The 144,179-nt window shown below is 39.6% G+C and overlaps 1 protein-coding gene, 1 pseudogene and 8 gene segments (V, D, J or C); all 10 read left to right on the top strand.

Annotated features, from left to right (window-relative positions):
- Positions 1–8,548: 8,548 nt before the first annotated feature.
- On the top strand, positions 8,549–9,219 carry LOC129621990 (T cell receptor alpha variable 22-like). The segment is given in 2 exon segments: positions 8,549–8,600; positions 8,801–9,219. Coding segments are annotated over 2 exon segments (471 nt in total).
- A 29,991-nt stretch (positions 9,220–39,210) lies between these two features.
- Positions 39,211–40,494, top strand: LOC129620459 (T cell receptor alpha variable 26-1-like). The segment is given in 2 exon segments: positions 39,211–39,250; positions 40,029–40,494. Coding segments are annotated over 2 exon segments (453 nt in total).
- A 19,638-nt stretch (positions 40,495–60,132) lies between these two features.
- LOC129621989 (T cell receptor delta variable 1-like) lies at positions 60,133–60,715 on the top strand. The segment is given in 2 exon segments: positions 60,133–60,181; positions 60,402–60,715. Coding segments are annotated over 2 exon segments (363 nt in total).
- Positions 60,716–75,906: 15,191 nt separating this feature from the next.
- On the top strand, positions 75,907–76,775 carry LOC129621988 (T cell receptor alpha variable 26-1-like). The segment is given in 2 exon segments: positions 75,907–75,946; positions 76,396–76,775. Coding segments are annotated over 2 exon segments (420 nt in total).
- A 5,821-nt stretch (positions 76,776–82,596) lies between these two features.
- On the top strand, positions 82,597–84,396 carry LOC129621987 (T cell receptor alpha variable 22-like; annotated as a pseudogene).
- A 9,437-nt stretch (positions 84,397–93,833) lies between these two features.
- Positions 93,834–99,294, top strand: LOC129621986 (uncharacterized). Its single transcript, XM_055538963.1, has 3 exons — positions 93,834–93,951; positions 94,094–94,827; positions 99,091–99,294. Exons 1-3 carry the CDS (start codon positions 93,900–93,902, stop codon positions 99,292–99,294), a joined length of 990 nt encoding a protein of 329 aa, XP_055394938.1. The 5' UTR covers positions 93,834–93,899.
- A 38-nt stretch (positions 99,295–99,332) lies between these two features.
- Positions 99,333–103,684, top strand: LOC129621985 (T cell receptor delta variable 1-like). The segment is given in 3 exon segments: positions 99,333–99,381; positions 99,592–99,900; positions 103,545–103,684. Coding segments are annotated over 3 exon segments (498 nt in total).
- Positions 103,685–112,113: 8,429 nt separating this feature from the next.
- On the top strand, positions 112,114–113,600 carry LOC129621984 (T cell receptor alpha variable 26-1-like). The segment is given in 2 exon segments: positions 112,114–112,153; positions 113,107–113,600. Coding segments are annotated over 2 exon segments (534 nt in total).
- Positions 113,601–123,732: 10,132 nt separating this feature from the next.
- On the top strand, positions 123,733–124,207 carry LOC129621983 (T cell receptor delta variable 1-like). The segment is given in 2 exon segments: positions 123,733–123,781; positions 123,897–124,207. Coding segments are annotated over 2 exon segments (360 nt in total).
- A 12,028-nt stretch (positions 124,208–136,235) lies between these two features.
- LOC129621982 (T cell receptor delta variable 1-like) lies at positions 136,236–136,950 on the top strand. The segment is given in 2 exon segments: positions 136,236–136,284; positions 136,502–136,950. Coding segments are annotated over 2 exon segments (498 nt in total).
- The last annotated feature ends 7,229 nt before the right edge of the window (positions 136,951–144,179 follow it).

Below are 144,179 nucleotides of genomic sequence, written 5' to 3'. Positions count from 1 at the left end.
AGCTGCCAGGCTCCTCTGTCCTTGGAATTCTCCAGGCAAGAATACTGGAGTGGGTTGCCATTTCCTTCTCCAGGGGATCTTCCTGACCAGGAATCAAACCTGGGACTCTTGAATTGCAGGTGGATGCTTTACTGTCTCAGCTACTATGGAAGCACCAGACCTCAGACTGGTTGGAAACAAAAGGTTGATTGTGTTGACTCCTGATTAACTCACCAACAATGAATCAGAAGAATGTCTACAAGCTGATTATGAAACCCACAACTCCCTTCCCTCACCTTATCTTTAAAACAGTTTCCTCACAGCCACCTGGGAATTCTAGGATTTTGAGTCCTGGCTGCATGTACGACTTTCTTGGTGTCCTGTGATAAACACTGCATTTTGCTTCACTGCAACCCACATGAGCAAGTGGGCCCAGGAATGGTTCAGCAATATATATTGTTGTTCAGTCGTTAAATCATGTCTGACTTTTTTGTGACCTGGTGGACCGTAGCTTGCCAGGCTCTGCTATCCACAGGATTTCCTAGGCAAGAATACTGGAGTGGGTTGCCATTTCCTTCTCCACGGTATCTCCCTGACCCAGTGATCAAACTCGTGTCTCCTGCTTTGCAGGTGGATTCTTTACCAGTAAGCCACCTGGGAAGCTAATATATATGTATGTTTAGTGCAAAAGATAAAAGTATTTCTAGAGCTCACACTACTCAAACTCTAAAATAAAAGATGAAGTTGGACTCATTTTGATTTGTTTATCTAAAAATGTTAACAGTTTTACCTTACAAGCCACTTCAGGCAGATTTATTTAATTTATCTAGTGGTCAATTGGCTTGGCCTCTATTTCAGATAATTACAATAGCTTTAGATTTCAGGATTCGGCCATATTAGTTGAAGGAATGCTTCCTGCTATTGGAGCCCTATACTTCCTGGTTTGGACACAGACCCTCCAACATGTGGGTTAATTTATCAAGGAATTAGTAGTCTCCTCAGAAATAAGCTCCATAGCAAATGAGTTTTCTGAATGGTGTGGTCATGTCCTCACAATCCTTCCTCAAGTGGGCTGATTGCTGTGATCTGGAGAAAAGAAAAAGGAAATTGATTTGTAGTGACTTCTGTGTGTCAGGGCTTCACAGGTGGCGCTAGCTGGTAAAGAACTCGCCTGCCAATGCATGAGACATAAGAGATGTGGGTTCAATCCTTGGTTCAGGGTTTAGACACGGCTTCGATTCATGGAGGAGGGCATGGTAACCCACTCTGGTATTCTTGCCCAGAAAATCCCATTTACGATAGAGCCTTCAGTCAATGGGTTGCAAAGAGTCAGACACAACTGAGCAACTAACACTACATTACACTACTGTTAGTCTTGCAGCCCCTCCCCAGACATGCATTTATACTTCTAAATAGGAGACATTAATGAGACTTTTCAGATATTCCTTTATTAACAGTAACTGCATCTCTTTTCTTAGAAAGGTAAGTCAGGAGTTAGTTGTTGAGACCTTCCAATCCTGTTTCTCTTTTCAGAACACGACTTAAGTTTCAGTATTCATGAGCTTCCCTGGTGGCTCAAACAATGAAGAATCTACCTGCAATGTGGGAGACCTGGGTTCGACCTCTGAGTTGGGAAGATCCCCTGGAGGAGGGCATGGCAAGCTTCTCCAGTATTCTTGCCTGCAGAATCCCCATGGACAGAGAAGCCTGGCGGGCTACAGTCCATGGGGTCAAGAGTCAGACACGACTGAGCAACTGAGCACACAGGTGGAAGGCACTGCTCTGATTTTTAGCACCTACCCCATACTGTTTAGGTGAGAAGAGATGAGGTGGTTAGATAGCATCACTGAGTCAATGGACATGAATTTGAGCAAACTCCAGGGCATAGTGGAGGACAGAGGACACTAGCATGCCTGGGGTCACAAACAGTCGACTTAGCGACTGAACAACAACCACGCTGTTTCCTTTGCTTATTTCAGTTGTTCACTGGAAAGAAGGTTTTGCAGTCAATCTGCAGTACCAGATTCCAAGAAGTAGATTTAGATTCTGAACAGTCTTAATTAATTCTATCTTGTACTAATAAATTTTCCTGGATGCATTTTATTTTTCCAGCTACATATTGAGCTCACAGATAACATTGCTTTTGTAATTTTCAAAGGTCCTAGGGAAATTGTGGGCCCCAAATCACTATTTAAATAAATATGTACATGTTGAGTTAAACTAACATTCTTCCTGGACTGTAACAGATAAGACAGAACAAAATTCTTATTTATTTTTAAGCAACTCTATTGAGGTATAAGTGACATTCCCTAATATTCATCCATTTTGAATTTCCAGTTTAATAATTTTTAGTAAATTATCCTTCATCCCCAATTATAGTTGTTCTTTATTTCTACGCTTGGCCCCACAGCAACCACTGACCACATTTGTAACTTTATAAGTTCCTTCCATGAATATTTCACATACATGAAATCGTTCAATATGTAATCTTGTGTCTGGCTATTATTCCTTAACATAATTAAAACATTATTTATCTTGTAGCATACATTAGTATTTCAGTCATATTTATTGAGGAATAGCAATTCACTGGCAAACGAATTGCATTTCGTTTATCCATTCACCAGATGTTGCACGTTTTGGTGTTATTAGGAAGAATAACCACAAAGCAGGTTCCCAGTGTTTTTAGAATAAACCTTCACTAACCCTTCACATTTACTGAGTATCGCAAATGTAGGTGGTGTGGCAGATTCCAAACACTATAGACTACTTAGCCAGATAGATATGCGCTGTGATTCTTACTATGCCACCTACCATACGTGTGATCTCAGGTTAGCTACTTGATCTCTTTCAGCTTTAGTTTTCTTGTTTGTAAGTTGGAAATAATATCTCTGTTGCATAACTTTTCTATTAGAATGGTGTGCATAAACATAATTTAATGCATAGCATTTGTGCACATTTATAAATTGGGATTTGAAAGTTTATAAATTTTATCAAAATTTTATGTAAAAAATTTCTAACCAAAGTGTGTTTTCTTCCACATTTGCAATTCCAATCTCTCTCAAGTTGAATAATAGCAGCCCATCATAAGGCAACCCAGCTCTGAAAGGTTTCGGCTCTCTTTGCATTACGAGTTCGTGAGAAATATCCTTAATGTTTGTGAAGTTGGTCTCTAGAAAGCAGTGTTTACTCCCTCTTTCAACCACAGGAAACTGATTCTAGGGCAGAAATGGTGTATTTCTAGCACATGTATGTGTTATCCTCTCTGATTGGCTGGGCAACCAGATGCAGAATCCTATTACCTGAAGCAGAATGTTCCACAGATCTAGGTCGTACAACTTTCCATGTTGGGGATACTTGATCAGGATAAATGGAGAGGAGAACTTTTCTAGCCTCATTGCTGATCCTGTGGCTTCATCTCGGTCATAAGTCCAGGGACTGCTGAAGACATTCTGAGCAGTGGTGATGGGGAAGGTGGGGGACACAGTCAGGCACCTCCAGGTTCTAATATCTGGGGGTGTGAAGATGATGAATACTCTGTAGATAAATTATTTTCTATGTCTGACCTGTCTTTCTGAACAGGAGTGAGCAGCCTCTTGACTGTGGAACAGCATCCTCCTTCGCTATGTTCAGGAAGGAGAAAGTCCCAATTTCACCTGCAGTTCCCCTTCCAGCTCTTTCTATGCTTTACACTAGTACAGATGTTCAGTTCAGTCACTCAGTTGTGTCCGATTCTTTGCAACCCCATGAACCAAGCATGCCAGGCCTCCCTGTCTATCACCAACCCCCAGAGTCCACCCAAACCCATGTCCATCGAGCCGGTGATGCCATCCAACCATCTCATCCTCTGTTATCCCCTTCTCCTCCTGCCCTCAATCTTTCCCAGCATCAGGATCTTTTCAAATGAGTCAGCTCTTCGAATCAGGTGGCCAAAGTATTGGAGTTTCAGCTTCAACATCAGTCCTTCCAAAGAACACCCAGGACTGATCTCCTTTAGGATAGACTGGTTGCATCTCCTTGTGGTCCAAGGGACTCTCAAGAGTCTTCTCCAACACGACAGTTCAAGAGCATCAGTTCTTCAGCACTCAGCTTTCTTCATGGTCCAACTCTCACATCCATACATGACCACTGGAAAAAACATAGCCTTGACTAGATGGACCTTTGTTGGCAAAGTAATGTCTCTGCTTTTGAATATGCTGTCTAGGTTTGTCATAAATTTCCTTCCAAGGAGTAAGCATCTTTTAATTTCATTGCTGCAGATGGGAACCTGCAAAAAGCCCCCAAGAACCTGTTTGTAGTGAGTGTAAATGGGGATGAAAAAGAGCAAGGACAAGTGAGAGTCACTCTGAATACTAAGGAGGGCTACAGCTCCCTGTATATCAGAGGACTGAAGACTCAGCCACATACCTCTGTGCCTCCACACAGTGCTGCTAAGCCCCCTGCAGCCCATACCCAAAGCCTTGCCTGCTGCTACTCTGGGACCAGGGTTGAGGAAGAACCATGTATGGGTTGGAAAAGGGAAATTCAATGAACTACAGTGTTTTCAGTAATCAGGAGGAAATGGAAACATAGATTAACAGACATTCCAGTCACTGTAGTTCCCTCAACTAACTAGACTGTACTGCATCACCAACCTTGACTCCCACCAGTATATTGGCCATATCATTGAGTCATTTCTCTAGCCTCTTTTCCCATGATTTAAAGTGCGCTAAATGATTACTCAAAGATATCAAACAAAATAATATGCTTCAACTAGGTCAACATTTAAACTCCACTGTTGCTACATCCTAAGAGCTAGACCTTCTGTGGTGTTTCTTCACGTTCATGAATAAGACATGGGCATACATCTTCTTCTCACACACCTGGCAAGGAAAACTGCATGTTTTGTACCAGAACAGTCAATTATGCCTCATTAACTCATTGGAGAGATTTTGATTTTGGTTTAGTTCAACCTTCTCACTGAATGGGTATTTGTATTTCATTTCTTCTAATATGAGGCTATTTGCATTTTTAAAACCCACTTTTGATATCTGAAAGGAGCACTGATAGGGGAAGTTCACCACTGTCTCCTGAGAAACCTGTATGTGGGTCAAGAAGTAACAGTTGGAATGAGACATGGAAGCACAGACTGGCTCAAAATTGGGAAAGGAGTATGTCAGGGCTGTATATTGTCACCCTGCTTATTTAACTCTATGCACAGTACCTCATGTAAAACCCTGGGCTGGATGAATCACAAGCTGTAATCAAGACTGCTGGGAGAAATATCAATAAGCTCATATATGCAGATGACACCACACTTATGGTAGAAAGCCAAGAGGAACTAAAGAACCTCCTGATGAGGGTGAAAGAGGACAGTGAAAAAGCTGGATTAAAACTGAAACTTCAAAGAACTAACATCATGACATCCGGTCCCATAACTTCATGGCAAATGTGGGGGAAAAGTGGAAACAGCAGAAGACTTTATATTCTAGGTCCACAAAATCACTGCATGATGACTGCAGCCATGAAATTAAAGGATGCTTGCTCCTTGGAAAAAAAGCTATTACAAACTTAAACAGCCTCTTAAAAAGCAGGGACATCACTTTGCTGACAAATATCTGTATAGTCAAAGCTTTGGTTTTCCCAGTAGTCATGTATAGATGTGAGAGTTTAACCATAAATTCTGAGCACTGAAAAATTGATGCTTTTGAGTTGTGATGCTGGAGAAGACTCTTGAGAGTCCTTGGACAGCATGGAGATCAAAACCATCAATTCTAAAGGAAATCAACTCAATATTCTTTGGAAGACTACTGCTGAAGCTCCAATAAATTTTGGCCATGTGAAGAGAACAGCCAACTCATAGGAAAAGATCCTAATGCTGGGATAGATCGAGGGCAGGAGAAGATGGTGACAGAGGATGAGATAGTTGGATGGTTTCACTGACTCAGTGAACATGAATTTGCACAAACTCTGGGAGATAGTGAAGGACAGGGAAGCCTGGCATGCTGCAGTCCATGGGGCCTCAAAGAGTCTGACACAACTTAGTGACTGAACAACAACAACTTAATATGCAAACCCCTGAAAACACTCATCAAATTAGAATGGGAAGAGATTCAACCCTTGTATGAATGGGGAGGAAATACGGCATAAAAGCCTCAAGATGGGATTTGTTCCAACTGTCCTCCAGGGGGTGAGGTTGCATAAACTGGAAATGTCACTTCCAACAAAAGTTCCATTTCACTCCTATGAGCTTCTGTATCTCTCAGCTAGGTGAGTTGCACATTTGAACAGGCTCAACACCAGGAGCAGTCATTGTCAAGGAAGCATTTCATCCTGATAGTCACTATAATTTGCTTAAATAGGGATCTTTGAATCTCAGATTTCTCTGTAATAGGACTTAGCACACTCTGGCACATTCCTTCCTGCTCCTCAGGGGAGATTTTCCACAATAGGCTCTCAGCTTCCTTTCTGCATAGTCTCATGTTCTTCACCACCTTCTCCTGTTGGGAATGCTCTTCACAGGGAATCACTAACATTATATTCCATGCACCTGCCTCTATAGAACCAACACAATTCTGGTTGAAATCTGAATAGAGACACTGTCTCATTATAGATAGGTCTGTCCTGGTCTCATTGATTTAGCATTAATGTTGCAGGAAGAACTGCAGGCCAATCAGTGACCCGGCTGACAGCCACATCACTGGCTCTAAAGGGACTTCCTGAAGTGGATGTGCAACTATTCCTACCTCTAGTGGACTTCCTTATCTCTTCTTGTATGTCCATACAATAGAATATGAAAGAAAAAAAGGCTTTGTTTATCCAGTGGTCCCCTATAACAGGCATTCTAGGTTAAACACATTTTTGTGGCAAAGTTCCAAGTGACCCACTCTGATTGCCCCTCTCCTCTTTTCCTTCTTCTAATTCTACTTCTCTAATATCTGCTGCTGCTGCTGCTAAGTCGCTTCAGTTGTGTCTGACTCTGTGCGACCCATAGACGGCAGCCCACCAGGCTACCCCGTCCCTGGGATTCTCCAGGCAAGAACACTGGAGTGTGTTGCCATTTCCTTCGCCAATTCATGAAAGTGAAAATTGAAAGTCAAGTTGCTCAGTTGTGTCCAACTCTTCGCAACCCCACAGACTGCAGCCTACCAGGCTCCTCCATCCATGAGATTTTCCAGGCAAGAGTACTGGAGTGGGGTGCCATTGCCTTCTCCATCTCTAATATCTACTGTGTGCCTGATAATAATAATTATTTTTCTACACTATTTCTCACAGTTCCTTTAGTTAACATTTGCAACAGCCTCAAACTGTTCATCTGATCCCAGTGTGTGCAGATCACTTCAGTTTTACCTCAGTGAAAATATACAAGTACTCATTTTCTATCCCTTTTATCTCTAAATCCATATTAGGGAACCATTATTATTCGTAGACTCTGAGAAAAACACAGACTTGATTTTCATATGTTTTAAAAAATACTTAGTTCTTTTAAAATAACCTACTAGAGGTAAAAAGCAGAATACAAAAAACAATAATCAACAATTAAGATGTATTTAGTGTAAAACAAATAACTAGTGGGAAGGTGCGGTATAACAGATGGAGCCCATACTGGTGCTCTGTGAGGAACTAGAGGGTTGGAATGGGAAAGGGGAGGAAGTCTCAAGAGGGATGATATATATATATATATATATATATATATATATATAAAACCATGACTAATTTGCATTGTTGTATGGCAGAAGTTAACACAACAATGTAAAGCAATATCTTCTAATTAAAAAAATAACAAAATAAATAAAATGATGTATTTAAACCTGAAATTTTATTTGAAACTTATTTTTAAATTATATGTTTTAATAAAAATAAAACGATTTGCAATTCTAATTTCAATGCCCATCTAGAGACTAAAAACAATATAACTCTTTAAGAAGGTTCAGTCTAGAATAAATAAATATAATTTTAAAATAAAACTGCTTAATATTGCAAAGTGTTCCAGCCAAGACTGCTATGAATACTGTGCTGATTCGTGAGCACCCTTCAGAATCACAGGGGAGTACACAGGAGATGCTAAAAAAAAAAAAAAGGATCCTGAGAACTCCTGAGAAATAATAATTCATTATGCAAGAATCTTCTGCATCCATGCCATCTGAGACTAAAATTATGGCAACCTACTCCAGTGTTCTTGCCTGGAGAATCCCAGGGATGGTGGATCCTGGTGGGCTGCTGTCTATGGGGTCACACAGAGTTGGACATGACTGAAGTGACTTAGCAGCAGCGGCAGCTTCCCTAAAATCCTCCACAAATTCCAAATCAGAGTCTGCCTTCTTTGCAATGTTCATAGAAAATGCCCCTCAAGTCCTAAAATAATTACCTTTCTATTTCCCACTCTCCTCCACTCCTCGCCAGCTCATTCTGAATTGGTTGAGGTGGGAGGGTGGGGCGTCCTGTCACAAAGTGAGGGCTTGAGCAGGATTTGTTGGGTGAGCTGACTGGCTGCAGGAGGAGGAACATTTCCACAACAGCTTATGACACTCCCGCCTTCGGGTTTAGTGAAGTTTCTCACACTGAAAATGTGTCAGTAAGAGAAGGAAGCATCATGAAGAGGCTAGCAGGCACTGTGCTGGGGCTTTTGTTTGCCCAGGTTTGCTGTGAGTTGGGGCTGCCCCAGAGGGGCATCTGAAGGATTGAGCAGCTGCTGTATTGTTAAGGGAGGGAGAGGAGCTGACAAGTCCTGCAGACTTTCTATCTTTCTCATCATCTATGGGAGTTGTGTGTGTGGGGGGTCACTTTCAAGGTTTTGTCAGAGTTACAATGACCTTCTACTGTGACTGTTTCTGTTTCTCATTAGGTGTGCAAGGGCTGGATGTGGAGCAGAGTCCCCCAGCCCTGAGTCTCCAGGAGGGAGCCAGCCACGTGCTGATTTGTAATTTTTCTGCTTCTGTGAGCAATGTACAGTGGTATCTTCAGAACCCCAAGGGCCGCCTTATCCACCTATTTTACATTCCTTCAGGAACAAAGCAGAATGGAAGATTAAAAGCCACAACAATCCCTACAGAACGCCGCAGCTCACTGCACATTTCCTCTTCGCAGACCACAGACTCAGGCACTTACTTCTGTGCTGTGCAACACAGTGCTCCCCAGGCACCTGCAGCCTCTACACAAACCCTCCGCGGGCTCAGCCCCTCCTCCAGCCACAGTCACACCGTGAGGCCACCACAGGGCATTTACAGTGCAGATTATTTCTTACCTACACTGGTACAGTTTTAATCACAGACACGTTTTGACCCTACAGATTATGAACTTTGGTCTTTATCTTCTTTTCTCAATCTATATTTCCTTCTGTACTAGAGACTTCTAACTTGGAACTAGCAGAATAGCTCATAAGAGGACAAAAATAAAATAAATATTTAACCATCATATACTGAACTGAAAAATGTTAAAAAGTGAAAAGAATTCAAAGAAAAAAAATAACTCCAATAAAGCTGTTATCCTGATTAGTTAGATGACTCAAGACTGCTCAGATTTGCCTCACCAGAATGTGTTCCAACAGACACTTGCATCATCCCATCCTACAAGTGCAGCAAACTGGACATCAACAATAAACCTTACTCAAATTTCAATATGAGCTTGGTAACTTAGAAGAAAATTATTCTGGATGCAAGAAATCTTAAATCCATTTCACTGTCCATAGTCAAGGTCTTGACAGAGTTCATTCCTTCTTGAGATCTAAGGGATAATCCATTTCCTTGCCTTTTTTACCTTTGGGAGGCCAAATAATTCTTTGATTTGTGACTCCTTCTTCAATCACTAGAACTTCTCGCTTCCATCCCCATAGCTCCTTCCTCTTTTGGAGTCAAATATCTTTACGTCTCTGTCCTATAAAGTATAAAAAATTATTAAACAGAAAGTGAAAGTGAAATTGCTCAGTCATGTTTGACTCTTTGTGATGCCATGGACTGTAGCCTACCAGGCTCCTCCATCCATGGGATTTTCCAAGCAAGAATACTGGAGTGGGTTGCCATTTCCTTCACCAGGGGATCCTTCTGACCCAGGGATAGAACCTGGGTCTCCCTCATTGTAGGCAGATGCTTTACCATCTGAGCCACCAGGGAAGTGTTGGTGGCAGGGGAAGCTCTCATGACCTGTGGACATAGTGGAGGGCAAAGAGAAGATGAAAGATGCCTCTTATTTCCTGGCAAGGACTCAGCCAATGAAAAGCCGTGGACTCTTGTTTACTATAGCCCTCCCAGATTCCTTTTTCAATTTATATTATCTTAAATTCTTTTCATCAATGTTTTACAGTTTTCAGAGTGCAGGTCTTTCACCTCATTGGTTAAATTTACTCAAAAGCCTCTTGATGAAAGTGAAAGTGGAGAGTGAAAAAGTTGGCTTAAAGCTCAACATTCAGAAAACGAAGATCATAGCACCTGATCCCACCACTTCATGGGAAATAGATGGGGAAACAATGGAAACAGTGTCAGACTTTATTTTTCTGGGCTCCAAAATCACTACAGATGGTAACTGCAGCCATGAAATTAAAAGACGCTTGCTCCTTGGAAGGAAAGTTATGACCAACCTAGATAGCATATTCAAAAGCAGAGACATTACTTTGCCAACAAAGGTCCATCTAGTCAAGGCTATGGTTTTTCCTGTGGTCATATATGGATGTGAGAGTTGGACTGTGAAGAAGGCTGAGCACCGAAGAATTGATGCTTTTGAACTGTGGTGTTGGAGAAGACTCTTGAGAGTCCCTTGGACTGCAAGGAGATCCACCCAGTCCATTCTGAGGGAGATCAGCCCTGGGATTTCTTTGGAAGGAATGATGCTAAAGCTGAAACTCCAATACTTTGGCCACCTCATGCGAAGAGTTGACTCATTGGAAAAGACTGATGCTTGGAGGGATTGGGGACAGGAGGAGAAGGGGATGACAGAGGATGAGACGGCTGGACGGCATCGCTGACTCAATGGACGTGAGTCTGAGTGAACTCCGGGAGTTGGTGATGGACAGGGATGCCTGGGGTGCTGTGATTCATTGGGTTGCAAAGAGTCGGACACAACTGAGTGAGTGATCTGATCTCATTCCTAGATACTTTTGATTCTTTTTGATTCAACTAGAAATTGGATTGTATTCTTAAATTCTCTTTCTGATAGCTACTATTAGTGTATAGAAATGCAACAGATTTCTGTATATTAACCTTGTATCCTGTAACTTGTGATTAACTTTGTTGATTATTTCTATTAGTTTTTTAGCATCTTTACAATTTTCTGCATGGAGTAGCATGCTGTCTGTAATTAGAGACAGTTTACCTTTCTTTACAACTTGGATGCCAATTATTTCTTTTTCCTGTCTGGTTACTGAGGCTAGGACTTCCAGTACTATGTTAAATAGAAATGGTGAGAGTTGCATCCTTGTCTTGTTACTGATCTTAGAGAATAAGATTCAGTCAGCTGTAGATTTGTAACAAATTATCTTTATTATTTTGAGTCATGCTCTCTTTATACCAAATATTCTGACAGTTTTTATCATGAATGTCAAATCTTGTCAACATCTTTGTTTGCATCTATTGACCTAGTCATGTAATTTTAATCCTTTATTCTGTTAACATGGTATATCATCTTGCTTGATTTGTGGATTGCGAACCATCCTTGAACACCTGAAATAAATCTCTCTTGATCATGATGCATGATTCTTTTCATGTTTTGTTGAATTTTGTTTGCTACTCTTTTGTTAAGAATTTTTGTGTCTATATTCATCAGCAATATTGGCCTGAATTTTCTTTTTTGTAGAATCTTTGTCTGGTTTTGGTATCAGGATATTGTAGGCCTCAGTGAATGAGATTGAGAGCATTTCCTCATCTTTGATTTTTATGAATAATTTGTAAAGTGTGGGTACTGATTTTTATTTAAATATTGAGTTGAATTTCTTTTTGAAGCATATGGCCCTGGATTTCTGTTTCTCAGGAGTTTTTTGATTACTGGTTCAACTTCAATACTAGTAATTCGTCTGTTCAAATTTTTTATCTTTCACATTCAGTCTTGGAAGACTGTATGTGCCGAGAAATTGATCTGTTTCTTTTACAGTCATATTTTTAGATTCCAGGAATTTGGACTTGAATAACTTTGGGAGTCCTTATTCAGGCCACCACATTTATTTTTTTTTTCTTTTTTTTTTCTTTTATTTTTAAACTTTACATAATTGTATTAGTTTTGCCAAATATCAAAATGAATCCGCCACAGGTATACATGTGTTCCCCATCCTGAACCCTCCTCCCTCCTCCCTCCCCATTCCATCCCTCTGGGTCATCCCAGTGCATCAGCCCCAAGCATCCAGTATCGTGCATCGAACCTGGACTGACAACTCGTTTCATACATGATATTTTACATGTTTCAATGCCATTCTCCCATATCTTCCCACCCTCTCCCTCTCCCACAGAGTCCATAAGACTGTTCTATACATCAGTGTCTCTTTTGCTGTCTCGTACACAAGGTTATTGTTACCATCTTTCTAAATTCCATATATATGCGTTAGTATACTGTATTGGTGTTTTTCTTTCTGGCTTACTTCACTCTGTATAATAGGCTCCAGTTTCATCCACCTCATTAGAAATGATTCAAATGTATTCTTTTTAATAGCTGAGTAATACTCCATTGTGTATATGTACCACAGCTTTCTTATCCATTCATCTGCTGATGGACATCTAGGTTGCTTCCATGTCCTGGCTATTATGAACAGTGCTGCGATGAACATTGGGGTACATGTGTCTCTTTCCCTTCTGGTTTCCTCAGTGTGTATGCCCAGCAGTGGGATTGCTGGATCATAAGGCAGTTCTAGTTCCAGTTTTTTAAGGAATCTCCACACTGTTCTCCATAGTGGCTGTACTAGTTTGCATTCCCACCAACAGTGTAAGAGGGTTCCCTTTTCTCCACACCCTCTCCAGCATTTATTACTTGTAGACTTTTGGATCGCAGACATTCTGACTGGTGTGAAACGGTACCTCATAGTGGTTTTGATTTGCATTTCTCTGATAATGAGTGATGTTGAGCATCTTTTCATGTGTTTGTTAGCCATCTGTATGTCTTCTTTGGAAAAATGTCTATTTAGTTCTTTGGCCCATTTTTTGATTGGGTCATTTATTTTTCTGGAGTTGAGCTGTAGGAGTTGCTTGTATATTCTCGAGATTAGTTGTTTGTCAGTTGCTTCCTTTGCTATTATCTTCTCCCATTCTGAAGGCTGTCTTTTCACCTTGCTAATAGTTTCCTTTGATGTGCAGAAGCTTTTAAGGTTAATTAGGTCCCATTTGTTTATTTTTGCTTTTATTTCCAATATTCTGGGAGGTGGGTCATAGAGGATCCTGCTGTGATGTATGTCGGAGAGTGTTTTGCCTATGTTCTCCTCTAGGAGTTTTATAGTTTCTGGTCTTACGTTGAGATCTTTAATCCATTTTGAGTTTATTTTTGTGTATGGTGTTAGAAAGTGTTCTAGTTTCATTCTTCTAAAAGTGGTTGACCAGATTTCCCAGCACCACTTGTTAAAGAGATTGTCTTTAATCCATTGTATATTCTTGCCTCCTTTGTCAAAGATAAGGTGTCCATATGTGCGTGGATTTATCTCTGGGCTTTCTATTTTGTTCCATTGATCTATATTTCTGTCTTTGTGCCAGTACCATACTGTCTTGATAACTGTGGCTTTGTAGTAGAGCCTGAAGTCAGGTAGGTTGATTCCTCCAGTTCCATTCTTCTTTCTCAAGATCGCTTTGGCTATTCGAGGTTTTTTGTTTTTCCATACAAATTGTGAAATTATTTGTTCTAGCTCTGTGAAGAATGCTGTTGGTAGCTTGATGGGGATTGCACTGAATCTATAGATTGCTTTGGGTAGTATACTCCTTTTCACTATATTGATTCTTCCAATCCATGAACATGGTATATTTCTCCATCTGTTAGTGTCCTCTTTGATTTCTTTCACCAGTGTTTTATAGTTTTCTATATATAGGTCTTTAGTTTCTTTAGGTAGATATATTCCTAAGTATTTTATTCTTTCTGTTGCAATGGTGAATGGAATTGTTTCCTTAATTTCTCTTTCTGTTTTCTCATTATTAGTGTATAGGAATGCAAGGGATTTCTGGGTGTTGATTTTATATCCTGCAACTTTACTATAATCATTGATTAGTTCTAGTAATTTTCTGGTGGAGTCTTTAGGGTTTTCTATGTAGAGGATCATGTCATATGCAAACAGTGAGAGCTTTACTTCTTCTTTTCCAATTTGGATTCCTTTTATTTCTTTTTCTGCTCTGATTGCTGTGGCCAAAACTTCCAAAACTATGTTGAATAGTAATGGTGAAAGTGGGCACCCTTGTCTTGTTCCTGACTTTAGAGGAAATGCTTTCAATTTTTCACCATTGAGGATAATGTTTGCTGTGGGTTTGTCATATATAGCTTTGATTATGTTGAGGTATGTTCCTTCTATTCCTGCTTTCTGGAGAGTTTTTATCATAAATGGATGTTGAATTTTGTCAAAGGCTTTCTCTGCATCTATTGAGATAATCATATGGTTTTTATTTTTCAATTTGTTAATGTGGTGTATTACATTGATTGATTTGTGGATATTGAAGAATCCTTGCATCCCTGGGATAAAGCCCACTTGGTCATGGTGTATGATCTTTTTAATGTGTTGTTGGATTCTGATTGCTAGAATTTTGTTAAGGATTTTTGCATCTATGTTCATCAGTGATATTGGCCTGTAGTTTTCTTTTTTTTGTGGGATCTTTGTCAGAGGCCACCACATTTATTACAGCAACTCTGTATATCCATTTTCCACCACTCTGGCACTTGCTGTTGTCTGCTTGTTTATTTGCCGAGTGACTTGACTATTTCTGTTAAGTTCATTTTTCCCCACACTGTGCAGCCTATGATGTTGTTCCTCAAAGGATATAGTCTTGGCTACATTCTTAGACATCCTGATGTGGTAGTGGTTTAGCAAGGCTCTTTGACAGTCTTTCTCTAATTGCTATGTTAAACTATTTGCTTCTGTTTGTCTTACACCTAGGCAATAGACTCCATTAATTGCTGGCTGATTTTTTTCAACAATGTTATAAATGCATAAATTGTTCCCAGGTCTCATCTAATTAAATCAAGCCTGTTTGCACAGACAGTCTTTGAAACTTTTCTTTGGAGTCTTCTGATCAGAGAGGACTTTTCCTTGCTAGCCCCTTTCCTGTACTTTCTCTTAAGATTTTAAGTAGTTGTCTATGAATTAACTTGCTGCTCTCATTGAGTTGCCAGCCTCCTCTTAATTGTCTACCATAAAAATCTCCATTGTTTTCAACACACCCTTAAACTTGGGCTTCCCAATGATGGTTTCAATTAAAGTCTTCTCAAAGAGATTAAAACTGAAGTTGCTCAGTCGTGTTCAACTTTGCAATCCCATGGACTGTAGCCTGCCAGGCTCCTCCATCCATGGGATTTTCCAGGCAAGAATACTGGAGTGGGTTGACATTTCCTTCTCCAGGAGATCTTCCCCACCCAGGGATTGAACCCGGGTCTCCAACATTGTAGGCAGATGTTTTACCATCTGAGCCACCAGGGAAGTCTCAAAGGGAGACCTGTGTTTTTACAACTGCTTCTCTCCCTGGACACAAATCCTGAGCCACTGCTCTGGACCTGTAATAAGGGACAGTTGGCTGCTTGTCTCCGAGTGACATCCCTGTGTTATGAGAAGCGTGATGCAAGGGAGCAGTAGCCTCTTGTCTGCTTGGCTTGCCTTTGCCAGCATGAAATCACCACTCTATGAGCTGGGATGAGAGCAAGAGGACCCAGTATTCTCAGCCTACCATGCCTGACGTAGAACCCCTGTGCTATAAGTGAGGTGAAAAGTGGCCGTAGACCTATCAGCTTTTCTTGTTTGTAATACAGTTTCTGTAACACAGACCTGGGGGAGGTAAGAAAGGACAGCAGCCAGCCCCTCTGTAAGAGATATGATAACCCTATACTGCCAGCTGGAGAGAGAAGGAGCCTTGTGTTCTTGGTTGTATCCACCTTGAGTAGAATTTCCATCATGTTGAGCTGAGGATGGGGAGTGGGTCATGGTACAATTGCCACAGATTCTTTCTGCTATCATGGAGATTTAGTAGATTTTATGAATAAATGTGTCTCTATTACCCTTTTATATTCTGTATAACCTAAAGACTATGTCCAAAGGCTTTAGATTCTTAAAAATAATTTTTATCTGTTTTAACTGTTTTGTTGGGGGATAGTATCTATAAATCAACTCACAAAGTCATTCTGGAAGGTACAGCCTTTTATTTATATTATTAGCACAAATAGAATAGGATTAGACAGAATATAATAAAAAAGTTGAGCTTTTCTTTGAGATTCATTGGCTTTCTCCATCGACAAAAAAAGCTGTTTTCTTGTCTTTAGCCTAAACCTGCCACAAATATAATTCTACCATGGATCTCCATATTAACACAATCATGTTTTCTGAGAGTTTCAATATAGAAAAACAGGAATATCATATCTTTTCTGAAACTCTATTTGTACTTAGAGCTATTATCTATAGTATAAAGATTAACAGTCATATCTTCTAAGTTTTGACTCTTCAACAGAAAGCATCATTAGTGTTGGTTTTATAATATCTAATATTAGTGTATCAAAGATAGCATAATTTTGAGAAGTAGTGTAATTTTTCATGAATGAAAATGATGAACAAACTATTTAAATACTCTCTGCCTTAGGTCCTCTGCCTCCGACTCAGACCTCGAGAGAAATATCCACCAGGCTCCTCTGCCTGTGGGATTTTCCAGGCAAGAATACTGGACTGGGTTGCTATTTCCTCCTCCAGGGGGTCTTCCAGACCCAGGGATTGAACTGGAGTCTCTCAGGTCTCCTGCCTTGGCAGGTGGCTTCTTTACCATTAGCACCACCTGGGAAGCCCACTGACTAGGGAAAGGGAAAAGGCCAAACAAGAAGAAGATTTCAGAGGTTCCTGATGTTCTGTCTGCCTGATTTTGTGGGGAGTGCTACAGCACATGTCAGACTACACTGTACCACTTAGACAAGAGAATTGGATAGTCACAGAAATCAGTTGTTATCTAAGCTGCTGGCAGCAAAACACAAAGAACTTGGGGACTGAGCACAGATGACGTTTCTGAGAAAATTTGAGCAAGGTGCCAACAATGTCTAATATAGCCACCGTGACATTTATTCCTGGGAACAGTCCTGCAGGTTTCACTGCTTTTGCTATTATTCAAGTCTAATTCTCCAATGTTCACATTTGTCTTTGAACTTTCTTTGCCTATCCAACCAACCCCCATCTCTTTCTAGCCAAGTCTAGACATGTCTTCCCCAGCACTATCCACTTTAATCTTCACACTGCTCTGCTCCCTAAGTGATGAAGGACATGTTTTACTCACAAACCCATGTTTCTCTCCTGACCCTGGGTATTTCCTCTCCAACCTTTCCTTCAGACCTCTTACACTTTGACACTTGATATTGCTTCTCTTATTCACTATATTTTCCAGAATCATCTTCACCATCCAGAGGTGGTGGGTTGTTTTATTCTATCTCTGATAAAATATCAGCAGCAATGGTCATGTGATCTTAATGACATCAGAAGCTGAGGGACATCTGTGATACCGATGTGTGTGAAGGAAGAGACAGAGTATTTGGATGTCTTAAATCTGTACAGATTCATAATTTAACTCACTTTTTATACTTCAACCCTTATCAAAAGTATTCTGAGCAACCCGAATGTCAGCTTAGGATCCATGATCATCTTGGAAATATTCCATTTGCCAAATTTATATTTTAGGAAAAGTATATATATATATATATATATATAAATTGAACTTGATTGGCTCTCTATCATTTTTTAGGGTCATGTAAAATGTGGACACGTCTGAAAAATTGTGTCAAAATTGAAGTCATCATGGCAAAAGGGCTATACATTCTCTCTGTTTGGATCCATGACTTTATCTTGTAATGATATATAATATGCTTCTGTGTATCTTCAATAGACTTTAATTAGTATTTATAATAAAAAAAGAAATATCCCTCTGCACACTAATTTGTAACTTCATGGGAGTCTCTCTCTTTCCCATTGTAAAATAATGTAATCTCCATTAACATATCATGCTGTCCTAATATATGAGTTTTTCTAGGAGGTGTTAAGAAAAGGAAGAGGTGGACAGTGGGAGAGAAATTCTAACCTGCTCTTAACCCATGTGTAAGCAGAGTGTTTCTGATTCCCAATGAAATTAATTTACAGCAATTCTAGCTTCAATATGGGGAATACTTTCTTTGAGAGAGATAGGTTTAAGTGAAAGCATTTGTAAGAGGATGGGGTCTGTTGAAAGCATTAAAGCAGATGTGAACTTAAAGTCAGAGTTCTAGCTGGTTGAGAAGACCAGAAGAGGAACGTGAGTTGTCACTGACCTTTGGTGCCAAGAACGATGGACAAGATTCTGGGAGCATCATTTTTACTTCTGTGGCTTCACTTAGACTGTGGTTTGTGGTGGATGAAAACTAAGATATCTCATTAATTAAGGGGAATGAGAAAATTGGGGAATGGACAAATTCATGCAGATAGGAACTTTAAGAAGGAAATATTAATCTGTAGACCTGAAGACTTTTTATCTCTTTAAACGGGTGGGTGGACAAGAGAAGGAAAAAAGTGACCAAAAGCAGGTGAAACAGAGCCCTCAATCTTTGATAGTCCAGGAAGGAGAGATTTCCATTCTGAACTGTAGGAGAAGAGAGCATTTGACTACTTCTCCTGGTACAGTCAACACCTTGGTAAAGGCCTTGTATTCTTGATAGTCATAGATTCAGTTACGAATAAAAAGGAAGGTGGGAGACTCACAGTTTTCCTCAGTACGGGATGCCAAACAGCTCTCACTGCACATCACAGCGTCCCAGCCTGGAGACTCAGCCACCTACTTCTGTGCAGCAAGTGCACAGTGCTCCCCAGGCACCTGCAGCCTGTACCCAGATCTGCAGCCGAGGCTCCAGGCACACCCTGCCATGTAGATAAATACACACATGCACATTGGTTAGTGCATAAAAAGTCTTAGTACATTTAAGAAAACAAATTATATAGAATTTATTCTTTGATCAAATTAGAATTGACTTAGAAAATCAATAGCAAAAGTATATCTCTAGAAACTCCCAAATATTTGGAACTTAGACATTAAACTTAAAAAAAAAACACTAAATAAATAATTAGTGTGGTATAAGAAAATATTTTGAAAGAAAATATAGTGAGAACACATACATACAAATATTTATGAGATATAGTTAATATTTTACATAGGAGAGATTTATCCTTTTAGATGTTTATACTGCTAAAGAAAAAGGCTGAGAAAACAGTTATGTAAGCTTTCAACAAAAAAAAAAAAGAAGAAAAATTACAACTAATGTAAACTGAAACAAGAACATAATAAAAAATGTCAAATTTGTAAAATAGAAAGAAAATGATAGAAATAACTATGAGATACCAAGTTAATTTTGCTAAAATGATTAATAAAATATACATTCCTAGGTAAAATTATCATGGTGAAAAAAGAGAAAGCACAAATTATAACTATAAGGAATGAAAAGTAAGCAATAGTACAGATGCTACAGTGTTAGTCAGATAGACTCCCTCTGGTGTCCACCTGAAGCTATTACAGCATTAATTGGCTGCTGCTGCTGCTGCTGCTGCTAAATTGCTTCAGTGCTTCAGTCATGTCCGATTCTGTGCGACCCCATAGACAGCAGCCCACCAGGTTCCCCTTCCCTGGGACTCTCCAGGCAAGAACACTGGAGTGGGTTGTCATTTCCTTCTCCAGTGCATGAAAGTGAAATTAATTGGCTATACTCCAATATAAAATAAAAAGTATAATACAAAATACAAAAAGGATAATAAAATTCACTAACAAGTATATGCTACTGAGTTATCACAAGTGGGGATGTGGAGAAAGTTGGGAAATCTGACTTTTTGGCAAAGGTGCAATGACAATTCAATGGAGGAATGATACAAGCAAATGATTTAGGCAGGTAACTGAAACTTGGCCTAAATCTCACACCTGATACAAAAATTTAAGGAAAATCTCAAAATGGACCATACTTCCATGTGTGAAATATAAAACTATGACTCTTTTTGAAAAAAAGAAAATCTTCAGGACCAGTTGTTAGACAAAATGATTTTTGTCATGACACTGAAATCACAATCCATAAAAAAGTAAACTATTTCATCAAAATTAAAAATGCTTGCTCTGTGAAAGATACTATTAAGATAATGAAAAAGACAAACCACAGAATAGGCAGGAATATTTTCACAATGTATTTTCATCAAAGGATGGTATTCAGAATACAAGGTACTCTCCAAACTCAGCAGGAAGAAAACAAGCAATCTAACTGAAAAATGAACAAAAGGTTCACCCTTCAGACACTTCATGCAAGAACTTTGTATTAGGGAAATAAGCATGGAAATAAGCATGTAAACAGATGTTCAACATCATTAACCATCAGGGAAATGCAAATTAAAGCCACAATGAGATACCAGTCCACATCTTGCTTAATGGCTAAAATGAAAAATACTGATGATACCAAGTTCTGGCAATGATGTAGAGAAACTGGATCACTCATACACTGCTAGTGGGGAAATGGTAGTCATTCTGGAGGACAGTTTAGCAGTTCCACATAAACTTAAATATTCACTCACCTTACAGCTCAGAATCATACTCCTTTACGAGCATTTATACTTGAGAAATGAAAACCATGTTCACACAAAAATCTGTACATGAATATTCATGGCAGCTGTGTTTGTGATGGCCAAAAGCTGGAAACCAGCCAAGTGTTCTTCATTGTGTGAATAGATAAATATGCTGTGGTACACCCATACAATAAAGTATTACTTATAGATCTATCTCAACTTGAAATAGGGTTAAGTCTCAATAAGCTAGTTTAAGTTGAAAATATCATAAGTATAAAATGAGTATAATTAACACTGTGAATCAGAGTCTAGCCTAGCCTAACCTTAAGATGTTGTGCTGAAAGTGAAGAACAGAAGGACTGTATGAGTGCAGAATGGTTGTAGTGGATCAGTGGTTTACCCTCACGATCCCAGGGCTGACTGAGAGCTCAGCTTGCTGTTGCTGTTCAGCATCATTAGAGAATGTATACAGCATGTTACCAGCATGGGGAAAGATAAAAATTGAAAATACAAAGTATGGTTTCTAGTGAATGTATATATACCTTTCTCATAACCATAAAGTCAAAAATCCTAAGTTGGTACATCATAAGCTGGGGAAAGTCTGTAGTGATTAAAAGAAGTATACTATTGATACATGCAATAGCTTAGATGGATCTCAATGGTGAGTGAAAAAATTATCTCAGAAGACTACATGGTACATGCTTACACACTATAATATTACAATCGCATACATAATGTATGAGTTTACTTTTACAGCATTCTCAAAAGGACAAAAATATAGACATCAAAATATATCTACCTAAAGAAACTAAAGACCTATATATAGAAAACTATAAAACACTGGTGAAAGAAATCAAAGAGGATACTAACAGATGGAGAAATATACCATGTTCATGGATTGGAAGAATCAATATAGTGAAAATGAGTATACTACCCAAAGCAATCTATAGATTCAATGCAATCCCCATCAAGCTACCAACAGCATTCTTCACAGAGCTAGAACAAATAATTTCACAATTTGTATGGAAAAACAAAAAACCTCGAATAGCCAAAGCGATCTTGAGAAAGAAGAATGGAACTGGAGGAATCAACCTACCTGACTTCAGGCTCTACTACAAAGCCACAGTTATCAAGACAGTATGGTACTGGCACAAAGACAGAAATATAGATCAATGGAACAAAATAGAAAGCCCAGAGATAAATCCACGCACATATGGACACCTTATCTTTGACAAAGGAGGCAAGAATATACAATGGATTAAAGACAATCTCTTTAACAAGTGGTGCTGGGAAATCTGGTCAACCACTTTTAGAAGAATGAAACTAGAACACTTTCTAACACCATACACAAAAATAAACTCAAAATGGATTAAAGATCTCAACGTAAGACCAGAAACTATAAAACTCCTAGAGGAGAACATAGGCAAAACACTCTCCGACATACATCACAGCAGGATCCTCTATGACCCACCTCCCAGAATATTGGAAATAAAAGCAAAAATAAACAAATGGGACCTAATTAACCTTAAAAGCTTCTGCACATCAAAGGAAACTATTAGCAAGGTGAAAAGACAGCCTTCAGAATGGGAGAAGATAATAGCAAATGAAGCAACTGACAAACAACTAATCTCGAGAATATACAAGCAACTCCTACAGCTCAACTCCAGAAAAATAAATGACCCAATCAAAAAATGGGCCAAAGAACTAAATAGACATTTCTCCAAAGAAGACATACAGATGGCTAACAAACACATGAAAAGATGCTCAGCATCATTCATTATCAGAGAAATGCAAATCAAAACCACTATGAGGTACCATTTCACGCCAGTCAGAATGTCTGTGATCCAAAAGTCTACAAGCAACAAATGCTGGAGAGGGTGTGGAGAAAAGGGAACCCTCTTACACTGTTGGTGGGAATGCAAACTAGTACAGCCACTATGGAGAACAGTGTGGAGATTCCTTAAAAAACTGGAAATAGACCTGCCTTATGATCCAGCAATCCCACTGCTGGGCATACACACTGAGGAAACCAGAAGGGAAAGAGACACGTGTACCCCAATGTTCATCGCAGCACTGTTTATAATAGCCAGGACATGGAAGCAACCTAAATGTCCATCAGCAGATGAATGGATAAGAAAGCTGTGGTACATATACACAATGGAGTATTACTCAGCCATTAAAAAGAATACATTTGAATCAGTTCTAATGAGGTGGATGAAACTGGAGCCTATTATACAGAGTGAAGTAAGCCAGAAGGAAAAACACCAATACAGTATACTAACACATATATATGGAATTTAGAAAGATGGTAACAATAACCCTGTGTACGAGACAGCAAAAGAGACACTGATGTATAGAACAGTCTTATGGACTCTGTGAGAGAGGGAGAGGGTGGGAAGATTTGGGAGAATGGCATTGAAACATGTAAAATATCATGTATGAAACGAATTGCCAGTCCAGGTTCGATGCACGATACTGGATGCTTGGGGCTGGTGCACTGGGACGACCCAGAGGGATGGAATGGGGAGGGAGGGAGGGAGGGAGGAGGGTTCAGGATGGGGAACACATGTATACCTGTGGCGGATTCATTTTGATATTTGGCAAAACTAATACAATTATGTAAAGTTTAAAAATAAAATAAAATTAAAAAAAAAAAAGATCAGTAGTTTCTAGGCATTATCATGAGTTGCAGGGGTGGAGATAGTATGAAAATCGTTTTCTCTAGAGATGGAACAATTCTGTATCATGATTCTTGTAATGGTACAAAAACCTACACCTGTGAGAAAATTTCATAGAGCTATGCATAAAAAAGTGCATATAAAACTGATGTATCAGATTATCATTTATATTTTAAAAATATTTTATTAATATCAATTTTCTGGTATATATATTTATATAATTGTTATATATAAATATATATGCTACACATACAATATCATGCTGCTGCCTAGGCTGCTGTGAGCATTCATGATCTCTTCTTTTAAGATACAAGCAAACCAAGGCATCAGCTGCCTGACAGCACTCAGAGGTGAAATAGGACAGGGGAGAAGATGTCTCAACTAAATATGCATTCTCCTCCACGTATCAGTCATTAACGACACCACTCAAGAAACTTAAAACCAAGGAATTGACACTGTTTTAAAGACCTTGTCTGTACTTTCTTTTCTATTATCTTTATGCCTTTGCTTCTTTTTATTAATTCATCCATTAAAATGATGAAACCAAATGGAAGATTGACAGCTATATTCTAAATGAACATGTCAGTTCAGTTCACTTCAGTTGCTCAGTTGTTTCTGACTCTTTGTGACCCAGTGGACTGCAGCATGCCAGGTTTCCCTGTCCATCACCAACTCCCCGAGCTTATGCAAACTCATGTTGATTGAGTTGGTAATGCCATCCAACAATCTCATCCTCTGTCATCCCCATCTCCTCCTGCCTTCAGTGAACATGTAACAGTTTACAAACTTCATGCATCACCATCTATGGTGTAGATACAGCTTGTAGGTACTAAGTTTTGTTGGAGTGTATTATAATACTATGGCACAGAAAGATCTAGCATGCTTATCTAAAGTGCATTTTGCAAGAAGAAAAAATAATAAGCAACTAACTAGTGAGACTGAACAATTTGGACCAGTGGGATAGAAAATGTGACATGAGGACAATTCCAAGACAAATAATCTAATAAGTACAATTCTACTTGTGGAGGAAATGAGACTGAATATTCTGATCCTTCTCAAAATCTAATAAATAAGACTCAATATCATGTTTGAAAAGTATAATTATTTTATTCCTGTCATAAATTCATATAAACACAATCAATAATTCTATTGATTCTGTATCTATATCTATAGATTCTATATCTATAGACTCTTAAAGTCAGAAGGACTGATTTCTTTTTTATCATTTGATGTCAAAGTAATTTTTACATATTGAAAAAACTAAGTAGAGCCCTAAAACCCCAGAAAAAAATACATTAAAAATTTTGGATAAGACTACATTTCACCAAGAAGACCAAAGATCTGTGAGTTTTTAAATAAAGTACTTAGATTCTGGATGGAACAATATAATTGTAAGCTAAATACATGACTAGTAAGTAGATTACAAGAAGGGTTGATAGCTTATACTAAATTTTATTTTAGATCGTTCATGTTGCACCAAATGGCATTATTTTATTCTTTTTTTGTTATAGCTGAATGGCTTCATCATGGGTTTCCCTGGTGGCCTGGTGGTAAAGAATGTATTTGCCAAGCAGGAGACATGGGTTTGACCCCTGGGTCAGGAAGAACCCCTGAAGAAGGAAATGGTACCCCACTCCAGTATTCTTGCCTGGGAAATTCCATGGACAGAGCAGTCTGGAGGGCTACAGTCCATGGGGTTGAAAACCAGTGGGACACGACTTAGCAACTAAACAACAACGGCAACAATTTCATCGTACATATGTTCCACATCTTTATCCACTCCTCTGTTGATGGATATTTCATTTTGCTGTACAGCAGAAGCTAACACAACACTGTAAATCAACTATACTCTAATAAAAAGTTCAAAAACAAAAAACAAATGCTGTTTTAAATGGGATGGCAAAATTATTGTGTTGAATAATTATCAGTGAATGTCACCTAGTTTGTTCCTCAATTCCCCTCAGCTCAAACCTTTATTACTAATTGCTTTTGTGAAGCCTCCTTTCAGGATCAGCCTAACTTAATTACCAGTGAAAGAAAAATTGACAAAGTAAAAGTTTGTGGTGAGCCAGACTTTTTTTCCCATCTGTGCACAGACCACATGACGTATGTAAACGACAAACCCCACTTTCTGTTTGAAGGAGTCACACAGGACCTGAGGTTATATGTATATGTGCTGCCAGGAGCTCAAAGACACTCTCAGCTTGAGGCAAAACTGAGCACATTTGTGCAGGGGAATCCATGCCTCATGCCGCTCTTCAGGATGCTCTGGGTGCTCCTGGCCTTCACCTTCTCTGGTAGGGATGCTCCCAAATGTGGGTGCGCATGTTCAGGGTGAAAAGCCTGCACACAGGCATGTGGTGCTTCACAGGGACTTGGGGAGGAAAGGAGGGTTGGAGAAAAGCAGGCATCTTATGATTTCAGTTTGTTTTGGGGGGTGGTGGTCCTAAATGAGTCTAATTCCTACACTATTTTATTCACTGTTTCATCTCTGTTTTCTGATTTTCCCCACAGGATCCAGTGTAGCCCAGAAAGTTATTCAAGACCCGCCAGACATATCCAGTAGAGTTGGGCAATCAGTTACCCTAAACTGTCGGTGTGAAACAAGTTGGAACAGTTACAACATTTTTTGGTACAAGCAACATCCCACTGGAGGGATGATTTTCCTTACAAGGGATGGCCATTACTCTATAAATTTTGAGAGATCACGTAAATCCTCCAGCCTCACCATTTCAACCTTACAATTGGAAGATTCTGCAAAGTACTTCTGTGCTCTCTGGGAACTCACAGTGCTTGAAGTAATAGGAAAAGCTGAGCAAAAACCCCCAAGCTTAATAAGAGAAAGCCTCTCTGCTGTAGGACCCCAGCTGAAATACACACCTGCAGATCCCAGACAATAAATGGTAGTCCTGCGGTTGCTTCATCTGTGGTCTGGATCAGAAGATTTAATTCTAAATAAAAGCTCCTTTCATGCCATATGGAAGCAGGTGTTCATAGTAATTTTCTACTGGTACATTCTCCTCTTGAATTTTTGACTTTAAATCAACCATACAGAACATGTGTAAAGTTGTCTAAATTTAAAAACTTGCCCCATAATAATATAAAATGACACTTTCACCTAGAGATCCTCACATCACAAATCTTGATATAGTATCTGAAATTGTCATGAAAATCATTTCCTTAGTTCTTTCCTTTCAAGGCTTCCCAGGCACTAGGGGTAAAGAACTCGCCTGCCAATGCAGGAGACATAAGAGGCACAGATTTGATCCCTGTTTTGGGAAGTTCCACTGGAGGAGGGGCATGGCAACCCACTCCAGTATTCTTTCCTGGAGAATCCCTTGGACAGAGGAGCTTAGTGGGCTACAGTCCATAGGGTTGCAAAGAGTACGACATAACTGAAACAACTTATTATACAGCCCTTTCCTCTGAGACATCGTGTCAGGGCATATTCAGAGAAGGAGAACTACCAGTGATGTAGCTAGAGTAAGATATTAGTTATGAGGATTATTCTGCTTCTCTTGTGGCTCAGCTGGTACAGTATCCACCTGCAATGCAGGAGACCTGGGGAGAGTCCCTTGAATGGAAAGGAGATCAAACCAGTCAATCCTAAAGGAAATCAGTCCTGAATACTCATTGAAAGGACTGATGCTGATGCTGAAACTCCAATACTTTGGCCACCTGATGTGAAGAACTGACTCATTGGAAAACACCCTGGTACTGAGAAAGATTGAAAACAGGAGGAGAAGGGGATGACAGAGGATGAGATGGTTGGATGGTATCACTGACTCGATGGACATGAGTGTGAGAAAGCTCTGGGAGTCGGTGATGGACAGTGATGCCCAATGTGCTGCAGTCCATGGAGTCACAAAGAGTCAGACACCGCTGAACGATTGAACAGTAAAGGATTATTCACAGGCAGGGGCTAAAGCTGGTGGAAGAGTCTGTTCCATTTGTATTCCAACACTAAATACAGTTAAAAACTGTTATATTTGTATTTGGTATTGTGTCTGGATTTACTGAAAGGCAATCAGAGTAACATTTGTGAAGGAAAGTTGGATGTGGACAAAAGCATGGACAGACTGTGACATGTATGGAAATAACATGAGGACAATGGAACCCACAAGATACACTGAAACTTGTCTTTTTCTCTTACCTCCTTTAGGCTCAAAGTACTGGGTGACCTTCAGGAGAAGTGGATGTCATTTCCCATCATGCTACAAGCATACTTGGTCAAAGACAAAGATAACATGAGTAAGAGATCTGGTGGAAGGTCGAGGAGTTGTGAGTCAACAATAAATTGAGCTACCTGATCAGCAGCAACATTATGAGTTGCCATAGTCCCTGGAACCCTGCACCAACCTGTGGAACATAGAAACATGGCTACTACATGAAAAGTACCTTCAAAATCCTACACAGACCTCTTTCATGGCCGGCCATAAACAAAAACAATATAGGGAAGGAAATTCTGGGAAACAGATTTCCAGATAGTTAAGTTGAGACAGTACAAAGCCACCATAATAGCTTAACTAGTTAACTTCATTCCTTGTTAACTAAGAATTCATCATTACCTCTTTGAAGAACAAAACTTTCTGATCAGGACAACAGGAAAATTATGATTCCTGTTCAGTTCAGTTCAGTTGCTCAGTGATGTCCGACTCTTTGTGACCCCATGAATGGCAGCATGCCAGGCCTCCCTGTCCATCGACAACTCCCAGAGTTTACCCAAATTCATGTCTATTGAGCCGGTGATGCCATCCAACCATCTCATCCTCTGTCATCCCCTTCTCCTCCTGCCCTCAATCTTTCCCAGCATCAAGGTCCTATCAAATGAGTCAGATCTTTGCATCAGGTGGCCAAATTATTGGAGTTTCAGCTTCAACATCAGTCCTTCCAATGAACACCCAAGACTGATCACCTTTAGGATGGAGTGGTTGAATCTCCTCTCAGTCCAAGGGACTCTCAAGAGTCTTCTCCAACACTACAGTTCAAAAGCATCAATACTTTGGCTTTCAGCTTTCTTTATAGTCCAACTCTCACATCCATACATGACTACTGGAAAAACCATAGCCTTGACTAGATGGACCTTTATTGGAAAAGTAATGTCTCTGCTTTTTAATATGCTGTCTAGGTTGGTCATAACTTTCCTTCCAAGGAGGAAACGTCTTTTTATTTCATGTCTGCAATCACCATCTGCAGTGATTTTGGAGCCCAAAAAAATAAAGTCAGCTACTGTTTCCACTGTTTCCCGATCTATTTGCCATGAAGTGACGGGACCAGATGCCATGATCTTAGTTTTCTGAATGTGGAGATTTAAGCCAACTTTTTCACTCTCTTTCACTTTCATCAGAGGCTCTTTAGTTCTTCTTCACTCTCTGCCATAAGGGGGGTGTCATCTGCATATCTGAGGTATTTCTCCCGGCAATCTTGATTCCAGCTTGTGCTTCCTCCAGCCCAGCATTTCTCATGATGTACTCTGCATAGAAGTTAAATAAGCAGGGTGACAATATACAGCCTTGACGTACTCCATTTCCTATTTGGAACTAGTCTGTTGTTTGTTCCATGTCCAGTTCCAACTGTTGCTTCTGACCTGAATACAGGATTCTCAAGAGGCATGTCAGGTGGTCTGGTATTCCCATCTCTTTCAGAATTTTCTACAGTTTATTGTGATCCACACAGTCAAAGGCTTTTTCATAGTCAATAAAACAGAAATAGATGTTTTTCTGGAACTCTCTTGCTTTTTCAATGATCCAGAGGATGTTGGCAATTTGATCTCTGGTTCCTCTGCCTTTTCTAAATCCAGCTTGAACATCTGGAATTCATGGTTCACGTATTGGTGAAGCCTGGCTTGGAGAATTTTAAGCATTAATTTACTAGCTTGCGAGATGAGTGCAATTGTGCAGTAGTTTGAGCATTCTTTGGCATTGCCTTTCTTTGGGATTGGAATGAAAACTGCCCTTTTCCAGTCCTGTGGCCACTGCTGAGTTTTCCAAATTTGCTGGCATATTGAGTGCAGCACATTCACAGGATCATCTTTTAGGATTTGAAATGGCTCAACTGGAATTCCATCACCTCCACTAGCTTTGTTTGTAGTGATGCTTTCTAAGGCCCACTTGACTTCATATTCCAGGATGTCTGGCTCTAGGTCAGTGATCACACCATCATGATTATCTGGGTCGTGAAGATATTTTTTTTGTACAGTTATTCTGTGTATTCTTACCACCCCTTCTTAATATCTTCTGCTTCTGTTAGGTCCATACCATTTCTATCCTTTATAGAGCCCATCTTTGCATGAAATGTTCCCTTATAATCTCTAATTTTCTTGAAGAGATCTCTAGTCTTTCCCATTTTATTGTTTTCCTCTATTTCTTTGCATTGATCACTGAAGAAGGCTTTCTTATCTCTCCTTGCTATTCTTTGGAACTCTGCATTCAAATGGGTATATCTTTCCTTTTCTCCTTTGCTTTTTGCTTCTCTTCTTTTTACAGCTATTTGTAAGGCGTCCTTAGACAGCCATTTTGATTTTTTGCATTTCTTTTTCTTGGGGATGGTCTTGATCCCTGTCTCCAGTACAATGACACGATCCTCTGTCTATAGTTCATCAGGCACTTTGTCTATCAGATCTAGTCCCTTAAATCTATTTCTCACTTCCACTTATAATCATAATGGATTTAATTTAGGTTATACCTGAATGGTCTAGTGGTCTTCTCCACTTTCTCAATTTAAGTCTGAACATGCTCCCTGTTAATATGATGCAATTATTCTTCATTCAAGCAAAACAAGTTCTCTCCTTCAAAGAAAATACCGAGTTCATTTATCCATTTACAGGTGATGTTCTTTCCTCATCTAGCTGAATCACATTCTCCCATTGAATTCTGTATCTTAACCACTGAGATACCCTGAGAAGTAAGAGTAAAATGTAGTGGCATGTTTCCTTTTACTGCAGGCAGGCAAAGACGAGAGAGAAGCTAAAAATGGTTAATGTATACATAAATATATGCTACTGCAGATCAGTGGAGAAATAACTCCAGGAAGAATGAAGGGATGGAGCCAAAGCAAAAACAATACCCAGCTGTGAATGTGACTGGTGATAGAAGCAAGGTCCAATGCTGTAAAGAGCAATATTGCATAGGAACCTGGAATGTCAGGTCCATGAATCAAGGCAAATTGGAAGTGGTCAAACAAGAGATGGCAAGAGTGAATGTCAACATTCTAGGAATTAGCAAACTGAAATGGACTGGAATGGGTGAATTTAACTCAGATGACCATTATATCTACTACTGCAGGCAGGAATCCCTCAGAAGAAATGGAGCGGCCATCATGGTCAACAAAAGAGTCCGAAATGCAGTACTTGGATGCAATCTCAAAAACGACAGAATGATCTCTGTTCATTTCCAAGGCAAACCATTCAGTATCACAGTAATCCAAGTCTATGCCCCAACCAGTAATGCTGAAGAAGCTGAAGTTGAACGGTTCTATGAAGACCTACAAGACCTTTTAGAACTAACACCCAAAAAAGATGTCCTTTTCATTATAGGGGACTGGAATGCAAAAGTAGGATGTCAAGAAACACCTGGAGTAACAGGCAAATTTGGCCTTGGAATATGGAATGAATCAGGGCAAAGACTAATAGAGTTTTGCCAAGAAAATACACTGGTCATAACAAACACCCTCTTCCAACAACACAAGAGAAGAGTTTATACATGGACATCACCAGATGGTCAACACTGAAATCAGACTGATTATATTCTTTGCAGCCAAAGATGGAGAAGCTCTATACAGTCAGAAAAAAAAAAAAAAAAAAAACCAGGAGCTGACTGTGGCTCAGACCATGAACTCCTTATTGCCAAATTCAGACTTAAAATGAAGAAAGTAGGGAAAACCACTAGACAATTCAGGTATGACCTGAATTAAATCCCTTATGATTATACAGTGGAAGTGAGAAATAGATTTAAGGGCCTAGATCTGATAGATAGAGTGCCTGATGAACTATGGAATGAGGTTCATGACATTGTACAGGAGACAGGGATCAAGACCATTCCCATAGAAAAGAAATACAAAAAAGCAAAATAGCTGACTGGGGAGGCCTTACAAATAGCTGTGAAAAGAAGAGAAGCAAAAAGCAAAAGAGAAAAGGAAAGATATAAGCATCTGAATGCAGAGTTCCAAAGAATAGCAAGAAGAGATAAGAAAGCCTTCTTCAGTGCTCAATGAAAAGAAATAGAGGAGAACAACAGAATGGGAAAGACTAAAGATCTCTTCAAGAAAATTAGAGATACCAAGGGAACATTTCATGCAAAGATAGGCTCAATAAAGGACAGAAATGGTACGGACCTAACAGAAACAGAAGCTATTAAGAAGAGATGTACACAGAAGAACTGTACAAAAAAAGATCTTCATGACCCAGATAATCACGATGATGTGATCACTGACCTAGAGCCAGACATCCTGGAATATGAAGTCCAGTGGGCCTTAGAAAGCATCACTACAAACAAAGCTAGTGGAGGTGATGGAATTCCAGTTAACCTATTCCAAATCCTGAAAGATGATGCTGTGAAAGTGCTGCACTCAATATGCCAGCAAATTTGGAAAACTCAGCAGTGGCCACAGGACTGGAAAAGGTCAGTTTTCATTCCAATCCCAAAGAAAGGCAATGCCAAAGAATGCTCAAACTACCGCATAATTGCGTTCATCTCACACACTAGTAAAGTAATGCTCAAAATTCTCCAAGCCAGGCTTCAGCAATATGTGAACCGTGAACTTCCAGATGTTCAAGCTGATTTTAGAAAAGGCAGAGGAACAGAGATCAAATTGCCAACATCTGCTGGATCATGGAAAAAGCAAGAGAGTTCCAGATAAACATCTATTTCTGCTTTATTGACTATGCCAAAGCCTTTGACTGCGTGGATCACAAGAAACTGTGGAAAATTCTGAAAGAGATGGGAATACCAGACCACCTGGTCTTCCTCTTGAGAAATTTGTATGCAGGTCAGGAAACAACAGTGAGAACTGGACATGGAACAACAGACTGTTTCCAAATAGGAAAAGAAGTTCGTCAAGGCTGTATATTGTCACCCTGTTTATTTAACTTCTATGCAGAGTACATCATGAGAAACGCTGGCCTGGAAGAAACACAAGCTGGAATCAAGATTGCCGGGAGAAATATCAATAACCTCAGATATGCAGATGACACCACCCTTATAGCAGAAAGTGAAGAGGACCTAAAAAGCCTCTTGATGAAAGTGAAAGTGGAGAGTGAAAAAGTTGGTTTAAAGCTCAACATTCAGAAAACTAAGATCATGGAATCCGGTCCCACCACTTCATGAGAAATAGATGGGGAAACAGGGGAAACAGTGTCCGACTTTATTTTTCTGGGCTCCAAAATCACTGCAGATGGTGACTGAAGCCATGATATTAAAATACACTTACTCCTTGGAAGGAAAGTTATGACCAACCTAGATAGAATATTCAAAAGCAGAGACATTACTTTGCCAACAAAGGTTCGTCTAGTCAAGGCTATGGTTTTTCCTGTGGTCATGTATGAATGTGAGAGTTCGACTGTGAAGAAGGCTGAGCACCGAAGAATTGATGCTTTTGAACTGTGGTGCTGGAGAAGACTCTTGAGAGTCCCTTGCACTGCAAGGAGATCCAACCAGTCCATTCTGAAGGAGATCAGCCCTGGGATTTCTTTGGAAGGAATGATGCTAAAGCTGAAACTCCAGTACTTTGGCCACCTCATGCGAAGAGTTGACTCATTGGAAAAGACTCTGATGCTGGTAGGGATTGGGGGCTGGAGGAGAAGGGATGACAGAGGATGAGATGGCTGGATGGCATCACTGACTCGATGGACGTGAGTCTGAGTGAACTCCAGGAGTTGGTGATGGACAGGGAGGCCTGGTGTGCTGCAATTCATGGGGTCGCAAAGAGTCGGACACTACTGAATGACTGATCTGATCTGATCTGATCTGAAAATGAAGATAATTTTATAACTATTATAGCTTTTGTTACTGCAAATGACCACATGATTGTAACTGGTATCTATAACTACCTCATCCATTACCCATTCCATAACCTCTTTATCATAGCAAGAATCCCCACTCACTGTTGTACTTGACTTCCTATAAAGCAAGCTCATTATTCAGGAGCAATGCTATGTGAAAAGTCATAAAGGTGAATAAAGTATTCTGCAAGTTCACCACTGTGGTTTTGGCAGACGTTTGCAAGGAATTTAAGACAAATCCAAGGGTCTAATTTAGTGGAAGAAAATCTTGCTAATAGGAGAAATCAATATGCTATGTTCTGGGAAACACCATTAGGAATGATGCTTGAGTTTTCATCACAAGCAATGGCAGTCACAAAAGGAAAGCATTCTCAAAGTTTTTAAAGAAAACAAAACTGACAAGGAAGCTTCTTATGAACATGAAAGTATATTTTTAGATTGTCTTTTTTGTTAAAAATCACTGCTAAAAGAGTGGAAAGTCAATGTGACTGGAAGGCTATATATGCAATCTACATTAATGAAATGGGAAGAAAATGCAGAATATATTAAAAGCTCATAAACAAATATGAAGTGAAAATAGTTAATAATAATGGAAAAATCTTGGAGATCCAATTCAGAAATATTATATCCAATAGTAGCTAGTAAACATGCAATATGTCCTTGATTTTACTACTTTTAGGGAAATGAAAATCAAGCCTCACTTGATCCATCTGTGTCCTTTCAGCACCCTGAGAGTATCAGTGTAACTAGCTGCTATCACACCAAAAGGATAAGGGAAAATAATGACTATCTCTAGGAAAGCAAGTGATTAAGTAAATGTCCTAGAAGCTTCCATTACTGAACTGATGTGGGGGAAAAAAGCAGGTCACAAGCCTGGCCATTGAAGGAAAGGAAGGTTTTAGTAGAATAAAGAGAGTTGATATTTATTGAGCTTACTATATGTCAGGCACTGTAGGATGCATTTCCAATTCATTATCTAATTTAAATATCAAAACCCTATGAGACAGGTTTTATTGTTCTAATTATTTTTATCTTTGAGAAATGAGACACAACTTTCCTAGCTGTGAAAAGTGTCTCAAACCTTTATTGTCATCCAGATTGTACCATTTACAGGGCTCCTTGGAGAAGATTTGGATATGAGGAAGACCTGACCCAGAACAGGATGAATGTATGTTTCAGTGCCAGTGAAAATATGAATTTAAACTGGAACCTAAAGAGATCTATGAAGAATGGTTCTATCAAGATCTACAAGAATTTCTAGAACTACACCCAAGAAAAGATGTCTTTTTCATCATAGGGGATTGGAATGCAAACATAGGAAGTCAAGACATAGCTGGAGTAACAGGCAAGTTTGGCCTTGGAGCACAAAATGAAGCAGGACAAAGGGTAACAGAGTTTTGCCAAGAAAACACACTGGTCATAGCAAACACCCTCTTCCAACAACACGAGAGCCCACCCTACACATGGATATCATCAGAAGGTTAATACAGAAATCAGATTGATTATATCCTTTGCAGCTGAAGATGGAGGAAATCTATATAGTCACAAAAAGAAAATCTGGAGCCGACTGTGGCTAAGATCATGAGCTGCTGCTGCTGCTAAGTTGCTTCAGTCGTGTCCGACTCTGTGCGACCCCATAGATGGCAGCCCACCAGGCTCTCCCATCCCTGGGATTCTCCAGGCAAGAATACTGGAGTGGGTTGCCATTTCCTTCTCTAATGCATGGAAGTGAAAAGTGAAAGTGAAGTTGCTCAGTCGTGTCCGACTCTTAGCGACCCCATGGACTGCAGCCCACCAGGCTCCTCCATCCCTGGGATTTTCCAGGCAAGAGTACTGGAGTGGGGTGCCATTACTTATTGCAAAATCCAGGCTTTAGCTGAAGAAAGTAGGGAAAACCACTAGACCATTTTGGTATGACCTAAATCAAGAACCTTATGATTATAGAGTGGAGGTGACAAATAGATTCAGGGATTAGATCTCATAGACGGAGTTCCTGAAGAACTGTGGTTGGAGGTTCATAACATTGTACAGAAGGCAGTGACCAAAACCATCCCAAAGAAAAAGAAATGCAAGAAGGCAAAATGTTTCTCTAAGAAGGGATTACAAATAGCTGAGAAAAGAAGTAAGAGACAAAGAATAAGGGGAACGATATATCCAAATGAATACAGAATTCCAGAGAATAGAAAGGAGAGATAAGAAATCTTTCTTAAGTGAACAATGCAAAGAAATAGCAGGGAACAATAGAATGGGAAAGACTAGAGACCTCTTCAAGAAAATTAGAGATACCAAGGGAACATTTCATGCAATGATGGGCACAAAAAAGGACAGAATTGACAAGAATCTAACAGAAGCAGAAGAGATTAAGAAGAGGTGGCAAGAATACACAGAAAAACTGTATGAAAAAAGGTCTCAAAGACCCAGATAACCACAATGGTCACTCACCTAGAGCCAGGCATCCTGGAGCGTGAACTCTAGTGGGCCTTAGAAAGCATTATTACAAACAAAGCTAGTGCAGATGATGAAATTCCGGCTGACCTTTTAAAATCCTAAATGAAGATACTGTTAAAGTGCTATACTCATTCTGCCAGCAAATTTTGAAAACTCAGCAATGGTCACAGCGGTAGAAAAGGTCAGTTTTCATTCCAATACTAAAGAAAGGCAATACCAAAGAATGTTCAAACTATCGTACAATTGCGCTCTTTTCATAGATTAGCAAGGTAATGTGCAAAATCCTTCGAGTAGGCTTAAGCAGTATGTGAACCGAGAAATTCCAAACGTATAAGTTGGATTTAGAAAAGGCAGAGGAACCATAAATCAAATTGCCAACATTCACTGGATCACAGAAAAAGCAAGGGAATTCCAGAAAAGCATCTACCTCTGCTTCACTGACTACACTAAAGCCTTTGAATGTGTGGATCACAACAAACTGGAAAATTGTTAAATAGATAGGATAATAGTACATCTTATCTGCCTTGTGTGAAACCTGCACGCAGGTCAGGAAGCAACAGTTAGAACTGGACATGGAACAACAAACCGGTTCAAAATTGGGAAAGGAGTATGTCAAGGCTGTATACTGTCATTCTGCTCATTTACATTGTATGTAGAGTACATCACACATCATGTGACATGCTGGGTTGGATGAATCACAAGCTGGAATCAAGATTGCCAGGAGAAATACCAGCAACCTCAAATATGCAGATGATACCACTCTAATGGCAGAAAGAGAAGAGGAACTAAAGAGCCTCTCGATGAGGGTGAAGGAGGACAGTGACAAATTGACTTAAAACTCAACATTCAAAAAACTAAGATCATGGCATCTGATCCCATCAATTCATGGCAAATAGATGGGGAAAAAGTGTAAGCAGTCACAGATTTTATTTTCTTGGGCTCCAATATCACTGTGGAAGATGATTGCAGCCATGATATTAAAAGGCATTTGCTTCTTGGAAGGAAAGCTATGACAAACCTAGACAGCATATTAAAAAGCAGAGACATCACTTTGCTAACAAAGGTCCATAGAGTCAAAGCTATGGTTTTCCAGTAGTCATGTATGGATGTGAGAGTTGGACTCTAAAGAAGGCTGAGAGCCAGAGAATTGAGGCTTTCTAACTGTGTTGCTGCAGATCTTTGAGAGTTTCTTGGACAACAAGGATATCAAACCAGTCAATTCTAAACCCTGAATATTCATCAAAAAGACTGATGCTGAAGCTGAAGCTCCAATACTTTGACCCACCGATGTGAAGAGCCGACTCATTGAAACGACCCTGATGCTGGGAAGAATTGAGGGCAGGAGGAGAAAGGGGGTGACAGAGGACGAGATGACTGGATGGCATCATCCACACATGGACATGAGTTTGAGCAATTCTTGGGGATAGTGAAGGACCGGGAAGTCTGGTGTGCTGCAGTCCATGGGGTCACACAGAGTCAGACACGACTGAGTGACTGAACAACAATAAGACTTCCATTGAGTATTTATGAATGTTTGTTAAATGAACAAAGCATGATTGCCATAACATTTACTCTCATATCTTCAATAGAATTTTCCTCAATTCTAGACTTGGATTTATTGTTTATTGTTCATTTTGTTCACAATTTATTGTTCATTTTGTTCACAATAATAACCCTCTGTTTATACTATTGGAACCTTTTGTTTGGCAGGCATTCCATAAAATTGGAAGATTGTTTTCAGAATAATTTGAACAATTGTTCAACAATTTTCTCATTGAATTCATGAATAATGATTTATCAGCTCATTCAGGATACAAGTAAGTCTTGAGTGTCTACTGTGTACCAAGCTTTCTTATAAACATTGAATTACATGGCCATTGAAGTAAATTTTAAATATAGGAAGGTTAGAGACAAATGAAAACTTAAAGAGGTCAACAAATGAGAATCATATGACTGCAGTAAGGCAGTCAAAGATAATTAAAACACTGCTATGGAGTGTTTAGGACCAAGAAAATACAGATGAGTACAGAGGTATTACAAGTAAGATGTGTATGCTGTGTGCTAAGATGCTTCAGTTGCGTCTGACTCTGCGAGTCATGGACTGTAGCCCACCAGGCTCCTTTTTCCAATGAATTTTCCAGGCAGAATATTGGAGTGGGTTGCCATGAGCCCTTCTCCAGGGGATCTTCCTGATCCAAGGATTGAAACTGGGTCTCTTAAGTCTCCTGCATTGGCAGGTGAGTTCTTTACCACTCGTGCCCCCTGAGAAACCCATTTACCTGCAAACTTGAGGGGTTTTTCAAAAAGTTGCTTGCTGACTTTTGGTCCAGATTTAGATCTGCAGTTCTTCTCTTCAGTCACAAGAGGGGGCTGATTCATCTGAATACTTTCTTTCTGGGAGAAGGGAACGGAAATTTATTTTCCATTGATGTGCCCCCCAAAAGGAAAAATGACATACTTTCACTTTCTTTAGACAATTTGTGCTTTACTATCTATCCCTTGTTGAATGTGTGTGGTCAAGGATTCAGGTTAGCCCAATAGCCTAAGCCCTTTCCAAGTACCTTCCTAACATGCTTTCCCATTTCCCTGCTCTGATTATCCCTTCCCTTCTCTATTCCTGATACCTTTTTTTCCCTCCTCCTACTTTTTCTACCACTCACATCAACCTCCACCCCACCTCCACTTTGTTTTCCTTCATTTCTGTCTATTCCTCTGCCGTAGCATCCTTGCTGCATGACATCCACAAGCATCGGCATAGGGAACATGAGGATTAAAGACCAATGTTCAAGGAGGAGGTGAACACCATCTATGTCAATCAGTTCGTTTATTAAGAACAAATGCATGGGAAATGTCTACCTAGTTGGCAATAGATGCATGATTCCAGGAACCCTTACAAGAGCTGCTGCAAGTTCTAGGATGTGTAGCTATTAGTTTCAATGTTACTAACTTTTCCTGTCTCCCAGAGCACATCACTGCCTACTTTTGAATCTCCAATTAATTTTCTGGAATGTGGAAGCAAGTTTTCATCATTTTACAACACAGAACTCAGTACATTTTTCTGGGATTAAACATTGTGTTCCTCAAGCTTCATGGACCATCATCCAGTTTATTAAGAAACAAAGGAAAGAACAATGGTTGTGCATAGACACATCATTGTGATCGGTATTCCTTTTCTTGAGCCAGACATTAAACTTCAGACATGATTTCACTGTGAGCTGGGGATGTTTCACCATCTATTGGGGACATGACTAAAACCTGGGAGGAAGACATAGATAAGCAACTGCTTGATCATTGGCTGAGAAGGTCCTAGCAACAACACAGCAGCATCTGCACTGGTTGTAAGTTTTTACTGACAGCTGTTGCCTCTGTTCTCTGGAACCTCCTCAAGTCAAGGATCAGACACAAGCCTGAGCTCTGGGCCCATGGTCCTAGCTTGTCCTTGAAGTATGAGGCTGGTGACTGGAGTAACTGTGTTTCTGACCTTGGGTAAGTGTTCTGTGTCTACAAGGGGTGACTTTGAGGCCAAATGGCCACAAAGAGTCACTTACTCTCTACTCCTCTCTCTGTGCTTTATTCTGCATTATAGTGATGGAACTGAGAAATGATCTGTGCGTTTGCTAAAGAGGCCCGTCTTCTACATTACAGTTTAAATCATAGCCACGATACCAGAAGAGTCCTTAGCAGTAAGCAGGTTGTAAGAATTCTCTGGGATTATTAAGCCAAGGACCCATGGAACAAAGCCTGTGGAATCTCTGATTCTTGCCACATATCTTTGGTCTCTATAATTTTGTTGTTGTCCATTTGCTAAGTTATATCCAAATTTTTATGACCAAATGGATGTCAGTATGCCAGGCTCTTCTTTCCTCTACTACCTCCTGGAGTATGCTCAAATTCATGTCCATTGAGATGGTAATGCTGTTTAACCATCTCATCCTCTGATGACCCCTTCTCCTTTTCCCTTCAGTCTTTCCCAGAATCAGGGTATATTCCAATGAATCAGCTCTTCTCAGCCAGTGGACAAAGTATTGGAGCTTCAGTTTCAGCATCAGTCTCTCCAATGAATATTTAGGGCTCATTTCCTTTGGGATAACTGGTTTTATTTCCTTGCAATCCAATAATGAACATCCACAATATTTTTACAGGACATAAGTAGAAACACTGGAGTAGGGGTTAGGGCCACACAGTCATAGGAGGGTTATGCCTTTGATCCATAGAATTACACTGATTTGTGCTCTGGAGTTAATTTGATTTCTTAACCCCCCAGGGAATGTGTTTGATGCTAAGACCACCCAGCCCAGCTCCATGGATTATCCTGAAGGAGAGGATGTAACCCTGCCTTGTAGCCACTCTACCATTAGTGGAAATGAGTATATACATTGGTATTGGCAAAGTCCCAATCAGAGTCCACAGTATGTCATTCATGGCTTACGAGGCACAGTGAAGAGCAGCACGGCCTCTCTCACCATCTCTTCAGACAGAAAGTCCAGCACCTTGGTCCTGCCCCAGGTCACCCTGAGAGACACCGCTGTGTACTACTGCGTCCTGAGAGAGGCACACTGGGACAGATGGGGCTGCACCTGTGCAATATCTCTGGTGGCAGGAAGAGGGGACACAGCAGGGGGAGCAGTCACAAGACCAAATCTAGAGTCATCTAGAAGGAGAGTCAGAGAGCAGTAAGAGATGAGGAAAATGAAAGGAAGGAGAAGGGGAGAAGAAAAACAAAGAAGAAAAGGACAAGGAAGAAGTGCTTCAATGGTTGATGTGTCTGAGAAAATTATGGGTATACTAAGGAGTATGTCAAGGCTGTATATTGTCACCCTGCTTATTTAACTCCTATGCAGAGTACATCATGAGAAATGCTGGACTGGAAGAAACACAAACTGGAATCAAGATTGCTGGGAGAAATATCAATAACCTCAGATATGCAGATGACACCACCCTTATGGCAGAAAGTGAAGAAGAACTCAAAAGCCTCTTGATGAAAGTGAAAGAGGAGAGGGAAAAATTGGCTTAAAGCTCAACATTCAGAAAACGAAGATCATGGCATCTGGTCCCAGCACTTCATGGGAAATAGATCGGGAAACAGTGGAAACAGTGTCAGACTTTATTTTTTTGGGCTCCAAAATCACTGCAGATGGTGACTGCAGCCATAAAATTAAAAGACACTTACTCCTTGGAAGGAAAGTTATGACCAACCTAGATAGCATATTCAAAAGCAGAGACATTACTTTGCCAACAAAGGTTCGTCTAGTCAAGGCTATGGTTTTTCCAGTGGTCATGTATGGATGTGAGAGTTAGACTGTGAAGAAAGCTGAGCACTGAAGAATTGATGCTTTTGAACTGTGGTGTTGGAGAAGACTGTTGAGAGTCCCTTGGCCTGCAAGGAGATCCAGCCAGTCCATTCTGAATGAGATCAGCCCTGGGATTTCTTTGGAAGTAATGATGCTAAAGCTGAAACTCCAGTAGTTTGGCCACCTCATGTGAAGAGTTGACTCATTGGAAAAGACTCTGATGCTGGAAGGGATTGCGGGCAGGAGGAGAAGGGGACTACAGAGGATGAGATGGCTGGATGGCATCACTAACTCAATGGATGTGAGTCTGAGTGAACTCTGGGAGTTGGTGATGGACAGGGAGGCCTGGCGTGCTGTGATTCATGGGGTCACAAAGAGTCAGACACGACTGAGCGACTGAACTGAACTGAACTGAATAATCCTAATTGCAAGATAGAAATAAAATGAGAAGCATTAGCATTTTTCATGGTTCTTTCTTGTGTCAATAAAATGTTAGTTCCAGTGTGTTAGTCTTAACCTAGAAGTGAAAAAAATACAAATAATTCTTGTTGTTCCAAAGACTTTTTTCATGTCTGACTCTTTGCCAATTCAAGAACTGTAGCCCTTCAGGCTCCTCTGTCCATGGGATTTTCTAGGCAAGAATACTGGAGTGGGTTGCCATTTCCTTCTCCAGAAGATCTTCGCAATCCAGGGATCAAACATGGTCCTTTGTCTCCTGCATTGGAGGTGGATTCTTTACCACTGTGTCACCTGGGAAGTGGTCCAGTATTCTTTATAATGTCTATGTAGTACTCTGAAATATTCTATTATAAACTACTTTTCCATTAATAAATATTTGTTTCTGTTATTGTGCTATCATAAAGAATGTTATCTTTATACATCTTTGTAGATTGACTTTTGTATATATGGAGACATGTCTATTGTAATGCAATTTCTGAAACTGGAATGGGTGTTTGCAAAAAAAGGTGCATTTAAAATTTTTTTGATAAAGTGACAATTTCCATTCAAGTGGTATAAACAGTTATACTTCAACCAACAGGGAGTGAGAAGGTGCAATTTGCATCTTCCAAAAATTGAGAATTATCAGCCTTTTTCATTTTAGCAATCCTAATGTACTTTATGTATGGCATTTTACTGATCCCTAGTGCTTTTGAGCAATTTTTTTCTCTGTATATTGGCACTCTTTCATTCAACCTTGGTCATATGCTTATTCCTATCTTTTGACCATTTTTTCCATTCAGTTCAGTCGCTCAGTCATGTCCAACTCTTTGCGACTCCATGAATTGCAGCACCCCAGGCCTCCTTGTCTATCACCAACTCCCAGAGTTCACTCAGACTCACGTCCATCGAGTCAGTGATGCCATCCAGCCATCTCATCCTCTGTCGTCCCCTTCTCCTCCTGTCCTCAATCCCTCCCAGCATCAGGGTCTTTTCCAATGAGTCAACTCTTCACATGAGCTGGCCAAAGTACTGGAGTTTCAACTTTAGCATCAGACCTTCCAAAGAACACCCAGAACTGATCTCCTTCAGAATGGACTGGTTGGATCTCCTTGCAGTCCAAGGGACTCTCAAGTCTTCTCCAACACCACAGTTCAAAAGCATCAATTCTTCGGTGCTCAGCTTTCTTCACAGTCTAACTCTCACATCCATATACGACCACTGGAAAAATCATAGCCTTGACTAGACGGACCTTTGTTGGCAAAGTAATGTCTCTGCTTTTGAATATGCTGTTTAGGTTGGTCATAACTTTCCTTCCAAGGAGTAAGAGGTTAGTTTTATTTGCTAGAATTATTTTGATATCTTACTTGATATTTCGATGTTTGTGTTTGTTTGTATGTTTTATTCTAATATAGTACCATTTATTTTTTAAATGATGTTGTCTTTAGTTTTATACTATCAAATCTATCAAACATTTGTTTCTTTTTGGCTTTAAAATCACTGTCTTTTTAGAAAATCCTCAATGTATCTTTTAATCTTCATTACCATTTAGTGAGTTATTCTGAGACCTATGCTACCTATTAGAAAGCTAAGCCTCAAAGAGATTTTAAAAGTTGCCTATATTCAGTTAATATGCCTTAGCCCAACTGTTACATTTATTTTTAAATCTGCTAATGTCAAGCTCCAAAATCTCGGCATCTGTTGCTCAATGCGGCCTCAATGGAAGCAATAAGCTCCAAAATAATGAGTCAATTGGAAAGTCAGTGGAATGAATCACAATGCCCATCACAGAAGGTGAAACTTTTCATGGAAAAATGTCAAGTGTTAGAATAAAAAGCATATATTGTGACTCGAGAAAAGCAATAATCCTTAATTCTGTAAAGAAACATGCTAGTCCTCTAAATATCCAAATGGCAATAGAACGATGTGTTACTGATTGTAGCAAGATTCTGAAACATCCTGAGCTCCTTATTAGCCACACAATTTCCCCAGGAGAAAAGATTTAGAGGAAATTAGAGCACAGGACAGGAAAATAATAGAGAAGTATTCCAGTCCTTGATGTGAGCGGCATCACTGACGTAATATTCTTGGATCATCAAAAAGACAGAAATATATCCTCCTGTGTAGAATGTGTTCAGTTCAGTTCAGTCCCTCAGTCGTGTCCAAATCTTTGCGACCCCATGAATCGCAGCACGCCAGGCCTCCCTGTCCATCACCAACTCCTGGAGTTCACTCAAATTCACGTCCATCGAATCGGTGATACCATCCAGCCTTCTCATCCTCTGTCGTCCCTTTCTCCTCCTGCCCCCAATCCCTCCCAGCATCAGAGTCTTTTCAAATGAGTGGAGGAGGATAGATTTCTGTCTTTTTTTTTTTTTTTGAAAAGAATCAATTTTATTAATTAAGTAAAACTCAGGAAGGCAGTAGAAGTACACTTAACTGAAGTGCAGTTATAAACAAAATTACCAGAATAATTTTTGATCCTTAGACCCACAATTTGGTCTAAGTAGGGCACGCAAAGAAAAAAACTAAATAACTTGCTAGAGACAGGGATTGGGGTTGACTATGTCTTTTTGATGATCCAAGAATATTATGTCAGTGATGCCGCTCACATCAAGGACTGGAATACTTCTCTATTATTTTCCTGTCCTGTGCTCTAATTTCCTCTAAATCTTTTCTCCTGGGGAAAATGTGTGGCTAATAAGGAGATCAGGATGTTTCAGAATCTTGCTACAATCAGTAACACATCGTTCTATTGCCACCTTCACATGAGGTGGCCAAAGTACTGGAGTTTCAGCTTTAGCATACCTAAATGTAAATTGCTGTGTTTATCATGCTTTGGAAATTGCTTTGATTCGTGAGTCAGAGATGAAGGAACAGATACTGTACTGAGGTCTTGGAAAGTGCAATGAGAGGTGCTGTAGCACTTTCCAAACACCAGAATATCCCTCCAGTCACTTTTTCATTCATTTCTTCCTCTTCACAGACTTGGAGCTCACTTTCCTTCTCCTCACTTCACTATTCCTGAAACATATCTTTTTGTTCCTTTTGCTTATTGAAGTGTTCTCAGTCATCAGCCCAGTACCCAACATATAGTAGGTGTTCAATAAATATTTATTGAGCAAAGAAATATTCATGCCTGATGTTACTAATAATTGCTAGGGATGCAATAAAATATTGAAACGGTGAGTTAGATTTTCTATAAAAATAGAAGAGATAGTCAACCTCATATGGATTTCATAATGAAGACAGGGTTATATTTGAAAATATTTATTCATTCATAAACTCATTAATCCTTTCCTTCTATTTCTGTTTCTTTTCCTTCCTCCCTCCCTCTTTCTTTTCCTTCTTTCCTCTCTTTACTCCTTTTTCCTATCATTATTAGTGAAATAGGTCATGTGAAACTTTAGTTTATTCCAATGCAAAATTATTTCCTCCATTAAAATTCCCAGTACGTTGTGTTTCTCATAAAGTGGTCGACACCATATATTTTGAAAGATTAAAATTATGTTTAACTAAAGTCTCCTGCAAAGAAGCAGGGAATTCTTCTGATTTTAGAAAAATAGATACAAAAAATAGTTATTTAGATATCAACTGGTATTCTCATTCAGTTCATCTTCCATAATTATAAGCCAACAGAGGTGTTAAAAGTCCGTATGGTATTTCAGTAAACCCATGCCCATAGTAAATCCATGTCCAGTTACAACTGGACATATTAGAATTGGACATGGAACAACAGACTGGTTCCAAATATGAAAAGGAGTATGTCAAGGCTGTATATTGTCACCCTGCTTATTTAACTTCTATGCAGAGTACTTCATGAGAAACCCTGGGCTAGAAGAAGCACAAGCTGGAATCAAGATTGCTGGGAGAAATATCAATAACCTCAGATATGTAGATGACACCACCCTTATGGCAGAAAGTGAAGAGCAACTAAAAAGCCTCTTGATGAAAGTGAAAGAGGAGAGTGAAAAAAATGGCTTAAAGCTCAACATTCAGAAAATGAAGATCGTGGCATCTGGTCCCATCACTTCATGGGAAATAGATCGGGAAACAGTGGAAACAGTGTCAGACTTTATTTTTTTGGGCTCCAAAATCACTGCAGATGGTGACTGCAGCCATGAAATTAAAAGACGCTTATTCCTTGGAAGGAAAGTTATGACCAACCTAGATAGTATATTAAAAAGCAGAGACATTACTTTGCCAACAAAGGTCTGTCTAGTCTAGGCTATGGTTTTTCCTGTGGTCATGTATGGATGTGAGAGTTGGACTGTGAAGAAAGCTGAGCACTGAAGAATTGATGCTTTTGAACTGTGGTGTTGGAGAAGACTCTTGAGAGTCCCTTGAACTGCAAGGAGATCCAACCAGTCCATTCTGAAGGAGATCAGTCCTGGGTGTTCTTTGGAAGGAATGATGCTAAAGCTGAAACTCCAGTGCTTTGGCCAGCTCATGTGAAGAGTTGACTCATTGGAAAACACTCTGATGCTGGGAGGGATTGGGGGCAGGAGGAGAAGGGGACGACAGAGGATGAGATGGCTGGATGGCATCACCGACTCAATGGAGGTGAGTTTGAGTGAATTCCAGGAGATGGTGATGGACAGGGAGGCCTGGAGTGCTGCAGTTCATGGGGTCCCAAAGGGTTGGACATGACTGAGGGAATGAACTGAACTGAACTGATGCCCATAGGAAGCACAGTGCTTGTCAAACCAAAAGTGGTGAACAGATTTTAAAAAGCATTTTTTGATTTCTTTTTTTTTTCATCTCTGTTCAGAAATAATCCTTACCAAAAAAAAAAAAAAGTCAAGTGCCATTCTTACACCAAACGTGTCCTGCTTTAAAACATTCTACTGAACTTATCTTTAGAAATTACAGAATTAACGAGTGCTGTTTAATAGAACTGTTATTAGTTCTATCACTAATTCTACCAATAGAGATTCAGCAATAGAGATTCATGAATATATGATCTCACAAGAAAAATAATAGGAGTTAGTAACTTGGAGCTCCATTGGCACACTGTGTCTTTTGACTGTTTTTTCCCTATAGCTGATACATTAAATAATTGAATCAGGAAGAGATTGTTGGCAGTGCACACTGAGGATTCAAATATTTCTACCTGTTTGCACATCTGAGGGACTGAAGCTAAAGTTAGAAGAATATTTAATTTGTTCATTACACCAGAATTGCATAAAACTGGCAATACACTAAGTGATTTTTAAATAAACTAGTAACAAGTATATACACAATGCAGAACATAGAGAAGAAAGCATCCTGGGCACAAAGAGGATGAGAAAACTTCACAAAATAATTCATTTTAGTAGTTAGAACGAAAATTCAGAAAACTACATCACCCATGGAATAAATACATGATAACTATAAAAGGTAAAGAAAAATTCTAAAAATAGAAGAAATCCTGAAATAAAGGAGAATGATATGACCAGATGGGGAGGGTGACAAAGTAAAATTTTGTGATAAAATTGATACTGGAAAGGTGGAAAGGTATTACACTAAAAATTGGAAAACATTTGCACCCATATGCCAAGGATAAAGGATTTATAAATAGCAGTCAGAATGCAGATCTGAATGTAAGAATAATGCATGAAGTTAATAGAAAAAATTCAGAACTTGTTCATTACTTTGTGTTAGATACACATTTCTTAAGTAGGACACAAGTATCGCTAAGCATCAAAATGAATCTATATTCATATATACATTCATTTTTTGTCACTTTTCTGTACAGCAGAGATGGGCACAACATTGTAAACCAACTACGTTTCATTAAAAAACTGATCTATATTAAAATTATTTCAAAAGTTAAAAAGATAACTAGAAAATCTATTAAAGGATAACTAGTGAATATATTTACAGTATTATTATCTTATGAAATTTAATATTGATTATCAAAAATAATATATTATCAAATATCATCTATCACATATATCATCAAAGGGATCATTTTGATTTAAAAATATCTCTTTCAAATTAACAAGAAAACAAACAAATTGATAGAAAAGACAAAGGTCTGAAGTAGGTTTTTGACAAGAGAAGATATTCAAATAGTCAATAAACATGTCATTCCTATAGGATACATAAGCTGACATAGCTAATTTACACTGGCAGAAATCAGAATATTGTTGTATGTGGGGCAATATCATAAAGAGAGCACTGAAGGGCTGGTAATGCTCTGTTTCTTGATCTGAGCGCTGGTTATAAGAGTGTTGGTTTCATTAAAATTTACCAGGCTGTACCCTTATATTACATTTTCTTACATGAATATAATACTCCAATAAAAACTAAAGCAATACATGAGGACCTCCTACAGATTATAAGGTAACAAGAACTAAAACTGAAATTTCAGGTGCTTTCATTCTAGTCTTCCTTTTCTGCTCCTGAAATATTTAAGTAAGAACACATTTGTGAAACAAGCATGACTTTCGACCATGGGTAAGCCTTCTCTTAATAGACCATAGATGAGAAATGTGTTATTGGTCTTTTTCATCTCTCTGGGATACAAATGTGACTTTTGCCCTTTGGTATATAGTATTAGGACTCCCCTGGTGGCTCAGCAGTAAAGAATCTGCCTGCAATGCTGGAGCCGCAGGAGTCTCAGGTTTGATCCCTGAGTCAGGAACATCCCCTGGAGAGGGCATGGCAACCCACTCCAGTGTTCTTGCCTGGGGAATCCCGGGGACGGGGGAGCCTGGTGGGCTGCCGTCTATGGGGTCACACAGAATTGGACACGACTGAAGTGACTTAGCAGTAGCAGTAGCAGTAGCTCTTTATTAGCCACACATTTTCCCCAAGATAAAAGATATAGAGGAAATTAGAGCACAAGACAGAGAAAGTAAGAGAGAGCCATTCCGGTCCTTGATCTGAGTGGCATCACTAACATAATATTCTTTGATCATCAAAAAGACTGAGAAATCTATCCTGCTGCATAGGATGTGTACCTAAATGTTAATTGCTTTGTTTATCATGCTTTGGAAATTGCTTTGATTCGTGAGTTAGAGATGAGGAATAGATGCTTGTACTCAGTCTTGGGAAGTGCAATGAGAGGTGCTGCGCCACATTCCAAAGGCCAGCATATCCCTCCAGTCACTTTTTCACTCACTTCCTCCTCTTCACGGCCTTTGAGCTTACTTTCTTTATCCACACTTCACTTTTCCTGAAACATATCTTTTCGTTCCTTTTGTTTATTGAAATATTCTCAGTAATCAGCCCAGTACCCAACAAATAGTAGGTGTTTAATAAACATTTATTGAGTAAAGAAATATTCATGACTAATGTTACTAGTAATTGCTAGTAACTAGTAATTGCTAGGGATGCAATAAAATATTGAAAGGGTGAGTTGGATCTTCTATGAAAATAGTAGAGAGAGTCAAAGAACATCACATAAATATTATAATGAAGACAGGGATATATTTGAAAATATTTATTCATAAACTCACTAATCCTTTCCTTCTATTTCCCTTTCTTTTCCTTCTTCCCACACTGTTTTTCCTTCCCTCCTCTCCTTACTCTTTTTTCCCTATCATTATTAGTGAAATATGTCCCCAAGTATTTTGCTAAGCTCTTCCTGTGAATCTTCAGTTTATTCCTATACAAAATCCTTTTTCCATTAAAATTCTTAAACTTTGTGTTTGTCATAAGGTAGTTGACACCAGATATTTTGAAAAATTAGAATTGCATTTAACTATATTCCCCTACAAAGAGGTGGACATTCTCCTAATTTTAGAAAAATGCATAAGAAAAAGTCATTTAAATATCAATCCATTTTCCTTAACTATAAGCCAACAAAGGTGTTAAAGGTCCATATGATATTTCAGCAATGCTGTGTCCATAGGAGAGACAGTGCTTGCCAGAAAGCCTTTTCTTTTTTTTTTTTAATTTTATTTTATTTTTAAACTTTACATAATTGTATTAGTTTTGCCAAATATCAAAATGAATCCACCACAGGTTCCTGTTTTTTATCCCCATTCAGAAATAATCCCTACCAATTAAAAAAATTCATGTGCTGTCTTTGTACCAAATATGTCTTGCTTTAAAACATTCTACTGAAATCATCTTTATAAATTACAGAATTAATGAGTACTTTTTAACAGAACTGTAGTTAGTTCTACCATTAGTCTCACCAGGCTCCTCTGTCCATGGGATTCTCCAGTCAAGAATACTGGAGTGGTTTGTTGTGCCCTCCTCCAGGAGATCTTCTGGACCCAGTGACTGAAGCAGCATCTCTTATGTCTCCTGCATTGGCAGGCAGGTTCTTTACCATAGCGCCACCTGGGAACACTCTATTAGTAGAGATTTATCATTAGATGATCTTACAAGAAAAATGCTGCTGCTGCTAAGTCGCTTCAATCATGTCCGACTCTGTGCGACCCCATAGACGGCAGCCCACCAGGCCCCACAGTCCCTGGGATTCTCTAGGCAAGAACATTGGAGTGGGTTGCCATTTCCTCCTCCAATGCATGAAAGTGAAAAATGAAAGTGAAGTCGCTCAGTCGTGTCCGACTCTTAGTGACCCCATGGACTGCAGTCTACCAGGCTCCCCTGTCCATGGGATTTTCCAGGCAAGAGTACTGGAGTGGGGCGCCATTATAGTAGGAGTTAATAACTTGGAGATCCATTGGCACATTGTGTATTTTAACTTTATTTCCCCAATAGCTGTGAAAAGAAGAGAAGTGAAAAGCAAAGGAGAAAAGGAAAGATATAAGCATCTGAATGCAGAGTTCCAAAGAATAGCAAGAGATAAGAAAGCCTTCCTCAGAGATAAATGCAAAGAAATAGAGGAAAACAACAGAATGGGAAAGACTAGGGATCTCTTCAAGAAAATTAGAGACACCAAGGGAACATTTCATGCAAAGATGGGCTCGATAAAGGACAGAAATGGTATGGACCTAACAGAAGCAGAAGATACTAAGAAGAGGTGGCAAGAATACACAGAAGAACTGTACAAAAAAGATCTTCATGACCCAGATAATCACGATGGTGTAATCACTGACCTAGAGCCAGACATCCTGGAATGTGAAGTCAAGTGGGCCTTAGAAAGCATCACTACGAACAAAGCTAGTGGAGGTGATGGAATTCCAGTTGAGTATTCCAAATCCTGAAAGATGATGCTGTGAAAGTGCTGCACTCAATATGCCAGCAAATTTGGAATACTCAGCAGTGGCCACAGGACTGGAAAAGATCAGTTTTCATTCCAATCCTAAAGAAAGGCAATGCCAAAGAATGCTCAAACTACTGCACAATTGCACTCATTTCACACGCTAGTAAAGTAATGCTCAAAATTCTCCAAGCCAGGCTTCAGCAATATGTGAAAGGTGAACTTCCTTATGTTCAAGCTGGTTTTAGAAAAGGCAGAGGAACCAGAGACCAAATTGCCAACATCTGCTTGATCATGGAAAAAGCAAGAGAGTTCCAGAAAAACATCTATTACTGCTTTATTGAATATGCCAAAGCTTTTGACTGTGTGGATAACAATAAACTGTGGAAAATTCTGAAAGAGATGGGAATACCAGACCATCTGACCTGCCTCTTGAGAAATCTGTATGCAGGTCAGGAAGAAACAGTTGGAACTGGACATGGAACAACAGACTGGTTCCAAATAAGAAAAGGAGTACGTCAAGGCTGTATATTGTCACCCTGTTTATTTAACTTCTATGCAGAGTACATCATGAGAAACGCTGGACTGGAAGAAGCACAAGCTGGAATCAAGATTGCTGGGAGAAATATCAGTAACCTCAGATATGCAGATGACACCACCCTTATGGCAGAAAGAGAAGAGCAACTAAAAAGCCTCTTGATGAAAGTGAAAGTGGAGAGTGAAAAAGTTGGCTTAAAGCTCAACATTCAGAAAACGAAGATCATGGCATCCGGTCCCATCACTTCATGGGAAATAGATCAGGAAACAGTGGAAACAGTGTCAGACTTTATTTTTTTGGGCTCCAAAATCACTGCAGATGGTGATTGCAGTGATGAAATTAAAAGACGTTTACTCATTGGAAGGAAAGTTATGACAAACCTAGATAGCATATTCAAAAGCAGAGACATTACTTTGCCAACAAAGGTCCATCTAGTCAAGGCTATGGTTTTTCCTGTGGTCATGTATGGATGTGAGAGTTGGACTGTGAAGAAGGCTGAGCACTGAAGAATTGATGCTTTTGAACTGTGGTGTTGGAGAAAACTCTTGAGAGTCCCTTGGACTGCAAGGAGATCCAATGAGTCCATTCTGAAGGAGAACAGCCCTGGGATTTCTTTGGAAGGAATGATGCTAAAGCTGAAACTCCAGTACTCTGGCCACCTCATGCTAAGTGTTGACTCATTGGAAAAGACTCTGATGCTGGGAGGGATTGGGGGCAGGAGGAGAAGGGGATGACAGAGGATGAGATGGCTGGATGGCATCACTGACTCGATGGACATGAGTCTGGGTGAACTCCGGGAGTTGGTGATGGACAGGAAGGCTTGGAGTGCTGCGATTCATGGGGTTGCAAAGAGTCAGACACGACTGAGCGACTGAACTGAACTGAACTGAACTGAAGCTCTTTCCTTAATCTGAACCTTTGCAGATACTGTCCTCTTTGGTCAGAATGATTTTTCCCAATTACTTGTTTAAAACACTTATATGTACTCAACCTTTACATACCAGGTCAAGCAACATTACTTCTTATGTGAAATCTCAGAGGATAATATTGCTAACATTTAATTATAAATATTCTTGGATCTGGTCCCCTCTTAAGATGGTTTGACAGGAATATTTGCCACTGACGGCCATTTTATATTTATATTCATTCAAACTGTTTCCTACGAGGCATGAAGAGATTCCTTTTAGTCCACAAACCAAAGCATGGTCAAGTTCTCTTTTCGTCATTTAGCAAATATCTCCTTCACAGCACAAGACCCAGAGATAGGCTTTAGCAAATACGATGGTGTGAGTTGGGAAAGGGCAACCTTCTTCAGTGGGTGACTATTGTGTCTTGGTTTACATCCTTCTGCGTAAACTGTGGCAGGGGTCCTGATCTGCATGAAGACCAGGGAACTTTTAAAACATCCCCAAGTGCTGCTCCAGACCCCTTGCTCTTTTAGGGTGGGAGTGGAGGCTTCACCAACATGGCATTCCTAGATTTGTCTTCATTTGGAGTTCAAATCCAACATGCCTGAAAAGGAAAAGTTATCCCAATCATGTGCATTTCAAAGAGCTTTGTTAACTCATGGGATTTTCCTTTTCCATTACATCCTAAACCTGCTTCTCTTTCTGTTTCTATATATAAAGTCATTCAGATTCAGATTTACTTTTGACTTTAAAGAAGTTTTGAGATTTCTGCTGTTTGTATAAATACATGGCAACACTTCAAAGACATTAAGGACCCTATAGTGGGCTGGAGGGTGGGCCCCGAAAGATACATTCACATCCTAACCCACGGAAACTGTGAATGTGAACTTACTTAACAAAGAACCTTTACAAATGTAATTAAGCAAAGGATGTCAAAATCCAATCATACTGGATTGTCTTGGTGGGGCCTCAATCCAGTGCCAAGTATCCTTTTAAGAGACACACAGGTGAGAAGTGTGTCCTTCCTCATCAGGAAGTCCTTGTGAGGTCTTCTCGATGGAGGAGGAGGTTGGAGGTATACAATCACAGGCAAAGGACCACATGGAGCCACCAGAAGCCATAAGAGGCACGGGAGGAGTCTCTTCTAGAACATTTGGAAGGAGTATGTTCCTGCTGACACCTTGTTGTCAGACCTCTGCCCTCCAGGTTGAAGGGAACCGATTCTTGTTTTTTGGAGCCATCGAATTCATGATGATTTGTTATGGGAGAACTAGGGCTACTGGGGCTCACACAGTTTTCCAAAAGTAAAATTTCTAAATAGCTACAAGCAACTCCTGACTGTTTACATTTATGGAAGAGCACTTTTAAATTGCTCTTTGGGACATTTGCATTCAAATTCTCACATATGCAAACATACATATTTATTTATCATTCAACAAATGTTTGAGTAACCACTATTTACCAGGTATTACTGGATCAGCAATTTTTGATCCCGTCACAGAGGGGCAGCATCTGCAAACATAGACACTCCCTGGGGAAGATGGGCGGGTAATAAGGTAGTAAATCTGATTGGCTGTCTCACATTGTAGTCACTCCTTTCTATTTTCTTTCCAAAAGGCAGTATAGACTACATTTCTATAGATCTGGAAGAAGCTGATACAAGAGAAACCCTTTTAGGAGCAGGCAGATTCAGCAACTCTTTCTGAAGAGGAAGAAAAGGGAGATGCTACTGTTAGCACCAGTGTTGATCTTATGGATACAAATATCACGTGAGTTTGATTGCTCCCAGAAAATTCAGCACAGAGGAATCTTATCTGCAGGCAACTGTAGGAGTGGGATTTTCTGACTGAGAGCAGGATGTTGAGAAAAACATAAAAACTGAAATGTGGGAGATAGAGGGAGTTGGGGAAGGAGACATGGAAAGAAGGAGAAAATACACAAGAAGAATGAAAGAGACCATTATAGCTGAGACAATAAACATCTAATCAGACTTTCTCTGTTACTTCTCATTGCTTTTCTGAACAGAAATGAATGGACAACAGATAAAGCATTTTCCTGAATTCTTGCTTCTGCAAGAAGGAGAGAACTTCACCACGTACTGCAATTCCTCAAGCACCTTTTACAGTTTACAGTGGTATAAGCAGAGGCCTGGGGGCAGTCCTGTCCTCTTGATGATATTAGCTAAAGGTGGAGAAGTGAAGACGCAGTGGAGATGGACAGGTCGGCTTGGAAAGTCCAAACAGCACAGCTCCCTGCACCTCGCTGCTACCCAGCTCTCAGATGCAGGAACTTACTTCTGTGCAGAGGCACAGTGCTCTGGAAGCACCTGCTGTCTGTCCTCAAACCTCACTGTGGGCTCCAGAGGTCACTCCTCCTCATCTCTTCTCAGAGCAGGGGCCAGAGATAGCTGAATTTATGATGTCTATGAAAATTGAATTTTTAATAAAAAAAAATTCTCCAGACTCAGTGTTACTGAAGAATTCTGTCAAAAATTGAATTATACACAATTGTTTTCAGAAAATATAAAGAAAATAATTCTTCATTCATTTTATGAGGCTAATATTACCCTGATACCCAAATCAGACAAAGAACATAAAGAACCAAAAACTACAGGGAAATGTCTTTTATCTTGGAGATAGACACAAATTTCTGAAAATATTTTAGCAAGTAAAATTCGTTGATATATAAAATGAATAATATACCGAGCACAAATGTAGTTTCTTTCAAGAGTGCAAGACACTTTAATATTGAAAATCAATGGATGGAATTTACCATATTAACAGGGTAGAAAAGAAAAATCATATCATCATAGTAATCTAGTCAAGAAAAAAGGATTTGCAAAAATTCAGTAGTCAGTTATGGTGAAAACTCTGAGCAACACAAGAAGATGGGGAATCTCCTCAATAGCTAATGGTATTCTTACTAGTAAAAAACTATGACTTTCTCTAATAAAGAGAACAAAACCAGAGTGTCCGTTCTTGTCACTCCTTCCGTACAGGGCTAGATGTTGGAGCCAGTGCAATAAAGAAAGTAGATGTAACAATCTAATAGACTTGAAAGAAAAAGTAAAACTGCCACCATTTGCTGGTAACATGATTATCTATGTAGAAAATCCAAAGAATATACCCCTAAAATTATATTAGGGAAATCCAAATTAAAATTAGAAAGAGAAAACACTTCACATCTATCATAAGGGCTAAAATGAAAATTACTGACAATACCAAATTCTGGCAAAGAAGCAGAGAAATCAGATCACTCATGCATTGCTGGTGGGTGAATGGCCCAGTCATTCTAGAAAACAATCCAAAAGTTTCACATAAACTTAAATATTCACTTACTGAACAACCCAGCAATCACACTCCTGGGTATTTATGTTTGAGAAAGGAAAACTTTATGTTCACACAAAAATATGTACATTAGTACTTGAAATTAACCAGTGATCGTCACTGAATGAACAGATAAATATCCTGCAGTACATTTACACAATGAGATACTATTTATACATCTTTCTCAACTTCAATAGGGTTATTTTGCAATAAATCATTTTAAGTTGAAACAATAGAAAGCCAAAAGTTCATTTAATATGGGAAGGAAATCTAAAAAAGAGTGGAGATAAATGTATACATGTATAACAGATTTTCTTTGCTGCATTGCAGAAACTAACATTGTAAAGAAACTATACTTCAATAAAAATAAAAATTTTAAAAATGATAACACATCTAATATATTTAACCTAGCTTCCCTTGAAAGTAAAAGTCGCTCAGTCGTATCCAACTCATTGCGACCCTATGGGCTGTCTATGGAATTCTCCAGGCCAGACTAATGGAGTGGGTAGCTTTCCCTTCTCCAGGGCATCTTCCCAATCCAGGGATCGAACACAGGTCTCCTGCATTTCAGGTGGATTCTTAACCAGCTGAGCCACAAGGGAAACCGAAGTATACTGGAGTGGGTAGCCTATCCCTTCTCCAGAGGAACTTCCTAACCCAGGAATCAAACCAGGGTCTTCTGCTTTGCAGCAAATTCTTTACCAACTCAGCTATCAGGGAAGTGGTAGCTTACCTTAAATGTGGCCAATACTTACATTAGCCTACAGCTGGGAAAAAAATTGTCTCACACAGTCTATTTTAAAATGATGAAAATCTTATGAATGTGTTGAGTACTGTACTGAAAGTGAAAATCAGAATGGTTATATGGGTATGAAATGGCTGTAAATGTGTTGGTTGTTTACACTCATGATTTTGAGGCTGGCCAGGAGCTCAGCTCACTGCTGCTGCCCAGAATCACCAGGAAATATCATACTGCATATTGCTAGCCCAGGAAAAGATAAAACTTCAATATTCCAAGTATGGTTTCTACTGAAAGCATACCACTTTCTCACTACTGTAAAGTCAAAAATCCTAAACTGAATTATCCTAAATTAAGTTGGGGACAGTCTGTAGTGATTAAAAGGTAAAAATTATTGATATATGCAATAGTCTAGATGGATTTCCAAATGTTATGCTGAGTAAAAAACAATCTCAGAGGCTACATGGTGTATGATTACACTTACTCGATTATTATGATTGTATACATAGTGTGATTCTACTTATTCAACAGTCTCAACAGGACAAAATACAGAGATGAAAGGAGATCAGTAGTGACCTGGATTGTAAAGAATTGCAGGCCTCAGGAAGGTGTGCAAAGAGGGTTTCTTTAGAGAGATGGAACAAATCTAAGTCATGATTTTAATGGTGGTAACAAGAGCCCATACATGTGATAAAGTTTCACAGAGCTATGCATCAAAACCAGAGTGCATATAAACCTGAGATATCAGATTACAATCTGTATTTTAATAAAATTTTGGCAATATAAATTTCCTGGTATGTATACGTAATTATTATATTAGCATATATATTTTAGAATATCAAGCTGCTCCCCAGGCTGTTGTGGGCCTTTGTGGTCTCTTCTGCCTAGTTACAAATAATTGAAAACCAAGGCATCAGCAGTTTTCAAGGGTTGCAGAGGTGGGGATGGTTGGCAAAGCAAGTTCTTTAGGGTGGTGGAATGGTTCTGTATCTTAATTTTAGTGGTGGAAATAAGAATTTACAAATGTGATCAATTTCACAACTATACATAAAAAGGTGGATATAAAACATGTGATAAATATAATATACTGACAGGTATAATATATGTATTATCTTGGTGTTCCCCAGACTGCTCTGGGTATTTGTGGTCTCCCCTGCTTCCTTGTAAATAATTAGAAACCAGGACATCAGCTGCCTGTCACTCAGAGTTCATATGGGACAGAAGAATATATGGTTCAACCTCATATAAACTCTCCTCCCTGTATCACTCATTAATGAGTTCTTTTGAACTTAAATTCTAAGAACTGGCACTGTTTTGAAGACTGTGTCTAATACTTCCTTTTCTACTTGTTTGTTTGCTTTTGGTTCTTTTAAATGAATTTATCTATTAAAATGATGAAACCAAGTGGAAGATTGAGAGACACATACTTCATGATCATGTACAGTATACAAAACTTCAATCATTAAGTTCTGTGGTATTGACATATACTAAGTGTTTGAACAGGATTGGAAAAGGTCAGTATTCATTCCAGTCCTAAGAAGGGTACTAACAAAGACTGTTCAAATTATTATGCAATTGTGCTCATTTCACATACCAGTAAGATTATGCTTAAAATCCTTCAGCCAGCCTTCAGCAGTACGTGAACCAAGATATTCCAGATATACAAACTGGGTTTCAAAGAGGCAGAGGAACCAGAGATCAAATTACCAACATTCATGGGATCATGGAGAAAGCAAAGGAATTCCAGAAAAACATCTGTTTCATCTACTACACTAAAAACTTTGTGTGTATAACAACAAACTGGAAAATTCTTAAGGAGATGAAAATACCAGCTCACCTTACTTGTTTCCTAAGAAACCTGTATGCAGGTCAAGAAGCAACAGTTAGAACCGGACATGGAACAACCGACTGGTTCCAAATTGGGAAAGGAGTACGTCAAGGTTATATTGTCAGTCCTCTTATTTAACTTATATGCAGAATATAACATGCGAAATGCCAGGCTGGATGAATCACAAGCTGGAATCAAGATTGCTGGGAGAAATATAAAAAACCTTGGATATGCAGATGGTACCACTCTAATGGGAGAAAGTGAAGAGGAACTAATGGGCCTCTTGATGAGTGTGAAAGAGGAGAGTGAAAAAACTGGCTTGAAACTCAACATTCAGAAATCTAAGATCAGGGCATCTGATCCCATCACTTCATGGCAAATAGAAGGGGAAAAAATAGAAGTAATGACAGATTTTACTTTCTTGGGCTCCAAAATCCCTATGGATGGTGACTGAAGCCATGAAATTAAAAGATGCTTGCTCCTTGGAAGAAAAGATATGACAAACCAGCAGGTAGGCTAAGTTGCTTCAGTCGTGTCCAGCTCTGCATCCCTATGAACCGTAGCCCTCCAGTCTCCTCTGTTCATGAGATTTTCCAGGCAAGAATATTGGAGTGGGTTGCCATGCCCTCCTCCAGGGGATCTTCCTGACACAGGGATCAAACCCACATCTCTTATGTCTCCTGAGTTTGCAGGCATTTTCTTAAACACTTGTGCCCCCAAGAAGCTTAAGATGGCATATTAAAAAGCAGACACATCACTTTGCTGACAAAGGTCTGTATAATCAAAGCTATGGTTTTTCCAATTGTCATGTGTGGTGTGAAAATTGGACCATAAATAAGGCTGAATGCTGAAGAATTAATGCCTTTGAATTGTGGTGCTGGATAAAGCTCTTGAGAGTCCCTTGGACTGCAAGGAGGACAAACCAGTCAGTCCTAATAGAATCAACCGTGAATATTCACTGGAAGGACTGATGCTGAAGCTGAGCTCCAATACTTCGGCCACCTGATGTGAAGATCCGACTCATTGGAAAAACTCTGATGCTGGGAAAGATTGAGGGCAGGAGGGAGAAAGGTACAGCAGAGGATGAGGTAGTTAGATAGCATCACCGACACAATGCACATGAATTAGAGCAACTTTGGGAGATATTGAAGTACAGTGTAGCCTCAGGTGCTGCAGGCCATGGGGTCACAAAGTTTGGATATGACTTAGTGACTGAACAACAACAAAAAAAGTGTTTAAAACCTGTAGATACCAAGTTTTGTAGGAGAACATTACAGCATTATGTCACAGAAAGATCTGGCATACTTCTCTTTCAATTTATTTTACAAAGAGAAAAATAATGAGCAACTAACAAGTGAGACTGAACACTTTGGACCAATGACATAGAAAATGTGACATCAGGACAATGCCAGGACACATGGTCTAATAAATGCAATTCTATATGTGGAAGGGACAGGACTGAATATCCTGATCTTCCTCAAAGTCTAATAAATAAGACTCAATTTCAAATTTCAAAAGAATATTTTATTCCTGTATAATTTCATTCAAAATTTAAAACTGAATAGATGCTGAAAGTCAGATGAACTGATTTTTTTTGGTCATTTTATGCTGAAGTAATTCTATTTATTGAAAAACCTAAATAGAGTCACAAAACTCAATACAAAGACAGAGATATATTAATGATTTTGAATAAAATTTCCATTCACCAAGAAGCCTAAGATCTGCAAGTTTTTTAAAAGAGTCATTACATTCTGGATGGCGAAAAGTAAGAATAGGCTAAATGAACGACCTGTTAGTAGATTACAGAAAGTTTCATAGGCTATAGTAAATTATATCTTAAACAGGATGGCAAAACTATTTTGCTGAATAATTATCAATGTACGTCAACTTGTTTAATATTCAGTTCTCCTCTGCTCAAATTTTAATACTGATTGCTTTTTTCATGCCTTCTTTCAGGATCTGCCTAATTTAGTGACCAGGGAAAGACAAGCAGACAAAGTAAAGGTTTGTGGTGAGCCAGACTTTTTCCCATGTGTGCACAGACCACGTGGTCTATGAACATGACAACCCCCACTTCCTGTTGGGGGAGTCACACAGGTACCGAGTAGTACATATATGAGCTGCCAGGCACTCAAAGACACTGAACTCTCAAGTTGAGGCAGAACTAAGCACATTTGTGCAGGGAAATCCATGCCTCATGCCGCTCTCCAGTCTGCTCTGGGTGTTCATGGCCATCGCCTTCTCTGGTAGGGATGCTTCCAAACACGAGTGCAAGTGTTCAGGGTGAAAGGTTTGCACACAGGCAGTGGAGCTTCACAGGGACTTGGGGAAGAGAGGAGGACTGGAGAAAAGCAAGAGTCTTAGGATTTCAATTTGGTTTTTGGGTGTGTGATCTGAAATGAGTCTAATTCGTACACTATTTTATTCACTGCTTCCTCTCTGTTTTCTGGGTTTTTTTTCCCACAGGATCTGGTGTGGCCCAGAAAGTTACTCAAGACCAGTCAGATGTATCCAGCCAAGTGGGGCAGTCAGTCACCCTGAACTGTCGGTATGAAACAAGTTGGAGTGCTTACCACCTTTACTGGTACAAGCAACTTCCCAGTGGACAGATGACTTATGTTATTCGTCAGGGTTCAGAAGTGACAAATGCAAGGAAAGACCGCTACTCTGTAAACTTTAAGAAAGCAGATAAATTCATCAACCTCACTATTTCAGCCTTACAACTGGAAGACTCTGCAAAGTACTTCTGTGCTCTCAGTGACTCACAGTGCTTGAAGTAATAGGAAAAGCTGTACAAAAACCCCAGAGCTTAGTAAGAGAGAGCCCCCCTACTGCAGGACCCCAGCTGAAATGCACACCCGCAGACCCCAGACAAGAAATGATAGTCCTGTGGTTATTTAAGTTGTGGTCTGGATCAGAAGATTTAGTTCCAGTTAAAGGCACCTTCTACGTTATTTGGAAACAGGTGTCCAGAGTAACTTTCTACTAATATATTCTCCTCTTGAATTTTTGACTTTAAATCAACTGTACAGAACATGTGTAAAGTTGTCTAAATTTGAAAACGTGCCCCATAATATTTTAAACTGGCAGTTTTACTTCATCACAAAACTGGGTCTAGTTGTGTGGAATCACCATCAAAACTATTTCCTTAATCGTTTCCTCTTAGACTTTGTGTCAGGGCACAATCAGAAAAGCAGAACCATGGGTGATGTAGAATAAGAGATTAGTTCTAGGGATTAGAACTCAGGCAATGGCTAGAGCTGGTGGACGAGTCTGTACAAAGTTGTTATCTTTATATCTGGTGTTGAGCCTGAATTCACTTTAAGTCAGCTTAGAGTAACACTGATCCTTTTAAACTGTGGTGTTGGATAAGACTCTTGAGAGTCCCTTGGACTGCAAGGAGATTCAACCAGTCCATCCTAAAGGAAATCAGTCCTGAATATTCACTGGAAGGACTGATGCTGAAGCTGAAATTCCAATACTTTGGCCACATGGTGCGAAGAACTGACTCATTGGAATAGACCCTGAAACTGGGAAAGATTGAAGGTGGAAGGAGAAGGGGACGAAAGAGGATGAGATGGTTGGATGGCATCACTGACTCAATGGACATGAGTTTGAGTAAGCTCCGTGAGTTGGTGATGGACAGGGAAGCCTGGTGTGCTGCAGTCCATGGGGTAGCAAAGAGTCACACACAACTGAGCAACTGAACTGAACAAAACTGTACTGAGGGTAACATTTGTAAAGGAAAGTCTGATGGGGACAAAAGTATGGGCAAACCGTGACAGACAAAGTCATACTTGCACTATGAGGACAACTGGAACCCACAGACTTGTCTGTCCCTCACCTCCTTCAGTCTCACAATACTGGGTGACCTTGAAGAGAAGTGGGTGTCATTTGCCATCATGCTACACGCATACTTGGCCCAAGAAAAAGATAAGGAGGACATCTAACGGGAAGTGGAGGAATTACGAGTCAACAGTAAGATGAGCTAGTTCAGCAGCAGCGATTTGTAGAAAAAGCATTTGCCAAAAGCCAATAGTCAACCAAAGTGGAAACGCTAAGAAACACAGGAATAATGCAGAAGTCCTCAACAGCTCTTAGTATGTTTATTGGTAAAAGACTATACTTTTCCCTAAGGAAGGGAACAAAGGGAGAATATCCACTTTACTCACTCTCCTTCAGCAAGTGCTGGACGTTGTAGCCAGTGCAGTAAAGCAAATAAATATATAAACAATCTTTTAAGCCAGAAAGGCAGTCAAATCACCACTATTTTCTATCTATGTAGAAAATCCCAAAGAATATACCCTCCAAAGCTCCTACAACTATTAAGTGGGTTCAGAAGGTCTCAGGATATATAAGGTAAACACACAAAATAAAATACATTTTTATATACTATCAGTAAACATATGGATACCTAAATTAAAAATATAATACTATTTACAATGGCTCAAGAAAGATCCTATTTCCTTAGGCACAAATCTAAGAAAACATGTACAGAACCTATACACAGAAAGCTACAAAACACTGCTACTTACAAAAAATAAAAATAGCCAAGTATTCTAGCTATTATCGTAGAAAGACCAACTTTCCCCCAGTGGAGCTGCATAGGCACTTTTAGAGAAAAAAAAAATTGATGACTCATGTATTATGACCTCTTTTTGGACTCAATTCTGTTTATTGACTTCTTTATTTTATCCTCACACCAACAAATCATTCTATCTTAATTACTGGGGCTTAATACACATTTTGAAATCTGGAAATGCAAGTCATGTTTTCTTTGTCTTATTCAAGGCTTATTCTAGGTCTTTACACTTCCACGTAAGGTATAGTATAGCTTCTACAACAAGAGATTGAGGTAATTTGATTGGGATTGTGTTGAATTTATGAATTCATTTAGGACAATTGATATCTTAACATATGGAGTGTTTAGATCCATAACCTCTTTATTTACATCCTCTCTAATTTCTTTCATTAATTTAGGTCCTCTCTAATTTCTTTTGTTAATGTTAAGATTCTTGTACAGGAGCTCATCAAACGCCTCCATACCAACACTGAAACCAAGCACCACACAAGGGCCAACAAGTTCCAGGGCAAGACATACCAAGCAAATTCTGCAGCAACAAAGGAACACAGCCCTGAGCTTCAAGATACAGGCTGCCCAAAGTCACCCCAAAACCATAGACATCTCATAACTCATTACTGGACATTTCATTGCACTCCAGAGAGAAGAAATACAGCTCCACCCACCAGAACACCGACACAAGCTTCCCTAACCAGGAAACCTTGACAAGCCACCTGTACAAACCCACACACAGCGAGGAAACGCCACAATAAAGAGAACTCCACAAACTGCCAGAATACAGAAAGGACACCCCAAACTCAGCAATTTAAACAAGATGAAGAGACAAAGGAATACCCAGCAGATAAAGGAACAGGATAAATGCCCACCAAACCAAACCAAAGAGAAAGAGATAGGGAATCTACCTGATAAAGAATTCCAAATAATGATAGTGAAATTGATCCAAAATCTTGAAATCAAAATGGAATCACAGATAAATAGCCTAGAACAAGGATTGAGAAGATGCAAGAAAGGTTTAACAAGGACCTAGAAGAATTAAAAGAGAGTCAGTATATAATGAATAATGCAATAAATGAAATTAAAAACACTCTGGAGGCAACAAATTCTATAATAAGGGAGGCAGAAATAGGATTAGTGAATTAGAAGATAGAATGGTAGAAATAAATGAATCAGAGAGGATAAAAGAAAAACGCATTAAAAGAAATGAGGACAATCTCAGAGACCTCCAGGACAATATTAAACGCTACAACATTCGAATCATAGGGGTTCCAGAAGAAGCAGACAAAAAGAAAGACCATGAGAAAATACTTGAGGAGATAATAGTTGAAAATTTCCCTAAAATGGGGAAGGAAATAATCACCCAAGTCCAAGAAACCCAGAGAGTCCCAAACAGGATAAACCCAAGGCGAAACACCCCAAGACACATATTAATCAAATTAACAAAGATCAAACACAGAGAACAAATATTAAAAGCAGCAAGGGAAAAACAACAAATAACACACAAGGGAATTCCCATAAGAATAACAGCTGATCTTTCAATAGAAACTCTTCAAGCCAGGAGGGAATGACAAGACATACTTAAAATGATGAAATAAAATAACCTACAGCCCAGATTATTCTACCCAGCAAGGATCTCATTCAAGTATGAAGGAGAAATCAAAAGCTTTTCAGACAAGCAAAAGCTGAGAGAATTCTGCACCACCAAACCACCTCTCCAACAAATACTAAAGGATATTCTCTAGACAGGAAACACAAAAACGGTGTATAAATTAGAACCCAAAACAATAAAGTAAATGGCAATGGGATCATACTTATCAGTAATTACCTTAAACGTAAAGGGGTTGAATGCCCCAACCAAAAGACAAAGACTGGCTGAATGGATACAAAAACAAGACCCCTACATATGTTGTCTACAAGAGACCCACCTCAAAACAGGGGACACATACTGACTGAAAGTGAAGGGCTGGAAAAAGATTTTCCATGCAAATAGGGACCAAAAGAAAGCAGGAGTAGCAATACTCATATCAGATAAAATAGACTTTAAAACAAAGGCTGTGAAAAGAGACAAAGAAGGTCACTACATAATGATCAAAGGATCAATCCAGAAGAAGATATAACAATTATAAATATATATGCACCCACCATAGGAGCACCACAATATGTAAGACAAATGCTAACAAGTATGAAAGGAGAAATTAACAATAACACAATAATAGTGGGAGACTTTAATACCCCACTCACACCTATGGATAGATCAACTAAACAGAAAATTAACAAGGAAACACAAGCTTTAAATGATACAATAGACCAGTTAGACCTAATTGATATCTATAGGACATTTCATCCCATAACATTGAATTTCACCTTTTTCTCAAGTGCACATGGAACCTTCTCCAGGATAGATCACATCCTGGGCCATAAGCTAGCCTTGGTAAATTCAAAAAAATAGAAATCATTCCAAGCATCTTTTTTGACCACAATGCAGTAAGATTAGATCTCAATTACAGGAGAAAAACTATTAAAAATTCCAACATATGGAGGCTGAACACACTGCTGAATAACCAACAAATCACAGAAGAAATCAAAAAAGAAATCAAAATTTGCGTAGAAATGAATGAAAATGAAAACACAACAACCCAAAACCTGTGGGACACTGTAAAAGCAGTCCTAAGGAGAAAGTTCATAGCAATGCAGGCACACCTCAAGAAACAAGAAAAAAGTCAAATAAATAACCTAACTCTACACCTAAAGCAACTAGAAAAGGAAAAAATGAAGAACCCCAGGGTTAGTAGAAGGAAAGAAATCTTAATAACTAGAGCAGAAATAAATGCAAAAGAAACAAAAGAGACCATAGCAAAAATCAACAAAACCAAAAGCTGGTTCTTTGAAAGGATAAATAAAATTGACAAACCATTAGCCAGACTCATCAAGAAACAAAGGGAGAAAAATCAAATCCATAAAATTAGAAATGAAAATGGAGAGATCACAACAGACAACACAGAAATACAAAGGATCATAAGAGACTACTATCAACAATTATATGCCAATAAAGTGGACAATGTGGAAGAAATGGACAAATTCTTAGAAAAGTACAGCTTTCCAAAACTGGACCAGGAAGAAATAGAAAATCTTAACAGACCCATCACAAGCACGGAAATTGAAACTGTAATCAAAAGTCTTCCAGCAAACAAAAGCCCAGGTCCAGACGGCTTCACAACTGAATTCTACCAAAAATTTAGAGAAGAGCTAACACCTATCCTACTCAAACTCTTCCAGAAAATTGCAGAGGAAGGTAAACTTCCAAACTCATTCTATGAGGCCACCATCACCCTAATACCAAAACCTGACAAAGATCCCACAAAAAAAAAAAAAAAACTACAGGCCAATATCACTGATGAACATAGAGGCAAAAATCCTTAACAAAATTCTAGCAATCAGAATCCAACAACACATTAAAAAGATCATACACCATGACCAAGTGGGCTTTATCCCAGGGATGCAAGGATTCTTCAATATCTGCAAATCAATCAATATAATACACCACATTAACAAATTGAAAAATAAAAACCATATGATTATCTCAATAGATGCAGAGAAAGCCTTTGACAAAATTCAACATCCATTTATGATAAAAACTCTCCAGAAAGCAGGAATAGAAGGAACATACCTCAACATAATCAAAGCTATATATGACAAACCCACAGCAAACATTATCCTCAATGGTGAAAAATTGAAAGCATTTCCTCTAAAGTCAGGAACAAGACAAGGGTGCCCACTTTCACCATTACTATTCAACATAGTTTTGGAAGTTTTGGCCACAGCAATCAGAGCAGAAAAAGAAATCCAAATTGGAAAAGAAGAAGTAAAACTCTCACTGTTGGCAGATGACATGATCCTCTACATAGAAAACCCTAAAGACTCCACCAGAAAATTACTAGAACTAATCAATGACTATAGTAAAGTTGCAGGATATAAAATCAACACACAGAAATCCCTTGCATTCCTATACACTAATAATGAGAAAACAGAAAGAGAAATCAAGGAAACAATTCCATTCACCATTGCAACGGAAAGAATAAAATACTTAGGAATATATCTACCTAAAGAAACTAAAGACCTATATATAGAAAACTATAAAACACTGGTGAAAGAAATCAAAGAAGACACTAATAGATGGAGAAACATACCATGTTCATGGACTGGAAGAATCAATATAGTGAAAAGGAGTATACTACCCAAAGCAATCTATAGATTCAATGCAATCCCTATCAAGCTACCAACAATAGTCTTCACAGAGCTAGAAAAAATAATTTCACAATTTGTATGGAAATACAAAAAACTTCGAATAGCCAAAGTGATCTTGAGAAAGAAGAATGGAACTGGAGGAATCAACCTACCTGACTTCAGGCTCTACTACAAAGCCAGAATTATCAAGACAGTATGGTACTGGCACAAAGACAGAAATATAGATCAATGGAACAAAATAGAAAACCCAGAGATAAATCCACGTGCATATGGACACCTTATATTTGACAAAGGAGGCAAGAATATACAATGGATTAAAGACAATCTCTTTAACAAGTGGTGCTGGGAAATCTGGTCAACCACTTTTAGAAGAATGAAACTCGAACACTTTCTAACACCATACACAAAAACAAACTCAAAATGGATTAAAGATCTCAACGTAAGACCAGAAACTATAAAACTCCTAGAGGAGAACATAGGTAAAACACTCTCTGACATACATCACAGCAGGATCCTCTATGACCCACCTCCCAGAATATTGGAAATAAAAGCAAAAATAAACAAATGGGACCTAATTAACCTTAAAAGCTTCTGCACATCAAAGGAAACTATTAGCAAGGTGAAAAGACAGCCTTCAGAATGGGAGAAAATAGTAGCAAATGAAACAACTGGCAAACAACTGATCTCGAAAATATACAAGCAACTCCTACAGCTCAACTCCAGAAAAATAAATGACCCAATCAAAAAATGGGCCAAAGAACTAAATAGACATTTCTCCAAAGAAGACATACAGATGGCTAACAAACACATGAAAAGATGCTCAACATCACTCATTGAGAGGGTAACAGGCAGGAAGGCCAGGGGTCTCCAAATGGAGGAAATAGCCTGCAAGTGTCAGACATTTTTATCTCTCTTAAGCGGCAGGAGGACACAAACTAGCAATATTTTTTTCCTTCTCTATACAAATTTAAAGAGAGGTTTCTCTTAAAATACTGTGTTGCCATAATGACACCTGGTTTCACCTGAAGTTAGCTATTCTTGAGCCTAGAGATAACCAATGCCTTTTTCTTATGGAAATGTTTGTCTTAAGCTATGCTAATGTACTACACCTTTACCCCAAACTCTGTCTCCAAGTCTGCTCTGCCTCTTGGCCCAAAACCTACTTGACAAACCAGTATGTTATGCTCAGATATTGTTCCCCTAATCTATGTAAATGAAACTATTTGTATGGTGGTCTGCCCTTCTTTAAGATTCAAGTTAATTATTTTATGGCCCAGGATGAACCATTTGGTGCCATTCTGAATTATAAGACATTCCTTTCTTTCATTAACAGACTGCTAGTGACTATATAACATCCAGCTGAAGACTAGCAAGGGGGTACTCTTTCTGCCCCCTTCTGATGCCTATGTCAGAAGCTTTCTCTATCTCCTTTATACTTTAATAAAACTTTATTACACAAAAGCTCTGAGCGATCAAGCCTCGTCTCTGGCCCCGGATTGAATTCTTCTCCTCCAGGGGCCAAGAATCCTGGTGTATTCACGTGATTCAACAACAAATGGGACCTAATTAACCTTAAAAGCTTCTGCACATCAAAGGAAACTATTAGCAAGGTGAAAAGACAGACTTCAGAATGGGAGAAAATAATAGCAAATGAAGCAACTGACAAACAACTCATCTCAAAAATATACAAGCAACTCCTACAGCTCAACTCCAGAAAAATAAATGACCCAATCAAGAAATGGGCCAAAGAACTAAACAGACATTTCTCCAAAGAAGACATACAGATGGCTAACAAACACATGAAAAGATGCTCAACATCACTCATTATCAGAGAAATGCAAATCAAAACCACTATGAGGTACCATTTCATACCAGTCAGAATGGCTGCGATCCAAAAGTCTACAAACAATAAATGCTGGAGAGGGTGTGGAGAAAAGGGAACCCTCTTACACTGTTGGTGGGAATGCAAACTAGTACAGCCACTATGAAGAACAGTGTGGAGATTCCTTAAAAAACTGGAAATAGAACTGCCATACGACCCAGCAATCCCACTGCTGGGCATATACACTGAGGAAACCAGAAGGGAAAGAGACACATGTACCCCAATGTTCATCGTAGCACTGTTTATAGTAGCCAGGACATGGAAGCAACCTAAATGTCCATCAGCAGATGAATGGATAAGAAAGCTGTGGTACATATACACAATGGAGTATTACTCAGCCATTAAAAAGAATACATTTGAATCAGTTCTAATGAGGTGGATGAAACTGGAGCCTATTATACAGAGTGAAGTAAGCCAGAAAGAAAAACACCAATACAGTATACTAATGCATATATATGGAATTTAGAAAGATGGTAACAATAACCCTGTGTACGAGACAGCAAAAGAGACACTGATGTATAGAACAGTCTTATGGACTCTGTGAGAGAGGGAGAGGGTGGGAAGATTTGGGAGAATGGCATTGAAACATGTAAAATATCACGTATGAAACGAGTTGCCAGTCCAGGTTCGATGCACGATACTGGATGCTTGGGGCTGGTGCACTGGGACGACCCAAAGGGATGGAATGGGGAGGGAGGAGGGAGGAGGGTTCAGGATGGGGAACACATGTATACCTGTGGCGGATTCATTTTGATATTTGGCAAAACTAATACAGTTATGTAAAGTTTAAAAATAAAATAAAATTAAAAAAAAAAAAGAAGGAAAAGTGAAAAAAAAAAAAAAAAGAGTTAAACCATTGATCTGAGGCTTAAATAGGAAAAAAAAAAAAAAAAAAAAGAACTGCCTTATGATCCAGCAATCCCACTGCTGGGCATACACACTGAGGAAACCAGAAGGGAAAGAGACACATGTACCCCAATGTTCATCGCAGCACTGTTTATAATAGCCAGGACATGGAAGCAACCTAGATGTCCATCAGCAGATGAATGGATAAGAAAGCTGTGGTACATATACACAATGGAGTATTACTCAGCCATTAAAAAGAATACATTTGAATCAGTTCTAATGAGGTGGATGAAACTGGAGCCTATTATACAGAGTGAAGTAAGCCAGAAGGAAAAACACCAATACAGTATACTAATGCATATATATGGAATTTAGAAAGATGGTAACAATAACCCGGTGTACGAGACAGCAAAAGAGACACTGATGTATAGAACAGTCTTATGGACTCTGTGGGAGAGGGAGAGGGTGGGAAGATTTGGGAGAATGGCATTGAAACATGTAAAATATCATGTAAGAAACGAGCTGCCAGTCCAGGTTTGATGCACGATACTGGATGCTTGGGGCTAGTGCACTGGGATGACCCAGAGGGATGGAATGGGGAGGGAGGAGGGAGGAGGGTTCAGGATGGGGAACACATGTATACCTGTGGCGGATTCATTTTGATATTTGGCAAAACTAATACAATTATGTAAAGTTTAAAAATAAAATAAAATTAAAAAAAAAAAAAAAGATTTCAGCTCCAAGGCCGGGGGGGGGGGGGGGGAGATTTTTGTAGAGGACATGCATTGTTGTTTAGTCTCTGTCCTGTCCAACTCTTTGTGACTCCATGGACTGTAGCCCGCCAGGCTCCTCTGTCCATGGGATTTCCCAGGCAAGAATACTGGAGTTGGTTGCCCCTCCGTTCTCTAGGGGATCTTCCCAATGCCGGGGTATTTTCTACATGTACAGACGTATGATGTGTAAATAAAAATAGTCCACCTGGTTGGCAGGCAGACTCTCTACCACTGAGCCACCTGGGAAGCAAGGCTACTTATAACAATTTTATCTTTTATTTCATATAGCTTTTTTACCTTAATTAACCTAAATGCCCAGTATAAAATCCAGAGCTAGGACTAATTGGGTTAAGACAAATGTGGATACAGGGAATTAATTATGCCCTAAAATAGCCAGAACAGAGCTAGGACACCTGTCAATATGAGAACAGATTTAGTTCAACAGCCAAACAGATGGTACCAACCTCTTGTTTGGGGTTTTGAAAACAGTATTTCATTGAGCAGCCTTAGGAAATGGTCTTTCCTGACATTAGTGTCTGTAGGTGGCAAGGACTGGTCACCACTGAGTACCAGGCCATGATTTATGTTAGTTACCCCAGACCTCAGAATTGAGGACATTTCTCATCTCCTATGTGATTTTTATCTCTCAAATCAAAACTATTCTAGAGTTATTGGAGAGGAATCAAGAAGAGGTCTTGCATACCTTATATTAAATTAGTTCCCAAGCATTTGATAAATGACATTTTAATTGCATTTTCTAATGCTTTTGCTAGCCTGGAGAATCCCAGGGACGGGGGAGTCTGGTGGGCTACTGTCTATGGGGTTGCACAGAGTCAGACACGACTGAAGTGACTTAGCAGTAGCAGTAGAAATAAAATTGATTTTTATGTTTGGTGACTGTATCAATGCACTAATAGGTTCTAGCTCTTAAACAGCTTGTTTAGAGGTACTTTGTATTTTCTACATGTATAAACTTGTGATCTGTAAATTAAAATAGTTCTGCTTGTCCTTTTCAAACTTAATATATCTTATTTCCTTCCCTGGCTTGATCCGAGGCCCTCCATTAGGACAGTAAATAGAAGTAGTGAATAGAAGTACCTGTCTTGTTTGTGATCCTGTAGGGAGTAATATTGAATCTGATATTTTCATTGATACCCTTTATTAGATTTGGGAATTTCTCTTATATTTTTGGATTGTTGGGAGTATTCATCATGCAGAGACGTTAGCCTTTCATCAAATTCTCTTGATTTTTTAAAAGTAAATTAAGTATATTATTTTGGTTTTCATCAAGCAAAGAAAGATAATATCACCTCATATGGTCAAGATATGATCTTCTAAAATTAAAAATTCTGAAAAGAGCCAATAGGCTAAAAAACTTGTTTTTAGATTCTCCATATTTTGGTTTCCATTTTTTGGGTTTTCGTTATTATTTAAAATGCCACTTTGAAATGTTTCATACAATCTTCTAAAAAAATAAGGTCAATGAAACCAAGAAACAAAAGCATTTGTTTTTTTCCTACTTTTTGCTAATATAGTAAAATAATATATTCCTACATAGCTTAAATGAATTCATTTTTAGTTGTTCCTGTATTTTCAGTAGTAGTAGGTGTTGAGTTGTGTGTGTGTGATCCGCCACATAACAGACTACCAAAGAATATTTATGAATATTTGTTAAATGTTTATATGGGAATAATATTTATTCCCATATCATCAGTTTAATTTTCCTCCATCCTAGACTTGTGATGTTTGCTATCTGTTCTTGAATTTTGTCCACAAATATAACCCTCTATTTATCCTGTTGGAGTCTTTGTTTAACTTGACTTCTATAGTATTGAAAGATTGCTTTTGGAATAATTTCAAGAGTTGTTCAGCATAACTTATTTCACTAAGTTCATGAATAACAACTCATCTACTCATTCAGAAAACAGATAACTCTTGAGTGCTTTATGTGTACCAACCTCTCTTTATAACCATTGAATAAACTTTAAATATGGGAAGATAAAAGACAAAAGGAAAACTACAAAGAAGCCAACAACTGAGGGTGTGTGACAAAGAAAAGAGCCAGAAATAATGAAAACAATTTGTGGAGTGGTATAGAACTAAGAAAACCCAGATGAATACAAAGGTCATACAACTAAGATGTGTGTATCTCAGTCGTGTCCAACTCTTGGGACACCATGGACTGTAGCCCACCAGACTCCTCTGTGCATGGATTTGCCCAGGCAGGATACTGGAGTGGGTTCAGTTCAGTTCAGTTCAGTTGCTCAGTCGTGTCCAGCTCTTTGCAACCCCATGAACCACAGCATGCCAGACCTCCCTGTCCATCACCAACCACCAGAGTCCACCCAAACCCATGTCCATTGAGTCAGTGATGCCATCCAACCATCTCATCCTCTGTTGTCCCCTTCTCCTCCTGCCCTCAATCTTTCCCAGCATCAGGGGCTTCTCAAATGAATCAGCTCTTCACATCAGGTGGCCAAAGTATCGGAGTTTCAGCTTCAACATCAGTCCTTCCAATGAACACCCAGGACTGATCTCCTTTAGGATGGACTTCTTGGATCTCCTTGCAGTCCAAGGGACTCTCAAGAGTCTTCTCCAACAACACAGTTCAAAAGCATCAATTCTTCCATGCTCAGCTTTCTTTATAGTCCAATTCTTACATCCATACATTACTACTGGAAAAACCATAGACTTGACTAGATGGACCTTTGTAGGCAAAGTAATATTTCTGCTGTTTAATATGCTGTCTAGGTTGGTCATAACTTTCCTTCCAAGGAGTAAGTGTCTTTTTAATTTCATGGCTGCAATCACCATCTGATTTTGGAGCCCAGAAAAATAAAGTCAGCCACTGTTTCCACTGTTTCTCCATCGATTTGCCATGAAGTGATGGGACCAGATGCCACGATCTTAGTTTTCTGAATGTTGAACTTTAATCCAACTTTTTCACTCTCCTATTTCACTTTCATCAAGACGCTCTTTAGTTCTTCTTTACTTTCTGCTATAAGAGTAATGTCATCTGCATATGTGAGGCTGTTGATATTTCTCCTGGCAGTCTTGATTCCAGCTTGTGCTTCCTCCAGCCCAGCGTTTCTTATGATGTACTCTACATAGAATTTAAATAAGCAGGGTGACAATATGCAGCCTTGACATACTCCTTTTCCTATTTGGAACCAGTCTGTTGTTCCATGTTCATTTCTAACTGTTGCTTCCTGAGCTGCATATAGGTTTCTCAAGAGGCAGGTCAGGTGGTCTGGTATTCCCATCTCTTTCAGAATTTTCCACATTTTATTGTGATCCACACAGTCAAAGGCTTTGGCGTGGTCAATAAAGCAGAAATAGATGTTTTTCTGGAACTCTCTTGCTTTTTTGATGACCTAAATCAATCCCTTATGACTATACAGTGGAAGTGAGAAATAGATTTAAGGGACTAGATCTGATAGACAGAGTACCTGATGAACTATGGACGGAGGTTCGTTACATTGTACATGAGACAGGGACAAAGACCATCCCCAAGAAAAAGAAATTCAAAAAACCAGAATGTCTGTCTGAGGAGGACTTACAAATAGCTGTGAAAAGAAGAGAGGTGAAAGGCACAGAAGAAAAGGAAAGATATACCCATTTGAATGCAGAGTTCCAAAGAATAGCAAGGAGAAATAAGAAAGCCTTCCCCAATGATCAGTGCAAAGAAATAGAGGAAAGCAATAAAATGGGAAAGACTAGAAATATCTTCAAGAAAATTAGAGATACCAAGGTAACATTTCATGCAAAGATGGGCACAATAAAGGACAGAAATGGTATGGACCTAACAGAAGCAGAAGATATTAAGAAGAGGTGGCAAGAATACGCAGAAGAACTGTATAAAAAAGATCTTCACGACTAGGATAATCACGAAGGTGTGATCACTCACCTAGAGCCAGACATCCTGGAATGTGAAGTCAAATCGGCCTTAGAAAGCATCACTACCAACAGAGCTAGTGGAGGTGATGGAATTCCTGTTAAGCTATTTCAAATCCTAAAAGAGGATGCTGTGAAAGTGCTGCACTCAATAAGCCAGCAAATTTGGAAAACTCAGCAGTGGCCACAGGACTGGAAAAGGTCAGTTTTCATTCCAATCCCAAAGAAAAGCAATGCCAAAGAATGCTCAAACTACCACACAATTGCACTCATCTCACATGCTAGTAAAGTAATGCTCAAAATTCTCCAAGCCAGGCTTCAGCAATACTTGAACCATGAACTTCCAGATGTTTAAGCTGGTTTTAGAAAAGGCAGAGGAACCAGAGATCAAATTGCCAACATCTGCTGGATCATCGAAAAAAACTGAAGTGGGTAGCCATTTCCTTTTCATGAAGCTAGCCTCATCCAGGGATCGAACCCCTGTTGCCTACACTGTAGATGGATTCTTTACCGACTGAGACACCAGGGATATTCACCTTTCAATCTGAGAAACATTTCAAAAAGTTCACATCCTGTGGGAGTTTAGCTCTGCAGTTCATTTGTTCAGTCACTAGAAGGGGCTGCGTAATTTGGAAACAGCGATCTTTTCTGGCTATCAAGGAAAGGAAGTTTAAGTTTTCCATCGATGTCCCACAGAAAAGTGAAAAAAAAATTTTTTTCATCATCTTTAGACAACTTGATTTGATAATCCTTTGTTGAGTGCATATGGTCAAGGATTCAGGGAATCATGGCCTTATAGCCTAAACCGTTTCCATGTACCTCCCTAAACATTGCTTTCCCATTTCCCACCTCTGGTTAACTCTTCCCTTCCCTATTGCTTACACTCTTTTCTCTTCACTCTTCTTTTTCTGCCAGGATCATTCACCTCCACCCTTCTCCACCACAGATAGTTTGCTTTCCCTTCTGTCTTTTCTGCCTCAGCATCCTTGGTGTCTCTCTGTCTCAGCATCTTTGGTGCAGAGCACCTACAAACATGGGCATAGAGGACTTAAGGATTAAGGACCATTGTTCAAGGAGGATGAGGAGAATACCATCCGTGTCATCAGTTACTATATCAAGAACAGATGTATTGAGAAATGTCTGCCTAGATGGAGACAGATGCATGATTCCAAGGACCTTTTCAGGATGCTGAGCTCCAATATCTGAGCTCAAGACGTTTAGTTTTCTGTCCCAATGTTATTAATATTCCTGTCCCTCAGAGCAATCACAGCCTACTTTGAAATCTCACATACATTTGCTAGAACATGGATGGGAATTTTTATCTCTTTACAATGCACAGCTCAGTACAGTTTTCTGGGATTAAACAATGCTTTCCACAAGCTTCATGGAACGTTAGAAAATGTCTTTGAAGAAGAAATGATAGAACAATGGTTCTGGATAGACACACCATCGTGATTGGTGTTCCTTTTCCAGAGCCAGACTTTAAACTTCACAGAGGATGGCAGCACACACCCTGTGAGTTGGGGATGTCTCTCCTTCTTTGGGGGACATGACTGAAACAGGGCAGGAAGACCTAAACAAGGAACTGCTTGATCATTGGCTGACAGATCCTGGCAAAAGCAGACTGCAATGGATACCTGCACTGGTTGTTAACTCTCTACTAGCAGCAATTGTTTCTGTTCTCTGAAAACCAGCCTAGGAGCAGACACAAGTCTGAACTCTGAGCCCGCAATCCTGGTTTGTCCTTGAAGTATGAGGCTGGTGATTGGAGTAGCTGTTTTTCTGACCTTGGGTAAGTGTTCTGTGTCTACAAAGGATGACTTTGAAGCCAAGGAACCGTAAAGGGTCATTTATTTGCTCTCTACACCTCTCCCTATGTTTTATTCAGCATTATAGCAATGGAATTGAGAACAGATCTATGCATTTGGTAGGGAGTACAAACTTCTATATAACAGGTTAATTCATAGCCATGATCCAGAAGAGACATTAGCAGTGCGCATGTTGGAAGAAATCTCTGGGGTTATTGAGCCAAGGACCCTGGGATAAAGCCTATAGAGTTCTCAGATTCTTGCCATGTGTCTTTGGTCCCTATATAATAGGCATCAATAATATTTCTCAGGACATAGATAAAAACACTGGAGTAGGGGGTAGGTCCAGACGTTTGGGGAGTGTTGTGCCCTTGATCCACAGAATTACACTGATTTGTTGTCAGGGAATAATTTTATTTTCTTGACCCTTTAGGGACTATGATTAATGCTAAGACCACCCAGCCTAGCTGCGTGGATTGTGCTGAAGGAGAGGATGTAAACCTGCCTTGTAGCCACTCTACCATTGGTGGAAATGAGTATATGCATTGGTATCAGCAAAATCCGAATCAGAATACACAGTATGTCATTCATGGCTTACGAGGCACAGTGAGCAGCAGCATGGCCTCTCTGACCACAGCTTCAGACAGAAAGCCCAGCACCTTGGTCCTGCCCCAGGTCATCCTGAGAGACACCGCTGTGTACTACTGCATCCTGAGAGAGGCACACTGGGACAGATGGGGCTGCACCTGTGCAGCATCTCTGATGGGAAGAACTGGGGACAGAGTGGGACAGCAGTCACGAGAGCAAATCTAGAGTCATCTAGAAGGAGAGTCAGAGAGCAGTAAGAGATGAGGAAAATGAAGGGAAAGGAAAGGGAAGAAGATGGATAAAGAAAAGAAGAAAAAGAGGACAAGGAATAAGCCCCTAGTTTACTGATGAATCTGAGAAGAATTTTGAGGTGTGTCAGAATCATAGTTTTAACATAGCAATAAAGTAACAGGTGTAAATAATTTTTATGACTCTTTCTCATGTCAATAAAATGTTGGTTTCAGTGTGCTAGTCCCAACAGAAGAAGTGGGAAACATACAAACAGTTCTCCTTGTGCCAAAGGCTTTTTTCATTTGGATCCAGGGCCAAATGTAGACTCTAATGTGTTACAGTTGTTCTGCTTACCAGAAACAAATTACTCTCTCTGAAAAAGATCTGAATGTTATTGTTGCTAGTCTAGAACATTCATTTTCCCATGAAGAAGTTTTTTGAAAGAAACAAAAATTAAGTGAATAATAATTTTTCACTTTCTAGGCAGGTCTGGAAACCCTGCCTTTATAAGGAGTTTTCATCAATTTGATAATCCCTAAGGGACGGGGGACTTCTGATTTTTTGGGGGGTGTTAGTTCTAAAAGGTCTTGTAGGTCTTCATAGAACCGTTCTACTTCAGCTTCTTCAGCATTACTGGTTGGGACATAGACTTGGATTACTGTGATATTGAATGGTTTGCCTTGGAAACGAACAGAGATCATTCTTTTTTAAGATTGCACCCAAGTACTGCATTTCGGACTCTTTTGTTGACCATTATGGCTACTCCATTTCTTCTGAGGGATTCCTGCCCGCAGTAGTAGTTATAATGGTCATTAGAGTTAAATTCATCCATTCCAGTCCATTTCAGTTCGCTGACTCTTAGAATGTCGACATTCACTCTTGCCATCTCTTGTTTGACCACTTCCAATTTGCCTTGATTCATGGACCTGACATTCCAGGTTCCTATGCAGTATTGCTCTTTACAGCATTGGACCTTGCTTCTATCACCAGTCACATCCACAGCTGGGTATTTTTTTGCTTTGGCGCCATCCCTTCATTCTTTCTGGAGTTATTTCTCCACTGATCTCCAGTAGCATACTGGGCACCTACTGACCTGAGGAGTTCCTCTTTCAGTATCCTATCATTTTGCTTTTTCATACTGTTCATGGGGTTCTCAAGGCAAGAATACTGAAGTGGTTTGCCATTCCCTTCTCCAGTGGACCACATTCTGTCAAATCTCTCCACCATGACCCGCCCATTTGGGTGACCCCAAGCGCATGGCTTAGTTTCATTGAGTTAGACAAGGCTGTGGTCCTAGTGTGATTAGATTGACTAGTTTCCTGTGAGTATGGTTTCAGTGTGTCTGCCCTCTGACACCCTCCTGCAATACCTACCATCTTACTTGGGTTTCTCTTACCTTGGGCATGGGGTATCTCTTCACAGCTATTCCAGCAAAGCACAGCTGCTGCTCCTTACCTTGGACGAGGGGTATCTCCTCACCCCCACCCTTCCTGACCTTCAACGTGAGATAGCTCCTCTAGGCCCTCCTGAGCCTGCGCAGCCATGGCAGGGGACTGCAATGCAAAAGTAGGAAGCCAAGAAACACCTGGAGTAACTGGAAAATTTGGCCTTGGAATACGGAATGAAGCAGGGCAAAGAGTAATAGAGTTTTGCCAAGAAAATGCACTAGTCATAGCAAACACCCTCTTCCAACAACACAAGAGAAGACTCTACACATTGACATCACCAGATGGTCAACACCAAAATCAGATTGATTATATTCTTTGCAGCCAAAGATGGAGAAGCTCTATACAGTCAGCAAAAGCAAGACCAGGAGCTGACTGTGGCTCAGATCATGAACTCCTTATTGCCAAATTCAGACTTAAATTGAATAAAGTAGGGAAAAACCACTAGACCATACAGGTATGACCTAAATCAAAACCCTTATGATTATACAATGGAAGTGAGAAATAGATTTAAGGGCCTAGATCTGATAGATAGAGTGCCTGATGAACTATGGAATGAGGTTCATGACATTGCACAGGAGACAGGGATCAAGACCATCCCCATGGAAAAGAAATGCAAAAAAGCAAAATGGCAGTCTGCGGAGGCCTTACAAATAGCTGTGAAGAGAAGAGAAGCGAAAAGCAAAGGAGCAAAGGAAAGATATAAGCATCTGAATGCAGAGTTCCAAAGAACAGCAAGAAGAGATAAGAAAGTCTTCTTCAGCCATCAATGCAAAGAAATAGAGGAGAACAACAGAATGGGAAAGACTAGAGATCTCTTCAAGAAAATTAGAGATACCAAGGGAACATTTCATGCAAAGATGGGCTCGATAAAGGACAGAAATGGTATGGACCTAACAGAAGCAGAAGATATTAAGAAGAGATGGCAAGAATACACGGAAGAACTGTACAAAAAAGATCTTCACGACCCAGATAATCATGATGGTGTGATCACTGATTTAGAGCCAGACATCCTGGAAGGTGAAGTGGGCCTTAGAAAGCATCACTACGAACAAAGCTAGTGGAGGTGATGGAATTCCAGTTCAGCTATTCCAAATCCTGAAAGATGATGCTGTGAAAGTGCTGCACTTAATATGACAGCAAATTTGGAAAACTCAACAGTGGCCACAGGACTGGGAAAGGTCAGTTTTCATTCCAATCCCAAAGAAAGGCAATGCCAAAGAATGCTCAAACTACTGCACAATTGCACTCATCTCTCATGCTAGTAAAGTAATGCTCAAAATTCTCCAAGCCAGGCTTCAGCAATATGTGAACTGTGAACTTCCTGATGTTCAAGCTGGTTTTAGAAAAGGCAGAGGAACCAGAGATCAAATTGCCAACATCTGCTGGATCATGGAAAAAGCAAGAGAGTTCCAGAAAAACATCTATTTCTGCTTTATGGTCTATGCCAAAGCCTTTGACTATGTGGATCACAATAAACTGTGGAAAATTCTGAAAGAGATGGGAATACTAGACGACCTGATCTGCCTCTTGAGAAATTTGCATGCAAGTCAGGGAGCAACAGTTAGAACTGGACATGGAACAACAGACTGCTTCCAAATAGGAAAAGGAGTACATCAAGGCTGTATATTGTCACCCTGTTTATTTAACTTATATAACCTCAGATATGCAGATGACAACACCCTTATGGCAGAAAGTGAAGAGGAACTCAAAAGCTTCTTGATGAAAGTGAAAGTGGAGAGTGAAAAAGTTGGCTTAAAGCTCAACATTCAGAAAACGAAGATCATGGCATCTGGTCCCATCACTTCATGGGAAATAGATGGGGAAACAGTGGAAACAGTGTCAGACTTTACTTTTCTTTTACTTTCCAAAATCACTGCAGATGGTGACTGCAGCCATGAAATCAAAAGACGCTTACTCCTTGGAAGGAAAGTTATGTCCAACCTAGATAGCATATTCAAAAGCAGAGACATTACTTTGCCAACAAAGGTCTGTCTAGTCAAGGCTATGGTTTTTCCAGTCGTCATGTATGGATGTGATAGTTGGACTGTGAAGAAGGCTGAGCACCGAAGAATTGATGCTTTTGAACTGTGGTGTTGGAGAAGACTCTTGAGAGTCCCTTGGACTGCAAGGAGATCCAACCAGTCCATTCTGAATGAGATCAGCCCTGGGATTTCTTTGGAAGGAATGATGCTAAAGCTGAAACTCCAGTACTTTGGCCACCTCATGCAGAGTTGACTCATTGGAAAAGACTCTGATGCTGGGAGGGATTGGGGGCAGGAGGAGAAGGGGATGACAGAGGATGAGATGACTGGATGGCATCGCTGACTCAATGTACGTGAGTCTCAGTGAACTCCGGGAGTTGATGATGGACAGGGAGGCCTGGCGTGCTGCAATTCATGGGGTCGCAAACGTTTGGACACTACTGAGCGACTGAACTGAACTGAACTGAAGGAACGGGGGAGCCTGGTGGGCTGCCGTCTATGGGGTCGCACAGAGTTGGACACGACTGAAGCAACTCAGCAGCAGCAAGCAGCACATGGGGGTTCCCCCTTGCTTAGCAGTAAAGAATCCACCTGCAATGCAGGAGCTGCAAGAGACCCGGGTTCAGTCCTTGGTTGGACGATCCCTTGGAAGAGGGGATGGCAACCCATTCCAGTATTCTTCCCTGGAGAATCCCATGGACAGAGGAGACTGGCAGATTACATTCTTTAGAGTTTCAGAGAATTGGACATGACTGAAGTGACTTAGCATGCAGGCATGCAAGCAGCACATGGGGCTTACCCTGGTGGCTCAGTGGTAAAGAATCTGCATGCCAATGCAAGAAACACAGGTTTGGTCCCTGGTTGGAGAACTAGGATCCCACATACCTTGGAGCAACTAGGCCTACGTGCTGCTACTACTGAACCATTCTTGAACTATCCATCTGAACATTAGTGTCTGCAGATCACTATACTTTCACTGCAGTGAAAATATACAGGTCTTCATCTTCCATCCTTTTTACCCCCAAATCTACTGAAAGAAAATCGATATTATTTACAGAGTATGAGATAAGAGCACAAACTAAAATTATCTTCATATGGTTTCAAAAACACTTATTTTTCTCTAAAATAGCCTACTAAAATTAAAAAGCATAATACAAAACTAATAATCAGCAGTTTAAAATGTATTTACAATGGAAATTTTAAAAATAATTTATTCACTTTCACTTTAATAAAAATAAAACAATTACAATTCAATTTTCAATGTCCAGCTGGTGGTTAAGATAACTTAATATTGCTATCAATGCAGGCTGAGTCTAAAATAAATATATATAAATTTTGAAGTCATCAGTACCATTTTTATAGAATCCATATATATGCATTAATATACAATTTTTTTTTCTCTTTCTGACTTACATCACTCTGTTTAACAGGCTCTAGTCTCATCCACCTCACTAGAACTGTCTCAAATGTGTTGTTGTTTTTTTTATGGCTGAGAAATATTCCATTGTATATAAGTATGACAACTTCTTTATCTGTTCATCTGTTGATGGACCCTATTTGCGGGGCAAAAATAAAGACACAGACAGAGAACAGACTTTGGACACAGTAGGGGAGGGAGGAAGTGGGAAAAATCGAGAGAGTAGCATTGAAACATATGCTTTACCATATGTGAAATAGATAGCTAGTGGGAAGTTGCTGTATGATGCAGGGAGGTCAACACGGAGCTCTGTGACAACCTAGAGGAATGGGGGGAAGACTCAAAAGGAGGGGACATATGTATACTTCTGGCTGATTCACATTATTGTATGGCAAAAGCCAACACAATATTGTAAAGCAATTATCCTACAGTTAGAAATAAATTAATTAAAAAATAATACTGTTTAATACAGCAACGTGTTCCAGCCATTAGATGCAACTTCTGATCGTGCTAATTCATGAGGACCCTTCAGAACCACAAGTAAGTGCATAAGAGAAGCAAAAGCTGCATCCTCAGCACTTCTGGGAAACAGTATTTCATTATGGAAGAATCTACTGCATCCATGCCATGTGAGAGAAGGATGGGGCTATATAATTAATTTTTGCTTTCTTTTCCCTAAAATTCTCCCAAATTCCTAATCGGGGTCTGCCTTCTCCTAAATGTTCTCAGAAAATGTCCCTCAAATCATAAAATCATGCTCTTTCTATTTCCTTCTCTCATCTACCCCTGGCAGCACATGCTGAGTTGGCTGCGGTGGGAGGGCGGGGCGTCCTGTCAGTGTCACCTGAGCAGGATTTGCTGGGTGAGCTGATTGGCTGCAGGAGCAGGAAGGACTTACGACACTCACTCCCTCAGCATTCTATTAAGTGTCTTACAGTGAAAATGTCCCAACAAGAAGAGGAAGCATCATGAAGAGGCTAGCAGGCACTGTGCTGGGGCTTTTGTTTGTCCAGGTTTGCTGTGAGTTGGGGCTGACCCACAAGGGATCTGAAGGAATGAGGCACTGCTCTATCGTTGGGGGAGGGAGAGGAGCTGACAAGTTCTGCAGACTATTTATCCTTCTCATCATCTATGGGGATGGGGAGGGCACTTTCAGGATTTAGTAGGAGTTACAGTGACCCTCACCAGTGACTGTTTCTCTTTCCTCATCAGGTGTGCGAGGAGTGGATGTAGAGCAGAGTCCCCCAGACCTGAGTCTCCAGGAGGGAGCCAGCTACACGCTTCAGTGTAATTTTTTGCACTTTCCCACAGAGTGTGAATTGGTATCTTCAGAACCCTGGGGGCCGCATCATCCACCTGTTTTTACATTCCTTCAGGGACAAAGCAGGATGGAAGATTAACGGCCACCACAGTCCCTAAAGAACGCCGCAGCTCACTGCACATTTCCTCTTCACAGACCACAGACTCAGGCACTTGCTTCTGTGCTGTGCAGCACAGTGCTCCCCAGGCACCTGCAGCCTCTACACAAACCCTCCGTAGGGCTCAGCCCCTCCTCCAGCCACAGTCACACCGTGAGGCCACCACAGGGCATCTGCAGTGTTTAATGTTACTCACCTACATCAGTACAGTTTTAACCACAGACACCTTTTGGCCCTACAGATTATGGACTTTGGTCTTTATCTTTCCTTCTCAACATGTATCTCTTTCTGCACTAGAAACTTCTAACTGGGAACTAGCAGAGTAGTTGATAAGAGGATAGAATTAAAATGAGAATTTAACCACAGCTTCCCAGTGGTAAAGAATTTGCCGACCAATGGAGGAGATGCAGAAGACATGGGTTTGATCCTGGGGTTGGCAAGATCCTCTGGAGGAGGAAATGGTAACCCACTCCAGTATTCTTGGGAAACACTGGGAAACCTCATGGACAGAGAAGCCTGGCGGGCTCCAGTGCATGGGGTCTCAAAGAGTCGGACTGACTGAGTGACTAAGTACACGTGGTGAACTCAAAAATGTTAAAAAGTGAAAGGAATTAAATGAAATCACTCCAATAAAGATATTCTCCAGTTTGTGAGAGGGTGGGGCCTACTGAAAGAATTAAAGCAGATATGAATTTAGAGTTCTAGCTGGCTGAGAAGGGCAGAAGAGGAACTTGAGTTGCCACTGAGCACTGATGCCAGAAACAATGGACAAGATACCGGGAGCATCATTTTCGCTTCTGTGGCTTCAACTAGGCTGTGAGTTGTGGAGGAGAAAACCTAGGATATCTCATCAATTAGGTGGACTGAGAAAACTGGATTACAAACAAGCTCATGCAGACAGAAACTCCAAGAAAGAAATAGATGTCTGTGGAACTAATGACTTTTTAATCTCTTTAAGTAGGGGTGAGTGGACAACAGAAGGAAAAAAGTGATCAAGAGCAAGTGAAACAGAGCCCTAAGTCTTTGACAGTCCAGGAAGGAGAGATTTCCATTCTGAACTGTAGTTATGAGAAGGGTGCATTTGACTATCTCCTGTGACACTGGCAATATCCTGGTAAAGGACCTGCATTCCTGATACCCATACTTTCAGTTATGAATGAAATGGAAGATGGAAGTTTCACAGTTTCCCTCAATAAGAGTGCCAGACAGCTCTCACTGCACATCGCAACTTCCCAGCCTGGCGACTCAGCCACCTACATCTGTGTAGCAAGTGCTGGGTGCTCCCCGGGCACCTGCAACCTGTACCCAAACCTGCAGCTGAGCTGCAGCCACATCCTGCTGTGTAGATGAAATACACATGCACACACGCACACACATCTGTTTGGTCATAAAAATCTTAATATATTTAAGAAAACTGAAATTATATAGAATTTATTCTTCAAAATGGAGATGATACAGAATATCTAGTACAAAGAGATGTCTGTAGAAACTCTCAAATATTTGGAATATATGCACTAACTTAAAAATAACCGTAGGTTAAAGGAACAATTACTATGACTTTAGAAAATATTTTAAAAGTAAATATTGTGAGAGCACATTATATAAATATGTAGGAGATGCAGCTAAAATAATACATAAAAGGAAATTCATCTATTTAAATGCTTATTTAACTAAAGAAAAAAGGTTGAAAAACTATCATGTAGGCTTTCAGCGAAAGATGATAGAAAAGCGAATTAAACCCAGCATAAACTGAAAGAAGTAAGTAATAAAATGTTGGATTGGTGAAATACAAAGAAAGCTATAGGGATAGTCATGAAATACAAAGTTAATTTTGTTAAAATGATCAATAAGATTGAAATATTTCTAGGTAGAATTATCAAGGGAAAAAGAAAAAAAAAACAAATTATAAATATAAGTAACTAAAAAGAAAGTTATTCTACAAGTTCTATAATGTTAAAAGGGTAATAAAAGAATATAATTAACAAATTTATGTCACTGAGTAAGTGTATAGAAGTAAATTTACACAAGTAGGGAAGACTTATTTTTTTGACAAAGTGCAAAGACAGTTCAATGGAGGCAACACAGTTTTATGAGCAAATGATGTTGGGACAATTGGATATTCTTGGGAAATAATTGAAACTCGGCCTAAATATCATACCTTATACAAAAATATGGGTACAGCCTCAAAATGAACCACACCTCCAAGTGTAAGATGTAAAATTGCCAAATCTTTTAGGAAAAACATAAGAGAATATCTTCATGACTTAAGGCTAGACAAAAAGAATTTTGACATGACACCAAGAGCACGATCCATAAACAAACTTAGATTTCATTAAAATTTAAAATGTTTGCTCTGCAAAAGACACTGTTAAGAGAAGGAAAAAGATAAACCACAGAATGACAGGAAATATTTACAAAGTACATTTTCATCAAAAGATTGTGTTCAGAATACAATGAACCCTCTAGACTTAGCAGGAAGAAAACAATCCAGTTGAACACTGGACGATAGATTTACACAGACACTTCATCAGAGAGCGATGTGGTAAGGAAATAAGCATATAAAAAGATGGTCAGGCTAAGTCAAATATCTCTCTTAGTAAATGTCACATTGCACTGGAAAATATGTGGGTTATTTTCAAATATCTTTTGATAGCGATTTCTAACATAATTCCAAGGTGATTAGAAAACAGATTGTAGGATTTCAATACCTTTAGACCATGAAATTTTGCACCTTGTTTTATGTCCCTGGATGTGTAGCAGTGTCTCTTAGTTTACAGTCTATGGAACCTTGAATAGAATTTGCATCCTACTATTGTGTGAAAATTGCGTAAGTCTTAATTATGTTGATTCATAGTGCTTTTCAAGTCTACTGTACCCTTCTACTTTTCTGTATACTCATTCTATTAATTTTTGAGAGTTTGCCATTGAAACTCTAACTAAAATTTTTAATTCATTTCCTTAAAAATTATTTGTAATATATAGTGGAACTGTAGTCACTTAAGATACAGTCAGAGAAGCAGATCACCAGTGGTGTCGAATAAGAAATTGGTTACGAAGATTAGAACTCAGGCAATTGCTAGATCTGGTGGAAAAGTGTATACAAAGCTGCTATCTTTGTATGTGGTGCTGAGACTGAATTCTTTGTTAATCAGCTGGAGTAGTATTTGTAGAACAAAGTTGGATATAGACCAAAGCACGGTTAAACTGTGACTCATAAGGACATACTAAGACCATGAGAATAATGGAACCAACTTGTCTATATCTCACCTCCTTCAGTTCCACAGTAGTGAGTGACCTTAGGAGAAGTGGGTGTCATTTCGCATCATGCTAACATACCTACTTGGTCTAAGACAAAGAGAAGATGAGGAGGAGGTTTGATGGGAAGTGGAAGGGTTGTGAATCAATGATAAGATGAGCTATCAGTTCAGCAGCAACATGAGTGAGTAACCAGAGTCTCTGGAGCCCTGCACCAACCCACAAAACATAAAAACTGTGGCTGCTTCATCAAAACGACCTTCCAAATGTTGCACAAATTTCTTTTGTTGCCAACCCTAACCCAGAAAAATACGGGAAGCACATCCTGGGAAAGATATTTCCAGTTAGTTAAGAGAGTACAAAGCTGCTACAGTATCCTCTTTGTTAACTTGGCATCCATCTGTGCTCTTTAACAGCTTCTGAATAAAGACCATAGCAAAACTATGCTTCTTGGTAATGTTGTCGTTGCTGTTCAGTCACTAAATCGTGTCTGACTCTGTGATCCCATGGACTGCAGGATCCTCTATCTCCCACTATCTTTTGGAGTTTGCTCAAATTCATGTCCACTGAGTTGGTGATACCATCCAATCGCCTCAACCTCTGCTGCTGTCTTCTTCTTTTGCCTTCAATCTTTCCCAGCATCAGGGTCTTTTGAACCAATGAGTTGGCTTTTCTCACCAAGTGGCCAAAGTATTGAAGTTTCAGCTTCAGTATCAGTCCTTCCAATGAATATTCAGGGTTGATTTCCTTTGGAATTTACTGGTTTGATCTCTTTGCAATCCAAGGGACTCTCAAGAGTCTTCTCCAGCACCACACTTCTTGGTAATGTGATGCAATAATTCCTCATTCAATCCAAAACATTGTAAACATATCCTGGAAGATTATAGCAAGTTCATTTATCCCTTTGTGGGTGATATTATTTTCTTTTCTACCTAAGACATACCCTCCCATTGAATCCTGTATCTTCACTACTGAGATATAGTAACATATAACATTGACTTATATTAGCATGTCTTATGTTACTACATGTAGGCAAATTGGAGAAGGGAGTTAAAATTGGTTAAGTAATACATAAATATATTATATCGAATTGAAAAACAAATTTTCATTAGTATTATTGTTCTTATTTCTGCAAATGACCTCATGATCTGGGAAAAATCAAGGGCAGGAGAAGATGGAGACAGAGGATGATATAGTTGGATGGCATCATCGACTCAATGAACATGTGAGTGAAAGTCACTCAGCTGTGTCCAAATCTTTGCAAACCTGAAGTGAGTAGCCTTTCCCTTCTCCAGGGGATCTTCCCAACCCAGGGATTGAACCCAGGTCTCCCACATTGCAGGTGGATTCTTTACCAGCTGAGCCATCATGGAAGCCCAAGAATCCTGGAGTGGGTAACCTATTCCTTCTCCAGTGGATCTTCGTGACCCAGGAATCCATATGGGGTCTCCTGCATTGCAGGTGGATTCTTTACCAGTTGAGCTACCAGGAGATGTGAGTTTGAGCATATTCTGGGAGATAGTGAAGGACGGGGAAGCCTGGTATGCTGCAGTCCATGAGGTCACAAAGAGTTGGACACAACTTAGCAACTGAACAACAACAACATCAATTTAATATGGGAAACCTTGAAAACACTCTTATCAGATTACAATGGGAGGAAATTCAACCCTGGTAATAACAGGGAGGAAACAGAGCACAAAATACTCAAGAAAGGATTTGTTCCAGTTGTTGACCTCCAGGTGATGTTGCAGAAACTTTAAATGTCACCTTTAATAAAAGCTCCATTTCACTCCTCTGAGCTTCTGTACCTCACAGCTCACTGAGGTGTACTTTTGAACAGGCTCAGCCCCAGCAGCAGTAATTGTCAAGGATGCATTTCCTCCTGATAGTCACTAGAACTTGCTTACATTGGGATCCTTTGAATCTCAGATTTCCCTGTAATAAAGCCTCAGCACCCTCTGACACATTCCTTCCTGCTTCTCAGGGGAGATCTTCCACAAAATGGATCTCAACTTCCTTCCTGCATAGCCATGTTTTCCACTACCCTTCTCATGTTGGGAATGCTCTTCATAGGGAATCAGTAACATTATATTCCATGCTCCTGTGTCTATAGAACAAACAGCATTCTGATTGAAATCTGAAGAGAGATATTGTCTCATTACAGGTCTGTCCTGGTCTCACTGATTCAGCACTGATGCTGCAGGAAGAACTGGAGGCCAGTTAGTGACCTGCCTGACAGCCACATCACTGGCTCTAAGAGGCCCCCTGAAGTGGAGGTGCAACTATACGTACCTGTAGTGAACTTCCTTATCTCTTCTTGTATGTCTAGACAATATAGAGTACGAAGGTAAAAAAAAGCTTTCTTTATCTAGCAGTGGCCTATAACAGGCATTCTAGGTTAAACACATTGCTTTGGCAAAGTTCCAAGTGACCCACTCAGGTTTCTCCTCACCTCTTTTCTCTCTTCTATTTAACTTCTCTAATACCCACTGTGTGCATAATAATATTGATTCCTAATCAGCTTTATTTTTATACACTATTTCTCACAGTTCCTTTAGTAAACATTTTCAATAATCTCGAACTGTCCATCTGATCCCCGTGCCTACAGATCACTTCAATTTTACCTCAGTGAAAATAAACAGGTCCTCATTTTCCATCCTTTTTACCTCAAACTCCATATACACAGAACCATTATTATTCATACAGTCTGAGAAAAAGCAAAGACTTGCTTTTATGTGTTTTAAAAACCCTTATTTTTCTTTTAAAATAATCTACTAGAGGCAAAAACCAGAATACAAATGACAATAGTTAACAGTTAAAATGTATTTTATGCAAAATAGATAACTAATGGGAAGTGGCAAAATAAACAAGGAGCCCATACACAAACCCTTCGTGGGGCTCAGCCCCTCCTCCAGCCACAGTCACACCATGAGGCCTCCGTGAGGTCACCATAAGGCATTTGCAGTACTTAGTATTTCTTACCTACATTGGTATAGTTACAACCACAAACACTTTTTAGCCCTACAGATCTGGGATTTGGTCTTCTCCCTTCTCAATCTGTATCTCCTTCCACACTAGAATCTCTAACTTGTAACTAAAAGAATAGCTGATAAGATGACAGAATTAAAATAAATATTTCCCACAGTAAGCTGGACTCCAAAACAGTAAACATTGAAAGCAACTAAAAGAAGAGAGAAATCTCTCCAGTAAATATATTATCCAGCTTGGTTGGATGTCTCAAGAATGTTCAGGTCTGTCTCATCATGATCTGTTCCAACAGGCAACTGCAAGCACTGGTATCCCATCCTACGAGTGCGGCCAAGTGAACAGAAAATATTTGCTCAGTGTTTAGTATGAACTTGATCACTTACAAAATATGTCTTATAGTTCTGGAGGCAAGAAATCTAAAATCCATTTTGCTGTCTACATCAAAGTCTTGGCAGGGTTGATTCCTTCCAGGTTCTTTGAGGAAGAATCTGTTTCCTTTCATTCTGTAGCTTGGAAGCCACTTGGATTCCATGGCTCAAGACCCCTTCTTGAATCACTCCAACGTCTTACTTCCACCACCATGGCTCCCTCATCTCCTGGAATCAAATATCTTTCTGACTCTGTCCTATAAGATATAAAAATTTAATTCAGAGAAATCTCAATTAAATAGAGCTGGCAGAAGAGGGGGAGCTCTCCTGACCTGTGGACATCACAGAGGGCAAAGGGAAGATGAAAGAAGCCTCTTCTTCCCTGGTCAGGACGCAGTCAATGGAAAGTCAAGGGCGCTCTGTTTGCTATAACCATCCTAATTTCCTTGTCTTCTCTATATATTCCCTTCCCTTGTCCAGTGGGGACTTGCATGTGGCTCCTCATGGTTGCTGATCAGGACTGCAGTCCTTTGGTGATCTCAAATAACATCACCTTTTATGGGGAAATACCTGGCAGTCTACTGATTGTTCCTGTGATTCTGTTTTTGTTCTACTTGTTCCTTTGCTTTGCTTTGCTTTTATATATCATATATAAGTAAAAACACACAGTATTTGTCTTTTTCTGTCTGACTTATTTCACTAATACATTCCGTATCTATCCATGTTGTTCCATTTGGCATGATTACATTCTTTTTTTATATTTGATTAATGTTCCATTGTGGGGTGTGTGTGTGTGTGTGTGTGTGTGTGTGTGTGTGTGTGTGTGTATAGCTAGATAGTAGATGAAAGATCAGTATTTTCTCTATCCATTCATCTATGAATGAACACTTGGCTTGGTTCTGGATCTTGGTTATTGTAAATAATGCTGTTATAAACATTTGGGTGCAGATAAAATTTTGAAGAGTTTTTGTTTTCTTTGGATAAATACTCAGGAGTGGAATTGCTGGATTATATGGTAGTTATATTTTTAGTGTTTTGAGAGGAATCTCCGCAATGTTTCGCATAATAGCTGCAGTGATTTCCAACCCAGCAGCAGTGCACTAGGGTTTCCTCTCCTCTGCGTCCTCACCACACTTGTTATTTTTTTTTTTCTTTTGATGATAACCATAGTAATAGATGTGAGGTGACAACTCGTTTTGACATAGATTAGCTCTTTTTCTGAATATTAGACACTTTGGGTATCTTTTCATGTACCTGTTGGCTCTCTCTTTGGAAAAATGGCTACTCAGGTCCTGTGCCCATTCTTCAATCAGATTGTGTTTTTGATATTGAGGTATATGATGTCTTTATGTATTTTGGATATTAACCCCTCATTGTAAATATCTACTCCCATTTAGTAGTTTGCCTTTTACTTTTGTTGATGGTTTCTTTGATGTGCATTAGATTTTAGTTTGATTAGTTCCCATTTATTTAGCTTTCCTTTTGTTGCCATTGCCTTTGGACAAATAAATATTGCAAAGAGACATGTCAATGAACATACTGTCTCTATTTTCTTTACGAGTTTTAAGGTTTCAGGTCTTACATTTCAGTCTTTGATCCATTTTGAGTGTATATTTATATATGTTGTGAGAAAATGTTCTAGTTTTAGTCTTTTCCTTGTAGGTGTTCAGTATGGTCAACACCACTTACTGAAGAAACTTGTCTTTTCCCCTTTTTAAGAAGCTGGATAAAGTCATTCAGAGTAATATCTCTGTATGGCCACAGAGGGGCAACACTGCTTCAGAGAAGTTAATTTTTGTCTCATACACAGATTCTTCAAGGAGCCAGAAAGGATCCTTTAAGTATCTATCACATGTTTATCTCCAACTTTGCTTCAGTTGACATCTATCGTTCTTGTGTGTATGTATGCATCCATCTATCTTCCTAAATAGTATCTGTGTATATTTGTCCAACAGTTTGAAAAGTATGACTTTGAAAGTTAATATCTCTGTAAATAATATATGTTGTCCTTTAAGATTAAGGCCACATTAGTTTCTATAATATAAATTTATAATGTTTTCACCCAGATACATCCCAAACTGCAATCATACTGAGTTAATCAGTGCCAGAATTCCCTTACCCCATTCTCTACTAAATCTAGAGGTGGTGTAAGTTCCAGTTCAAGCAGCTCCTCCATCAGAACTACTCTCTGACTGAGTCCAGAAGGGAGTCCATTATCATTTTCTTGGGTGCATCATATAGAAACACATTTCTCTTTAGTAGCTTTTATCTGAATGTACTTGAGTATTGGGAGTAGGTTGACTGAAGATTGTTATTTCTGTCTCTTTTTTAAATGAGACCCAAGTATGACCATTTAGTAGGCACTTAGTATCGCTAGTAAATATATACTGAAGACATCTGCTAACAAAAAAAATGAATAAAAAAGAAAACACACCAAAATTTAGCAAACAATAAAATATCCCCTTAGAGAGCTTGAGTAGATGGGATTAGATTGAGTGGTGGGAATGGTTATCATTCTTTTCTGTTGAACCGTGAAGATGTTTTTCTTTGATAGTATCTGAGATCACATTAATGCAGAGATCGGAAACTCGTCTCTGTGCTTCAAAAATATGAGCTCCTTTGTTGCAGCCTGGAGGAACAGAGACCAGAACCTACCCCATGACTGGAGGGTGTGGCAAACCCTACCGTTGTGATTGTCCTAGTAAGCATGCCGAAGGGACATTCTTGGGTGGACATGCTCTCTGCTCCGCTTCACTGCCTACACCTGTTTCCGTCCCCATGGAAACAAAACAAGATGTTCCTGATCAACAGCACAGCCTTAACTTTACTCCTTCTTTATGGTGTGCTAATCAAACTCTCCAGTATAACTATTCCTTAATGATCTCATGTGTCTTCTGCCAATAAAAGTGTGGGCTGAAAGGAGCCATTTTGTCTTCCTGCCATGGAGAGAAAGAGGGCCCCCTGACTCCCCATTTGCCAAATTATATGTGTCTGTCTCTTCATTAGGTGCTTGCCCCTGTTTCAGATCTTTCTCACCCGCTGTGCTGGAGGAGGCACTCCTTAATTTCTGTCTCTATACCCTGATGTGTTGACCTCAAAAGCCAAACTGATTCTTCACAGTTTTGTATTTTACCTGTGAGGTTAAGGTGTAACTCAGGATAAGAACTACCAAAAATGTTACATTACTGAATGATCATGGTCCCATATCTTCTGAATTCTGCAAAATTTTTCTAGTCAATTTTATCCTTTGGAGGTCAAAGACCCTCCAGAATAGATTATTCCAGTGCTTCTCAATTTATTTTCTGCATGCCTATTCTTGGAAATATTTTATTTGCCTGATTTATATTTTAGAAGAAATATAAATTGAAACTGATTTAATTATCTTTTTTTTTCCTACTTTTTTTTTTTTAATTCCTACTTCTTAAGGTCATGTATAGTGTGGAAACATCTGAACCATGGTGTTAAAATTTAAGTTCCACCAAGACAAAAAGACTATATATTGTTTATGTTCTAATGCATAAGTTTAGCTTGTGAAAGTGAAAGTGTTAGTTACTCAGTAGTTTCTCACACTGGGACCCTGCCAGGCTCCCTCTGTCCGTGGGATTCTCCAAGCAAGAATATTGGGGTGGATTGCCATTTCTTTCTCCAGGGGATCTTTCTGACCTAGGGAACAAACCTGGGTCTCCTGCTTGGCAGGCAGATTCTTTACCGTCTGAGCCACCATGGAAGCTTAGCTGGTTATGATATATTTTGTCCCTTGTGTATTCTCAATAGACTTTAAGTTTGCGCAAAAAAAAAAAAAAAAAGGAGAGAGAGAGAGAAAGAAATGCCCCTACATACTAATCTTGTGACTTCTTGGGAGTCCCTCTCTTCCCCATTGTAATATAATGTTATTCCCTATTAACACATCAAGTTGTCCTGATATATGAGTTTTAAACTTCTAGGAGGTGTAAGGAAAGAAAGATGGGGATAGTGTGGGAGAAATTCTAATATGCTCTTTATCCATTTAAATTGGGGGAGCACATTTCTGATTCCCAATTAATTTTATTTTTGGTGATTCTAAATTAGCACAGAATGAGAACTAGTACTTTTGAGAGAGATAGGTTTAAGTGAAAGCAACTGTGAGAGGGTGAGGCCCACTGAAAGAATAAAAGCAGGTGTGAACTTCAAGTCAGAGTTCCAGCTGGCTGAGAAGAGCAGAGGAGGAACTTGAGTTGCCACTGAGCACTGGTGCCAGGAACAATGAACAAGATACTGGGAGCATCATTTTTGATTCTGTGGGTTCAGCTAGTCTGTAAGTTGTGGAGGAGAAAACCTAGGATATTTCATTAATTAGGGGGACTGAGACAATTGGATTACAAACAAGTTTATGCAGATAGAAACTTGGAAAAAGAAATATATTTTATGGAAGTAATGGCTTTTATCTCTTTAAGCAGGGGTGAATGGACAACAGAAGGAAACAAGTGACCAACAGCAGGTGAAACAGAGCGCTCAATCTTTGACAGTCCAGGAAGGAGAGATTTCCATTCTGAACTGTAGTTATGAGAACAGTTTATTTGACTACTTTCCGTGGTACCAACAATATCCTGGTAAAGGCCCTGCACTCTTGATAGCCATACGTTCAGTTGAGAATGAAATGAACGATGGAAGACTCACAATTTTTCTCAATAAGAGTACCAAACAGCTCTCATTGCACATCTCAACTTCCCAGCCTGGAGACTCAGCCACCTACTTCTGTGCAGCAAGTGCACAGTGCTCCCCAGGCACCTGCAGCCTGTACGCAAACCTGCAGCCAAGGCTCCAGACACACCCTGCTGTGCAGATGAAACACACACACACAATTTGTTTGTGCATAAAAAGTCTAGTACAGCCACTATGGAGAACAGTGTGGAGATTCCTTAAAAAACTGGAAATAGAACTGCCTTATGATCCAGCAATCCCACTGCTGGGCATACACACTGAGGAAACCAGAATTGAAAGAGACACGTGTACCCCAATGTTCATCGCAGCACTGTTTATAATAGCCAGGACATGGAAGCAACCTAGATGTCCATCAGCAGATGAATGGATAAGAAAGCTGTGGTACATATACACAATGGAGCATTACTCAGCCATTAAAAAGAATACATTTGAATCAGTTCTAATGAGGTGGATGAAACTTGAGCCTATTATACAGGGTGAAGTAAGCCAGAAAGAAAAACACTAATACAGTATACTAACACATATATATGGAATTTAGAAAGATGGTAACAATAACCCTGTATACAAGACAGCAAAAGAGACATTGATGTATAGAACAGTCTTTTGGACTCTGTGGGAGAGCAAGAGGGTGGGATGATTTGGGAGAATGGCATTGAAATATGTATAATATCATGTATGAAATGAGTCACCAGTCCAGATTCGATGCACGATACTGGATGCTTGGGGCTGGTGCACTGGGACGACCCAGAGGGATGGTATGGGGAGGGAGGAGGGAGGAGGGTTCAGGATGGGGAACACATGTATACCTGTGGCGGATTCATTTCGATATATGGCAAAACCAATACAATATTGTAAAGTTAAAAAATAAAATAAAATTAAAAAAATAAAAATAAATAAAGATGAAGACTTAAAAAAAAGTCTTAATATATTTAAGAAAACTGAAATTATACAGAATTTATTCTTTCATCAAAATGGAATTGATACAGAAAATCATTTGTTAAAAGATGTCTCTAAAAACTTCCAAACATTTGGAATGCATGTACTAACTTAACAATAAACATAGGGTAAGGAAATAATTACAATGACTTTAGAAAATATTTTGAAAGTAAATATTGTGAGAGCACATGATATAAACATGTATGAGGTGCAGCTAAAATAATATATAGAAGGAAATTTATCTTTTTAAATACTTATATCACTAAAGAAAAAAAGTTGAAAAACTATTATCAAGACTTGCAGCAAAAGATGATGGAAAAGCAAGTTAAATTCATCACCAACTGAAAGAAGTAAATCATAAAATGTTGGATTGGTGAAATACAAAGAATGCTATGGAGATAACTATGAAATATAAAGTCAACTTTGTTAAAAAGATTAATAAAATTGATATATTCCTAGGTAGAATTTTCCACAGAAAAAAGAAAAAACACAAATTATAAATATTAATAAAAAAGACAACTATTCTGCAGGTTCTATAATGTTTTAAGGGTAATGAATGAATATCATTATGTTTATGTCACTTTGTAAGTGTATAGAGGTAGATCTACACAGGTTGGGAAAACTTATATTTTGAAAAAATGCAAAGACAACTCAATGGAGGTGACATAGTCTCATGAGCAAATGAGGTTGGGACAACTGAATATTCTTGGGAAATAATTGAAACTTGGCCTAAATATCACATCTTATTCAAAAATTTGAGCACAATCTCAAAATGGACCATCAGTTCAGTTCAGTTCAGTTTAGTTGCTCAGTCATGTCTGTCTCTTTGCAACCATGGACTGCAGCACAACAGTTTTCCCTGTCCATCACCAACTCCCCAAGCCTGCTCGAACTCATGTCCATCAAGTTGATGATGTCATCCAACCATCTCATCCTCTGTCGTCCCTTTCTCCTCCTGCCTTCAGTCTTTCCCAGCATCAGGGTCTTTTTCAATGAGTCAGTTCTTTGCATCAGGTGGCCAAGTACTGTAACTTCAGCTTCATCATCAGTCCTTCCAATGAATATTCAGGGTTCATTTCTTTTAGGATTGAGTGTTTTGATGTACTTGATGTCTAAGGGGCTCTCAAGAGTCTTCTCCAACACCACAGTTCAAAAGCATCAATTCTTCAGCACTCAGCTTTCTTTATGGTCCAACTCTCACATCAATACATGACTGGTGGAAAAACCATAGCTTTGACTAGACAGACCTTTGTCCTATACCATGTACTGACAAAAATCCATATTCCTAACCCAGCCTAACTTAAAGGTGATCAACATTTACATTAGTGTACAGTTGGAAGAAATCATCTAACACAAAGTCTATTTTATACTAAAGTGTTGAAAATCTCATGCAATTCCTTGAGTACTGTACTAAAATTGCCGTGCTGCATGGGGTCGCAAAGAGTCAGACATTACTGAGCGACTGAACTGAACTGAACTCAACCGAAAGTGGGGCTTCCCAGGTGGCACTCATGGTAAAGAGCTGGCCTGCCAAAGCAGGTAACGTAACAGACTTGGGTTCAATCCCTGGATCAGGAAGATGCCCTGGAGGAGGACACGGCAGGCCGCTCCAGTATTCTTGCCTGGAGAATTTCATGGACAGAGGAGCCCAGTGGGCTTCAGTCCATAGGGTTGCAAAGAGTCAGACGTGACTGCAGTGACTGAGCACACATACACTAAAAGTGAAAAACAGAGTGATTGTGTGAGTACAGAATGAGTGTAAGTGGGCTGCTTGTTTATCATCATGATCTCAGGTGGGCCAGGAGCTCAGCTCACTGCTGCTGCCCAGAATCACCAGAGAATATTACACCACATCTTGTTAGCATGGGAAAAGATCAAATTTAAAAATTCAAAGTATGGTTACTACTTAATGTGTATCACTTTCTTATCACTGTAAAGTTAAAAATCTGAAGTCAAAACATCATAAGTTGGTGAGTCTGTAGTGATGAGAAGAAACAGACTATTGATACTTGCAATAGCCTAGATGTGGATTCCCAGATGGGTCAGTGGTAAAGAATCTGCCTGCAATGCAGAAGACCCAGGTTTGATGCCTGGGTCAGGAAGATCCCCTGGAGAAGGAAATGGCAACCCCCTCCAGTGTTCTTCCCTGAGGACAGAGGGGCCTGGCAGTCTACAGTACACGGGGTCTAAAAAGAGTACAACATGACTTAGCAACCAAACAACAATAGCCAGGATGGATCTCAGGATGTTATGCTGAATGAAAGAAAAATCAGTCTCAGAGGTTACATGATGTATGTTTACACTTTTGGATATTATGATTGTATATATGGTGTGATTCTACTTATACAACATTCTCAAAAGGACAAAATAAAGAGATAAAAAGGATATTAGTAGTTACTGGGATTATCAAGAGTTGCAGGGGCAGGGAGGCTATGGAAAGAAGGTTTGTTTAGAGAGATGTGTCATGATTTTGGTGGTGGTACAAGAACCTATATATGTGATAAAATTTCATAGAGCTTTATATCAAAACCAAAGAGCGCATATAAAAACTGATGTATAAGATTATGGTCTGTATTTTGATAAAAATGTCATCAATGTCAATTTACTAATATTTATGTGATTATTATATTAATATATATCTATATTTTATAACATCATGCTGCTCCACAGGCTGATGCAGTCATTCATCATCTCCTCTGCTTAGTTACAAATAATTTCAAGCCCAGGGATTAGTTACCTGCCAGCGCTCAGAAGTGAAATGGGACAGAAGAGTAGATGTCTCAGAGAAATACAAACTCGCCTCCCTGCTTCACACATTCATGAGTCATTTTGATCTTAAATTCCATGAACTGGCACTGTTTTAGACCTTGCCTGTATTTTTCTTTTCTACTTGTCTATTTGCCTTTCATTCTTTTACATTAATTCATCCATTACAACACTGAAACCAAATGGAAGATTGACAGCTACATTCCACATGAACATGAAACAGTGCACAGAACTGCAGTCACCAACTTCTGTGGTGTCGACAGGTACTAAGTGTCTGCAGTCTGTAGATATTGAGGTTTGTAGAAGTGCATTACAGCAGTACATCAGAGAAAGATCTGGCATGTTTATCTTAACTTTATTTTACAAAGAGAAATAATAATGAGTGACTGAGAAGTTAGACTGAATACTCTGGACCAATGAGATAGAAAATGTGACATTTGGATGATTCTAATACACATGATCTAATAAGTACAATTCTACATTTAGAGGCAATAGGATTGAATAGCCTGATTTCCCTCAAAGTCTAATACATAAGACTCAATATCAGATTTCAAAAGAATAATATTTTATTCCAGTTATAATTTCATTTAAATATAAACCACCAAATAGACTCTGAAATTCAGATGAACTGATGTTTTTAAATCACTTCATGTTGAAGTAGTTTTATTTATTGAAAAATCTAAGTAAAGTCCTGAAATTCAGTAAAAAAAAAAAAAAAAAAAAGAGAGAGATGAGACATTGAGACATTAATTACTTTGGTTATGATTGCTTTTCACTCAGAAGGCCTAAGATCTATGAAAGTTTTAAAATAGTCACTAGATTCTGGATGGAGAATAGTAAGTATAGGCTAAATGAATGACTGATCAGTAGATTACAAGAATGATTCAGAGGCTATGCTAAATTATATCTTAAACAGGATGGCAAAATTATTTTACTGAATAAATACCAAATGTATGTCAACTTGTTTAACCTTCAGTTTCCCTCAGTTCAAACCTTTAATATTAATCGCTTTCTTCATGCCCCTTTTCAGGATCTGCCAAACTTAATGACCAGGGAAAGACAAGTAGACAACGTAAAGGTTTGTAGTGAGCCAGACTTTCCCCATCTGGGCACAGACCACGTGGTCTATGAACATGACAAACCCCACTTCCTGTCTGGGGGAGGAGTCACACAGGAACCAGGTGCCATGTATATGTGCTGTCAGGCACTTAAAGATGCTGAATTCTTAGCTTGAGGCAGAATTAAACACATTTATGTACAGAATCCATCCTCATGTCGCTCTCCAGCCTGCTCTGGGTGTTCCTGGCCATCGCCTTCTCTGGTAGGGATGCTTCCAAACGTGCGTGCGTGTGTTCAGGGTGAAAGGACTGCACACAGGCACGTGGAGCTTCACTAGGACTTAAAGGAGGATTGGGGAAAAGCAAGCGTCTTAGGATTTCAGTTTGGGTTATAAATATTTGAGTCGGTCCAAAATTAATTTCTGCATTATTTTGTTCACTATTTCAGCTCTGTTTTCTCACATTTTCCACAGGATCTTGTGTGGCCCAGAAAGTTACTCAAGACCAGTCAGACATAATCAGCCAAGTGGGACAGTCAGTCATTTTTAACTGTCAGTATGGAATAGGTTGGTTCACATACTACTACTCCATTTATTGGTACAAGCAGCTTCCCAGGGGACAGATGACTCTCCTTATTCATCAAAATTCAGAACACGGGAATGCAGGGAATGGCCGCTACTCTGTAAACTTCCAGAAAGCATATAAATCCATCAGCTTCACCATTTCAGCCTTACAGCTGGAAGACTCTGCAAAGTACTTCTGTGCTCTTAGGGAGCTCTCAAGTAAAAGAACAAAGAGATATTCACAGTGCTTGAAGTAATGGGAAAAGCCCTACAAAAACCCCAGAGCTTAATAAGAGAGTTCTGCTGCTGCAGGACCCCAGCTGAAATGCACACCTGCAGACCCCAGACAAGAAATGGTAATCATGTGATTGCTTAATGTGTGGTCTGAATCAGAGAATTTAATTCTAAATTAAAGCTTCTTCTATGTCCAGAGTAACTTTCTACTGTTTACATTCTCCTCTTGAATTTTTGACTAAATTAATCATACAGAACATGTGTAAAGTTGTCTAAACTTACTCCAAAGTTAATAAAAAGTGACAGTTTCACTAAAATACACTAACATCACAAATTTGGGTATAGTTATCTGGAATCGTCATGAAAATAACTTCCTTAGTCCTTTCTTCTTAGACTTGTGTCACTTAAGGTACAATCAGAGAAGCAGAATCACCAGTGGTATCAAATAAGAAATTAGTGATGAAGATTAGGACTCAGGCAATTGCTAGATCTGGTGGAAGAGTGTATACAAAGCTGTTATCTTCGTATCTGGTGTTGAGACTGAATTCACTGTTAATCAGCTAAAGCAAAGTTAGGGAGAGACTGAGGCATAAACAAACTGTGACTCATAAGGACATACTAGAACCATGAGGATAATGGAACCCACATAGACACACTAAAACTTGTCTATGTCTCACCTCCTTCAGTCTCACAGTAGAGGGTGAGCTTAGGAGAAGTGGGTGTCATTTGGCATCATGCTGCATACATACTTGGCCCAAGACAAACAGAAGATGAGGAGGAGGTTTGGTGGGAAGTGGAGGGGCTGTGAGTCAACAATAAGCTATCAGATCAGGAGGAACACCTGTGAGTAACCACAGTCCCTGGAGCCCTGCACCAACCCAAACATAAAAACTGTGGCTGCTTCATCACCATGACCTTCCAAATGTCACACAAATTTCTTTTGTGGCCAACCCTAAGCCAGAACAATATGGGAAGCACATTCTGGGAAAGATACTTCCAGTTAGTTAAGATAGATCAAAGCTACTACAGTACCCTTTTTGTTAACTTGGCATCCATCTGTACTCTTTAACAGCTTTTGAATAAAGACCATAGCCAAGCTATGCTTCTTGCTAATGTTGTTGTTGCTGTTCAGTCACTAAATCATGTGTGATTCTTTGTGATCCCATGGACTGCGGCACACTAATCTCCTCTATCCTGCCAGGCATGGAAACAGAGTATAACTATAATTGAGGATGAAGGATTATTTATTAAAATTATTAAACTGGAATTTCAAAATGGATGAACTTTATGGAATGTCATTTATACCTCAGTAGAGTTGCTCAAAATAAATAAGACTTTATTCTGTCTTACTGGTGTCACAGTCCAGGAATAGTGTTATTAAACATGCACATATTTATTTAAACAGTGATTTTGTGCCCACAGTTTCCCTCAGTTCACTTTAGTTGCTCAGTTGTGTCCAACTCTTTGAGACACCATAGACTGCAGAACATGAAGCCTCCCTATCCATCATGAACTCCTGGAACTTACTCCAACTCATGAGTTGGTGATGCCAGCCAATCTGTCATCCATCTCTGTGATCCATCTCTGGATGGATGACAGATGTCCATCCATCTCTGTCATCCCCTTCTCCCAACTTCAATCTTTCCCAGCTTCAGGGTATTTTCAGATGAGTCAGTTCTTCTCATCAGGTGGCCAAAGTATTGGAGTTTCAGCTTCAGCATCAGTCCTTCCAATGGATATTCAGGACTGATTTCCTTTAGGATGGACTGGTTGGACCTCCTTGCAGCCGAAGGGACTCTCAAGAGTCTTCTCCTACACCAAAAAACAAAAGCATCAATTCTTCAGTGCTCAACTTTCTTTATAGTCCAACTCTCACATCCATACAAGACTACTGGAAAAACCATATCTTTGACTAGACAGACCTCTGGTGGCAAAGTAATGTCTCTGATTTTTAATAAGCTGTCTAGGTTGGTCATAACTTTCCTTCCAAGAAGCAAGTATCTTTTAATTTCATGGCTGAAGTCACCATCTGCAGTGATTTTGGAGCCCAAGAAAATAAAGTCAGCCACTGTTTCCACTATTTCCCCATTTATTTGCCATGAAGTGATGGGACCGGATGCCATGATCTTCGTTTTCTGAATGTTGAGCTTTAAGCCAACTTTTTCACTCTCCTCTTTCACTTTCATCAAGAGGCTCTTTAGTTCTTCTTCACTTTCTGCCATAAGGGTGGTGTCATCTGCATATCTGAGGTTACTGATATTTCTCCAGGCAATCTTGATTCCAGCTTGTGCTTCATCCAGTCCAGCATTTCTCATGATGTACTCTGCATAGTTAAATAAGCAGGGTGACAATAGACAATTGACATACTGCTTTCCCAATTTGGAACCAGTCTATTTTTCCATGTCCAGTTCTAACTGTTGCTTCTTGACCTGCACACAGATTTCTCAAGAGGCAGGTCAGGTGGTCTGGTATTCCCATCTCTTTAAGAATTTGTTTGTTGTGATCCACACAGTCAAAGGCTCTGGCATAGTCAATAAAGCAGAAGTACATGTTTTTCTGGAACTCTCTTTCTTTTTCAATGTTTCAGCTGATGTTGGCAATTTGATCTCTGGCTCCTCTGCCTTTTCTAAATCCAACTTGAACATCTGAAAATTGATGGTTCACATATTGTTGAAACCTGGATTGGAGACTTCAGAGCATCACTTTTCTAGCATGTGAGATGAGTGCAATTGTGCAATAGCTCAACCATTCTTCAGCATTGCCTTTCTTTGGGATTGGAAAGAAAACTGCCCTTTTCCAGTCCTGTGGCCACTGCTGAGTTTTCCAAATTTGCTGGCATATTGAATGCAGCACTTTCCAAGCATCATCTTTTAGGATTTGAAATAGCTCAACTGGAATTCCATCACCTCCACTGGCGTTGTTTGTAGTGATGCTTCCTAAGGCCCAGTTGACTTTGCATTCCAGGATGTCTGGCTCTAGGTGAGTGATCACACCATTATGGGTTTCTGCATCATGAAGATCTTTTCTGTATAGTTCCTCTATGTAGTCTTTCTACCGCTTCTTAATATCTTCTGCTTCTGTTAGGTCTATACCATTTCTGTCCTTAATTGTGCTCATCTTTGCATGAAATGGGCATGTAAAGCCCATTTGGTATCTCTAATTTTGTTGAAGAGATCTCTAGTCTTTCCCATTCTATTGTTTTCCTCTATTTCTTTGCATTGATCACTGAGGAGGGCTTTCTTATCTCTCTTTGCTATTCTTTGGAACTCTGCATTCAAATGGGTATATTGCTTCTTTTCTTCTTTGCCTTTCTCTTCTCTTCTTTTCTCAGCTATTTGTAAGGCCTCCTCAGACAAACATTTTGACTATACTTTAATAAAAAGTTTAAAAACAGAAAGCAAATGGTGTTTTAAATGGGATGGCAAAATAATTGTCCTGAATATGTATCGGTGAATGGCACCTAGTTTGTTCCTCAATTCCCTCAGCTCAAACCTTTATTACTACCTGCTTTTTTGACCCCCCCACCCCCTCAACCTTTCAGGATCAACGTAACTTAATTGCCAGTGAAAGAAAAATAGACAAAGTAAAAGTTTGTGGTGAACCAAATATTTTTTCTCATCTGTACACAGACCACATGATGTATGAATATGACAAACACCACTTCCTGTTTGAAGGAGTCACACAGGAACAGGTACTATGTATATGTGCTGCAAGGCGCACAAAAACACTGAACTCTCAGCTTGAGGCAGAACTGAGCACATTTGTGTAGGGGATTCCATGCCTCATGTCGCTCTCCAATCTGCTCTGGGTGTTCCTGGCCTTCACCTTCTCTGGTAGGGATGCTCCAAGCATGAGTGTGTGTGTTCAGGGTGAAAGGACTGCACACAGGTGCGTGGAGCTTCACAGGGACTTGGCGAGGAAAGGAGGATTGGGGAAAAGCAAGAGTCTTAGGATTTCAGTTTGTTTTTTGGGGGGTGTGATCTCAAATGAGGCTAATTCCTACACTATTTTATTCACTGCTTCATCTCTGTTTTCTGATTTTTTTCCACAGGATCTGGTGTAGCCCAGAAAGTTATCCAAGATCAACCAGACATATTCACTCAGATTGCAGAGGCAGTCACCGTGAACTGTCAGTGTGAAACAAGTTGGAGCAGTTACAACATTTTTTGGTATAAGCAACCTCCCAGTGGAGAGATGATTTTCCTTACAAGGGATGGCCGCTACTCTCTAAATTTTCAGAGATCACTTAAATCCTCCAGTCTCACCATTTCAACCTTACAACTGGAAGATTCTGCAAGGTACTTCTGTGCTCTCTTTGAACTCACAGTGCTCAGGGTAATAGGAAAAGCTGAACAAAACCTCCAGAGCTTAATAAGAGAGAGCTCCTCTGCTGCAGGACCACAGCTGAGATACATACCTGTATATCCTAGACAAGAAATGGTAGTCCTGCGGTTACTTCATCTGTGGTCTGCATCAGAGGATTTAATTCTAAATAAAATTTCCTTCCATATGGAGACAGGTGTCCAGAGTAACTCTTTACTGATAACATTCTCCTCTTGGATTTTTGACTTTAAATCAACCATACAAAATATGTGTAAAGTTGTCTAAATTTGAAGACTTGCTCCACAATAATATAAAATGGTAGTTTCACCTAAAGATCCTCACATCACAAATCTGGGTCTAGAATCTGAAATCATCATGAAAATCATTTCCTTAGTCCTTCCCTTTTCGGGCTTCCTGGGCACTAGGGGTAAAGAACTTGCTTGCCAATGCAGGAGACATTAGGGACACAGATTTGGTCCCTGGTTTGGGAAGATCCCCTGGAGGAGGGCAAGGCCACCCACTCTAATATTCTTGCCTGGAGAATCCCCTGGACAGAGGAAGTTGGTGGGCTACAGTCTATGGTGTTGCAAAGAGTCAGACACGACTGAAGCGACTTATCATACAGTCCTTTCCTCTTAGACATCGTGTCAGGGCATATCCAGAGGAGACCCACCAGTGATGTAGAGTAAGAGATGAGTTATAAGGATTATTCACAGGCAGGGCTAGAGCTGGTGGAAGAGTCTATAAAAGCTATTATATTTGTATTTGGTTTGAGCTTGAGATCACTGTAAGTCAACTAAAGTACCATCTATGAAGGAAAGTTGGATGTGGCAACTGGACAAACTGTGGACCAACTGTGGACAAACTGGAAAAAGCACGGGCAAGCTGTGACATGTACATGGGGACAATGGACCCCACAAGACACACTAACACTCATCTTTCTCTTACCTCCTTCAGGCTCACAGTATTGGGCGAACTTAAGAAGTTTGCCGTCATGCTACAAGCATACTTGGTCAAAGACAAAGAGAACATGAGTAAGAGATCTGGTGGGAGGGCGAGGAGTTGTGAGTCAACAATAAGTTGAACGATCAGACCAGCAGCAACATTATGAGTTGCCATAGTCTCTGGAGACCTGAACCAACCTGCGGAACCTAGAAACATGACTACTTCGTCACAAGTACCTCCCAAATCTTACACAAATCTCTTTCATGGCCAACCATAACCCAGAACAATACAGAGAAGCAAATTCTGGGAAATAGATTAAGTTGAGACAGTACAAATCCACCATAATAGCTTAACTAGTTAACTTCCCTCCTTGTTAATTAACTAAGCATTCATCATTACCTCTTTGAACACCACAACTTTGAATAAAGACCACAGGAAAACCATACTTCCTGTTAATATGATGCAATTATTCTTTATTCAGCCAAAAGAAGCTCTCTCCTTCAAAGAGAATACCAAGTTCATTTATCTATTTAAGGATGACGTTCTTTCCTCTTCTAGCTGAATCACACTCTCCAATTGACCCTGTATCTTTACTACAGAGATACAATGAGATATAAGATTAACTTGTAGCAGCACATTTTCTGTTACCAGAGGCAGGCAAAGAGGAGAGGGAAGCTAAAAATGGCTAATGTATACATAAATATATTCATATAAAATTTTAAAAATTCATAAATATTCTAGGTTTTGTTACTGCATATGACCACAAGATTGTAACCATTCCATAACCTCTTTAACATAGCAAGAACCTCTACTCACTGTTGTACTTGACTTCCTATAAAACAAGCTCTTTATTCAGGACCAATGCTATGTGGAAAGTCATAAAGATGAATAAGGAATTCTGTAAGTTGACCTCGGTGGCTTTGCAAAGTTTGCAAGGTATTGAAGACAAATTCAAGAGTCTATTTTAGTGGGGAAAAATCGTGTTAATAGGCAGGGGAAATTGATATGTTGTATTCTGGGAAACATCATAAGAATGATACTTGTCTTCTCATTACAAGCAATAGCAGTGAAAAAAGGAAAGCATTTATAAAGTTTTTAAAGAAAGCAAACAAATAAAACTTTCAAGGAAGCTTCTAATGAGCATGAAAGCATATTTTTAAATTGTCTTTTTTGTTAAAAAGCACTGCTAAGAGAATGGAAAGGCAGTGCCAGCCTGGAAGGCTATATATGAAATACACGTTACTGAAAAAGGAATCAAATGCAGAATATATTAAAAGCTCATAAATAAAAAAGAACTGAAAATAGTCACTTCTTAGTCATTAATAAGAATGGCAAAATCTTGGAGATCCAATTCAGAAATATTATATCCAATAGCTAGTAAACACAGAGAAGGCAATGGCAACCTACTCCAGTACTCTTGGCTGGAAAATCCCATGGATAGAGGAGCCTGGTAGCCTGCAGTCCATGAGGTCGCTAAGAGTCGGACACAATTGAGCGACTTCACTTTCACTTTTCACTTTCATGCATTGGAGAAGGAAATGGCAACCCACTCCAGTGTTCTTGCCTGGAGAATCCAAGGGACGGGGGAGCCTGGTGGGCTAAGTGTCTGGGGTCGCACAGAGTCAGACACTACTGAAGTGACTTAGCAGCAGCAGCAGCAGCAACAGCTAGTAAACATTCAAGGTGTCCTTGATTTCACTATTTTTATGGAAATAAAAGTCAAACTCACCTGTTCCATCTGTGTCTTTTCAGCACCCTGAGTGTATCAAAGTAACTAGCTGGCTATCACACCAAAAGGATAAGGAAAAATAATGACTATCTCCAGGAAAACAAGTGATTAAATAAATTTCCTAGAAGAGTCCACTACTGAACTGATATGGAGGTGAAAAATCAGGTCACAGACCTGAACATTAATGGAAAGGAGATTTTAGTAGAATATAGAAAGTTGGTATTTATTGAGCTTACTATATGTCAGACACTGTAGGATGCATTTCTGATTGATTATCTAAGTTAAATATTAAAACCCTATGAGACAGATTTTACTATTCCAATTTTTTAATCTTTGAGAAATGAGACATAACTTTTCTAACTGTGAAAAACATCTTAAACTTTTATTGTCATCCTGAGTGTACCATTTAGAGGGCTCCTTGGAAAAGATTTGGGTATGAGGAAGCACTTGACCCAGAACAGGGTGACTGGATGTCTCAGTGATGGTGACATGATGGGTTTAAACTGGAACCTAAACGGATCTATGAAGAACAGTTCTATGAAGATCTACAAGACCTTCTAGAAATACCACCAAAAATAGATGTCCTTTTCATCATAGGGGATTGGAATGGAAACATAGGAAGTCAAGAGATACCGGAGTAACAGGCAAGTTTGGCCTTGGAGTACAAACTGAAGCAGGGAAGGGCCAAGAAAATACACTGGTCATAGAGTTTTGCCAAGAAAACACACTGGTCATAGAAAACACCCTCTTCCAACAACACAAGAGCCCACCCTACACATGAATATCACCAGAGAGTTAATACAGAAATCAAATTGATTATATACTTAGCAGCCAAAAATGGAGAAACTCTACACAGTCAGCAAAAACAAGATCTGGAGCTGATCGTGGCTCAGATCATGAGCTCATTATTGCAAAATTCAGGCTTAAGCTGAAGAAAGTAGGGAAAACCACTAGACAACTCACTGGATCATAGAAAAAGCAAGGGAATTCCAGAAAACATCTACTTCTGCTTCGTTGACTATGCTAAAGCCTTTAACTGTGTGGATCGAAAGAAACTGGAAAATTCATAAATAGATAGGAATACCAGACCACCTTACCGGCCTCCTGAGAAACCTGTATGCAGGTCAAGAAGCAACAGTTAGAACCAGACATGGAACAATGCCGGGGTCCAGTCCTGGTTGGATCCAGGGATTCCCTCAGGAGGACAGCGTTGGCGAAAAGGATAGAAATAGAGAAGAGATAGGGAAAGAATTTTGCAGTTAAGAAAATAGAGGAGAGAAAAGAGGCTGATATTCCTTGGTTTATGCAGAAAGCCAATAAAGCCCCAGCACAGGACTTGCTCTGTTCATGTAGGCTGCAGGCGCCCTCTCGAATCGCGGAAGATGCCCCACCTTAGGCACCTTCTTGAGTGGGTCTTAGAAGCCCAGGCAGGAAAGTGAACTCAGGGAGCCCCTGCACTCCAGGGCATCAGCCTGAAAAGGAAAAGGAAAGAGAAAGAATGACATGGGGAGACCAAGCTTTGAGCAAGGCACGCACTTTATTTTCCAAAGTAGTTTTCATACCTTAAGTTGTGCATAGAGGATAAAGGGGGAAGGGGTAGAGTCATGCAAGGTCAGCAGTCCTTGATCCTTATCGAAGCCAGGCATTCTTTCTGCAAACTTATTATATGCAAAAGCTTTAGGTGACTTACATCATCTTCTGGCCAGGAGGCCTGTTAACATTTTATGACCCTTTCTTCAGAAAACTTATTTTTCTCTAAAGGTGATTATTCTAAAGTCAGGCACCACCCTCTGAAAGCATTAGATAAAGTTGCATTTCTACAGGGCAAAAGTGTGGTGGGCTATAACAAGAAAAGAATTAACTCAAGTATCCAAGGTTACAAACATTAAAGCTACTACTTACATTTCTATAAACCAACTATATTAATCAATACACTCCCAGGGATACAGTAGGTAAGGGATATGGAAACTTGGCAGCAAGCATTAGCTCTACAAAAAAAAATCCTCTATTAGTTCTATTTTAAAAAATTTAACTCTTTGAGAATCTCCGCATTGTTAGCATATCTTAAGCTTCCCATGCCTCTCATGGTTGGGAGGCTGTGAATCTGAACAAACCTTTCAGGCAAGCTAGAAAGTCATCAGAGGGGTTTGAATTGAAACACACCTATTACGCCCAGGATACTTATTAACGAGAGTTTTAAGTTGATTTTCTTACAGAGAAAAGTGATCAGGGATAGCCCCCCGTTAATGTCAGAAGAGTTGGTGAAAGTCGTGAAATAGTAAAACAGGCAGATTTTTGTTTTGGGGTAGATGCTCAGGCAGGTCCAGGGGGGCCCCTTGAGCCCTGACTCGCCTTTGCATATCAGGCCTCTCCGCATGACCTTTGTCATGGGTGGGAACTCCCGTGCTGGCTCCCGGCAGAACAACAAACTGATTCAAAATTGGGAAAGGAATGCATCAAGGCTGTATACTGTCACCCTGCTTATTTAAATTATATGCAGAGTACATCATGTGAAAAACTCGGTTGGATGAATCACAAGCTGGAATCAAGATTGCCAGGAGAAATACCAACAACCTCACATATGCAGATGATACCACTCTAATGGCATAAAGAGAAGAGTTACTGAAGAGCTTCTTGATGAGAGTAAAGGAGGACAGTGACAAACTCAAATTTTAAAAAACTAAGATCATGGCATCTGGGGTCCCAACACTTAATGCAAATAGATGGGGGAAAAGTTGAAGCAGTGACAGATTTTATTTTCTTTGGTTCCTAAATCACTGCAGAAGGTGTCTGCAACAATGATATTAAAAGACACTTGCTCCTTGGAAGGAAAGCTATGACAAACCTAGACAGCATATTAAAAAGCAGAGACATCACTTTGCCAACAAAGTTCCACAGAGTTGAAGCTATGGTTTTCCAGTAGTCATACTGATATGAGAGTTGGACCCTAAAGAAGACTGAGTGCCAAAGAACTTAGGCTTTCTAATTGTGGTGCTGCAGAAGGCCTTTGAGAGTTTCTTGGACAGCAAAGAGATCAAAGTGGTCAATCCTAAAGGAAATCAACCCAGAATATTCATCAGAAAGACTGATGCTGAAGCTGAAGTTCCAATACTTTGGCCACTTGATGTGAAGAGCCGACTCATTGGAAAGGACCCTGATGCTGGGAAAGATTGAGGACAGGAGGAGAAGGGGGTGACAGAGGATGAGATGATTGGATGGCAGCATCCACACAATGGACATGGGCTCGAACAGGCTCTTGAAGATAGAGAAGGGCAAGAAATTGTGGTGTGCTGCGGTTCATGGGGTTGCAAAGAGTCAGACATGACTTAGAGGCTGAACAACAATGCTTCCAGTGAGTATTTATGAATATTTGTTAAATGAACAAAGCATGATTTTTGTAACATTACTCCTATGTCTTCAGTACAATTTTCCTCCATGCTAGACTTGGATTTATTGTTTATATTCTATTGTTCATTGTTCACAATAATAACCCTCTGTTTATACTATCGGAGTCTTTTATTTGGCATGCATCCCATAAAGTTGGAAGATTGTTTTCAGAGTAATTTAAACAGTTGTTTAACGTAATTTCTCATCAAATTCATGAATAATGATTCATCAGCTCACTCAGAAACCATGTAATTCTTGAGTGCCTACTATGTATCAAACTCTTATAAATATTGAATTACATGGGCTTTGAAGTAAATTTTAAATATATGAAGGTTAGAGACAAATGAAAAAGAGATCAACAAATGAGAATCGTATGACTGCAGAGACCTGGTGTGCTGTGGTTCATGGGGTCGCAATGAGTTGGACACGACTGAGAGACTGAACTGAACTGAACTGAAAGCAGTCAAAGAGAATTAAAACCTTCTATGGAGAAGGCAATGGCACCCCACTCCAGTACTCTTGCCTGGAAAATCCCATGGATGGAGGAGCCTGGTAGGCTGCAGTCCATGGGGTCGCTAAGAGTCGGACATGACTGAGCGACTTCACTTTCACTTTTTTACTTTCATGCATTGGAGAAGGAAATAGCAACCTACTCCAGTGTACTTGCCTGGAGAATCCCAGGGGCAGGAGAGCCTGGTGGGCTGACGTCTATGTGGTCACACAGACTCGGAAATGACTGAAGTGACTTAGCAGTAGCAGCATGGGGTATTTAGGACCAAGAAAATACAGATGAGTACAGAGGTATTACAAGTAAGATGTGTGTACTGTGTGTAAGTTGCTTCAATCATGTCTAACTCTGCGAGTCATGGACTGTAGCCCACCAGGCTCCTCTGTCCAATGGATTCTCCAGGCAAGAATATTGAAGTGGGTTGCTAAGCCCTTCTCTAGGAGATCTTCCTGATCCAGGGATTGAACATGGGTCTCTTAAGTCTTCTGCATTGGCAGGTGAGTTCTTTACCACTTGCGCCACTTGGGAAGCCCTGCTGCTAAGTCACTCCACCCCCACCTACTTTGCCTTTTTTTCTGTTTATTCCTCTACCTTAGCATCCTTGCTATACAACACCCACAAGCATCGGCACTGGGGACATGAGGATTATGGACCACTGTTCAAGGAGGATGAGGTGAACACCATCTATGTCAATAAGAACAGATGCGTGAAAAATGTCTACCTAGATGGCAATAGATCCATGATTCCAAGAACACGTACAAGAGCTCCAAGCTCCAGAATGTGCAGCTTTTAGTCTCAATGTTATTTATGTTTCCGTCTCCCAGAGCACATCACTGCCTACTTTGAATCTCCCATACGTTTTCTGGAATGTGGATGGAAATTTTCATTATCTTACTACACAGAACTCAGTACATTTTTCTGTGATTAAATATTATGCTCTGCAAGCTTCATGGAGCATCAGCCAATTTCTTAAGAAACAAATGATAGACCAGTGGTTGTGCATAGGCACATGATTGTGATTGGTATTCCTTTTCCCGAGGCAGACATTAAACTTCAGAGATGATTGCACTGTGAGCTGGGGATGTTTCACCATCTTTTGGGGACATGACTAAAACAGGGGAGGAAGACCTAGATAAGGGGTTGCTTGATCATTGGCTGAGAAAGTCCTAGCAACAACACAGTGATATCTGCACTGGTTGTAAGTCTTTACTAACAGTTGTTGCCTCTGTTCTCTGGAATCTCCTTAAGCCAAGGATCAGACCCAAGCCTGAGCTCTGAGCCCACGATCCTGGTTTGTCCCTGAAGTATGAGGCTGGTGACTGGAGTAACGGTGTTTCTGACCTTGGGTAAGTGTTCTGTGTCTACAAGCATTGACTTTGAGAGCAAAGGACCACAAAGAGTTATTTGCTCTCTGCTCCTCTCCCTGTGCTTTATTCAGCATTATAGTGATGCAATTGAGAACTGATCTATGGATTTGCTAGGGAACACAAACTTCTACATGACAGGTTAAACCATGGCTATGATTCCAGAAGAGTCCTTAGCAATAAGCAGGTTGTAGGAAATCTCTGGGTTTAGTGAGCCAAGGACCCATGGAACAAAGCCTATGGATCTCTGATTCTTGCCACGTGTTTTTGGTCTCCATAATTTTGTTGTTTTTCAGTCACTAAGTTGTATCCACGTTTACAACCAAATAACTGGCAGTATGCCAGGCTCCTCTGTCCTCTATTATCTCCTGGAATATGCTCAAATTCATGTCCACTGGGACAATGACACTGTTTAACCACCTCATCCTCTACCACCCCTTCTCCTTTTGTCTTCAATTTTTCCCAGTATCAGGGTATTTTCAATGAGTCAGCTCTTCTCATCAGGTGTACAAATTATTGGAGCTCCAGTATCAGACAAGACTGAGCGACTTCACTTTCACTTTTCACTTTCACACATTGGAGAACGAAATGGCAACCCACTCCAGTGTTCTTGCCTGGAGGATCCCAAGGATGGGGAAGCCTGGTGGGCTGCCGTCTATGGGGTCACACAGAGTTGGACAGGACTGAAGTGACTGAGCAGCAGCAGCAGTTTCAGCATCAGTCCTTCCAATGAATATTTAGGGTTATTTCCTTTAGGATAACTGGTTTGATCTCCTTGCAGTCCAATATTGAACACCAATAATATTTTTCCAGGATATAAATAGAAACACAGGAGTAGGGGTCAGGGCCAGACAGTTATGAGAGGGTTATGCCCTTGATCCATAGAATTATGCTTATTTGTGCTCTGGAGCTAATTTGATTTCTTAAACCCCCAGGAACTATGATTGATGCTAAGACCACCCAGCCCAGCTCCATGGATGGTCCTAAAGGAGAAGATGTAAATCTGCCTTGTAGCCACTCTACCATTGGTGGAAATGAGTCTATACATTGGTATCAGCAAAATCCCAATCAGAGTCCACAGTATGTCATTCATGGCTTACGAGGCACAGTGAACAGCAGCATGGCCTCTCTGACCACAGCTTCAGACAGAAAGTGCAGCACCTTGGTCCTGCCCCAGGTCTCCCTGAGAGACACCGCTGTGTACTACTGGGTCCCGAGAGAGGCACACTGGGACAGACGGGGCTGCACCTGTGCAGTGTTTCTCTGGTGGGAACAAGGGGGGACACAGCGGGGGAGCAGTCACGAGAGCAAATCTAGAGTCATCTGGAAGGAGAGTCAGAGAGCATTAAGAGATGAGGAAAATGAAGAGAAGGAGAAGGGGAGAAGATGCATAAAGAAAAGGACAAGGAAGAAGTGTGTCATTGGTTGATGTGGCTGAGAAGAATTTGGGGAATTATGGGAATACCTAGAATCCCAATTGCAACATAGAAATAAAGTGAGAAGCATTAGCAATTTTTCATGGTTCTTTCTCATGTCAATAAAATGTTGGTTCCAGTGTGTTAGTCTCAACCTAAAAGTGAGAAAAATACAAATAAATCTCCTGTCCCAAAGTTTTCTTTCATGTCCCACTCTTTGCTACCTCAAGAATTGTAGCCTGCCAGGCTCCTCTGTCCTTGGGATTTTCCAGGGACGAATACTGGAGTGGGTTGCCATTTCCTTCTCCAGAAGATCTTCCAGATCCAGGGATCAAATCTTGTCTCCTTTGTCTCCTGCATCGTAGGAGGATTCTTTACCACTGTGCCACCTGGGAAGTGGTCCAATTCATTCTTTATAATGCTTGTGTAGTACTCTGAAGCATTCTATTGTTAATTATGTTTACCTTAAGTATTTGTTTCTATTACTGTGCTATCCTAAAGAGTGTTATCTTTATACAACTTTGTAGGTTGACTTTTGTATATATGGGGACATGTCTATTGTAATGAAATTTCTGAACTTGAATGGCTATTTTCAAAATAAGGTGCACTTACAATTTTTTTTAAAGTGACAACTTCCCATTCAAATGGTATAAACAATTAAGGTGTACTTCGCATCCTCTAAAAATTGAGAATTACCAGCCTTTTTCATTTTAACAATCCAAATGTACTTTATCTATAGACATTTTACTGATCCCTAGTGTTTTCGAGCAACTTTTTCTCTGTATATTGTCACTCTGTCATTCAACCTTGTTCATATGCTTGTTCCTATATTTTGACCATTTTTTCCATTAGGTTAGCTTTATTTTTATTTGCTAGAATTATTTTAATATCTTACGTGATATTTTGACTTTCATATTTGCTTATATGTTTTATTCTAACATACTATCTTTATTTTTTAAATGATGTTGTCTTTATTTCTTACACTGTCAAATCTATCAAAAATTTATTTCTTTTTAGCTTTAAAATCAATGTCTTTTAGAAAGCCCTAAATGTGTCTTTCGGAGAAGGCAATGGCACCCCACTCCAGTACTCTTGCCTGGAAAATCCCATGGGTGGAGGAACCTGGTGCGCTGCTGTCTATGGGGTCTCACAGAGTTGGACACGACTGAGCAACTTGACTTTCATTTTTCACTTTCATGCATTGGAGAAGGAAATGGCAACCTACTCCAGTGTTCTTGCCTGGAGAATCCCAGGGACGGGGGAGCCCATTGGGCTGCCGTCTATGGGGTCACACAGAGTCAGACAGGACTGAAATGACTTAGCAGCAGCAACAAATGTATCTTTTAATCCTTGTTGCCATTTAGGGAGTTATTCTGAGATCTATGGTACCTCTTAGAAAGCTAAGCCTCAAAGAGATTTTAAAAGTTGCCTATTTTTGTCTTAATATGTCTTAGACCAACTGTTATATTTATTTTTAAATTTGCCAATGTCAAGCTCCAAAATCTCAGCATGTGTAATTCAATCTGGCCTTCCTGGAAGCAACAGTAGGAAGAAAGCCCTGAAATAGTGAGTCAACTGGAAAGTCAGTGGAATGAATCACAATTCCCATAGCTGAAGGTGACACACGTTTTATTGCAAAATGTCAAGTGTTAGAACAAAAGGCATATGTTGTGACTCAAGAAAAGCAATAATCCTTAATTCTGTAAAGAGACATGCTAGTCCTCTAAATATCCAAATAGCAGTATAAATATCTTTTACTAATTGTAGCGAGATTCTGAAACATCCTTAACTCCTTATTAGCCACACATTTTCCCCAAGAGAAAAGGTATAGAGGAAATTAGAGCACAAGACAGAGAAAGTAATAGGGAGGCATTCTGGCCCTTGATGTGAGTGGCATCACTAACATAATATTCTTGGATCATCAAAAAGACTGAGAAATCTATCCTGCTGCATAGGATGTGTACCTAAACATATATTGCTGTGTTTATGCTTTGGAAATTGCTTTGACTTGTGAGTCAGAGATGAAGGAACAGATACTTGTACTCAATCTTGGAAAGTACAATAAGAGGTGCTGTAGCATTTTCCAAATCAGCATATCCCTCCAGTCACTTTTTCACTCATTTCCTCCTCTTCATGGCCTTTGAGCTCACTTTCTGTTTCCTTACTTCACTTTTCCTGAAACATATCTTTTCATTCCTTTTGTTTATTGAAGTATTCTCAGTAATCAGCACAGTACCCAACAAATAGTAAGTGTTCAACAAATATTTATTGATTAAAGACATATTTATGACTGATGTTACTAATAATTGCTAGTTCAGTTCAGTTCAGTCACTCAGTCGTGTCCGACTCTTTGCAACCCCATGAACTGCAGCACGTCAGGCCTCTCTGTCCATCACCAACTCCCGGAGTCCACCCAAACCCATGTCCATTGAGTCAGTAATGCTATCCAACCATCTCATCCTCTGTCGTCCCCTTCTCCTCCTGCCCTCAATCTTTCCCAGCATCAGGGTCTTTTCAAATGAGTCAGCTCTTTGCATCAGGTGGCCAAAGTATTGGAGTTTCAGCTTCAGAATTAGTCCTACCAATGAACACCCAGGACTGATCTCCTTCAGAATGGACTGGTTGGATCTCCTTGCAGTCCAAGGGACTCTCAAGAGTCTTCTCCAACACCACAGTTCAAAAGCATCAATTCTTTGGTGCTCATTGCTAGAGATGCAATAAAATATTGAAAGGGTGAGTTATATCTTTTTAAAAATAGAAGAGAGAGTCAACATCACACAGATTTCACAATGAAGACAGGGGTATATTTGAAAATACTTATTCATTCATAAACTCATTAATCCTATCCTTTTATTTCCATTTCTTTTCCTTCCACCCTCCCTCTCTCTTTTCCTTCTTTCCTGTCTTCACTCCTCTTTCCTATCATTGTTAGTGAAATAGGTCCCCAAGTACTTTGTTAAGGTCTTCCTGTGAAACTTGAGTTTATTCCAACACAAAATTCTTCCTTCCATTAAAATTACCAATACATTGCGTTTTATATAAAGTGGTTGACACCAGATATTTTGAAAGGTGTAAATTGTGCTTAACTCATTCCCCCAATGAGGCAGGGAATTCTAATTTTATAAAAATGGATTAAAAAATAGTTATTTGGATATCAACTGGTATTCTCATTCATGCCATCTCCCAGAACTATAAGCCAACAAAGGTGTTAAAAATCCATATGGTATTTCAGCAACCCATGGCCATTGGAAACACAGTGCTTGCCAACCCAAACGTGGCAAACAGATTTTAAAAAGCCTTTTATTATTCCTGCTTTTTTCATCTTCACTCAGAAATAATCCTTACCAATTAAAAAAAAAAAATCATGTGCTATCCTTATACCAAATGTGTCCTGCTTTAAAACCTTCTACCAAATGTATCTTTAGAAATCACAGAATTAATGAGTGCTGTTTAATAGAACTGTCATTAGTTCTATCACTAATTCTACCAATAGAGATTCACCATGAGCAGATGATCTCACGAGAAAAATAACTGAGTTAGGAACTTGGAGCTCCATTGGCTCACTGTGTCTTTTAACTGTTTTCCCCTACAGCTAATATGTTAGTAAATTGAATCAGGAAGAGACTGTTAGCAGTGCACACTGAGGATTCTAATGTTTTACAAATTCTACCTATTTCCACATCTGAGGGACTGAATCCAAAATAAGAAGAATATCTAACTCATTTGTTACACCAGAATTGCATAAAACAGGCAACATACTAAGTGATTCTCAAATTAACTAATAACAAGTGTACACACAATACAGCACATGGAAAAGAAAGCATCCTGGGCACAAAGAGGAGAAGAAAACCTCTGAAAATAATTCATTTTAGTAACTAGAATGAAAGTTTAGAAAACTGCATCATCCAAGTAATAAATATGTGATAACTATAAAATGTTTTAAAAAATTCTACAAACAGAAGAAAAACTGAAATAAAGGAGAACGATATAAGCAGATGGAGAGAGTGACAAAGTAAAATTTTGTGGTAAAATTAATACTGAAATTGTGTTACACTAAAAATTGGAAAACATTTGCCTTTATGCACCAAGGATAAAGGACTTTCATTTCAATAAGTGACATTCCATCATTTTTCCTATGGAAAAGTGTATTATGGCCTTCAGATCATATATAAATAGCAGTCAGAATGCAGATCTGAATATAAGAATAATGTATGAAGTTAATGGAAAAAATACAAAACTTGTTCATTACTTTGTGTTAGGTACACATTTCTTAAACAGGACACAAACATGGCTAAGCATCAAAACTAGTCTATATTCATGCTGCTTCTGCTGCTAAGTCGCTTCAGTCATGTCTGACTCTGTGCGACCCCATAGAAGGCAGCCCACCAGGCTCCCCCGTCCCTGGGATTCTCCAGGCAAGAACACTGGAGTGGGTTGACATTTCCTTCTCCAATGCATGAAATTGAAAAGTGAAAGTGAAGTCACACAGTTGTGTCCGACTCTTAGCAACCCCATGGACTGCAGCCTACCAGGCTCCTCCATCCATGGGGTTTTCCAGGCAAGAGTACTGGAGTGGGGTGCCATTGCCTTCTTCTAAGTCTATATTCATATATACATTCATTTTTCGTGTCACTTTCTGTATAGCAGAGATGGGCACAACATTGTAAACCAACCACCCTTTAAAAACTGATGTATATTAAAATTGTCATTAAAAGTATTCAAGAGTTAAAAGGATAGCTAGAAAATCTATTAAAGGGTAATTAGTGGGCTGCCCTCTATGGGGTTGCACAGAGTTGGACACGACTGAAGCGACTTAGCAGCAGCAGCAGTGAATATATTTACAGTACTATTATGTTATCAAAGTTAATATTATTAATTATAAAAATATTATATTAGCAAAGATTAGCTATAAAATATATTATCATACTATCAAAGGGCTCATTTTGATTTCAAAATATCTCCTTCAAATCAACAATAAAACAAATAAACTGATGTAAAAGACAAAAGTCTAAAGTAGGCATTTGACAATAGAAGATATTCAAATGGTCAATAAACATGTCATTCCCATAAGGTGCATAAGCTGATATAGCTAATTTACACTGGTAGAAATCAGAATACTATTATAAATGGGTCAATATCATAAAGGGAGCTCTGAAGGGCTGGTAATGCTCTGTTTCTTGATCTGAGTGCTGATTATAAGAGTGTTGGTTATGTGAAAATTTACCATGCTGTGTGAACTGATCCTTATATTACATTTTCTTATATGAATATAAAACTCCAATAAAAACTAAAATGATACATGATGACCTCTTATTAATTCTTAGTTATAAGGTGACAATAAACTAAAACTAAAATTTGCAGGTGCTTTCATTCTAGTTTTCCTTTTCTGCTACTGAAATATTTAAGTAAGAACACATTTGTGAAACAAGCATGACTTCTGACCATGTGTAAGCATTGACTTTCTATTAATAGATCATAGATGAGAAATATGTCATTTGTCTTTTTCATCTATCTGAGGTACAAATGTGTGATTTTGATCTTTAGTATCAGGACTTGTGGCTCAGTGGTAAAGAATCCGCCTGCAATGCAGGAACCGCAGGAGCCTCGGGTTCGATCCCTGGGTCAGGAAGATCCCCCGGAGGAGGGCATGACAATCCACTCCAGTATTCTTGCCTGGAGAATCCCATGGACAGAGGAACCTGGAGGGCTACAGTACATAGGGTCAGAAAGAGTCAGACATGACTGAAGTGACTTCGCACACATGAAACGCATGTAGTATCAAGGTACCAACATGTTGACATTTGGCATTATTAGGAAAAGTAGAAAACTCTAGTGAATAGGAAAGGGTGATAAATTGCTCAAGATGCTTACAGCTTATTGATTACAACAGAGTTCAAGCTGATCCCAAGCAATGAAAGTCTGGGGAAGTTACACATTTTTCTCTAGGAACGTTGCTAACAAACAGAATATTGGGATTCTGGTAAGGATGAAGAAGTAAATCTACTTGTAGACAATGAACAGTACCTGTCATATCCTTAAATATTAAAGGGCTCCTGAAACACTGTGGCATGCTATGCAGTCAATGAGATTTATTAGCCAACATCTTTATCATTAAACATAAAGAATTTCGAAAAAGTAAACAATAGACACTACAGTGTTAAAGGGATAGAGTCCTTCTGCTGTCCACCTGAAACTATCACAACATTGCTAATTGACTATACTCCAATACAAGACAAAAAGTTCAATAAAAAGAGATAATAAAAAAATCATTAACAGGATAATGCTACTGTTCATCCCAAATGGGAATATAAGAAAGTGGGGAAATCTGATTTTTTTGGCGAAGGTGCAATGACTATTCAATGGAGAAATGATAGTCTTATGAGCAAGTGATTTAGGGACAATTGGATATTCCTAGGCAAATAACTGAATCTTGGCCTAAATTTCACACCTTATACAAAAATTTGAGGAAAATTGCAAAATGGACCATACATCCATGTGTAAAATCTAAAACTATAAATCTTTTTGAAAAAAAAAATCTTCAGGATTAAGTGTTGGACAAAATGATTTTTGTAATGACATCAAAGCACAATCCATAAAAAATAAAATATTTCATCAAGAGTAAAAATGCTTGCTTTGTGAAAGATACTATTAACAGAATGGAAAAGACAAACCACAGAATGGCAGGAAATATTTTCACAATGTATTTTCATCAAAGGATTGTGTTTAGAATACAATGACTGTCTAAACTCAGCAGGAAGATAAGAAGTAGTCCAAATGGAAAATGGTTCATCCAGACATTTCGTGGAAGAGCCATGTGTTAGGGAAATAAGCATGTAAACAGATGTTCAACATCATTAACCATCAGGGAAATGTAAATTAAAACCACAATGAAATATCACTCCACATCTTTCTTAATGGCTAAAATTAAAAATAATGATGATACCAAGTTCTAGCAATGATGTAGAGAAATTGGATCACTCATACATTGCTGGTAGGTAAATGGAACAGTCATTCTGGAAGACAGTTTAGCAGTTCCACATAAACTTAAATATTCACTCACCTTACAGTTCAGCAATCACACTCCTTTATGGGCAATTATAATGGAATAATGAAAAACTTATGCTTACACAAAATTTGTACTTGAATATTCATGGAAACTATATATGTGATGGCCAAAAACTGGAACCCAGCCAAACGTTCTTCATTGTGTGAATAGATAAATATGCTGTGGTACACCCATTCAGTACAATATTATTCATAGATCTATCTCAAACTTAGATAAGGTTAAGTCTAAATAAACCATTTTAAGTTGAAAATGTTGTAAGTGGAAAAGGCATATAATATACTTAACCTACTGTGCATCAGAGTTTTGCTTGGCCTAATCCTAAAGGTATTGTACTGAAAGTGAAAACCAGAATGGCTGTATGGGTACAGAATGGTTTTAAGTGGATCAGTTGTTTTCATGATCCCAGGGTTGACTGAGAGCTCAGCTTGCTGTTGCTGCCCAGCTCAGCTTGCTGTTTACCCTCGTGATCCCAGGGTTGACTGAGAGCTCAGCTTGCTGTTGCTGCCCTCACTAGAGAAGGTCATACAGCATGTTGCTAGCATGGGAAAAGATAAAAATTAAAAATGCAAAGCATGGTTTCTAGTGAGTGCTTATGTAGGTTTCTCACTACCATACCTTGAAAAATCCCAAGCTGATTCATCACAAGTTGGGGAAAGTCTGTAGTGATTAAAAGAAACTTACTATTGATTCATGCAACAGCCTAGATGGATCTCAATGCTGAGTGAAAAAAAGTATCTCAGAAGATTACATGATACATGCTTACACACCATATTATTACAATTGCATGCATAATGTATGAATTTAATTATACAGGATTCTCAATATATATTGAGAATGGACAAAATATAGAGATGAAAAGATCAATAGTTGCTAGGAGTCATCATGAGTTGCAGAGGTGGAGGCAGTGTGAAAGTGGTTTGCTCTAGGGAGATAGAACAATTCTGCATCATGACTTTAGTGATGGTACAAAAACCTGTACCTGTGATAAAATTTCAGAGCTATGCATAAAAAAAGAGTGCATATAAAGCTAATATATCAGATTATCATCTGTATTTTAGTAATACTTTATCAATATCAATTTTATGGTATATATATATATAATATCTATAATTATATATGCCTACATATACAATACCATGCTGCTGCCCAGTTGCTGTGGACATTCGTGATCTCTTCTACTTAAATACAAGTAGGTTTGGTAATGCAAACCAGGGCATTAGCTGCCTGTCAGCATTCAGAGGTGAAATGGGACAGAGGAGATGTCTCAACTAATCGTGCACTCTCCTCCATGCATCAGTCATTAACAACACCACTCAAGCAACTTAAAAGCAAGGAGTTGGCACTGTTTTAGAGACCTTGTCTGTACTTTCTTTTCTTTGTTTTTTTGCCTTAGGTTCTTTTATATTAATTCATCCATTAAAATGGTAAAAACCAAATGGAAAGTTGACAGCTACATTCAAATGAACAGGTAACAGTTTACAAAATCTCAGTCATCGCCTTCTGTGCTGTAGAGGTATAGTGTGTGCTTGGAGTCTATAGATACCAAGTTTTGTTGGAGTGCGTTATAGTATTATGGCACAGAAAGAACTGACATGCTTATCTTAATTTTACTTAACAAAAAGAAAAAAGAACAAGCAACTAACTAGTGAGACTGAACACTTTGGGCCAGTGGGACAGAAAAAATAACATGAGGACAATTCTAGAACACATGATCTAAGAAGTACAATTCAACTTGTGGAAGGAACGGGACTGAATATCCTGATCCTCCTTAAAGTCTGATAAATAAGGTTCAATATCAAGTTTAAAGAGAATAATTATTTTATTTTTGTTATAAATTCATACAAACATAAAAAAGAGAATAGATTCTGAAAGTTAGAAGGACTGATATTTTATCATTTTATGTCAAAATGGTTTTATGTATTGAAAAAACCAAGTAGAGCCCTAAAACGTATAAAAAAAAAAGTTAAAAATTTTGGATATGACTGCCTTTTGCCGAAAGTATGTGAGTTTTTATAAAGAGTATTTAGATTTTGGATGGAGAAATGTAAGTATAGGCTAAATGAATGACTAATAAATAAGTAGATTATAAGAAGGGTTCATTGCTTATACTAAATCTTATTTTAGTTCTGCTCATTTTGTTACAAACAGCATTATTTTGTTCTTTTTCATGGCTGAGCAATTTCACTGTGGGGTTTCCCCAGTGGCTCTGCGGTAAAGAATCCACCTGCCAAGCAGGACACATGTGTTCGATTCCTGGCTCAGGAAGATCCCTGGAAAAGGAAATGGCACCCCACTCCAGTATCTTGCCTGGGAAATCCCCTGGAAAGAGGAGCCTAGCAGGATACACTCCATGGATCCCAAAGAGTCAGACACTACTTAGTGACTAAAGAACAGCAATAATAAAATTGTACATAAGTAACACATTTTATTCATTCCTCTGTCATTTGAAAAGACCCTGATGCTGGGAAAGATTGAGGGCAGGAGGAGAAGGGGACAACAGAGGATGAGATGATTGGATGGCATCACCAAGTCAATGGACATGGGTTCGGGTGGACTCCGGGAGTTGGTGATGGACAGGGAGGCCTGGCGTGCTGCGGTTCATGGGGTCGCAAAGAGTCGGACACGACTGAGAGACTGAACTGCACTGTCAAAGCACATTTCATTTTGCTGTAACCAAACACCAATAAAAACGTAAAACAAACAAACAAAAATCCTACATTAAATGGGATGGCAAAATTATTCTGTGGAATAATTATAAGTGAAAATCAACTTGTTTGTTCTTTAGTTCCACTCAGTTCAAACCTTTAAAATAACTGCTTTTGCAAAGCCTCCTTTCAGGCACAGCCTACTTTAATTACCTGTGGATGAAAAAATTGACAAAGAAAGGTTTGTGGTGAGCTAGACTTTTTTTCCTGTCTGTGCACAGACCATGTCACCTATGAACACGACAAATCCCACTTCCTGTTTGAAGGAGTCACACAGGAACCAGATACTATGTATATCCTCTGCCAGGCACTCAGACACTGAACTCTCAGCTTGAGGCAGAACTAGGCACATTTGTGCAGGGGAATCCATGCCTCATGCTGCTCTCCAGTCTGCCCTGGGTGTTCCTGGCCTTCATCTTCTCTGGTAGGTATTCTAAAAGAGAAGCAAATATCTTATGATTTCAGCTTGGATTTTTTTAGTCTAATTCCTATACTATTTTATTCACTGCTCCATCTCTGTTTTCTGATTTTTCCCACAGGATCCAGTGTAGCCCAGATAGTTACTCAAGACCAGCCATACATTTCCAGTCCAGTTGGGGAGATAGTCACACTGAGCTGTCGATATGAGACAACTCAGAGCAGTTACATTTTTTGGTACAAACAACTTCCTAGTGGAGAGATAATTTACCTTATTGGTTTGGGTTCTTCTAGCCAGAATGCAAGGTATGGTCGCTACTCTGTAAATTTTAAGAGATCACGTAAATCCATCAGTCTCACGATTTCAGACTTAGAGCTGGAAGACTCTGCAAAGTACTTCTCGCTCTCTGGGAACTCACAGTGCTTGAAGTAATAGGAAAAGCTGAACAAAAACCCCAGAGCTTAATAAGAGAGAGCCCTGCTGCTGCGGGACCCAGGCTGAAATACACACCTGCAGACCCCAGACAAGAAATGGTAGTTCTGCGGTTGCTTCATCTGTGGTCTGGATCAGAAGATTTAATTCTAAATAAAAGCTCCTTCTATGTCATTTGGAAGCAGGTACCTAGAGTAACTTTCTACTGATATATTCTCCTCCTGAATTTTTGACTTTAAATCAGCTACACAGAACATGTGCAAAAGTCTAAATTTGAAAACTTGTCCCATAAAAATATAGAATGGCAGTTTTACCTAAAGAGGCTCACATCACAAATCTGGATCTAGAAGCTGAAATTGTCATGAAAATCATCTCCTTAGTCCTTTCCCCTCAGACTTCGTGTTGGGGCAAAATCAGAGGAGAACCACCAGTGATGTAGAGTAAGAGATGTTATAAGGATTAGAACACAGGCAACAGGTAGAGCTGGTGGAAAAGTTAATAAAAACTGTTACATTTGCATTTGGTACTGAGTTGAATTCACTGTAAGTCAACTAGAGTAACATTTGTGAAGGAAAGTTGGATGTGGACATAAGCATGGAGAAACTGTGGCATGTATGGAAATATATGAGGACAATGGAACCCACAGGACACTCTAAAACTTGTCTGTCTCTAACCTCCTTAGGGCTCACAGTAGTGGGTGAACTTCAGGAGAAGTGGATGTCATTTGCCATCATGCTACTTGCATACTTGGTCTAATACAAAGAGAACATGAGTAAGATATCTGGTGGAAGGTCAAGGGGTTTTAAGTCAACAGTAAATTGAACTATCAGAGCAGCAGCAACAGTATGTATTGCCATAGTGCCTGGAGCCCTGCACCAACCTGAGGAACATAGAAACATGCTACTTCATCATAAGTACCTTCCAAAACTTACACGAATCTCTTTCATGGCCAAACCTAACCCAGAACAATAGAGGGAAGCAAATCCTGGGAAATAGATTTTCAGATTGTTACATTGACACAGTAGAAACCTACCATAACAGCTTAACTGGTTAACGTCCCTCTTTGCTAACTAGGCATTCATCAGTACCTCTTTGAATACCACAACTTTCTAATAAATACCACAGGAAAACTATGCTTCCTGTTAATATAATGCAATTATTCTTCATTCAACCAAAACAAGCTGTCTCCTTCAAAGAGAATACCAAATTAATTTATCCGTTTAAGATTCTTTCCTCTTCTAGTTAAATCACACTCTCCCACTGAATCCTGATTCTTAACTACTGAGATACAAGGAGATAAAGATTAATTTGTAGTGGCATATTTTATGTTATGACAGGCAGACAAACAGGAGAGGGAAGTTAAAAATGGTTAATGTATACATAAATATATTCATATAAAATTAAAATAATTTTATAACTACTATAGCTTTTGTTACTGCAAATGACCACATGATTGTAACTAGGGTTTATAACTACCTCAATCCATTACCCATTCCATAAGCTCTTTATCATAGCAAGAACCCACTCACTATTGTACTTGACTTCCTATAAAGCAAGCTGCTTATTCAGGAGCATTGCTATGTGGAAAGTCATAAAGATGAATAAGAAATTCTGCAAGTCAACCGGTATGGTTTTAGCAGAAGTTTGCAAGGCACTGAAGACAAATCCAAGGGTCTATTTTAGTGGGAAAAAAATCTTGCTAATACTCATGGGAAATTGATGCATTGTATTCTGGGAAATATCATTAAGAGTGATACCTGACTATCATCACAAGCAACAGCAGTCACAACGGAAAGCATTTGTAAATTTTCTAAAGAAACCAAACAAATAAAACTTGCAAGGGATATTCTTATGAGCATGAAAGTATATTTTTAAATTGCTTTTTTTTGTCATTGTTGAAAATCACTGCTAAGAGAGTGGAAAGTCAATGCCAGCATGGAAGGGAATATATGAAAAAGACATTTCTGAAAAAGGAATCAAATACAGAATATATTAAAAGCTCATAAATCAAGAAGAAAAGAAAATAGTTAGCCAGAGTGGCAAAACCTTAGAGATCCAAATCAAAAATATTATATCCAATAGGTAGTAAACATGCAAGATGACCTTGATTTTACTATTTTTAGGAAAACCAAAATCAAACCTCACCTCTTTCATCTATGTCCTCTCAGCACCCTGAGTGGATCAATGTATCAATGTAGCTAGTTGTATATGATATCAAAAGGATAAAGGAAAAATAATGACTGTCTCCAGGAAAATAAGAGATTAAGTAAATGTCCTAGAAGCTTCCATCCCTGAACTGATGTTGTGAGGGGGTTGGGTGGGGGGGAAACAGATCACAGATCTGGACACTGAAGCAAACGCAAGTTTTAGTAGAATAAAGAAAGTTAATATTTACTGAACTTACTGTATGTCAGGAACTACAGAATGCATTTCCGATTCATTATCTAATCTAAATATCAAAACCCTATGAGACAGGTTTTATTGTTCCAATGCTTGTAATCTTTGGGAAATGAGACATACATAACTTTCCAAACTGTGAAAAATGTCTCAAACTTTTATTGTCATCCAGGGAGTACCATTTAGAGGGCTCCTTGGAGAAGATTTGGGTATGAGGAATCTCTTGACCCAGAACAGGATAATGGATGTTTCAGTGATGGTGGCACTATGGTTAAAATGGAACCTAAAGAGATCTATGAAGAACGGTTCTATTAAAATCTGCAGTACCTTCTAGAATTGACACCCAAAAAAGATGCTCTTTTCATCACAGGGGATTAGAATGCAAACTCAGGAAGCAATGCAAACTTATCTCAGGCAAGTTTGAACTTGGAGTACAAAATGAAGCAGGGCAAAGGCTAATACAGTTTTGCCAAGAACACACTGGTCATAGCAAATACCCTCTTCCAACAACACAAGAGACCATCTACACTTGAATATCACCAGATGGTTAATACAGAAATAAGATTGGTTATACTCTTTGCAGCCGAGGATGGAAAAACTTTCAGTTCAGTTCAGTCGCTCAGTCATGTCCGACTCTTTGCGACCCCATGAATCACAGCACGCCAGGCCTTCCTATCCATCACCAACTCCGGGAGTCCACCCAAACCCATGTCCATTGAGTCAATGATGCCATCCAGCTATCTCATGCTCTGTCAACCCCTTCGCCTCCTGCCCTCAATCTTTCCCAGCATCAGGATCTTTTCAAATGAGTCAGTTCTTTGCATCAGGTGGCCAAAGTATTGGAGTTTCAGCTTCAACATCAGTCCTTCCAATGAACACCCAGACTGATCTCCTTTAGAATGGACTGGTTGGATCTCCTGGCAGTCCAAGGGACTCTCAAGAGTCTTCTCCAACACCACAGTTCAAAAGCATCAATTCTTCAGCACTCAGAGAGTCCAACTCTGAGTCCAACTCTCACATCCATACATGACCACTGGAAAAACCATAGCCTTGACTAGATGGACCTTTGTTGGCAAAGTAATGTCTCTGCTTTTGAGTATACTATCTAGGTTGATCATAACTTTTCTTCCAAGGAGTAAGTGTCTTTTAATTTCATGGCTGCAGTCATCATCTGAAGTGATTTTGGAGCCCAGAAAAATAAAGTCTGACACTGTTTCCACTGTTTCCCCATCTATTTGCAATGAAGTGATGGGACCACATGCCATGATCTTCCTTTTCTGAATGTTGAGCTTTAAGCCAACATTTTCACTCTCCTCTTTCACTTTCATCAATAGGCTCTTTAGTTCTTCTTCGCTTTCTGCCATAAGGGTGGTGTCATCTGAATATTTGAAGTTATTGACATTTCTCCCAGCAATCTTGATTCCAGTTTGTGCTTCATCCAGCCGAGCATTTCACATGATGTACTCTGCATAAAAGTTAAATAATCAGGGTGACAATAGACAGCCTTGATGTACTCCTTTTCCTATTTGGAACCAGTCTGTTGTTCCATGTCCAGTTCTAACTGTTGCTTCCTGACCTGCATATAAGTTTCTCAAGAGGCAGGTCAGGTGGTCTGGTATTCCCATCTCTTGAAGAATTTTCCACAGTTTATTGTGATCCACACAGTCAAAGGCTTTGACATAGTCAATTAAGCAGAAATAGATGTTTTTCTGGAACTCTCTTGCTTTTTCCATGATCCAGCAGATGCTGGCAATTTGATCTCTGGTTCCTCTGCCTTTTCTAAAGCCAGCTTGAACATTTGGAAGTTTACGTTTCACGTATTGCTGAAGCCTGGCCTGGAGAATTTTAAGCATCACTTTTCTAGCGCATGAGATGAGCCTTTACAGTCAGCAAAAACAAGATCTGGAGCTGACTGTGGTCAGATCATGGGCTCCTTATTGTAAAATTCAGGTTTAAATTGAAGAAAGGCTGGAGAACCACTAGGCCATTCAGGTACGACCTAAATAAAATCCCTTAATTTAAATAATTTAAACAGTATTCAACATAACATTTTTATTAAATTCAATAAATTCATTGGCTCATTCAGCAAACAGATAATTCTCGAGTGCCTAGTCTGTACCAACCTCTCTTATAAACAGTTGAATGATATGGTTGAGTAAATTTTAAATATGGGAATGTTGGATACAAATGAAAACTAAAGAGATCAAGAAGTGAGAATCATATGACTGCAGTAAAGCAGTCAAAGATAGTTAAAACCTTCTATAGAGTGTTTAGGATCAAGAAAATACAGATGAGTACAGAGGTATTACATGTAAGATGTGTGTGCTGTGTGGTAAGTCGCTTCAATCATGTCTGGCCCTCTGAACGCATGGCCTATAGCCCAGCAGGCTCCCTTTTCCAAAGGATTCTCCAGGCACAAATATTGGAGTGGGTTGCCATGCCCTTCTCTAGGGGATCTTCTCAATCCAGGGGTTGAAACTGTGTCTCTTAAGTCTCCTGCATTAGCAGGTGAGTTCTTCACTAGAGACACATGAAGTGAAAGTGAAGGCCGCTGAGTCATGTCTGACTCTTTGTGAACCCATGGACGGTAGTCCATGGAATTCTCCAGGGCAGAATACTGGAGTGGGTAGCCTACCCCTTCTCCAGTGTATCTTCCCAATCCAGGAATGGAACAAGGGTCTCCTACATTGCAGGTGGGTTTTACCAACTGAACCATCAGGGAGTTACCTGGGAAGCCTATTTACCTTCAAACCTGAGGAACTTTTCAAATATTTCCTTGTTGACTTTGGGTCTGGGTTTAGCTCTCCAGTTCTTTTATTCAGTCACAAGAGGGGGCTGCTTCATCTGAAAACTGTTTCTGGGAGAAGGGAAGGGAAATTTGTTTTCCATTGATGTGCCAAAAAAAGGAAAAATGACATGCTTTCATCTTCTTTAGACAACTTGTGCTTTATTATCCCTTGTTGAATGTGTGTGGTCAAGGATTCAGGGGATCTTAGCCGAATAGCCTAAGCCCTTTCCATGTACCTCCTTAAACACCACTTTCCCATTTTCCTGCTCTGATTATCCCTTCATCTTTCTATTCCTTAAAATCTTTTTCCCAGCCTCCAACTTTTTTTTTTTTTTTTACCACTCACACTCATCTCCACCCGAACCCCACTTGGTTTGCCTTTCTTTCTGTCTATTCCTTTGCCTTAGCATCCTTGCTGCACAACAGCCACATGCATTGGCATAGGGGACATGAGGATTATGGACCACTGTTCAAGGAGGATGAGGTGAACACCACCTATGTCAATCAGTTAGTATATTAAGAACAGATGCATGAAATTGTCTACCTAGATGGTGATAGATGCATGATTCCAAGAACACTTACAAGAGCTCCAGGTTCCAGGATGTGTAGCTTTTAGTCTCAATGTTAATCTTTCCATCTCCCAGACCACATCCTACTTTTGAACCTCCTCAAAATTTTCTGAAACATGGATAGGAATTTTCATCATCTTACAACACAGAGCTCAGTGTGTTTTTCTGGGATTAAATACTGCATTCCACAAGTTTCTTGGAGCATCAGCCAGTTTCTTAAGAAACAAATGATAGACCAATGGTTGTGCATAGACACATCACTGTGATTGGTGTTCCTTTGCCAGAACCAGACATTAAACTTCATAGATGATTGCACAGTGAGCTGCGAATGTTTCACCATATTCTGGGGACATGACTAAAACAGGGGAGGAAGACCTAGATAAGGAAGTGCTTGATCATTGGCTGAGAAGGTCCTGGAAACAACACAGTGGTATCTGCACTCGTTGTAAGTCTTTACTAACAGCTGTTGCCTCTGGTCTCTGGAACCTCCTTAAGCCAAGGATCAGACACAAGCCTGAGCTCTGAGCCCGTGGTCCTAGCTTGTCCCTGAGGTATGAGGCTGGTGACTGGAGTAACTGTGTTTCTGACCTTGGGTGAGTGTTCTGTGTCTACAGGGGATGACTTGAGGGCAAAGGGCCACAAAATTATTTGCTCTCTACTCCTCTCCCTGTGCTGTATTCAGCATTATAGTGATGGATCTGAGAAATGATCTGTGGGTTTGCTAAAGAGGCCAGATTTCTACATGACAGGTTAAATCATGGCCATGATTCCGGACGAGTCCTTAGCAGTAAGCAGGTTGTAGGAAATCTCTCGGTCTATTGAGCCAACGACCCATGGAGCAAAGCCTATGGATCTCTGATTCTTGCCATGTCTTTGGCCTCTATAATTTTGTTGTTGTTCAGTCACTAAGTTGTATACAACTTTTTACGTACATGGATGGCAGTATGCCAGGCCCCTGGAGTATGGTCAAATTCACGTCCTCTGAAACGGTAATGCTGTTTAACCATCTCACCCTCTACCCCTCCCCTTCTTCTTTTGCCTTCAATCTTTCCCAGAATCAGGATATTTTCCAATGAGTTGGGTCTTGTCATCAAGTGAACAAAGTATTGGAGAGTCAGTTTCAGCATCAGTCCTTCCAATGAATATTTAGGGTTCATTTCTTTTAGATTGACTGGCTTGATCTCCTTGCAGTCCAATAATGAACACCAATAATATTTTTGCAGGACATAAATAGAAACAGTGGAGTAGGGGTTAGGGCCAGACAGTTATGGGAGGGTTATGACTTTGATCCATAGAATTACACTGATTTGTGCTCTGGAGCTAATTTGATTTCTTAACCCCATAGGGACCATTATTGATGCTAAGACCTCCCAGCCCAGCTCCATGGATTGTGCTTAAGGAGGAGATGTAAACCTGCCTTGTAATAACTATACCTTTGATGGAAATGACTATATATATATATATATATATACATTGGTATCAGCAAAATCCCAATCAGTGTCCACAGTATGTCATTCATGGCTTATGAAACACCGTGAACAGCAGCATGGCCTCTCTGAACACAGCTTCCGACAGAAAGTGCAGCACCTTGGTCCTGCCCCAGGTCACCCTGAGAGACACCGCTGTGTACTACTGCATCCTGAGAGAGGCACACTGGGACAGATGGGGCTGCACCTGTGCAGTGTTTCTCTGGTGAGAAGAAGGGGGGACACAGCGGGGGAGCAGTCATGAGAGCAAATCTAGAGTCATCTGGAAGGAGACTCAGAGAGCAGTAAGAGATGAGGAAAATGAAGGGAAGGAGAAGGGGAGAAGATGGATAAAGAAAAGATAAAATGAGACAAGGAAGTGGTGCTTCATTGGTTGATGTGGCTGAGAAGAATTATATGGCTGCTAAGAATCCTAATTGCAACACAGAAATAAAGTGAGAAGCACTAACAATTTGTCATGGTTTTTCCTTGTATCAATAAAATGTTGGTTCCAGTGTGTTAGTCTCAACCTAAAAGTAAGAAAAGTACAAATAATTCTCCTTTTCCAAAGGCTTCTTTTATGTGCAGCCTCAAGAACTGTAGCCTGCCAGGCTCCTCTGTCCAAGGGATTTTTCAGGCAAGAATACTGGAGTGGGTTGCCATTTCCTCCTCCATGGGATCATCCTGACCCAGGGATCACACCTGGTCTTTTTTGTCTCCAGCACTGCAGGCAGATTATTTACCACTGTGCCACCTGGGAAGCCGTCCAGTTCATTCTTTACAATGCCCATATAGTACTCTGAGACATTCTGTCATTAATTGCTTTTCCGTTAATAAATAATTGTTTCCATTGCTGTGGTATCATAAAGAGTGTTGTCTTTATATATCTTTGTAATTCATTTTTGTATCTATGGGGACATCTCCATTATAATGTAATGTCTGAAACTAGAATGGCTATTCACAAAACAAGGAGCTTTTAAAATTTTTTTGAGAAAGTGACAACTTGCCATTCCTGTGGTATAAACACTTATATTTCACCTTTTCACAGGGAAAAGGTGTACTTTGCATCCTCTAAAAATTGAGAAATGCCAGTATTTTTCATAAAATCTGAATAAACTTAATGGATAGTCATTTTACTGGTCCTAAAGAGTTCCAAAGGATAGCAAGGAGAGATAAGAAAGCCTTCCTCAGCGATCAATGCAAAGAAATAGAGGAAAACAATAGAATGGGAGAGACTAGAAATCTCTTCAAGAAAATTAGAGATACCAAGGGAACATTTCATGCAAAGATGAGCACAATAAAGGACAGAAATCGTATGGATCTAACAGAAGCAGAAGATGTAAAGAAGAGGTGGGAAGAATACACAGAAGAACTATATAAGAAATGATCTTCATGACACAAACAACCATGATGGTGTGATCACTCAACTAGAGTCTGACATCCTCAAATGCGAAGTCAAGTGGGCCTTAGGAAGCATCACTACGAACAAACTTGGTGGAGGTGATGGAATTCCAGTTGAGCTATTTCAAATCCTAAAAGATGATGCTGGGAAAGTGCTGCATTCAATATGCCAGCAAATTTCTAAAACTCAGCATTGGCCACAGGACTGGAAAAGGTCAGTTTTCATTCCAATCCTAAAGAGAGGCAATGCCAAAGAATGTTCAAACTACTGCACAATTGCACTCATCTCACATGCTAGCAAAGTAATGCTCAAAATTCTCCAGGCCAGGCTTCAACAGTACGTGAACCATGAACTTCCAGATGTTCAAGCTGGTTTTAGAAAAGGCAGAGGAACCAGAGATCAAATTGCCAACATCCACTGGATCATGGAAAAAGGAAGAGACTTCCAGAAAAACATCTACTTCTGTTTTATTGACAATGCCAAAGCCTTTGACTGTGTGCATCGCAACAAACTGTGGGAAATTCTGAAAGAGATTGGAATATCAGACCACCTGACCTCCCTCCTGAGGAACCTGTATGCAGGTCAAGAAGCAACAGAACTAGACATGGAACTGGACATGGACTGATTCAAATCGGGAAAGGAGCATGTCAAGGCTGTATATTGTCATCCTGCTTATTTAACTTATATGCAGAGTACATTATGCAAAATGACAGGCTAAATGAAGCACAAACTAGAATCAAGATTGCCAGGAGTAATATCAATAACCTCACATATGCAGATGACACCACCCTATGGCAGAAAGTGAAGAAGAACTAAAGAGCCTCTTGATGAAAGTGAAAGAGGAGAATGAAAAGTTGGCTTAAAACAGCATTCAGAAAACTAAGACCATGGCATCCAGTCCCATCACTTCATGGCAAATAGATGGGGAAATAGTAGAAACAGTGACAGACTTTATTTTCTTGGGCTTCAGAATCACTGCAGATGGTGACTGCAGCCATGAAATTAAAAGACACTTGCTCCTTGGAAGAAAAGCTATGTCCAACCTAGACAGCATACTAAAAAGTAGAGACATTACTTTGCCCACAAAGGTCCGTCTAGTCAACGTGATGGTTTTTCCAGTGGTCATGTGTGGATGTGAGAGTTGGACTAGACAGAAAGCTGAGCGCCGAAGAATTGACGCTTTTGAACTGTGGTGCTTAAGAAGACTCTTGAGAGTCCCTTGGACTGCAAGGAGATCCAACCAGTCAGTCCTAAAGGAAATCAGTCCTGAATATTCACTGAAGGACTGATGCTGAAACTGAAGCTCCAATACTTTGGCCACCTGATGGGAGGAACTGATTCAGTGGAAAAGACCCTGATGCTGGGAAAGATTGAAGGCGGGAGGAGAAGGGGATGACAGAGGATGAGATGGTTGGATGGCATCACCGACTCTATGGACATGAGTTTGAGTAAGTTCCAGGGGTTGGTGATGGACAGGAAAGCCTGGCCTGCTGCAGTCCATGGGGTCACAGAGTCAGACACGACTGAGTGACTGAACTGAACATTCATACAGTAAAATATAATTTATAGATCTATTTTGACTTGCGATAGGGTTAAGTCTCAATAAACCATTTTAAGTTTAAAATATCAGTAAGTGGGAAATGCATTTAATATACTTACCTTACTGTGAGTCAGAGCCTTGCCTGGCCTACCTTAAAGGTATTATACTGAAAGTGAAACACATAACGGTTGTACAGGTACAGAATGGCTGTAAGTGGATCAGTTGTTTACCCTCCTGTTCCTGGGTCTGACTGAGAGCTCAGCTCACTGTTGCTACCAAGAACCATCAGAGGATATAATACAGCATGTTGCTAGCATGGGGAAAGATCAAAATTCAAAAATCAAAGTATGGTTTCTAGTGAATGCATACATAGCTTTCTCTAAACCAGAAAGTCAAAAATCCTAAGTTGATTCATCATAAGTTAGACACAGTCTCCTGTGATTAAAAGAAACCAAGTATTGATACACTCAATAGCCTATATGGATCTCAACGCTGAGTGAAAAAAAAGTCAGTCTCAGAAGACTACATGGTAGATGATTACACTTAACATATTTTTATGATTGTATACATACTGTATGAGTTTACTTATATAGAGTTCTCATAAAGACAAAATATAGAGATGAAAAGATCAGCATCTGCTAGGGGTCATCACCAGTTGCAGGGATGGGGAGGGCAGGAAAATGGTTATTTTTAGAGAGACGGAAAAATTCTGTATCATGATTTTAGTGGTACAAAAACCTACACCTGTAACAAAATTTCACAGAGCTATGCATAAAAAAGAGTGCATATAAAGCTGAGGTATCAGGTTTTCATTTGTATTTTAACAGTATTTTAGAGCTCTAAAACTCAGAAAAAAAATTATCAAAAATTTTGAATAAGACTGCCTTTCTCCAAGACCAAAGTCTGTGAATTTCTAAATAGAGTATTTAGATTTTGGATGGAGAAATGTAAGCATAGGTTAAATGAATGACCAGTAAGTAAGTAGATTACAAAAAGGGTTCATAGCTTGTACTACATCTTATTTTAGGTTTGTTCATGTTGCTGCAGATGGCATTATTTTGTTCTTTTTCATGGCCGAGTGCTTTCATTGTGGTTTTTCCTGGTAGCTCTGTGGTAAAGAATCTGCTTGCCAAGCAGGAGAAGTGGGTTCGATCCCTGGGTCAGGTATAGCCCCTGGGAGAAGGAAATGGCACCCCACTCCATTATTTTTGCTTGAGAAATTCCATGAACAAAGGAGCCTAATGGGCTAGAGTCCATGGGGTCATAGACTCTGACAGGACTGGCAACTAAAGAGCAACAACAATTTCATTGTACATATGTTCCACATGTTTATCCATTCCTCTGTCCATGGACATTTCATTTTGCTGTAACACAACATTGTAAATCAATTATACTCCAATAAAAAATTTAAAAACAAATCCTACTTTAGATGGGATGGCAAAATTTTTCTGTTGAATAATCATCAATGAATGTCAACTTGTTTGTTCTTCAATACCCCTCAGCTCAAATCTTTACTAATAACTGCTTTTGCAAAGTCCTCTTTCAGGCTCGAACCGAAGCAGGGTCTCCTGCATTGCAGGCAGATTTTTTACCAACTAAGTTATCAGGGAAGCCCTTTTTTCAGACTCAGTGTAACTTAGTTATGGTGAAAAAAATAGACAAAGTAAAGGTTTGTGGTGAATCACACTTTTTTTCCCCATCTGTGCACAGACCACGTTACCTATGAACATGACAAACACTGCTTCCTGTTTGTAGGAGTGACACAGGAACCAGTTACTATGTATATGTGCTGCCAGGCGCTCAAAGACACTGAACTCTCAGCCTGAGGCAGAACTGAGCACATTTGAGCAGGGGATTCTGTGCCTCATGCCACTCTCCAGTCTGCTCTGGGTGCTCCTGGCCTTCACCTTCTCTGGTAGGGAGGCTTCCAAGCCTGGGTGCGAGTGTCTGGGGTGAAAGGACTGCACACAGGCATGGGGTGCTTCACAGGGACTTGGGGAGGAAAGGAGGACTGGGGAAAAGCAAGTGTCTTAGGATTTCAGTTTGGTTTTTCTTTTTGGAGACCTAAATGAGTCTAATTCCTACGCTATTTTATTCACTGCTTCATCTCTGTTTTCTAATTTTTTCCACAGGATCTGGTGTGGCCCAGAAAGTTACTCAAGACCAGCCAGAAATATCCAGTCAAATTGGGGAGCCAGCCACCATGAACTGTCAGTATGAGACAAGTTGGAACAGTTATAACATTTTTTGGTATAAGCAGCTTCCCAGTGGAGAGATGATTTACCTTATTGGTCAGAATTCTTACAGCCCGAATGCAAGGGATGGCCGCTACTCCGTAAATTTTCAGAGATCACGTAAAGCCATCAGCCTCATTATCTCAGCCTTAAAGCTGGAAGACTCTGCAAAGTACTTCTGTGCTCTCTGGGAACTCACAGTGCTTGAAGTGATAGGAAAAGCTGAACAAAAACTCCTGAGCTGGATAAGAGAGAAGACTCCCTTTCCCCGACAACCCCACCCCCTCCCACCCCTGCTGCAGGACTACTGCCAAAATACACACCTGCAGACCCCAGACAAGAGATGATAGTCCTGTGCTTGTTTCATCTGTGGCCTGGATCAGAAGATTTAACACTAAAAGAAAGCTCCTTCCATGTCATTTGGAAGCAGGTGTCCAGGGTAACTTTCTACTGCTATATTCTCATCTTGAATTTTTGACTTTTAAGTCAACCATCCAGGGTATGTGTAAAGCTGTCTAAATTTGAAAACTTTCCCAATAAGAATATAAAATGGCAGTTTCACCTAAAGATCCTCACATCACAAATCTGGGTCTAGAAGCTGAAATCATCATGAAAACAATTTCCTTAAGTCCTCTCCTCTCAGATTTTTTGTCGGGGCACAATTAGAGAAAGAGAACCACCAGTGATGTAGAGTAAGAGATAAGTTATAAGGATTAGAACACAGGCAACAGGTAGAGCTGGTGGAAGAGTCCATAAAAATGGTTATATTTGTATTTGGTGTTGAGTTTAATTCACTGTAAGTCAACTAGAGTAGCATTTGTGAAGGAAAGTTGGATGTAGACACAAGCATGGAAAAACTGTGACATGTATGGAAGTGTATGAGGACAACGGAACCCACAAGACACACTAAAACTTGTCCGTCTCTTACCTCCTTCATCGCACAGTGGTGGGTGGCCTTCAGGAGAAGTGGAGGCCATTTGTCATCATGCTACATGCACACTTGGTCCAATACAAAGATAACATGAGTAAGAGATCTGATGGGAGATAGAGGAGTTATGAGTCAATAATAAGTTGAACTATCAGATCATCAGCAACATTATGTATTGCCAGTCCCTGGAGCTCTGTACCAACCCGCGGAACATAAAAATATGGCTACTTCATCGCAAGTACCTTCCAAAACTTACACAAATCTCTTCCATGGCCAAGCCTAACCCAGAACAAAAAAGGGAAGCAAATTCAAGGAAATAGATTTCCAGATAGTTAAGGTGAAACAGTACAAAGATACCATAATACTTTAACTAGTTAACTTTCCTCCTTGTTAACTAAGTATTCATCAGTACCTCCTTGAACAACACTACTTTTTTATAAAGACAACAGGAAAATTATGCTTCCTGTTAACATGATGTAATTATTTCTTCAATCAACCAAAGCAACCTATCTTCCTCAAAGAGAATACCAAGTTCATTTATCCATTAGGGATGATGCTCTTTCCTCTGATAGCTGAATCAGAGGATCCATTGAATTCTTTAACTTGACTACTGAGATACAAAGAGATAAAAATTAACTTACAGTAACACATTTTATGCTACTACAGGCAGGAAAACTGGAGATGGAAGTTAAAAATGGTTAATGTACACATAAATATATTCATATAAAATGAAAGTAATTTCATAACTATTATATCTTTTGTTACTGCAAATGGCCACAAGGTTGTAACTGGTATTTATAACTACCTCCTGCATTACCTATTCTGTAATCTCTGCTTATAGCAAGAATCTCCACTCACTGTTGTACTTAACTTCATATAAAACAAGCTGCTTGCTTATTCAGGAACAACGCTATATGGAAAGTAATAAAGATGAGTAAGGGATTCTGCAAGTCCACCTCTGTGGTTTTGGCAGAAGTTTGCAAAGCATTGAAGACAAATCCAAGTGTCTATTTTAGTGGGTAAAACTCTTACTAATACTCAGGGGAAATTGATATGCTATATTCTGGGAAACATAATTAATAATGATACCTGACTTATCACAGGCAATAACAGTCACAAAAGGTAAGCATTTCTCAAGAAAACAAACACATAAAAGTTTCAAGAGCTTCTTATGAGCACACAAGTATATTTTAAAATTGTTTTTGTTTGTTAAAAATCACTGCAAAGAGAGGGAAAATTCAAGGCCCGACTGGAAGGCTATGTATGCAATACACAGTCCTGAAAAAGGACTCAAATGCAGGATATATTAAAAGCACATAAATCAATAAGAAGAGAAAATAGCTAATAAGAATAGCAAAATCTTGGAGATCCAAATCAGAAATATTATATCCAATAGGTAGTAAACATGCAGTATGACCTTGATTTTACTATTTTTACAGAAACCAAGATCAAACCTTATCTGTTCCATCCGTGTCCTTTCAGCCTGAGTGTATCAACGTAGCTAGATGTATATGACACCAAAAGGATAAGGAAAAATAATGACTGTTTCCAGGAAAGGAAGTGATTAAGTAAATATCCTGGAAGCTTCCATTACTGAACTGATGTGTGTGTGGGGGGAAAAGTAGGTCACAGAAGTGGACTTTGAAGGAAAGGTATTCTTTAGTAGAATAAAGAAAGTTGATATTTATTGAGCTTTACTATAATATAGTAAGGCATGGGTGAATTTACAATCCATTATCTAATTTAAGTGTTAAAACCCTTTAAGACAGGTACCATTTCTTTTAATCTTTGAGAAGTGAGACATAACTTTTCTAACTGTGAAAAGTGTCCCAAACTTTTATTGTCTTCCAGAGTGTACCATCTTAGAGGGCTCCTGAAGAGAAAGTTTGGGTATGGAGAAGCACTTGGATCTAAGACAGGGAGGCTGAATGTCTCAGTGATGGTGACATTATACTAGTTTAAATTGGAAACTAAAGACAACTAGGAAAGAAGATGGTAAACCTAGGTACAAATTGCCCCAGGATCAGTAGATGAGGAAATCATCCACTATCCAGTTAAGTGCTAAATGCTTTAGCAAGTTGTAGTGTGCCTGGAAAAACAAGAGGCTACAGGAAAAGAAGAGATATTACTCCTTAAACACTCCAAGCATATCCCTATATCAAGGCCTGTGCCCCTTGCCTTTGCCCTCTCTGCTGTGATGCTATCCCTCGAAACATTTACATGGTGCACCTTTGAAAACTCAAGTGTCACACCTTTGTGACTGCTTTATCTTTTTTTTTTTTTTTTTTTTTTTAAATTTTATTTTATTTTTAAACTTTACATAACTGTATTAGATTTGCCAAATATCAAAATGAATCCGCCACATCTGCATTCCCAGAGAATCAGGCTTCAGCGACTGCGTAGCAAGAATGAAAGCTGAGCACTGCCACCTGGTGTCCTGCTAAATATTTTGTGACGCTTACCCTGGGCACCTTGCCGCCCTCTAATGATCATGGATTAAATTGCGGGCAAACCTAGTCGCTTGTATTATGTGCCTGGAGAATCTCATGGACTGAAGAGCCTGAGTGGCTACAGTTCAAAGGTTTCAAAGACTAAGAGGCTAAGCTTGTACGCATGCACGCTAGTCACAATTGGGGCTGCCATTGTTCAACCAAAGTCAGTACAAGTCTCAATGCAGAAATCAAAGGAGAGAGAAGATTCGGGACAACTGGCTGGTTTTTCATCTTTGCCTACCAGATGTGAGAATGACTGACTTCAAATGACAAATATTGTGTTGGCCAAAAAGTATCTGCATGCAATGATTTTGGCTGGCAAGTAATAGGCTACCTTGGAAAGGAAGCTCAGAATTATTGCACAAAGGGTTGTTTTCTTTTTTCCTTCTTCTTCTGGTAAGTGAAATAGTTTCTACAACTCTGTCCTTTCTTGTAGTATAGTATAAAAATATTCTGAGAATGCGAGCAAGACTCAAAAAAGGGGAAAAAACTAAGCAATCACAGCAAACACTGCTTGGTATACTCACTCCAACAACAACATCTCAATCTCTCAATATAACACCCTAATGAACTGATTTTCTCTGAACAGTAAGAACATGATAGACCATGGAAACTTATGAAAATACATGAAATCTACCATTTAAACTGTCAATTGCACCTCAAAAAATATTAATCTCTATCTTGTGGAGAGATTCCTTTGCAATTTCTGAGTCTGGCTCCCAGTCCTCAGCGTTCTGTGCGTTGCCTGTAGCTGACTGAGAGCCCACGCTGGGGAAGTGCTGTGTGAGGCGGTTTTCAGGGGTGTTCTCACTTAGCTCCTATCCTAACCCTTCAAAGTTGGGTCCACGCTACTTTAGGGAGGCAGTGTAACAGTGCTTGAGATGGAAGACTTGGATTATGTTTCCAGACCTACTACTCTTTAGTTGAGTGATCTTGGGAGTATCACTTAATTATTTTTATGCTTCAGTTTCCTCATTGATAGAATCTACCATGCAGGGTTCTTAGAAGTGAATGAGATGATGAATGCCACTGTGAGCCCAGTGCCGAGCAGAAGGATGCTGACTATTCACAGAAATGGAAATTGAACATGAGAGAGGCTCAATACCTTGCCTGGTGTGCAGAGTAAGTGTCAGGGTGGAGCCCTCCCTCCATACCTTACTTAGAGCACAGGCCTTTCCTCATCCCAAGAGTAGCTCTCTATCTTAATATAGTTTTGTATTGTCCTTGAAGTGCTTACCCAGTGCAGTGGGTGCTGTGCTGGTTTGATTCTTGATCGGGGAGCTAAGATCCCACATGTCTTGTCCCCACCCCCCCCCAAAAAAATTAAAAAACCCAGAAGCAATACTGTAACAAATTCAATAAAGTCTTTAAAAATGATTGACATCAAGAAATTCTTTATAAAAATAGAAAAAAAATCAACAAGTAGACTCCTGTTATTTTTAAAACATATAACCTCAGACATTTAAAACATTTACAGAATTTCATTAACGTAGGGGCATGACAATTTCCAAACACGATATGCTCCATGCCAGATAGATAAGTGTTCTAATTCTTACTATGCCACCTCCCTGATATTTCACCTTGAGTTAATCACCCAAACACTTTGAGCTTCAGTTTTTGTTATTTGTAAATTAGGAATAATAGTAACTCTATTGCATGACTTTCATATTAGAATAATGTACATGAAGCAAAAGAAAATTCAGCACATTATGTAGGTGAACATTTCTATTTGGGGAATTTGAAAGTTTTAAAAATTTTGTTTATAATACATATAAAGATTCTTAACCAAAGTGGGATTCATGTCACATATTACCATCCCACTCTCTCAAGTTGCATAGTAGCAGTCCATGATTAAGCAGCTCACTTCTGAAAGGTTGTCAGTTCTCTTTGTGTAGTGAGCTCATCTCAATGTTTGTGAAGTTGGTCTCAAGAAAGTGGTGTTTGATCCCTCATTTTGAACCACAGGCAACTGATTCTAGGGCAGAAATGGTTGGTGTGTTTCTAGCACATGTATGTGGTCTTGTCTCTGATTGGTTGGGCAACCAGGTACAGAAACCTATTTTCTGAAGCAGCATGTTTCACAAATCTAGGCTGCAGAACGTTCCTCTCCTGAGGATACTTGATCAGGATAAATGGAGAGGAACACTTTATCAGCCTCATGGCTGATCCTGTGGCTTCATCTTGGCCATAAGTCCTGGGGCTGCTGAAGACATTCTGAACAGTTGGGGTGGTGATGGGGAAGGAGGGAGATGAAGTCAGGCACCTCAAGATTCTAATATTTGGGAATGTGTGAAGGCAATGAACACTGTAGAGAAATCACTTTCTATGTATGACCTTGTCTTTCTGAACAGGAGTGAGCAGCCTCTTGACTGTGGAACAGCGTCCTCTTTTGCTGTGGGTTCAGGAAGGAGAGAGCACCAATTTCACCTGCAGTTTCCCTTCCAGCTCTTTCTATGCTTTACACTGGTACAGATGGAAACCTGCAAAGGGCCCCAAGAACCTGTTTGTAATAAGTGTAAATGGGGATGAAAAGAAGCAAGGACGAGTGAGAGTCACTCTGAATACTAAGGAGGGCTACAGCTCCATGCACCTCAGAGGATCCCAGCCTGAAGACTCAGCCACATACCTCTGTGCCTCCACACAGTGCCCTTCAGCCCTCTGCAGGCCATGTCCAAACCCGTGCCTGCTGCTGCTCTGGGACCAGCATTGACGAAGAGCCATTGTCTGGAGGAAAAGGGAAATTCAATGAATGACAGTGTTTTTGGTAGTCAGGGGGAAATGCAGACATAGATAAACAGGCATTCCAGTCACTGTAGCTTCCTCAACTAACTGGACTGTTCCTAAACATCACTAATCTCCACTACCACCAGTATACTGGCCATATAATTAATTCCAATTCCTAGCCTCCTCTTTCCCTGTGATTCCAAGTAAACTAGATAGCTTTCAAACCTATCTAAAATAATGTGGTTATACCTGGGTAATATTTACCCCTAACTATTGCTACATCCTAAAAGCTAGTCTTTATGGTATTTCCTTATGTGCACGAATGTAATATGGGGATATGCTGTCTCACACATCTGGCATGGAAGTCGGCATGTTTTATACCAGAACAGTCAATTCTGTCTCATTTAACTCATTGTAGATTCTGGTTTTGCTTTAGTGCAAATTTCCCACTACATGGACATATGTATGTCATTTCTTTACTATGTGGCTGTTTGCATTTTTAAAAATCACTGTGATATCTGGAAGAAGCATTGATAGGGGAAATTCACTACTAAACTTGGTCTCTCCACCAGTTTATATTGCAATTGTGATAATGAATCAGTAACCGAACTCCAGGATCTGAGTTTCTTAGTAATTTCCAGGTATATGAAGTTGATCAAGTATCAGGTACTGTGCTCATTTTGCAGATTTCCAAATAACCCACCAGTTTAATACCATATTGGGCTTCTCTGATGGCTTAGATGGTAAAGAATCTGCCCACAATGCAGGAGAGCCGTGTTCGATCCCTGGGTCAGGAAGATCCCCTGGAGGAGGGAATGGCTACCCATATTCTTGCCTGGATAATTCCATGGGCAGAGGAGCCTGGTGGGCTATATAGTCCATGGGGTCACAAAGAGTTGGACACGACTGAGTGACTAACACTTTCACTTAATACCACATTGGTGCTTTGCTGCTGCTTAGTCGCTTCAGGTGTGTCCAACTCTGAGCTATGGATGCTATGGACTGTAGCCCACCAGGCTCCTCTGGCAGAGGCTGCTAATTCTAGGATCTTTCTGGGGTTTGTCAACATGAATTAACTTGCTTCTGGGCCTCTTCATCTTATAGCTTGTGTTTTCAGGTTTCTCCCCTGGAGAAATGAAGGATGGCGGAGCCTGGTGGGCTGCTGTCTATGGGGTCGCACAGTCAGAAACAACTAAAGCGACTTAGCAGCAGCAGCAGCAGTCCCACCATGCTGCTAAGTCACTTCAGTCGTGTCTGACTCTGTGCGACCCCATAGATGGCAGCCCACCAGGCTCCCCTGTCCCTAGGATTCTCCAGGCAAGAGCACTGGAGTGGGTTGCCATTTCCTTCTCCAGTGCATGAAAGTGAAAAATGAAAGTGAAGTTGCTCAGTCATGTCCGACCCTCAGCAACCCCATGGACTGCAGCCTTCC

The sequence above is a fragment of the Bubalus kerabau genome, chromosome 10, assembly GCF_029407905.1.
Source record: "Bubalus kerabau isolate K-KA32 ecotype Philippines breed swamp buffalo chromosome 10, PCC_UOA_SB_1v2, whole genome shotgun sequence".
NCBI classification, from domain to species: Eukaryota; Metazoa; Chordata; class Mammalia; order Artiodactyla; family Bovidae; genus Bubalus; species Bubalus kerabau.
Note: the sequence above shows the minus strand (reverse complement) of the source record. Positions and strands in the feature narration are given on the sequence as shown.

Coding starts and splice junctions, on each gene's coding strand:
- LOC129621986 (XM_055538963.1), top strand. CDS start 93,900: ATGAACAAGATACTGGGAGCATCATTTTTGATTCTGTGGGTTCAGCTA. Junction 93,952..94,093: donor TCTGTGGGTTCAGCTAGTCT/GTAAGTTGTGGA, acceptor CTCTTTAAGCAG/GGGTGAATGGACAACAGAAG. Junction 94,828..99,090: donor GGATGAAACTTGAGCCTATT/ATACAGGGTGAA, acceptor GCCCCTTTTCAG/GATCTGCCAAACTTAATGAC.